This window comes from Eleutherodactylus coqui, unplaced genomic scaffold (genome assembly GCF_035609145.1).
Source record: "Eleutherodactylus coqui strain aEleCoq1 unplaced genomic scaffold, aEleCoq1.hap1 HAP1_SCAFFOLD_38, whole genome shotgun sequence".
Taxonomy (NCBI): domain Eukaryota; kingdom Metazoa; phylum Chordata; class Amphibia; order Anura; family Eleutherodactylidae; genus Eleutherodactylus; species Eleutherodactylus coqui.
The window spans coordinates 1,427,983-1,572,161 of record NW_027102218.1 but is presented as its reverse complement, the minus strand read 5'-3'; the positions used below and the strand labels follow the sequence as shown (position 1 = coordinate 1,572,161).

The window sequence follows — 144,179 nt, the reverse complement described above, 5'->3', positions numbered from 1 at the left end:
GTGCTTGAGATGGAAATCAAACGATCTTTGTCTGAGGGGGCATAACTGTCGACGATGCTCGCACGCGCGCCACCTATCGTAGGATAGATGTACTATGCCAGTAATCCTCCCAGGAGTGTACTCAGCAACTTCTTAAAGTTTCATGGAGATTGGATGAATGGTGTCGTAATGCATAAAGGACAGACAGACAGACATACATTCATTTATATATATATATAGATGACATCAGGAAGTGAGAGAATTAGATTCCGTACATTAAATTTGGACGCTAAGTATTTGCGCCTAGAATTGCATAATCGAGTTGGGACCCATTAGCTTTTCCTATTTATGACATAATCAATGCTCGTGCCAAATTTCAAGTTTCTATGACATTGGAAAGTGAGAGAATTAGATTCCGTACGTAAAATTTGGACGCTAATTCTTTTGCGCTTAGAATTGAGTAATCGAGTTGGGACCTATTAGCTTTTCCTATTTATGACATAATCAATGCCTGTGCCAAGTTTCATGTTTCTACGACATCGGGAAGTGAGAGAATTAGTGGCAATGATGGAAATCAAGCGATCTATGTGGGGGGGGGGGGGGGGTAACTGTCGACGACGCTCGCACGCGCGCCATTTATCGTAGCATAAATGTACTATGCCTATAATCTTCCCAGGAGTGTACTCAACAACTTCCCAAAGTTTCATGGCGATTGGATGAATGGTGTAGTAGCGCATAAAGGACAAACAGACAGACACACACACACACAGACACACAGACAGACATACATTCAATTTTATATATATAGACTAGCGTACCCGTCGCGCGTTGCTGCGAAGACAGACATACATACATACATTTGTTTTTATATATCTAGATAACAAACAATCACAGCGCAGCTTTCAACTTACCTCAGCGGTATAATATATAACAACCAATCACAGCACAGCAGCTTTCATGTTACCTCAGCAGTATAATATGTGGGAGATATCCTATATGTTCAACATTTTGTATGTATTTTCTGTTGTCAACTGTGTATACTGTATTTTGTCCATAATGGTCTGAACCTCTGGAGGAAGGGAACATCACCTCCTTGGATGAATGGGTTAGCTCAGGGATCAGGTGTGACATCATGGAGTACAGCGTGCAGGGGAGGCACAGGCATTTACCTTTCTGCCAGACCCCAGTAGCATTCCGCTCGCTTTTCCACTCCTCCTTTTTCTTCTTTTGAGGCCTGTTCCTGTAATTCAAGCAACAGAGAAATATCTACACCTGTTTCAGGTGCAAGCAGGTTACCAGCCGTTACCTCATTCAAGGGAAGTCAGGCTGCTGCGGTGCCTGCTCTCTGGTTCCTTCCAGCCTCAGTGGTTGTCTCTGTGGCATAAGCCTGGACTCTGATGATAAGTCACCTGTGCGGAAAGAGCTAAAACCTTGTAGAACAAAGACACTGCTTCTGCATTCTGGATTGGCTTACTCAAGGACCCCATGAAACTTCCACTGTGCCATAAAGGATGTGAAATCGTGTACGATTCCCAATGTGTACCTTAAGTCGGTGCAGACACAAACAGTCTTACCTGCAGCCAGCTTACATATTTCAGTGAGCGCCATCACCTCTATTTCCTGAGTAACTGAGTGTCTCAGGAGGGAAAGAGTGGTTTTTGTATAATTACCTCTTTCTGTTGGTTACCATTGCATAGCCTGTTTTGCTTGTCCATTTTCACAATATTTGGAACCATCTATGGGTAAAACTCAAGATTTACATTAATCATGGCAATTACAACATTATTATTAGGACACCCAGTTTTCTGTTTTCATTAATCTTCAGACAATTGTACAATCATGTGCTTGCTATTTAATGTCATGGTCTGCACCTGCTGCCCCTTCCTCTCAACCTTCTGAATTCAGTAAAAGATATGAAACAGCATTTGGAACTATACCCCTCTTGATTGCGATATGTGAGGGTGCTAGCAGGGCAGTCTCATACATAGCTAGTCTGGAAGCTGAAAGATGTTTAATTTGCACTCTATACAGTATTTTATGACCCCTTGAGGAAGCATGATATTAAGGGGCCCCACACCATCTCTGGTACCTGTACGAAAACATACTGCAAACAGGAGAGGAAATATTGTTATTACAATCTGCAATCATAACAACTGCACAAATGATGGTTAACTACTGGTTTACTAAGGGACTAGTATCCCTAATACCATTCGGGATATACTCAATTACTGGCATCAAAAATGTACTTATTTTTCAAATGTAACTATTTTCATGTAAAATACTGTTGTTAATTGAAAATGAGATACTCTCTAAAATAGAACTTTTGTTATTAATTTGACTAAAGTACTTATCAGGTGTCTCAAGTACACAATTATCTCATTTTCGTATCTTAATTCAATGATATTCAAAATAAATACAACTCAAAATTTTTTAATTCTCCACATACTCCAAGAACCTATATATATATATATATATATATATATATATATATATATATATATATATATATATATATATACTGTGACAATCCTGGACTATTATCTCACACAACTACCCTCAGGAATAAAATTAGATGCCCCTCCTTTGGCCACCTACATTTGTTCAAGTGAGAGACTTAACATGGAGTCTAAGAGTGACCTTCCCTCTATACATTACCACAATATACATATCTATACCAACATCCACTTAAATGGAGACACACTTCTCTCCTAGGCTGGTCTGTGTGGAGGGTGGAGCAAGACCTCTTCCTATTGTTCTTCCCTCCCATCTCCTTACATCACCTAGCTCCACCCCCTGTGGCCTGGCTCAGTGCTTGGTCTTTCTTGCCTCATTTCATTTCTAGCCACCGAACAGTATATACCATATAACACAATCTAACTCTCATATGGGCCCTTCATTTATACACACAAATTCACACTCACTGGGGTTTTAATTCACTCATACACAGACTGATAAGTATCTCATGTGAAGTAGAAACTGGGATTGTATTTACTGCTCATAGAACTTCCCATATTGAACAAAGTATATATATAAGAAAAACTCTTATGTACCGCGGTTTTTACATATTTTGTTCAGAATAGGCTATCCAATGACAAACACAATACAACTTATGCCCATTTCCACCCACATACTTATATTTACCACTCCAGATAGCAACTATTATCACCGTTCATTTTTAAACCTTCTACCTTTCCTTAACTCATTGACTTGCTTTTTCCTTTCCCATTTTTGTGTGTCCAGTTGTGTTTACAAACATCATCTCATTGAATTTGCTTGCGAGTCATACTTACGATTTTTCCCACAACTCACGACACAGGTCTGGCTTACCTCACTAATAAGCACTTACAATTTCGTCCCTGCCCATCTTGTCGTAATTGGCCAAACCTTTTTAGGAGTGCTTTGTCTTGGACAGCAGAGAGGAGAAACACAGGATGTTCTTCTCATGAAGCTAAATTCAAGAATGAACTGAGCGTGCTCACTGAAGTTCCTCCCAGATGGATGACATCACAAGCTACCTCACAAATACCTCCCTCTGAGGACAACCAATCAGCACGCTAAATAATGTAACTGTATACTTCCTGTGTTGAAACTTATTTAAGTTTCAACGCGCGCAGAATAAACACAGACTCTTTGGGGAACACATGATGTAGTCCGTGTGGTCTTTGAAGGCTCTCCAGGCTTGTACACATATTATTTAATTTGGAACACATGGTATATCTATAATAGCGAATTTTGCGCTAACAAATATATAGCAACCAATCACAGCACAGCTTTCATGTTACCTCAGCGGTATAATATATAGCAACCAATCACAGCACAGCTTTCATGTTACCTCAGCAGTATAATTAATAGCAACCAATCAGAGCACAGCTTTCATTTTACCTCAGCAGTATAAGAAATTGCAACCAATCACAGCACAGCTTTCATTTTACCTCAGCATTCCCAATATCCAGCAATTGTCTTGTGAAACGTTCGGCGGATGCATTATTTTGTAGTTGAACACGCATCCCGTTGCTCGTAATGCCTTTTGCTTTTGTGCTTGAGATGGAAATCAAACGATCTTTGTCTGGGGGGCATAACTGTCGACGATGCTCGCAGGATAGGTGTACTATGCCAGTAATCTTCCCAGGAGTGTACTCAACAACTTCCCAAATTTCATGGCGATTAGATGAATGGTGTAGTAGCGCAAAAAGGACAGACAGACAGACATACATTCCTTTTTATATATATATAGATGACATCAGGAAGTGAGAGAATTAGATTCCGTACGTAAAATTTGGACGCTAATTATTTTGCGTTTAGAATTGAATAATGGAGTTGGGACCGATTACCTTTTCCTATTTATGACATAATCAATGCTCGTGCCAAATTTCAAGTTTCTATAATATTGGAAAGTGGGAGAATTAGATTCCGCACGTAAAATTTGGACGCTAATTCTTTGGCGCTTAGAATTGAATAATCGAGTTGGGACCCATTAGCTTTTCCGATTTATGATATAATCAATGCTCGGGCCAAATTTCAAGTTTCTATGACATTGGGAAGTGAGAAAATTAAATTCCGTACGTAAAATTTGTACGCTAATTCTTTGGCGCTTAGAATTGAATAATCAAGTTGGGACCTATTAACTTTTCCTATTTATGACATAATAAATGCTCGTACCGAATTTAAAGTTTCTATTACATTGGGAAGTGAGAGAATTAGATTCCGTACGTAAAATTTGGACGCTAATTCTTTTGCACTTAGAATTGAGTAATCGAGTTGGGACCTATTAGCTTTTCCTATTTATGACATAGTCAATGCCTGTGCCAAATTTCATGTTTCTACGACATCGGGAAGTGAGAGAATTAGTGGCAATGATGGAAATCAAACGATCTATGTGGGGGGGGCATAACTGTCGACGATGCTCGCACACGCGCCATTTATCATAGCATAAATGTACTATGCCTATAATCTTCCCAGGAGTGTACTCAACAACTTCCCAAAGTTTCATGGCGATTGGATGAATGGTGTAGTAGCGCATAAAGGACAAACAGACAGACACACAGACAGACATACATTCAATTTTATATATATAGACTAGCGTACCCGTCGCGCGTTGCTGCGAAGACAGACATACATACATACATTCGTTTTTATATATCTAGATAACAACCAATCACAGCGCAGCTTTCAAGTTACCTCAGCGGTATAATATATAACAACCAATCACAGCACAGCAGCTTTCATGTTACCTCAGCAGTATAATATATAGCAACCAATCACAGCACAGCTTTCATGTTACCTCAGCGGTATAATATATAGCAACCAATCACAGCACAGCTTTCATGTTACCTCAGCAGTATAATTAATAGCAACCAATCACAGCACAGCTTTCATTTTACCTCAGCAGTATAAGAAATTGCAACCAATCACAGCACAGCTTTCATTTTACCTCAGCATTCCCAATATCCAGCAATTGTCTTGCGAAACGTTCGGCGGATGCATTATTTTGTAGTTGAACACGCATCCCGTTGCTCGTAATGCCTTTTGCTTTTGTGCTTGAGATGGAAATCAAACGATCTTTGTCTGGGGGGCATAACTGTCGACGATGCTCGCAGGATAGGTGTACTATGCCAGTAATCTTCCCAGGAGTGTACTCAACAACTTCCCAAATTTCATGGCGATTAGATGAATGGTGTAGTAGCGCAAAAAGGACAGACAGACAGACATATATTCCTTTTTATATATATAGATGACATCAGGAAGTGAGAGAATTAGATTCCGTACGTAAAATTTGGATGCTAATTATTTTGTGCTTAGAATTGAATAATTGAGTTGGGACCTATTAACTTTTCCTATTTATGACATAATCAATGCTCATGCCAAATTTCAAGTTTCTATGACATTGGGTAGCGAGAAAATGAGATTCCGTACGTAAAATTTGGACGCTAATTCTTTGGCGCTTAGAATTGAATAATCGAGTTGGGACCCATTAACTTTTCCTATTTATGACATAATCAATGCTCGTGCCAAATTTCAAGTTTCTATGACATTGGGAGGTGAGAAAATTAGATTCCGTACGTAAAGTTTGGACGCTAATTCTTTGGCGCTTAGAATTGATTAATCGAGCTGGGACCCACTAACTTTTCCTATTTATGACAAAATCAATGCTCATGCCAAATTTAAAGTTTCTATTACATTGGGAAGTGAGAGAATTAGATTCCGTACGTAAAATTTAGACGCTAATTCTTTTGCCCTTAGAATTGAGTAATCGAGTTGGGACCTATTAGCTTTTCCTATATTTGACATAATCAATGCCTGTGCCAAATTTCATGTTTCTACGACATCGGGAAGTGAGAGAATTAGTGGCAATGATGGAAATCAAACTATCTATGTGGGGGGGGCGTAACTGTCGATGACGCTCGCACGCGCGCCATTTATCATAGCATAAATGTACTATGCCTGTAATCTTCCCAGGAGTTTACTCAACAACTTCCCAAAGTTTCATGGCGATTGGATGAATGGTGTAGTAGCGCATAAAGGACAAACAGACAGACAGACACACAGACAGACATACATTGAATTTTATATATATATATAGACTAGCGTACCCGTCGCGCGTTGCTGCGAAGACAGACATACATAGATACATTCGTTTTTATATATCTGGATAACAACCAATCACAGCACAGCAGCTTTCATGTTACCTCAGCAGTATAATATATAGCAACCAATCACAGCACAGCTTTCATGTTACCTCAGCGGTATAATATATAGCAACCAATCACAGCACAGCTTTCATGTTACCTCAGCAGTATAATTAATAGCAACCAATCAGAGCACAGCTTTCATGTTACCTCAGCAGTATAAGAAATTGCAACCAATCACAGCACAGCTTTCATTTTACCTCAGCATTCCCAATATCCAGCAATTGTCTTGCGAAACGTTCGGCAGATGCATTATTTTGTAGTTGAACACGCATCCCGTTGCTCGTAATGCCTTTTGCTTTTGTGCTTGAGATGGAAATCAAACGATCTTTGTCTGGGGGGCATAACTGTTGACGATGCTCACAGGATAGGTGTACTATGCCAGTAATCTTCCCAGGAGTGTACTCAACAACTTCCCAAAGTTTCATGGCGATTAGATGAATGCTGTAGTAGCGCAAGAAGGACAGACAGACAGACATACATTCCCTTTTATATATATATATAGATGACATCAGGAAGTGAGAGAATTAGATTCCGTACGTAAAATTTGGAGGCTAATTATTTTGTGCTTAGAATTGAATAATTGAGTTGGGACCTATTAACTTTTCCTATTTATGACATAATCAATGCTCGTGCCAAATTTCAAGTTTCTATGACATTGGGAGGTGAGAAAATGAGATTCCGTACGTAAAATTTGGACGCTAATTCTTTGGCGCTTAGAATTGAATAATCGAGCTGGGACCCATTAACTTTTCCTATTTATGACATAATGAATGCTCGTGCCAAATTTCAAGTTTCTATTACATTGGGAAGTGAGAGAATTAGATTCCGTATGTAAAATTTGAACGCTAATTCTTTTGCGCTTAGAATTGAATAATCGAGCTGGGACCCATTAACTTTTCCTATTTATGACATAATCAATGCTCGTGCCAAATTTCAAGTTTCTATTACATTGGGAAGTGAGAGAATTAGATTCCGTACGTAAAATTTGAACGCTAATTCTTTTGCGCTTAAAATTGAATAATCGAGTTGGGACCCACTAACTTTTCCTATTTATGACATAATCAATGCTCGTGCCAAATTTAAAGTTTCTATTACATTGGGAATTGAGAGAATTAGATTCCGTACGTAAAATTTGGACACTGATTCTCTGGCGCTTAGAATTGAAGAATTGAGTTTGGACCCATTCACTTTTCCTATTTATGACATAATCAATGCTTGTGCCAAATTTCAAGTTTCTATGACATTGGGAAGGGAGAAAATTAGATTCTGTACGTAAAATTTGGACGCTAATTCTTTTGCACTTGCAATTAAATAATCGAGTTGGGAGGCATTAACTTTTCCTATTTATGACATAATCAATGCTCATGCCAAATGTCATGTTTCTACGACATTGGAAAGTGAGAGAATTAGATTCCGTACATAAAATTTGGATGCTAATTCTTTGGCGCTTAGAATTGGATAATCGAGTTGGGACCCATTAACTTTTCCTATTTTTGACATAATCAATGCTCGTGCCAAATTTCAAGTTTCTATGACATTGGGAAGTGAGAGAATTAGATTCCGTACGTAAAATTTGGACGCCAATTCTTTTGCGCTTAGAATTAAATAATCGAGTTGGGACCCATTAACTTTTCCTATTTATGACATAATCAATGCCTGTGCCAAATTTCAAGTTTCTATGATATCGCGAAGTGAGAAAATTAGATTCCATACGTAAAATTTGGACGCTAATTGTTTTGCGCTTAGAATTGAATAATCGAGTTGGGACCCATGAACTTTTCCTATTTTTGACATAATCAATGCTTGTGCCAAATTTCATGTTTCTACGACATCGGGAAGTGAGAAAATTAGTGGCAATGATGGAAATCGAACGATCTACGGGGGGTAACTGTCGACGACGCTCGCACGCACGCCATTTATCATAGCATAAATGTGCTATGCTTATAATCTTCCCAGGAGTGTACTCAACAACTTCCCAAAGTTTCATGGCGATCGGATGAATGGTGTAGTAGCGCATAAAGGACAAACACGCAGACAGACATACATTCAATTTTATATATATAGAAGATTATGTGATGTATTTATGGGCATGATCAGCAGTCGATATTCAACCCCTTAGTGACGAAGCCTGTTTGCGCCTTAGTGACGGAGCCAAATTTTGGAAATCTGACATGCGTCGTTCAACGTAGCATAACTCCGTAAAGGCTTTACATATCCAAGTGATTCTGACATAGTTTTTTCACCACATGTTGTACTTCATTTTGGTTGTAAAAAGAGAACAATATAATTTGCGTATATTTATTAAAAGTACCAATATTGGAAAAATTTTGAAAAAATTGTCATTTTTTCACATTTTCAACTGTAATATCTCAAATATGTCCAAACATACTGTACAAATTTTTGATAAGATTTATATTTCCATCTGTTTACTTTATTCTGAATGCACATTTGAAAAACCTTTGTGTTTTTTTAACCATTTAGATGACGTACAAATTTAACATTACTTTTCAGCATTTTGAGGAGCACTTTGTTTTCCTGCACCAAGCCAAGTTTGCAAAGGCCCATGAGTGTCAGAATAATAGATACCCCCCTAATCACCCCATTTTAAAAACTACACCCCTTAATGTATTCACTGAGGGGTGTCATGAGTATTTTGACCCCACCAGTTTTTTTCAGGAATTAATTCAATTTAGAGGAGAAAAAATAAAATTTTATATTTTTGCAAATATGTCATTTTAAAGACATTATTTTCCTATAGTGCCCACGTAAATGAGGATTTACACCACAAAATTGATACCCCCATTTCTCCCGTGTTCAGAAATATACCTATTGTGGCCCTAATCTTATGTCTGGATGCACAACGGGACCCAAAATGAAAGGAGTAGTCGGTGTCTTTCAGAACATAAATTTTGCTTGAAGGCATTTTAGGCCCCATAGCACTTTTGTAGAGCTCTTGAGCGGCCAAAACCAAAGAGAACCCCCACAAGTGACCCCATTTTAAAAACTAGACCCCTTAACGAATTTATCAAGGGGTGTACTGACCATTTTGACCCCACAGTTTTTGAATGAATTCAAGCAAAGCAAAAGGAAAAAAATGTGATTTTCGTTTTTTTGGCAATTCTGTCGTTTTAAAAACTGCTTTTTTTGTACAGCACACACATGAATTTAGACTTGCACCCCAAAATGGATACCCCTGTTGGTCTCGTGTTCAGAGATATACCCATTGTGGCCCTAATCTTATGTGTGGATGCCCAAAATGAAAGGAGTAGTCAGTGGCTTTCAGAACAGAAATTTAGCATGAAGGTGATTTAGGCCCTATTGCCCACTTGTAGAGCCCTTGAGCGGCCAAAACGACAGAGAACCCCCACAAATTACCCCATTTTGAAAACTAAACCCCTTAGCGAATTCATCTAGGGGTGTACTGTGTATTTTTACACTACAATTTTTGAATAAATCTAAGCAAAGCAGTAGGGAAAAAATTACAATTTTCATTTTTTGGCAGTTGTATCAATTTAAAAACAGGTTTTTTTGTACAGCACACATAGGAATGAAGACTTTCACCCCAAAATGGATACCCCTGTTTGTCCCGTGTTCAGAACCATACCCCTTGTGGCCCTAATCTACTTAAAGGACACATAGCTAGGCCTATAATGGAAGGAGCACCCGTTGGATTTCAGGGTACAACGGAATAAATTCCAGGCCCCATTGCCCACTTGTAGAGCCATTGAGCATCCAAAACGATAAAGAACCCCCACTAATGACCCCATTTTAAAAACTAGACCCCTTAATGATTTAATCTAGGTGTGTATTGCGTATTTTGACCCCACAGTATTTGAATAAATCTATGCAAAGCAGAAGGAAAAAATTACGATTTTCATTTTTTTGGCAATTTTGTCAATTTAAAAACAGGTTTTTTTTGTACAGCGTACATAGAAATGAAGACCTTCACCCCAAAATGGATACCCCTGTTTGTCCCGTGTTCAAAAACATACCCCTTGTGGCCCTAATCTACTTAAAGGACACATGGCAAGGCCTGTAATGCAGGGAACACCCGTTGGATTGCAGGGCACAACTGAATAAATCCCAGGCCCCATTGTTCATTTGTACGGAATAAAAATTGACTCGCTAAAAATATCCTCCCTCCCCCCCCCCACACACTTCGCGCCCTTTTCGGCGTTCCCCAAATCTTAGATAAAAGTAATAATGTGAACTGTGTAGTATTTCCGAAGACAGGAGTAATTATGAAGGCTGGTTGGGATAGGTACATGAGGAAATAAAACCGTGTATCCCCCCCTCCTCTCATGCTTTTTGGGGGTATTTCTTGACCTCAGTGGCGGGTATGGGGTGTAAAAAGTGGCGCTCTGTGAGTCTCCGTAAGCTTGATGAGGTACGGCGGTCTCCCAGAGAAGACGCTCAACAAGCTGCTCCTGGAACTGCAGGAAGGCGAACGTTCCAGGGGCTTCTTGTAAATTGCGTATTACAGGTAGCGGTCTGAATAACGCCGGGCTCACGCAGCCGTAGGTGGAATCCGCTTGTGGAGGCCTGCAGCAGATCCCAGCTGTGAGCCCAGCCATGACCCTGCATACGGCCGCGTAATGTACTGCGTATAACTGCCTACTCACACAGGCGGTCATGCGCAGTACTTTTTTTTTTGTTTGCATTTCCCGCACCGTCGCTTAGCGATGACACGGGTACCCGCAGCCCGTATACAAAGTAGTTGCGTATGGGCTGCGGGTATATCCGCGACCATGGAGCACAATGGGCTCTATGTTGCGGATATCCGCAGTAAAATAGAACCTGCTGCGTTCTCTTTTCTGCGAGTGGATTACGCAATTTCGACCCACTAATGTAAGCAGAATTGTGTAATCCAATGCGATTGATCTGCATAATACCGCGGATCAGACGCATGCGGAATCCGTAATTCCTATCCGGTCATGTGAGACCGGCCAAAGGTAAATCGCTACCTTTTTTTCACGTGACCGGGGACCGCTCAACGAGGCCACCTGTCACTGCTCCAGGCTTTCGGCAACCAATGGTCGCTGGGAGCAAGGAGATTTTAAATTTCCTGGGCTCCCCGCCTCCTGCGCATTTGTCTAGTGTTTTGCCGGCGGTCGCATGTGCAGAATCCGGGAAAGTTCACGGAGGAAGATCGCGTCGGGGTGCAAATACGGAGGCCTGCGGTAAAAAGTTTCATCTCCTCTCACCGATCGCATCGGTGAGGGAAGATGAACCTTCACCTTTTTTTTACTTTTATGTGATCGCCATTATCCATTGGATAACGGCAAACATGTGATCAGGAACCGCTCACCGCAGCTCTCCGTGAAATCTCCAGGCTCTCGGCTAAGTTTTGTAGCCAGGAGCAGGGAGATTTTAAATTATCCTGGCAAACCACGGCTTTTGCGCATGCGCCTGCCATTGTGGCGACGGGCGCGTGCGCAGAAGCTGGGGTAAGGTCCGCGGATAAATCCGCGGGCCTTAGGTACGTCATTTCATTCTCCCTCACGGATATGATCCGTGGGAGTGATGAAACGCAAGCTTTTTTAACTTTTTTTAAACTTTTTTTTTTACTTTTACACTTTTTTTTTTTACTCTTTACCCTTTTTTTCACCTTTTACACTTTTTTTTACTTTACATGATCACTGCTATCCATTGGATAACAGTGATCATGTCCCCGGTATAATCTCTCTGCTCCTGGCTACACATGGCAGCCAGGAGCAGAAGGATTTTAAATTTCCCGGCGCTCGAGCCCCTCTGTGCACGCGCCCGATGTCCATCATCGGGTGCACATGTGCAGACAGGGACTTCGGGTCCCGGGACATCGGGGAGGACTTAGGTGAGTATTTTCACCTCCCCTAATGGATCTGATCCATAAGGGGAGGTGAAACTGACACTTTTAAAAAAACTTTTAAAACTTTTTCACGATCGCCGCTATCCACCTTCAGGAGCCGGGAGCCAGGAGATTTCAAATTTGTCGGGGGCTCCCGGGCTTCTGCGCATGCGCCTGACGGCGGGTCCGGGAGGACCCGATCTTCGGGGGACACCGCGGACAAGCTGGGTGAGTATTTTCAGCTGCCCTGATGGATCCGATCCATCAGGGCAGCTGAATATCTACATTTTCACACTGTTTTATGTACTTTATTGCGATTGGCGCTATCCATTGGATAGCGCCGATCTCAATGCCGGGGGTGAATGCCTGCATCCTGGGATGACAGCTCCATGCTGTCGGCTACCTGCGGGCACCGACAGCATGGAGCTGTCACGTCCTCAGGCAAGTGGGCATAAAACTACGTCCTCTAGGATTAAAGCCCACTTTCTGAGGACGTAGAATCCCGATGGGGCCGTCGTTAAGGGGTTAAGCTTGACAAAGGCCACAGAGTGGTGGCCGAAACGTCACTGTTTGTGAATTTGCTTGATTTTTATCCTAATAAACATCGGATGGATATTTTATCCCTGACTGCATTTGATATTGGATGAATGATCCTGCGTGCTGCCGGTCCTTTACTATTGCTGTGGGCGTGTCATATGACGCGGCCGGCGCGTCATGTGCTCTATTGCGCATGCACACCGAAGCGTCATGCGGGACGGAGGACGCCGGATCCGGAGGTAAGTATTGGGGTTTCTGGGGGGTGCCGTAACGGAATTCCGCGGCGGAGCCCGTCACGGCTGTAGGAAGCCGGCTTTAGTCTGGAGAGGAACCTGATGCTTGGACTCCTTTTCTACAACTTATAACTTACGCAACCTGACTTTTTTGCACCTTTTTGCAAAATTACGTGTGGAGACGCCACCTGAGATTTGAGCGCTACGTGTGGAGACGCCACCTGAGATTTGTGCTCTTCATGTGGAGACGCCACCTGAGATTTGTGCCCTATGTGTGGAGAGAACGCAACCTGAGATTTGTGCGCCTTTTTGCAAAATTACCTGTGGAGAGGATCCTGACGTTTGGACTCGTTTCGAGAAGAATTTCGCTTTGCTATCTAACATCACTTGGCAAGGTAAGCTGCTGCATCTGCCACATTTTTAATCGCGTGCGTGTGCTCATATGTTTATTTTGCGCATATTTGCGCTTGCATTTGCTCATATGTGCATATTTTGCGCATATTTGTGCTTGCATTTGCTCATATGTGCATATTTTGTGCAAATTTGGATGTTTTCGCTTGCGTTTGCGCATTTTCGCTCGCATCTGCTCATATGTGCATATTCTCGTGCATATTTGGATGTTTTCGCTTGCGTTTGCGCATTTTCGCTCGCATCTGCTCATATGTGCATATTTGCATGTTTTCGCTTGCATTTGCGCAGTTTTCAGCATATTTTCATGAGCATCTGTTTATATGTGCATATTTTGCGCATATTTTAGCTTGCATGTGCTCATATGTGCATATTGTGTGCATATTTGCATGTTTTCGCTTGCATGTGCTCATATGTGCATATTTTGCGCACATTTGAATGTTTCCGCTTCCATGTGCTCATATGCACTCCGCTTTCCACAGGACAACTTGTGTGGAGAGGAACCTGACATTTGGCTGCGTTTTGTACAATGTACGGAACCTAAGATTGGCGTTTTAGGCAAATTACGTGCTGATCTCATATTTGCCCACCTTTTCGAGAGGACTACTCGTGTGGAGAGGAATTTCGCTTTGCTCGGACACCATCTGACATCACTCGGCGAGGTAAGCTGCTGCATCTGCCCAATTTTTAATCGCATGTGCTCATATGTGCATATTTTGCGCATATTTTCGCTTGCATTTGCTCATATGTGCATATTTTGCATGTTTTCGCTTGCATCTGCTCGCATGTGCATATTTTGCACATATTTGCATGTTTTCGCTTGCATCTGCTCACATGTGCATATTTTGCGCATCTTTTCGCATGCATCTGCTCAAATGGGCATATTTTGCACATATTTGCATGTTTTCGCTTGCATCTGCTCATATGCGCATATTTTCGTGCATATTTGCATGTTTTCGCTTACATTTGCACAGTTTTCAGCATCTTTTCGCGGGCATCTGCTCATATATGCATATTCTGCGCATATTTTCACGGGCATCTGCTCATTTGTGCATATTTTGCGCGTATTTTCACGGGCATCTGCTCATGTGTGCATTTTTTGCGCATATTTTCGCGAGCATCTGCTCATATGTGCATATTTTGTGCATATTTTTGTGAGCATCTGCTCATATGTGCATATTTTCGTGCATATTTGCATGTTTTCGCTTGCATCTGCTCATATGTGCATATTTGCATGTTTTCGCTTGTATTTGCGCATTTTTGCTTGCATCTGTTCATATGTGCATATTTTCGTGCATATTTGCATGTTTTCGCTTGCATCTGCTCATATGTGCATATTTTGCGCATATTTTCGTTAGCATCTGCTCATATGTGCATATTTTCATGAGCATCTGCTCATATGTGCATATTTTGCGAATATTTTCACTTGCATCTGCTCATATGTGCATATTTTGCGCATCTTTTCGCGTGCATCTGCTGAAATGTGCATATTTTGCGTATATTTGCATATTTTCACTTGCATCTGCTCATATGTGCATATTTTCGTGCATATTTGCATGTTTTCGCTTGCATTTGCACAGTTTTCAGCATCTTTTCGTAGGTATCTGCTCATATGTGCATATTTTGCGCATATTTTCACAGGCATCTGCTCATTTGTGCATATTTTGCGTAAATTTTCACGGACATCTGCTCATATGTGCATATTTTGAGCATATTTTCGCGAGCATCTGTTTATATGTGCATATTTGAATGTTTTCGCTTGCATCTGCTCATATGTGCATATTTGATTGTTTTCGCTTGCATCTGCTCATATGTGCATATTTTGCGCATATTTTCACGAGCATCTGATCATATGTGCATATTTTCGTGCATATTTGCATGTTTTCGCTTGCATCTGCTCATATGTGCAAATTTGCATGTTTTCGCTTGTATTTGCGCATTTTCACTTGCATCTGCTCATATGCGCATATTTTCGGGCATTTTTGCATGTTCTCGCTTGCACGTGCTCATATGTGCATATTTTCGTGAGGATCTGCTCATATGTGCATATTTTGCGCATATTTTAGCTTGCATGTGCTCATATGTGCATATTTTGTGCATATTTGCATGTTTTCGCTTGCATCTGCTCATATGTGCATATTTTGCGCACATTTGAATGTTTTCGCTTCCATGTGCTCATATGCACTCCATTTTTTACAGAACGACTCGTGTGGAGAGGAACCTGACATTTGGCTGCGTTTTGTGCAACGTACGGAACCTGAGATTGGCGTTTTAGGCAAATTACGTGCTGATCTCACATTTGCCCGCCTTTTGGAGAGGACTACTCGTGTGGAAAGGAATTTCGCTTCGCTCCGACACCATCTGACATCACTCGGCGAGGTAAGCTGCTGCATCGGCCAAATTTTTCATCGCGGGCATCTGCTCATATGTGCACATTTTCGCTTGCATTTGCTCATATGTGCATATTTTGCGCATATTTGCATGTCTTCGCTTGCATCTGCTCATATGTGCATATTTTTGTGCATATTTGCATGTTTTCACTTGCATCTGCTCATATGTGCATATTTTGCGCATATTTTTGCGGGCATCTGCTCATTTAAGCAAGTTCATGTAGAATTTGTGGACAAATAACCATTATTGTATGTGTTGATATTATCTAATCTAATCCTTGTTGTACGTTTTAGTCCCCTTCATACAAGTGTAAGAAAGTTATACCCCACTCACATCTGTGGGGGCTTTTAAGAATACAAGGGTTAAAAATGCTGAAAATGTTGCGCTGTTAGAAGCTCTTAGCAGGTTTACTTTTCTATGTGTTTAACTATTCCCAACCGTTTAAACTAAAATAACTTTGTTCAGTCTGTGTTTCATAGTCTGTGCAGAGAAATATACCTCTTGTAATTACTAATGATTAATGTTGTTTAAAGTCTGAAAATTCTGGCTGCTTTCTAATATCTTAGCTATTATTCTGTTTCACAGAGAGATAAGAATCAGAGTCAGTTAGAAAAGGGGCTGTCATTCTCTGACCGATTCAGGGTCATAGAAAGAGAAGTAAGCCAAGCATTAATGAAATAAGAAACTTGTAATGAATTAAGTGAATTATACGGTCTTAAAAATAGAAAACATATAGGAATCTTAAGGTATATTCTTGCTGTTCTTTGTGTAAATTTCAGTTCTGTGATTGGTTGGACGTGTGTATAACTGCTAAATGCTGTTAGTATTATACTGTCTCTGAGAATGTTCTGTAGGAGAAATGTCTCTAGTCAGCCTTTCTGTGGATGCTTAATATTAATATGAGAAAGACAGACTTGACCGCATGCATGGATGGGTTAGCGTTAATAACCAGTGTTCAGGCTATGATGAATGTAAAATGTGTGATGCAGATATTGACTGGGGATAAAAGTTTTTCTCCCCCCTCTGCATAAGACTTTACTTGTTTTTGATGTGGATGTACAGATTGTAAAGTTTAAATGAAAGCATGAAGAAACATGCAAACGGCCAGTATTGAAGGGGTGGAGCTAGATGATGTAAAAGTACGTAATGGGTCATCCCTCTCTTGTGCACAAAGGAGGGGGTGAGAATCTTGGGCAGTCAGGAAAAGTTTTTTTCCTCAAATTTGATGAGACACTGCAGGCAGGATCAGATTAATAATGAATTTGCTTAAAGGATATCACATTTCCAATGTGGATAGATGTTTGTAGATTATTCTGCCTTGTTGTAATTCATGTCTCTGTTATTGGCATTGATATCTTACAAGCATTATCTGCATTCATTAAAGGAGATGTCTCGAGGAAGCAGTGATTTTTTTTTTTGCCCAGTCCCCCTAATTAAACATACATTACTAATTACCCCTGTAAATTACTTTTCTAGCTGGTTCGTACTTACCGTTCCAGCGTTTCAGTAACTTATAAAAGTTTCCCCAAGATGGCCACCGGCTCTTTCCCCGTCGCTCGCTGCAGCCCGACGTGCGCGCTCCCGAGACGCTGCCAGCTGTGTCTCCATGGCAACCGGACGCCCCGCAGCCGCCGACCAGATGCCTCGCAGCCGCCGACCAGACGCCCCGCACCGCCAGGCAGCAGGTAACCGGCGCTAGCCCCCGGCTCCCCAGCGCTACGCTCCCAGCTCCCCAGCGCTAGACCCTCAGCCCAGGTGAAGGCCCCGGAGCCCAGCGCTGGGCTCCGGGGCCTTCACCTGTCAGTGAACATCACCCCCGGCCTAGCGGCAGCCCCCCCCGGCCTGGCGGCAGCCCCCCCCGGCCTAGCGACAGCCCCCCCGGCCTAGCGACAGCCCCCCCATCGCAGCGGCAGCCCCCCCCGGCCTGGCGGCAGCCCCCCCGGCCTAGCGGCAGCCCCCCCGGCCTAGCGACAGCCCCCCCATCGCAGCGGCAGCCCCCCCCGGCCTAGCGGCAGCCCCCCCATCGCAGCGACAGCCCCCCCATCGCAGCGGCAGCCCCCCCCGGCGCAGCGACAGCCCCCCCCCGGCCCATCACTTACCTGGACAGCTGGACGGCAGGACAGCTGGGCGGCTTCTCCGGCAGCTCGGCAGCTCTGCACCTTCCTCTAACAGAGGAAGGTACAGAATGGCCGCTCCAGCGCGCTCCCGAGCAGTGACAGCTCATCTGCGCATGCGCAGAAGAGCTGTAGCGGGGAGCACACTGAAGCGGCTCGTGCTGAATGGAGAAGACCGGACTGCGCAAGCGCGTCTAAAAAAGCAAGCTGCCGGCGAATTTAGACGGAACCATGGAGACGAGGACGCTAGCAACGGAACAGGTAAGTGAATAACTTCTGTATGGCTCATATTTAATGCACGATGTATATTACAAAGTGCATTAATATGGCCATACAGAAGTGTATAGACCCACTTTGTTTCGCGAGACCACCCCTTTAAGTTCTCACTGGATGGATCGGTAAGGGTGGAGACCTCGGGTGCCAATTCAGAAGAGATTTGGAAACTAACTGCTCTCTTGGTGAATCAGGCTCATGTATTTGTCCTGACAGCTGCTGCAGAAACTCAGCTTTTCGCAGGTCCTGACAAATGGTGTGCCACCTCCAAGACAGACATAGGGAAATTGAATGTACCCTCCATGATGGTAAATCTGAAGCCAGGATACACACCCCTGGGTCAAACAATATCCCTTTAGTTTCCCACAAGAAAAATGCTGATTGGGGAACAACTGGGAGACTTGGTTACCATGGGGGCTTTGCACGAGATACGTTCTCCAGCAAACACCCCTCTTTTTCCAGTCAAGAAAAGATGCTGAAAGGTCAGCCAGACATCTTCCACATGTAGGTGGTCTGTGCTGATAATTTGGAAGCCTGCCAACAGGCCACAATTTTACTGTTAGTTTTTCTTGCAGAAAATGTCTGTAAAGCCTCTAAAGACAAACTCCAATTCAGCAAAACAAAGGTTGTTCTCCTCGGTCATTGCTTAGCCCAAGGAACTAGACATCTGACAGAGGAACGACAGGCTGCTGTCCAGGCCATACCTGTACCTACATCCGTTGACAAACTCCGCACCTTTCTGGGCCTTGTTTCATACTGCCGCCCATGGATCCACTCTGTTTCCTCTCTTATGCAACCACTCTATGACTGTCTTTCAATCATTCCTTTCTCTCTCACCCCTAGAGCTCGATTCTCAGCTCTCCAGCCTTGGTTATTCCCAACTTCACTTTACCCTTTACTCTTTTCTGTACTGAACTTTCTGGTCATGTGACGACAGTATTGACACAAAAGCAGAGAGGACAACCATGGCCACTAGGATACAACTCCATGAGGCTGGATCTAGTGGCTCGGGGAGCTCCCTCATGTGTTTGTGCGGTGGCATCAGTACAGGCAATGGTTGACAAATCTTCTGAGTTGGTATTGGACTACCCCCCTAGTGGTCCTCATCCCACATGACATCCAGAGCATACTCACCCAAGTGCAACCCAAGCACTTATCTCTGGCCTGTCAGATCCAGCTACAATGTGCTCTTTTCATGCCCCCACTAATATTTCTTTTCAATGTTCTACTACCTTGAACCCGGCTGCTCTTCTTCCAATGGAGTATCCTGGTTCAAATGGGGGAGGGGGAGGCATAAGTGATCTAGATATTGCAGATCAGCTATTTTTAAATTTTTTGCAACAAGATTCTGATCTATTTGAAATAGAATATCCGCATGATTGTCTAGCATTGATGCAACAAGAAAATTCAGGTTTTAAAAACAGTTAATGGAACCCCTGTTGACCATGCATATTTTGAGCTTTTTGCAGATGGTACCAGGGTGAGGATGGACGACTCCACACCGGATATGCAGTGGTCACACAACAAGATGTCCTAAAAGCAGAAGCTCTGTCTCCGGATGTCACAGCACAAGAAGCGGAACTGAAGGCCCTCACTGAGGCGTGTAGAGTGGCGAAAAGTAAGACAGCAACCATTTACACTGATTCCCGGTATGCATTTGGCATAGCTCATGATTATGGCCCAATATGTAAGGCCAGACAGTTTCTTACCTCAGCAGGACAGCCAATTAAGAATGGTGCAGCGGTGCAGAGTCTCATGGAGGCCCTATTACTACCTGTCAGTGGAGACCTCACACCGATTCCTACACTGGAGAAGCAAGAGGCAACGCCCTCGCAGAAAGCACAGCAAAGGCAGCGGTCCTCAAGCCGTGGAAGAAATAAGAAAAGAGGATGCTGACAGCATAAGTCAGAGACAAAAACTTTGGACATTGACTAAATTTTGGACATTGACAAAACTTTGGACATTGCTAAAAATTTGAACATTGATATGCTAGAGACTTTACAGTTACAAGCCAACAAGGAAGGAAAGGATAAATTGACTAAAAATGGAAGCAGCAGAAACAGGACAGCGTATGGTGAACAGTCAACAGTACTTGCCTACCACAGTTTCTGCATCCCATGATGGCCCAACTGATGCACAGAAAGACGCACCTATCAAAGCAGCAATGATGTCGACGCTTGAACGAGGATGGGTGACTCCTGGATTCTCTGTAGCTGTTGCATCATTTGTCCAGTCTTGCATGATCTTTGCCATAAGCAACTCAGGACAGAAGGTAAGGTAGCCACAATAACACTTGCCTAGGCCACTCTACCCATTTCAGGGATTGCAAATTGACTACATTCAGCTCCCACTTGTTGGAAAGTATGAATATGTGCTTGTTGTTGTTGATGTCTTCTCAGGTTGGAGGCCTACCCTGTTACCAAAGTAAATGACCAGGTAACCACAAAGAAGCTCATGAACGAGGTAATCTGCAGATACAGGGTACCGGAAGTGATTGAGCCAGACAGAGGTACACATTTCACAGGTGTAATGATGCAACACAGCTGCTCTGCATGTATCCCAGGCCTTTCACACACCCTACCGTCCACAGAGTAGTGGGAAAGTAGAAAGAATTAGCAGTACCCTGAAATTAAAAAAACAAAAGGCAATGGAGGAAACGGGCAAACCTTGGACTGAGTGCCTTCCATTAGCCCTTTTCTCAGTTAGGTACATACCTAATAGAAAGGATTGTCTCCCTATGAAATTTTGTTTGGCAGTGTGCCAAGACTGGGTCTGTACTTCCCTCAACAACTGCGGGCACAGTTTGGGACACTGACTGACTATGTACAGTCTCTAAGTAAACGTCTGAAAGTAACACATGACCAAGTGTTCTCTTCTATTCCAGATCCTAATTCTTTTGAAGGTACGCATGACCTGCAGCCTGGAGATTGGGCTGTCATCTGGAGACATGTGAGGAGAGCGCTGGAACCCAGATTTGATGGTCCCTACCAGGTTCTGTTGACTACCAGCATTTCAGTCAAATTGGAGGGAGAACCAAATTGGATTCACTCCTCACACTGCAAAAGGACAACCAAACCCCAGGAGCAATGAGACCTGTATCCCTCACGGCCTGCGGTATAACGGTCATGGTTTTTGAATTCTTCCTCTCTGGTTTTCCACCAGCTAGGGAACCAGAGCAGCTAAGGCAGAGAGGGGGATGAATGCATGTCAATATGTGGAAATACTTGGCCTGGAATGTATTAAATATTACTAATATGTGTATGGTAAATCTTAAGAGCAGTGAAGACATACTGCATACCTGCCTGTTGGAAGTACCTACTTCAATTTCAGAGCTAAAAAGTGTATTTTCAATGATTCATAATGACACCGAGGTAGAGGAAAATGATATTCAGAATTTTGTAAATATTCATGACTACTGTCCAGGGTGCCCACAAGTAGAACACACCCGGTGGGCAAATATCACCAAGTTTCAAGTCAGACGAGTGGCGGGAGCAGTCTTTTACCTGCAACAAGTCTGATATAGGGAAATGTGCACAACTATAACTCAACCAGGTGTCAGCAACATCTGATTCAATGATATTGTGTAACTGAACAAAATGCCAAAGCATGACCAACTGTATGAAATGTATCAACACTGTAAAAAGATCTAGTCTCTTTAGACATGTCAAGTTACCTACAGGTTGAGCCTTTTCTTACGAGAATATTACATGTTATTTGTATATTGTTGGTGCCAATGCAGACCTTCATTAAAGTCTCTATGTATGGGATGTCTTGGGCACGCCAGAAAGAGTCTTGACGAAACTATTAGCTTAACTACGCTATAAGCAGAAGTAATAATAATGTTATCTGTTATTTTACTTTATGGTAATTTTCTTTTATTAATTTTTTTTGAGTGTCTGCAACCTTTGAATGTTTTGTGGAGTATGAAGACAAGCAAACTACCTGGAGTCTCTCCCGCTGCGATATCGTTGAAACAGTCACTTGTAAAGAGCCATGACGGTGGGAATCTGGCATATAAAGTCCGGCTCGGGTGGAATAGAACCCTTGAACATACCACAGAGATGGACTCTTTCTTATGATGAACTGTTTCAAATGGGGGATATTGTAAAGGCACTGCTGGCCTTAAAGATGAACTACAAAGACTCCATGTTGTCTCTTTTTACATTTGCTTGTCTCCTATAATACACATATATATTTGTATGGTTTTCAACTCTCACCTAGAAATATGTTAGATCTCAGTCTAAATAATCCACCTGGAAATATTAATTGGAATATCACAAGGTTTCTGTCCTGTTCTTATCTTCAGATAATTCTTGCCAAAACTTACTAACAAGCTTACATGAATGTATCTCCAGATTAACACCTGCACAGAGGAGGACATATTGATAAGAAGCTGATATGTTTTAAATCACTATATGTGCTTATTAATTTTAATTGTATTTGGCATAAAGCCACTCACTTTGTAAAATCTTATAAAGATTGAGTATATGAGAGAATAAACCAGAATGCTACACAGATACCACCATCTCTGTGTGTCCCTGCATTCTCATGACCGGTCATATCACTTTAATTAGGAGCCCAGCAGCATATAAGCATTCCTTTGAATGTCCCTAACACAACCAATCACTGTAAATCAGCCAACCCAAACAACCAATTACTGTGAATCAGCCAACCCAAACAACCAATTGCTGTGAATCAGCCAACCCAAACAACCAATCGCTGTGAATCAGCCAAACCAAACAACCAATCGCTGTGAATCAGCCAACCCATACAACCAATCGCTGTGAATCAGCCAACCCGAACAACCAATCACTGTCAATCAGCCAACCCAAACAGCCAATCACTGTGAATCAGTTAACCCAAACAACCAGTCAGGTTGCAAATAGAGCAGCGTTGGTGTGGAATTTAGTAATATGCCACCCTGGAGCGGGGGAGTCACCATATAGAACAGCCATGTGTGAGACATGGGTGTAGCAGTACTGTCACAGAAATCTTACTTTTTAGGACTGTGAAAGGAAGCCTGACAACTTTTGTGGTGCATTTTATCACCCCCCTGCAAAAAAAAAAAAAAAAAAAAAAATATATATATATATATATATATATATATATATATATATGTTACATGCAGATTTTTTTTACAGCCAATTTTATTACATAAATTTTAACATGATTTTTTTTTCTTATGTTTTTCATAGGCAAAAATGTAAGGAAAAAACCCCACCAACCCCCATCCTTCTGCAATAGGAGCAGAACTCCAGAGTCCCGCAGTACGCACCAGCGGCCTGACATCGGCAGGGATTGAGGTGTGTTTAAAATGTCCCCAAGGAACTTAGAGCAAACATCCGGGCGCAGCGTTTCCTTGGAAAGAAAGCTTTGAGAATTAAGGGGGGCGGTGTCTCACATGGATCGATTCTAATTGCAGAATCCGCAATCGCCGTCTTCACGGAGGATCCGAAACAAAATGCAGGCATTGAAAGGAATGAACTTTTGATTTTTCCTTCGCACTCGCCGATACTAATTGCATATCCCGAAAGAGGAAGCAATTAACATTAGCTGCTTAGCAACTGCACAAGACCGTAGGTGAACCGCCATGGTCACACGCAATACAGTTAAAGAAGGTACGCAGGGTGTTGGCCAGGCTCACAGACAGAATCTGCTGTGCGCCTCCCACATGTGAAATCCGGTCCATCCGCGTGAGCCCGGCCTAAAATGGGCAGTGATTGAGCGCTGCTCATGACAGTGTATTTCATGCACGCTGTCATGTGCAGTGTGACTAGTTTCCTTTTTTTTTAAATGTCCTGCTCTGTCGCTTAGCCACACTGCTGATACGGTGCAGTACATGTCCTGTTGGGGTGCTCCAAGTTGGAGAAACAGGACAGAAACTGAAAGCGAGGATGAGGTCTCATCACAATTAAACGGAGAAGGACAGAATTCCCTGTGGCAGAGCACTTTTCTAGTCACGGACACAACTGGGAAGACATGAAAGTTATTATATTGAAAGGCAATTTCAAATCACAGAAGAATTTGGAATATAAATTTAGAACTTTTGACACAACACAGGGTAAAATTCTACAAGAGTTTTCATGCGTGATTGGGAAATATGAGAGCTCTATAGCACAGATAACACTGCTGACCTGGTGACCCCCTAACACTAATTCAGGGACCAATAAAATCTTCCCATCTATGTTTGTAAGTGCAAATTAATCACATCCCTGTCTGTGCCTTGTCATAAGTGTATGTATATATATGCATGCCTCTTCAGATCCATTTCATTATGCCTTGATGAAGGACTCTGAGTAAAGGCCCATTTACATTCAACGATTATCGCTCAAAATTCGTTATATAAGCCATAATCATTGCGTGTGAACACTGCCATCATTCACTCTATGGCTGAACAATGATTTTAAGGTGAGCTTAAAATCCATAGTTCAGCCGGAGAGTAGATAACCGCACGCTGAGTTCTGCACGGGAGTTGCAGCGACTGGGAACCAGGCCTTCAGCTGAGAGAATAGTGGGGTATATGTTGGTAAACATGTCATGGTGGTTCTACCGTCTCTGTCTTTCCAAGATGGCCGAAGGGTGTTCTTATTTTATCATCATGACGCCAGTGTTCCTAAGTGACAGATTACTCACCAAGAATAAAGATCAGTCCACAACAAAATGCTTTTCAAAACAGAGAGCACACAATTCTCTTTTACTTATGGTTAACGTGGGATTTTGCAAATACAAACAGTTCACTTAAGCTTCAGTGCTTCGGAATAAACCTTTGAGAACTTACAATTCCTTTGAGTCACTTAGATGAAAGTGTAGTTCTTTTCCCTAGGCACGCACATCCTCAGCCAGTTAGCTGATGGAAGCTTGTCTTGGGGCAGACTCACTTTAACATCACGCTTCTTTCATATGAGTTCCTTTCTTTAACTGACTTCCTTACTGATCTCTTCAAGCTGTAGTTCAGCGGGGAAGCCGGTGGTATCACATTTATCACTCCAACTCCTTCTCTGCATGAATGGCATGCCCCCTTCCTGAAAGGGATGAACTGCCCATGAGGGGAGACTTTGTCTAGGCTCGGCCCTGGCAGGAGCAGCCCTCCTCTACTCCATCTCCCTTCTCTCAACCAACTCCTTCCTCCACCGCTGTCTTCTCAACAACTCTGTTTTTCTCTAATTCCTCTCCCTAACACCTGACCTATTACAAGGCACATACATACAGAAGGTTAGGACAAACAACACACACAACTACACTAGACTGATACAATTTCCAGACACCAGACATTAACTCTTTCATGCCCTGTTTTGGGTTAATACGAGTAATACTACACCAAACACCACTCTTAACAGTGACAGGAGACACACATAAAACACAGATTTACAAGTGCGAGAAGGACCCTATCTTTGGGCCACTACAGAGTCAGAGATTACATTGTATTCTTCTGACAGCCCATGTGAGAACAATGGAACTGATTGCAAAACTCAGACCGCCTGCTGTGCTCCGTAAACACCTCCCAGTGTCCCTTCATTTGAAAGATTGCCCCTGCATATAAATGGGGCTTAAGCCTGAAAGCTCGCATTAACATTATGTATTTTGTTAGGCATTAAAAGGTATCATATCTACAAGATTACTTGGTTTCTCTTGCTGGGAACAAATCACATTTTATTAAACACCGCACATACGTATTGTGTATGTACAGCGTTTAATTCGTAACCCACAGAGAACAATAGGGTTGTACGCCTGTTACATGCGGTAAAATGGAACATGCTGCATTCTTTTTTCATGTGCATATTACTTATATGCAATAAAAAACCGCTAGTGGGTCAATGAAAATCAATGTACTTTTATTGCGGTGAAATTACGTTTGTGTTAATGAGCCCTAATAGTGTCACTTTTCTAAAAAATTCTGCGTGAGAAACCACCCTAAGGCCGCTTTCACATGATTGAGAAACTCGCATGAATGTGAATGCTATTCTTTTGAATGGAGTCATATAAATTGAGGCAAGTCCCATATTTTCGTGTTCCTCAGAACGCATCGCCAATTGTTTTTAATAAGAAAGTATAACACATTGCGTGATATCCACGCAAATGCGATGTGAGGTTTCCCATTAAAAACAATGCATTGGGGGGCATGGTTAGCCTATGGAGGAACAGGACGCATAGAGGCTCAGCTCCCGCTGCCGACCCGATTATCCTAGCCAGTGAATGACCCACACCCAGCCACTTACCTTCATGGCAAGGGGAAAGAAGAGAGGCTCACAGAGGGCTACTCTGGAGGACAACAGGGGGAACATCTCTGCCTTCCTGAGGAGAACGGCGGGAGCAGAGACCCACGCGGCCGCTCCCAAAATGGCACCCGCAAAGTTCCCGGCGGCACAGGCGAGCTCTGGCACCGAAGATGAGCTGCCATATAATGAAGAGACCCGGAGCGCAGCCGGTGGCTGCAGCGGCCACCCCCCAGACTCCAGCCCCGGCGGCCGACAACACAGCGGCGTGAGAGAAGAAGCTCCGACAGGGAGCAAGCCTCCGGAGCCTGGCGGCGGCAGCGCCGGCGGAGGGGGAAGAAGCACCGCAAGCCGTACCCAGCATTCAGAGCGCACAGTAGCGGGAGCGATGAGTGACTGTGGGGCAGAGCCGGGGGAACGGACTGACATGAACTGTTCAGGGAACGCGACCCTGGGCACCCGGAAGTCCCCCCCACACCTCCCCCTGCAAATCTCTCCAGAGACATGTGAATCTAGGCATACAGCCCACAATGGTGGAGGCTTCCTGCAGGCTCTCCCGGTGGAGGAGATGATGCTGCCCCATAGAATGGCGCCCATAGACCCTACCAACCACAGGCCCCCCCAGAAGCTGCCACACAAGCCCTGACCAAATGCAACCACAAGGGCAGGAGTAAGAACCTCCCCAAAATGAGGCCCTTTGGGCTAATTCCCGCTCCCCTCCCATGCCTGAACCGCCAGTTACTCCTCAAAAGAAAAACGATTATGCCTGGGGCTCAACAACTAGTCCGCATGCCAATAGGCTTGACTCACCAGCTCCCCACCAGCTACTCTACCCTCCCCTGCCACAGAGAAACAATAGCCTGAGAAGACCCATGCAGACAGACCCTCAGAGTCCAGCAATTCTCAATGAGCCCAGTCCTCTACCCAGAGAACAGAATCAGCCGACAAATAGATACGAGCCTTTCAACAGCAAAGCGAGGCAACTGCCGCCTACCCAACGAACCACGCAGGACCTATCACCCAGCCCTCCTCGCACGCCTGACAAGGAAGATGGATGGGACTGGAAGAAGCACCTAAAGGTCATGCCGACACAGAGCCATATCGATTCTCTATTTCAGCAACTCGAAACCGCACGCAAGAAAGACGTAGCGTCTCTGCAACACGAGATCCGACAAATAGGCCAGAGAGTGGAGGCGGTTGAAGAGGCCCAGGAAAAGACCTCCGAAATCCTTGAGACACATAACCAAGAGCTTCATCTACATTCCCAACAGATTATGGAACTGTTCACCCACATAGACGACCTGGAAAATCGGCATCGTAGGAACAATCTACGAATTAGAGGACTCTCAGAAGAAATCGAATCCTCACAACTAGAACCATGGGCCCAGTCTTTTTTCAATAACATACTAAAAAGACCCAAGGCTTCTACTCTAGAAATTGACAGAATACACAGGTCTTTAGGCCTGAAACCAGCAGACCCCAGCAGACCCAGGTACGTGATCTGCAGAATACACTTTTATAAAGTGAAGGACCTGATCCTGCAGAAAATTCGTCCCCTCAAAGATCTATCATTTAAATGAACTCCGATCCAGATACTCCCAGACCTCTCGCGCAGAACCCTACAGCTGCGCAAGGCCTTAAGACCCCTATTAACACTTCTCCAGGAAAGAGAGATTCCCTACTGCTGGGGCTTCCCCTTCCAAATACACGCCTCCAGGAAAGGCAGGTCAGCTACGTTCAGAGGCCTGGGAGATCTTCCGTACTTCCTGGGCTCCCTCGAACTCCCGACGGTTCAACTCCCAGGCTGGTCACTGTTGAGCTCCCTTCCTGTGATACCCCCCCGGAACGCCAGGCAGACGACTACGAAAAGACCCAGACGCAACCGCAAAGATCCCCACCAAGAAGAGAGATACACCGCCAGTAACGATAAAGGAGAATGAAGCAGCTGAACCAGCAACTCTCTCTTGACCTATCTTGCTCTCGATCTGCTCTCCTTTTCCCACCTATCCCCCCCTTTTCCCCTCATTTCTATACCTGTAAGGAGTAGGGGCAACCAGCCTATACCATCGGCGGGGAATTAGGGCCCGGCCGGGTCTGGGTATGCTCACAGACACACCCAACAGTTCCGCGACAGGAAACTCGTGGATTAATAATTGGCAGGGGGTCGAGTAGCGGGGAGGGGAGCACAGCTCTCTCTGGCCTCCACTCTCCCACTTAGGGCACACAGCTGGTTTAAGCTGTTATACATCGCCAACGTTAGGGGAACTCCTAGTTAACGGGGTCTTCAGAGACCCCTTTTTGCTATTGTTTGTGTTTTTGTCTTATGTCTTCCCCACTTGGGCCTTCCTCACGTGTCCCCCTCTCCGCCCCCCCCCCCCCCCCGGCCAACCCACCCGGGGAGAAACGAGAGGCCTCGGAACATCCATATACCAAAATCTAGATGGCGAACTTAACCTTCTGCACATTTAACACCAAAGTTCTAAACAGCCCGCAGAAAAGGCGACAACTCCTGTATCACCTACACAAAAAGAAGGTGATGGTAGCCTTGCTCCAGGAGACCCGCTTTAAAGCTGGAAGTGTACCCACCTGTGCCTCCTCTCATTACCCAACGTGGATCCATGGCCCCAACCCCTCAAGAAAAGCGTGGGGGGGGTGTCCTCTATTGCCCTACAAAGATCTCTCCAGAACCAACATATAGATTCCCTGATAGACCCTGGAGGCAGATATGTCTTTCTCAAACTAGAAGTAACTGGCATTGTTATCACCTTCGCTAACCTATATCTTCCCAACTAGAACCAAGTTCCATCAGCAACAAGAGCCCTGAACGCCCTGGTCGATTTCACAGGAGGGTCAAGGATCGTCCTGAGGGGACCTCAACATAGTATTGGATCCCGCATTTGATACTACATCAGGTGAGTCCTCTGTCTCATGGGCAGCAAGCCGCACACTCAAAAAAAAGCTAGCCACTAGAGATGAGCGAGCACCAAAATGCTCGGGTGCTCGTTACTCGAGTCAAACTTCCCGCGATGCTCGAGGGTTCGTTTCGAGTAACGAACCCCATTGAAGTCAATGGGCGACTCGAGCATATTTGTATATCGCCGATGCTCGCTAAGGTTTTCATTTGTGAAAATCTGGGAAATTCAAGAAAGTGATGGGAATGACACAGAAACGGATAGGGCAGGCGAGGGGCTACATGTTGGGCTGCATCTCAAGTTCCCAGGTCCCACTATTAGGCCACAATAGCGGCAAGAGTGGGCCCTTCCCCAACAATTTTTACTTCTGAAAAACCCTCATTAGCAAGGCATACCTTAGCTAAGCACCACACTACCTCCAAAAAAGCACAATCACTGCCTGCATGACACTCCGCTGCCACTTCTCCTGGGTAACATGCTGCCCAACCGCCCATTTCAGTAATAGTAGCAGTCAAGACAGGCCCCAGTAACAATTCCAAAGCAGCAGTATAGGGGGAGCACAGTATTAGTTCCATTTCAGTAATAGTAGCAGTCAAGACAGGCCCCAGTAACAATTCCAAAGCAGCAGTATAGGGGGAGCACAGTATTAGTTCCATTTCAGTAGTAGTTGCAGTCTAGACAGGCCCCAGTAACATATCACTAGCAGCAGTATAGGGGGAGCACAGTATTAGTTCCATTTCAGTAATAGTAGCAGTCAAGACAGGCCCCAGTAACAATTCCAAAGCAGCAGTATAGGGGGAGCACAGTATTAGTTCCATTTTAGTAGTAGTTGCAGTCTAGACAGGCCCCAGTAACATATCACTAGCAGCAGTATAGGGGGAGCACAGTATTAGTTCCATTTCAGTAGTAGTTGCAGTCTAGACAGGCCACAGTAACATATCACTAGCAGCAGTATAGGGGGAGCACAGTATTAGTTCCATTTCAGTAATAGTAGCAGTCAAGACAGGCCCCAGTAACAATTCCAAAGCAGCAGTATAGGGGGAGCACAGTATTAGTTCCATTTTAGTAGTAGTTGCAGTTTAGACAGGCCCCAGTAACATATCACTAGCAGCAGTATAGGGGGAGCACAGTATTAGTTCCATTTCAGTAGTAGTAGCAGTCTGGACAGGCCCCAGTAACATATCACTAGCAGCAGTATAGGGGGAGCACAGTATTAGTTCCATTTCAGTAGTAGTAGCAGTCTGGACAGGCCCCAGTAACATATCACTAGCAGCAGTATAGGGGGAGCACAGTATTAGTTCCATTTGAGTAGTAGTAGCACTCAAGACAGGCCCCAGTAACATATGACTAGCACCAGTATAGGGGGAGCACAGTATTAGTTCCATTTCAGTAGTAGTAGCAGTCTGGACAGGCCCCAGTAACATATCACTAGCAGCAGTATAGGGGGAGCACAGTCTTAGTTCCATTTCAGTAGTAGTAGCAGTCAAGACAGGCAACAGTAACATTCCCGTTGCAGTAGTTTAGGGAGATAACAGTCTCTTTCACATTTCAGTAGCTGCAGTATAGACAAGGCCCCAGTTACATTTATGTAGCAAAAGTGTAGGCCAACCCCACACACCTTGCTGTACCATGAGTGCAGGCGGAGCCCATAAAAATTACTAGGATTACACTGTAGGCGAGGGCCCAAAAAAATTGGTGTACCAACAGTACTAATGTACCTCAGAAAAATTGCCCATGCCCAACCAAGAGGGCGGGTGAAACCCATTAATCGCTTAGCGTACTGTGGCTTAATTTGTAACTAGGCCTGGAGGCAGCCCAGTTAAAATAAAAATTGGTTCAGGTGCAAGTTTCAACGCTTTAATGAGAATTGAAACGTATAAACATTGTTTACAAAAGTAATATGACTAAGCCTTGTGGGCCTAAGAAAAATTGCCCGTTCGGCGTGATTACGTGAGGATTCAGGAGGAGGAGCAGGAGGAGGAGGATGAATATAATACACAGATTGATGAAGCTAAAAGGTCCCAATTTTTTATGGTGATAGAGAACGATGCTTCCATCCACGGGTGCAGCCTACGTATTGTTTAGGTACCGCTGCTGTCCGCTGGTGGAGAAGAGAAGTCAGGGGAAATCCAGGCTTTGTTCATCTTTATGAGTGTAAGCCTGTCGGCACTGTCGGTTGACAGGCGGGTACGCTTATCCGTGATGATTGCCTCAGCCGCACTAAACACCCTCTCTGACAAGACGCTAGCCGCAGGGCAAGCAAGCACCTCCAGGGCATACAGCGTGAGTTCAGGCCATGTGTCCAGCTTCGACACCCAGTAGTTGTACAGAGTAGAGGCGTCACGGAGGACGGTGGTGCGATCGGCTACGTACTCCCTCACCATCCTTTTGCAGTGCTCCTGCTGACTCAGCCTTGACTGGGGAGCGGTGGGTGACACAGTCTTGCTGGGGAGCCATAGAGCTGTCAAAGGCCTTGGAGAGTGTTCCCCTGCTGCGCTGTACATGCTGCCTGATCTCCGCGCCTCCCCTGCTACCTGGCCCTCGGAACTGCGCCTTCTGCCACTAGCACTGTCGGATGGGAATTTTACCATCAGTTTGTCCGCCAGGGTCCTGTGGTATAGCATCACTCTCGAACCCCTTTCCTCTTCGGGTATGAGAGTGGAAAGGTTCTCCTTATACCGTGGGTTGAGCAGTGTGTACACCCAGTAATTCATAGTGGCCAGAATGCGTGTAACGCATGGGTCACAAGAAAGGCATCCTAACATGAAGTCAGCCATGTGTGCCAGGGTACCTATACGCAACACATGGCTGTCCTCACTAGGAAGATCACTTTCAGGATCCTCCTCCTCCTCCTCAGGCCATACACGCTGAAAGGATGACAGGCAAGCAGCATGGGTACCCTCAGCACTGGGCCCGGCTGTCTCCTCCCCCTCCTCCTCCTCCAAAATGCGCTGAGATATAGACATGAGGGTGCTCTGACTATCCAGTGACATACTGTCTTCCCATTTCCGAGCGCAAAACGTCTGCCTTTATGCTTTGCAGGGAACTTCTCAAGAGGCATAGCAGAGAAATGGTGACGCTAATGATTGCAGCATCGCCGCTCACCATCTGGGTAGACTCCTCAAAGTTTCCAAAGACCTGGCAGATGTCTGCCAACCAGGCCCACTCTTCTGTAAAGAATTGAGGAGGTTGACTCCCACTACGCCGCCCATGTTGGAGTTGGTATTCCACTATAGCTCTACGCTGCTCATAGAGCCTGGCCAACATGTGGAGCGTAGAGTTCCACCGTGTGGGCACGTCGCACAGCAGTCGGTGCACTGGCAGATTAAACCGATGTTGCAGGGTCCTCAGGGTGGCAGCGTCCGTGTTGGACTTGCGGAAATGTGCGCTGAGCCGGCGCACCTTTCCGAGCAGGTCGGAGAAGCGTGGGTAGCTTTTCAGAAACCACTGAACCACCAAATTAAAGACGTGGGCCAGGCATGGCACGTGCGTGAGGCTGCCGAACTGCAGAGCCGCCACCAGGTTACGGCCGTTGTCACACACGACCATGCCCGGTTGGAGGCTCAGCGGCGAAAGCCAGCGGTCGGTCTGCTCTGTCAGACCCTGCAGCAGTTCGTGGGCCGTGTGCCTCTTCTCTCCTAAGCTGAGTAGTTTCAGCACGGCCTGCTGACGCTTGGCCACTGCTGTGCTGCCACGCCGCGCGACACCGACTGCTGGCGACGTGCTGCTGCTGACACATCTTGATTGCGAGACAGAGGTTGCATAGGCGGAGGAGAAGGAGGAGGAGGGTGGTTTAGTGGAGGAAGCATACACCGCCGCAAATACCAGCACCGAGCTGGGGCCCGCAACTCTGGGGGTGGGTAGGACGTGAGCGGTCCCAGGCTCTGACTCTGTCCCAGCCTCCACTAAATTCACCCAATGTGCCGTCAGGTAGATATAGTGGCGCTGCCCACCTGTGCTTGTCCACGTGTCCGTTGTTAAGTGGACCTTGGCAGTAACCGCGTTGTTGAGGGCGCGTACAATGTTGCGGTAGACGTGGTCGTGCAGGGCTGGGACGGCACATCGGGAAAAGTAGTGGCGACTGGGAACCGAGTAGCGCAGGGCCGCCGCCGCCATCATGTTTTTGAAAGCCTCCGTTTCCACAAGCCTATACGGCAGCATCTCCAGGCTGATCAATTTGGCTATGTGCACGTTTAACGCTTGAGCGTGCGGGTGCGTGGCGGCGTACTTGCTCTTGCGCTCAAACAGTTGCGCTAGCGACGGCTGGACGCTGCGCTGAGAGACATTGCTGGATGGGGCCGAGGACAGTGGAGGTGAGGGTGTGGGTGCAGGCCGGGAGACGGTCGTGCCTGTGTCCTGAGAGGGGGGTTGGATCTCAGTGGCAGGTTGGGGCACAGGGGGAGAGGCAGTGGTGCAAACCGGAGGCGGTGAACGGCCTTCGTCCCACCTTGTGGGGTGCTTGGCCATCATATGCCTGCGCATGCTGGTGGTGGCTCCCCGGCAGATCTTGGCGCGACAAACCTTGCACACCACAGTTCGTCGGTCGTCTGCACTCTCAGTGAAAAACTGCCACACCTTTGAGCACCTCGGCCTCTGCAGGGTGGCATGGCGTGAGGGGGCGTTTTGGGAAACAGATGGTGGATTATTCGGTCTGGCCCTGCCTCTACCCCTGGCCACCGCACTGCCTCTTCAAACCTGCCCTGCTGCTGCACTTGCCTCCCCCTCTGAAGACCTGTCCTCAGTAGGCTTAGCAAACCAGGTGGGGTCAGTCACCTCATCGTCCAGCTGCTCTTCCTCCGAATCCTCTGTGCGCTCCTCCCTCGGAGTTGTAGCTGTGGACGGCGTAGAAGACTGGGTGGTCGATAGATTGCTGGATGCACTTTCTGCCATCCACGACAGGACCTGCTCACACCGCTCAGTTTCTAATAAAGGTCTACCGCGTGGACCCATAAATTGTGAGATGAATCTGGGGACCCCAGAAACTTGCCTCTCTCCTAATCCCGCAGCAGTCGGCTGCGATACACCTGGACCAGGAGCTCGGCCTGTGCCCACACCCTGACTTGGGCCTCCGCGTCCTCGCCCCCATCCACGTTCTCTAGGCCTACCCCTACCCCTCAGCATGGTGTATTACGAGTAGAGCAGAAACAGAACGCTGTAATTAAATGTGCCGCTTATTGGCCTGTGGTTGGAGGCTGACTTCGATTACGGAATGCACAGCAGAGCCAGGAAACAATTATGCGCAAGGCTGGGTATTAATCAGCGACTACTACCCCCAGCACACACGCCGTAAACTGAAGACGGTCACTGCCAGGCCAAATATAGTATATTTTTCTACTTTTTGGGAAAAAGCCCACTGCCTCTGATATACACTGTATTTGGATTTCCCTGTTGGAGGATGACTGTGGTTACTGAAAGCTCAGTGCAGCCAGGAAACAATTATGCGCAAGGCTGGGTATTAATCAGCGACTACTACCCCCAGCAGACACGCAGTAAACTGAAGACAGTCACAGGCACGCCAAATATAGTATTTTTTTCCACTTTTTGGGAAAAAGCCCACTGCCTATATAGCCAGTATACCTCTTTCCCTGTACCACTGTCCCTGCCTCACCAGTACTGCCCCTATACTCAGTAAAATGACTGCAGACTGAGGACGCTATGGTCTACACGCCCGATATACAAAAAAAAATAAATTGTGCAACACTGCTAAAAGCAGCCTCAACAGTACTGCACACGGTCAGATGTGGCCCTAAGAAGGACCGTTGGGGTTCTTGAAGACTAAAATAACACCTAACACTCTCCCTATAGCAGCTACAGCAAGACAGCACTTTCCCTGATCTCTCTCAGCGTGCATCTGTGGCGAGCCGCGGGCGGGGCAGATTTAAATACTCGGGTGTCATCTGATCTCCCCAGCCACTCACTGCAGGGGGGTGCGATAGGGCTGTTATGTCACAGGAGGAAATTGTAATGCCTTCCCTGTGTTTCTATTGGCCAGAAAAGCCAGAGAAGGAAATGTAATGGAGTTGAGCACAGCGTGGTGCTCGTCTTGAGTAACGAGCATCTCGAACATCCTAATACTCGAATGAGCATCAAGGTCGGACGAGTACGCTCGCTCATCTCTACTAGCCACCTTACATCTGGTAGATCTCTGGAGAATCTTATACCCAGAGGAGAGAGACTACACTTTCCATTCAGCAGCTCACAACTCCTACAGCAGGATTGATTATCTCCTGATTTCACATAGCCTTCTCGATAGTGTCCCGACTTGCTCGCATGGGGACCTTCTTTGGTCAGACCACTCCCCAGTGTACGGGGGCCTTGCAGGATGGGGAGCAACTCCAAGATGCCAGTCATGGAGGCTTAATGATAATCTCCTAAGAGACCCCATTTGTGTAGCGGCCATCAAGAAGTCAAGTGAAGACTTCAAAGAGACACATCAGGCAGACCAAACTCCTGCCCCGATAAAATGGGAGGCACTCAAATGTATATTGAGAGGAGTGCTAATCTCACAAAGCTCCAGGCTTAAAAAGGAGAGATCGTCCACCCTGCTAGGCCTAGTATCCACTCTGAGAACCAAAGAGACAGCCAACAAAAACCAACAAAACGACACTCTGAGATCAGAGATCTCTTCTATCCGACAACAGATCCTAGAGATCCTAGACCAAGGCTCGTTGGTGCTCAGAGACAAGCTCAAGAGGGGATCTTTTGAGTACGGAGATAAATGCGGGAGCCACCTGGCCAAAACCCTACACCCCAAGACCCCACTCACTTACACTCCCAAAATTCAATCTAACAGGGGACACATGGCTCACAACACCATGGATATCCTGGAGGAATTCAAATCCTACTATAGCAAGCTATATAATATTAACTCCGACCCTCAAGCCTCCGCACTGTCCCATAGAAGGAAGGTCGACTCGTATCTATCTGAATATGCTCCAAAAAGCCTGACAACTACGGAGGCAAAAGACCTACAATTAGACTTCATGCCCCAAGAACTGCTAGACATAATCCAAAATTTGAAGGTTAATAAAAGCCCAGGGCCAGACGGCTACACGGCCAGATTCTATAAAATTTTTGCAGAAGAGTTAGCACCAATAGCCTTAGACGCATTTAATAGAATTAACAGAGGCCAACCATTCCCCCGACAAGCATTACAGGCCCCTATAACAACCATTCTGAAACAGGGTAAAGACCCCTCAGCCTGCGGAAGCTACAGGCCAATTTCACTAATAAACATAGACATCAAAATGTTCGCCAAATTGATAGCCAATAGACTCCAGAATATAATCCCATGGTTGATCCATCTTGAGCAGGTTGGCTTTGTCCCAGGCAGAGAGGCAAGGGACAACACCATTAAAATGATGTACCTAATAGCTAGGGCTAAATCAACAAAAAAAAACCCTTTGCCTTCTGGCAATCGATGCCGAAAAGGGCGTTGGACCTTCCTCTCTGCCACACTAGAAAGAATCGGACTGGGCCCGCGTATGCTCCAGATAATCATGGCATTATATCGAGACCCAACGGCCAGGATTAGGGTAAATGGAGCTCTATCCGAACCGCTAAAAATAAACAACGGGACGAGACATGGGTGCCCACTCTCTCCATTCATATACTGACAATGGAGGTCCTAGCCAACACCATTCGAAGTAACGAATCGATCAAATGACTCACGATTGGGTCCATGGAACACAAAATGGCCATATTTACCGATGACTTACTTCTATACTTGTCCAACCCCCGAGTTGGCATGCCTGTGCTATTAAAGGACTTTGAAAAATTTGGGAGGGTCAACAATTACAAAGTAAACGCACAGAAATCAGAGGCCCTTAACATTTCGCTTCCGCAGGCTGAGGCCTCCCAACTGGGGTCGGCACTCCCATTTCGTTGGGTCAGTTCGCACATAAAATACCTGGGAGTCACGATTCCGACAGAGCCCTCACTAGCGTATAAATTAAACTTCATTCCCTTCATAGAGAATCTCGAGAGGGACCTATGTAAGTGGGGACCCCTGTATCTCTCTTGTAATGGCCGAGTTAACGCAATAAAAATGGATGTATCTCTGCCAAACTATCCCAAGAGCATTTTTCAAAAAAATCAAATCTTTAATCGCTGTCTTCGTATGGAGGGGCCGCAAGCCGCGACTACGTTTCTCTATACTAACAAGGGAAAAAGAGAGAGGAGGCCTGAGCCTCCCGGACTTCTCCCTCTATCAAAAAGCCAACATAGCAAATTGCGCCCTCAACATCTTCAAAAATAGGAGCTCAAGACTCTGGGTAGAAATAGAGCATGCAGGCGAACCTGACAGACTAGATGGGGCTCTCTGGATCCCTCCTAAGCTGATAAAATCCATCCCAAATATCGCCCCTTTCGGCCTCCAACTAATTAAGACATGGGCAGGTTTTGCACCCAACTTTGGACTGGTCACAATACCAGGCGGGCTCGCTCTGACAAGTGCGAGCCCGCACGCGTGCCTGGGCCACTGACAAGTCCCTATCAGGGAGCCCTAGCACAAAAGAAAGGCGAAGCAGAAAACCAAAGAAAACAGAAAAGAACTTAGCTAGCATGGAGAGCTTCAGCCAAGATGTGTTCCTCCGTCGCTGTCCAAAGGCAACTGAAGTATTGACCAGCACAGGAGATAATGCTGGCACTGTTTAAGTAGGAGCAGTTAGGACATTACTCCTGCAGCTACCACATCCCTCAGCTCCAGGAGAAGCCAGGGCACACCCAAAACCTGGTCTGGCCTGCAAGCAAGGTGCAGGCCTCAAAACGGCTGCAACAACAATGACTCATATCTGGTGGGACTGCCAGCCAGTGGCCTCCCTCTGGAATGAGGTGACAACCCTCTTCAACTACATCAATAACACAAGGGGGGGGGGTCGATGACTCCAAAACTAGCTCTACTCTCACTATTCCCAGGGTTGGTGAAAGATGCCAAAACAGGCCTATTAAGATACTTCATAATAGCAACCACCCCCACCAGAGGCATGTGGGTGGAGGAACTCCACACCCTCATGAGATATGATGACTTGGGGGCTGACAACCCCAAAACCTGGGAAACCACCCACAAGACCTGGCAGCCAAGGGTAGCGCTTAGAGACTCGGACAATCTCAAAAAAATGGGTAGCCCAAGGCTCACTTCATTAGACAATAGGCCAAGGGATAAACAGAAGAGACCCCACCCCGAATAGCCATATAGCAGAATTTTAAGTAGACCTAACCAGCAGTTCTTCTCGTTTCTCCCCCCACTCCCCACCTCTCCTCCCTCAGTTCCCCCTTTCCTCCCAGTGTGTTAAGTGGTTTAAGTTTCACATATTCGAAGGGAGAACAACTCATCACATCCCCGATGGGGGCCGAGACAAGCCTCTTCATCATGAACCCCAAGGGTAGATGAGGTAGAGGGCATGCGAAAGAAGGAGTTATTATGAGATCTAACTATCTCTCCAAGCTCCATCAGAGATAAACGCTCCCCCTCCAGACCCACCTTACCCCTCCCTTCAACATTTCTATTCTTTCAAAGGTTTACGAAATTCCTATTTGATTTTTCCATGATTAATGCAGAAATTAACATTGTCTGACTTATATATTCAATAAAATTTATTTGAATCTAAAAGCAATGCATCGGAGCATCGCTACAGAAAAACGCTTTGCATCGTGGTGAGAACGCACCCTGGCGAGTGCAATATCAGGGAGAGTTTCTTGGCCTGTCGCACTCGCCCCCTGTGTAAGTAGCCTAAGGCTATGTTTACACAGAAAGGATACGCTGCGGAATTTCCACAGGGCAGTTGATAAAGTGTCCTGAAATCCACATTTAATTTTTTAAATTTATTTTCTGCCGCCATCTTCTATGCGCAATAACTTTTTTATTTTTCTGTTGACATAGTTGTGCGAGAGCTCATTTTGTGCGGTATGTCCTGTAGTTTCCGTTTTGGAATACATACGACTTTTTGTTCGCTTCTTATTGCATTTTTTCTTGGAGACAGGGTGACCAAAAGAGTGAATTTCTGTCTTAATTTTTTTTTTCTTCGGATGACGTTCACAATGCGGAGTAAATAATGCGTTACTTTGATTGATTGGACACAGCGATACTATTTTCTATTTTTGTTTTATTATTTAGATTCTTTTATTGTAAATATGGCAAAACATTTTTTGTGAACTTTTATTACTTTTTTTTAATAATTAGTAAAACTTTATTAATCTTATTTTAAATTTTTTTTTAGTCCCACTAGAGGACCACAACCTGCGATGCTTTGATCACTCCTGCAGGATGATGTAATGCCATAGCATTACATCATACTACAATCGGGAAGGCAGTCTATCAAGCATACTGCTAAGACAGCCCTGGGGCCTTTCAGAAGGTCCCCTGCTGCCATGACACCCACACGGCTCCCTGCGATCTCAACGCAGAATTGACAGCGGCATTTAACCTGATTGGCTGTTTGGGGAATTAAATAATGTGATAGACAGACCATTCTTATATTTAAGGACTCAATAGTAATTGGCTCTGATCCACTGTATTGGTGCATAGCCAATGTGGTGTCGATATTCAAAAAGGGGTCAAAAAGTGAACCTGGAAACTACAGGCCAGTAAGTCTGACTTTTATTGTGAGTAAAATGTTTGAAGGGTTTCTGAGAGATGCTATCCTGGAGGACCTCAAGGAAATTAGCTGTATAACTCCATATCAGTATGGCTTTGTGAAAGATCGCTCCTGTCAAACGAACCTGATCAGCTTCTACTAGGAGGTAAGTTGTATACTAGATTGGGGAAAGTCATTGGATCTCGTGTATCTGGACTTTTCCAAAGTATTTTATACTGTGCCACATAGAAAATTGGTATATAAAATAAAAATGCTTGGTCTGCGTGAGAATGTGTGTAAGTGGCCATGTAACTGGCTTAGTGCTAGAAAGCAGACGGTGGTTATTAATGGTACCTACTCTGATTGGGTCACTGTTGCTAGTGGGGCACTACAGGGGTTGGTTTTGGACCCTATTTTTTTAATATACAGTCAAACCTCTAGTTTCATTGTTCTCTAGTTTAGCCAGTTTCCAATGTCACTGATTTTCAAGCCAGTATTTCGTCTCTAGTTTCACTGGCTGCTTCTAGTTTCATTGGCGGCCGCCAACCCACGTGGCCTCGCTGCTGATGGGGCCCACATGATCTTCTACTCAGCTTCTCCTCCTCTTGATGCTAAAAACGCTACCCACCCTTCTCCAGGGTCGCTGCGGGCGCTAGTAAAACAGTACTGTACTGTAATGTAAGTGGCCATGTTTAGCCAGATAACACAGTGATAACGCTGAGAACAGATGACACAGTGATGTAACCTGCAGTCCTATGTAACACAACAGATAACACACAGTGATAACGCTGAGGATAGATAATGATGCCACCTGCAGTCCTATGTAAGACCACAGATAACACACAGTGATAACACTGAGGACAGATAACGATGCCACCTGCAGTCCTATGTAACAGCACAGATAACACACAGTGATATTGCTGAGGACAGATAATGATGTCACCTGCAGTCCTATGTAACAGCACAGAGAACGCAGTGATAATGCTAAGAACAGATGATGTAGTAGGTGTGACCTGCAGTCCTATGTAACACCACAGATAAAATACAATAACATGTTCCATGTTCATTTATTCAGTACAGTAGCCTTTTTAGTAATTTATTATTGTTTTTGGAATTAAAAACCATATTTATTCTCTATTAACAAATCTAGAACAAATTCATTGGATTTACATTGATTCCTATGGAAATAATTACCTCGCGTTTCATTGGTTTCAAGTTTTTTGTTGGTTTCAAGGCTTTTGCCAACGAAACCAGAGGTTTGACTGTATTTATTAATGACCTGGTAGAAGGATTGCACAGTAAAACAGCAATATTTGCAGAAGATACAAAACTATGAACAAATTATTAAACATCATGTATGCAAGTACTTTGATGAAAATGGAGTAATTAACCAGAGCCGGCATGGGTTTGTAACAGACAACTCATGCCAGATGAATCTAATTTCCTTCTATGATAGTATCTCTGATTGGGTTGAGTAAAGCATTTGACAAAGTATCTCATACCATACTTATTGAAAAAATGACCAAATATGGGATTGACAAGGCAACAGTTAGGTGGATTCACAACTGGCTGAGTGATCGTACTCAAAGAGTGGTCATAAATGGCTGCACATCCAAGTGGAAGAATGTATCAAGTGGGGTACCACAAAGTTCTGTCCTAGGCCCAGTGTTTTTATAAGGTTTTACCTCCCCTCATGGATCAGCGATATGGTCCTTCTGCACATGTGCGCCCAACGGAAACGAGCCTACGCCCCGGGAAATTTAAAATCCCTCTGCTCCTGGCTAGCATGCGCATGCGCCTGTCAGCAAAATGACGGCCACGAGCGCAGGAGCTTGGGAGGGTCCGGGAAATTTAAAATCTTCTTGCTCCAGGCTATTAAAGGTAGCTGGGAGCCTGGAGCAGTGACTGAGGGGTATCCATTTTGGGGCGCAAGTCTTCATTCATATGTGTGCTGTACAAAAAAGACCTGTTTTTAAAATGACCCTATTGCCCAAAAATTGAAAATCGTTATTTTTTCCTTCTGCTTTGCTTAGATTCATTCAAAAACTGTGGGGTCAGAATACACAGTATTGCATAGATGAATTTGTTAAGGGGTCTAGTTTTCAAAATAGGGTCATTTGTGGGGGTACTCTGTTGTTTTAGCCGCTCAAGGGCTCTACAAGTGGGCAATGGGGCATAAATCACCTTCAAGCAAAATGACTGTTCTGAAAGTAAGCGGCTGCTCCTTTTGGTTTGAGCTCTGCATAAAGATAGAAGATTAGGCCCACAAAGGGTATGTTTCTGAACACGACACAAATAAGGGTATCCATTTTGGGGCAAAAGTCTTCATTCATATATGTGCTGTACAAAAAAACTATAGTCTTAAATTGACATGATTGCCAAAAAAATGAAAATCGTAATTTCTTCCTTCTGCTTTGTTTAGATTCATTCAAAAACTGTGGGGTCAAAATGTGCAGTACACTCTTGATGAATTAGTTAAGGGGTCTAGTTTTCAAATTGGGGTCATTTGTGGGGGTTCTATATTTTTTTGGCCACTCAAGGGTTTTACAACCTTAATGGTACTGCACTAGCATGCATACTTTTTCCATAATGGAGGAGCCATATAGCTGGAGTTTCGATGTATGGTTAATCTCCTGGCAGGCTTTAAACCCGTGATGGCGAACCTATGACACTTGTGTCAGTGCTGACATGCGTGGCCATGTTTGCTGACACGCGGCCCGCTTGCGGCCGCATACAGTAATTTCTGTATGCGGCCGCACGCGGAGAACCGAGATGTTTCATCCTCAGGTCCTGCACGGTCAGGTGCAGTAGCCGAGGATAAACCATTGCGGTGGGACGGTGGGACGGGTAGATGCTGTGCGCCGGAGGTCTGTAGGCCAAAACCACAGACCTCCGGCACAGAGCGTCTAGTAGTGCCGGGACTTCCGGTTAGGCCGGCGACCTCACTTCCGGTCGGCGGCATTATTAGCCGCGAAGTGCGCAGGGGAAGGGATCTGTAGGCCATATTAACGGGAGCCAGCAGCAGCCACCACCAGCACCGTTAATTAATTTCAAGACCAACAGAAGAAACCGACTGACGGATGAACAAAGAAGTCACTAAGCAGGTAAGTTAAAATAATTAATTTTTGGTTTATTCAATACAGTTATGTTACAAGTATACATTTTTCTTATTTAAACTACTAATATCACAAATTTTGGGGTCTTTTTTCAAAGTGACACACCACCCGAGTTATGCTCGGTTTTTCGCCGAATTTTGATACACCAAGCCAAAAAGGTTGCCCATCCCTGCTTTAAACTATTAGAAAGTGTAAGTACAAGTAAGAGAAAATAAGAAAATTATATCCAAGATTCAGAATTACATTTTATTGCCTTAGTGTGCAACATCTTAAAGCCTGAGCCAGAACTCGTCATAAAGTGGGTGGATGGGGGAGAGAGGGAAGCAAATCAAATGACCCAAACTAATAAGGTCCCAAGGAGAGATCTGTAGCATCTGCGTCCAGGTGTCCCAGTTTTTCCTAAACTGACCTATGTTTCCCTTTGGTTAGCAATCATTTTTTCATACAACTAATTTAGAGAGAGAGTTTCCTTCACCTCTTCCACTGTGGGCATGTATTTGGATTTCCATGTCCTGGCAATTAGTATTTGGGAAGTGTGGAAAATATGGCATATAATCACTCTGTGACTGCACTGAATATTTTCTATGCCTGAGAGAAGCAAGGCTAGCTCTGGCTCTATTTTCACAATAGAAGGCTGGAGGGTTATTATGAACTGTGTGATCTGGTCCCAGAAGTGAGCCAGTAAAGGGCATGTCCAAAATATGTGGAGAAGAGAGCTCATGCTCTCCAACAAGACGGTGAGATCCCCCTTCTGCATTTGAGACAATCTTAGAGGCAAGTAATACCATCTAATGAGAAATTTCTAATATTGCTCCCTGTGGTGATCCTGCATGCGACTAGTTATCTGTATGACTCCACTCCTGGATGAACACATATACTCCAGGACACATGATGAAATCGGGCCTACAGTCTGAGTTATCTGTACGACTCCACTCCTGGACAGACACGCCGGAGGTGTTCAAAACACTCCGCAGACACTCACTTGCTCTTAGTAGCTTGAACACTGCACAGCGGGCTTCTTTCTCCACTCACTCTCTAGGTAGGGGTCCTGGGATGGGAACATCTGGATACCTCTCTTCAGCTTCCATTCTTCACCACATGAGGGTTTAAGGTTTCCCGATGTGGCTGGCACTCTCTCTCAAGGAACCCAGAAAAACATACAGCCAGAACAGAAGCCCTTTGCACACCTCTTGCAAACGCATATATAGGGCAACATCACGTGAAAAGATAATTTGTTACATTTTCCATACATACCCCAGACATTCACAGACATTAACCTCTTACATGCTGCAGCTGTGCAATACACATAACTAGAGACACGACAATTTGCACCACAAAGTGCATCCACACTGAAGACATGGCATGTATGACTATTATGGAGAGGCCAGATATATAGACTTCCAGCCACGAAAGTCCCCCCCCCACTTAAAATAAGCCAATCCTGGCGCCTGCAAAACAGAGTGTAATATTCGGAGGAAGGATATCTCAGTGTACTAATCCAGTTCACCTCTAGGAACACTGCACAGTCTTAGAGTGCGCAAGGGGAAACCTATAAACACAGCTCCTACCCTCCAGTTATTTATACTGAAAATTAACGGATTCCAGTGTTCTGAGACCACCCTTTGAATGTCACTTTCTTGGTAAGGCACTACATTATGACAGCGTGTATGAATTGCTTTTGGCCAAAACCATGAAGGAATTTCTTCTAGGCTGAACTGAATTCAGTAATAACTAGCATAGCTATGGGGCACGCACACTACCCTTCTCCCTAAAGACAAAAGACATGAGGCAAGTGGAATGAACATCCCTTCCTCTGAAAAAGAGAATACAACACTGATGCGGTACTAGAGAATAGAGAAGGGCGACTGGCAGGAAAAACAAGAGACAAGTGGAATGACCATCACTTTCTCTGAAAAAGGAAAAGACTCTGTGACGGGTGTTAGCTTAAGTCAATACCCCCTACCCTGGACTAAGAGGAGATGAGGTGAAAAAGGATGCCCTGCCTACTGAGATGGGGCATCCATCAGCTAGGACAGCTAGGATGGTGGACAGACACTGGCACAAAAGACGCACATTGGGAAACAAAACCTCCATTTGTACACATTTATCATTCACACGGTCACATTCAAACAGGAGCTTTTAGCATATGAACTATTACGTTACTTTTACTATTACTTTGCTTCTCCTCCTGCACAAAATCTTAAACTGTAACGTTACAATAACATGTCCAATGTATAGTAAAATAATACATGGCATGGAAATTTTAGCAGCATAATACACAGCATAAACGACTGGCAAGTTCAGGCTATGCAAAGGGAAATGTAAAAACTTCTCAGTCCGTGGATTCAGGGGCTTGAAGAAAACAAACAGAAATGTCTCTTACGTAATGTCTATTCATTAATAACAGCAATTGAAGTGCGTCTGAAGGGGAGCACACTACTGACAGGAATTGGCTCTTCAGAATCAGAGTCCATAGACTAGCCAGCAGGGGTGGACAGACTTGACCACATGTCAATTCTGAAGGAGGCCAAAGATGAGGGGCTATCTGGATCCCAAATTCGTCTCTCTACAATCTACTCCGGAGACACAATATTTGTGGACAACGTCACATTAGTTGCTCCAGTATCTTCACATGGGAGATTTGCTCAAATTCAGTTCCTCGTCCAGAGGGCCCTTCAATTGGCCACCGCAACTCTCTCCACAAATGGAGGCGCTTGCGGGAATGGAAAATATTTTTTGCTCCAGGGTCCTCAACATCCTTGACAAAGGGACGCAACCCTGGAGGTATGGCTGCACAGGCTACCTGATTCCCTTGGCAGATAATGATCCAGGGTAATATCATGGGTTCTTCCCGGGAAAGAGCTGATCTGTCAGGTGGTTGCTGGTGCAGGGATTTTCTCTGTACGGGCAGGCTGCACTCCTTTTCTAGATCTGGCAAGCTTCAGAGTCCTGTGCCAAATAAACTTCTTCTTTGAAGCTCTCTCTTGATTTTTTTTCCAGTGGCAGAGGAAGAGGAGTTGACAAAGGGGTTGCCAAGCCGAAGTGCCCAAGCTCATCTCCCCAATAGAACTATGTGAACATGGCATTGTAGTTATTTTTACCAAATAGTGAATGCTATACAAAAACAAAAATGGCAGAGTTTCTGGACTTTGAGGCCCAATGTCCACAGGTGGATTTTACTTCTTGAATCTTCGCAGGTCTCGCTCAGCTCTAGCCAACCACAGAGAAGCATTGGAAATCCGCACTTCATTTAAGTCCTGCAGATTTGATTTTAAATGATTTGAGGATACCGCACACAGATAATAAATTGCAGCATGCTCCATTTTATTGCGGATCTGGCTCCATTCATCTCTATTGGAGCTTAGGATCCACAGTGCATCCGCAAATACATTAAAAAATGCATTTGCGGATCCACTGCAGATTTGATGGTTAGAAGCAATTAGGGAGGTGGGGAAAAGGCTGGGAGGGGTTGCGTATTTTTTCCGCCTGGATGAAATATCTGCACGTGCCGTGGACATACCAAGGACATACCTGCCCAACCAAGGAAAAGAAAGTTATTAAACTTAAAGAAGACATTATATGTACTGCAGAGTGATGCTATTAAATATACAACTTGTGTCCACCCCCCCTTCCTTAGTGAAATAGACTGGTCACTAAGTGGTTAAAGGGATGTTTTTATGTACATAAAGGCTTATCACTAAAGGCCCCTTTACACACAAAGATAATCACTCAAACAGCCGAATGATTGAAAGATTTAATAATATATTTGCATAAAAGTACTTGCACCTAGCCATCTCTGTTTGTCCTCGTTAGCAAAGTGTCCTGTGTTAAGACCTATTTAGATGGTACGAGTGTCGTGCAAACGATGCCCGACACTCGTCCCCACACATACTAGCTCTCGTGCTGCTGCACAAGAGCTAGTATCGCTGGCTCATAGCGGGAAGGCTGCAGGAGATTTCGCTCTGTGAGCAAGCCAGCGATACTACCTCCCGTGCAAGAGCACAGGAGCAAGGACACATATGGATGAGTGCCGGGCATCGTTTGCCCGACATTCGTCCCATGTAAATGGGCCTTTACTGCAAGGAGTTATCTGTCCAGTGGGATTCCATTGTCTTCTCCTGCCATCTGTTTGCCTTGCATACACAATGTATTGTTCTTGAACCATTCTGTCTCCTCATACCTGGTTCTCACAGTGGCTTTTTAATTGCTGCAGAGGGACCTGATCAATGTGATGAGGTGTGCTGGTACTCCTACCTCCCTTAGGGCTCCAGCACATTGGCAAGAGTGATATCAGGATGTGATTGACGTCGCGATATCACTCTCGCAACCCTTCCAAAGCCCTGGATGTGAGGTGTTTTCGCAGGAAAACAACCTCCCATCCCAGCACGGCTGAAGGAATAAACCCTAACTGTAGGAAGAAAATAATATACATATCACCTTAAAGCACCGCATCTCCAATGCATCTTCTAGCAGGTCCCGGCACTCTTCTTCAGCTTCACTTCTGGCCGGGGAATGAAAAATCACCACCTCCTGAAAGCGCTGCCTCTGATTGGCTAAGCACTTTGACCAATTAGAGGCAGCGCTCAGCTGTCATTCAGTCAATTTCTGAACGCTGCCTGTGATTGGTCACAGCGCTCAGCCAATCAGAGGCAGCACTCAGAGGGACTGGGGGGAGGGCAAAAAGAGAAATGAGGGGGTAGTCAGCGTAGTTAGTGACCCGGGTCTAAGCAATGGAAAGGGGGGTCGAGCTGGAGAAGGGGTTAGTACAGTTAGAACTATCAGATCAGCTAATAGTATCATTAGTAACAATATGACTTTAAAGAACAAAAAAAACTGTATAAATAGTATGACCACGAATGCAAGAAGTCTGATCCATAAAGTGGGTGAGCTTGAAGCGAGAATGACTGATGAAAACTATGAAATAGTCGGAATAATGGAAACATGGCTTGATGATAAGTGCGATTCAGCGGTAAATTTACAGGCTTACATTCTCTTCAGAAGAGACCGTGGAACCAGAAAGGGGAAGGGGTATGTCTGTATGTTAAATCATACTTATTGCCGAGGCTATGGGAAGATATAGGTGCAGGAGATGAACACTTGGAATCTCTGTGGGTAGAAATACAGGGAGAAAAAAAATAACAAAATCCTAATATGGGTTTTCTATAGACCACCAAAAGGAAAAGAAGAAACTGAAACCTTACTATTAAGGCAAATAGAAGAGGTGTCAAAGCACAACAAAGTAATTATCAAGGGGGACTTTAATTATCCGGATATAACATGAGAAAAGGAAACCTGCAATTCTCATAGGGGTGAGAAATTCTTGAGAACAATTAAAGATAACTACGTTATCCAACTTGTGCAGGAGCTAACTAGAGGGAGGGCCACTCTGGACTTAGTACTAACCCACAAACCAGACCGAATAATGGGGGTACAGATTGAGGGACACTTGGGAAATAGTGACCACAATATAATTAACTTCCAGCTGTCATTCAATAAGAAGCCTTTTCAGATAGCGACAAGTAAACTAAACTTTAGTAAAGCAAAATTTGATCAGCTTGGAACTACTATCAGTAACATTAACTGGGACAACATCCTCAAAAATATCAGTACAGAGGACAAATGGGAAAAGTTTAAAAGGATCCTAATCACCTCATGTGAGCAGTTCATACCCTTTTTTTTTTAAACTCGTTTTATTGAATGGTATGCATCACATACAACAACAATTGAAATTAACTGTGTATACATCAAGAAACTCTTTGGCATTGATATTCGGTACTCAAATACATCACATTCTCTCTGTGCTTATCAGTTATATATTTATAAATGCATTTATAATGTTAATGACATTCTTGTTTACTTTACATGTCGAGCCTGGGTGTGATTTGTCGTAATAAATTTTGAAACATTTCCTGTGTGGGGTTTGTGTTTGTTGATCCGCACCATATCCCCCAGACTTTGTCGAATTTTTCCGGGTATTACCTGTTTTTGTAGACAATTTTTTCGTATGGTAGGATGGTATTAATAATATTCTGCCATTTTGTAATTGTCGGAGGGCGCCTATCCATCCATCGCAGTGCTATAACCTTGCTGGCATAAAATAGTACTTTGGTGAGAAATATTTTATCATAGTGCTGCCACTGTTCCTCGTCTATGATCCCCAGCAGACACATTGCAGGGTCCAGTGGTATTGGTATCCCCATCAGTTGGGTTAGGAACTCTATGACCTCTTCCCAGTACATGTGCACCATCGGGCATTCCCATATTAGGTGGTTAAAGTTTGCGTGTGGTGTACGACAGCGTTGACACTGACTGGTAACTGATCTATTCATTTTGTGGAGTCTAGTAGGTGTTAGGTAGCATTGGTGCAGGATGTATAGCTGTGTTAGTTTATTATTTGCGGCTGGTGAGACCCCGGTGTATATAGCCATCGCAGTCTCCCAGTCCTCATTAGTCAGTGTTGGGATGAGTTCTCTCCATCTTTCCAACGCCGTCGTTTGTGTGCCAGGAGTCCTGGAGTGTAGCAGATGGGTGTATAATGCTGAAATTAAGCCCCTGGAACCTTGTGTGCGCAGTATACCTATTAGTGGGTATGTTGAGAAGGGTCTCCTGGGCTCCGGGAATTGGGCTGTCAGTGCGTGTCTACGTTGTAGGTATCTGAAAAACCCTGCTCTAGGGACCTGGTATAGTTGTTGCATTTGCTTGAATGAGGCTAATATTCCATCAACATACAGGTGTTCCAATGTTGTAATTCCCAGGTTTAACCAGAATTGTCTACATGGTAGGTTCAGTAGGTGCGGCAGCGCTCTGTTGTTCCATAAGGGGGTCTCCAGGGGGGTGTCTTCCCATATAGTCAGTTGCCTACATGCCCTCCAAACACCTGCCGCAAGCCTGTGGATGGGTAGCATTTGTTTTGTCAACAGTCCTGGTGCCTCCAGGAGAGTCCAGAGTGATGTCTCCGAGAGGAAGTACATCAGGTGGTGCTCGGAGTTCGGGAGAGGGGAGCCCGACAACCAGTAGCATATGTATCTGACTTGTCCCGCCAGGTAATATATTTTGAAGTCCGGCAATGCCATTCCTGCTAGTTCTTTAGGTTTTTGTAGGGTTTCTATACGGAGTTTGGCTCTGGATTTCCCCCAATTAAACGAGGTTATTAATGAGTTAGTTTTTTTAAAGAATTTTTGTGTTATAGTCGTTTCTGCGTGCTCTAACCGATATAGGTATTTGGGGAGTATTATCATTTTGATAAGGTTTATTCTACCTGCTACAGATAGGGGTAGAGGGCTCCAGGCTTTTATTTTCAGTTGCAGGGTTGTCATTAGGGGTACAATGTTTAGGTCAAAGCTTTGGGTGTGGTCTCTAGTGATATAGATTCCTAAATATTTGAATTGGGGAACAATTTGCAGGTTATGGTATACCTCTCCCATTCTCCACTCCTCCCCCCTCAATGGCATGAGAGTAGACTTCTGCCAGTTGATACGTAGGCCTGAGAAGTTCCCGAACTCGTCTATTTGAGAGATGGCCAGTGGTAGGGTGTGTTTGGGTTCTGACATATAGAGTATTATGTCATCTGCGCATAGTCCTATCTTATCCTCTCTAGGTCCAATCTGGATCCCTTTGTATACTGCGTGTTGTCTGATCTTTAGGGCCAGAGGTTCTATGGCAATTGCAAATAAAAGGGGGGAAAGCGGGCAGCCCTGACGGGTCCCTCTGTGGAGTGGGAAGGAGGTGGAGACCAGACCATTCGCCATTATCCTTGCCGTCGGGTCTCTGTATAGAATGGAGACCCATTTGATGAACGGCTCTCCGAATCCAAATTTCCGTAGGACCTCCATCAGGTATGACCACTCTACTGAATCAAATGCCTTGGCTGCATCTAATGAGGCCAAGGCCCAGTTCGCTCTCCACCCCACCCCCCCTGCGTGATTACCTGCGTCCTTCTGATATTATCTGACGTGGACATTCCCGGGATGAAGCCCGATTGGTCTGGATGTATAATGTCTTTAATTACTTGGTTTAGCCTGGAGGCCAACACCTTGGTAAGGATTTTATAGTCCGTGTTTAAGAGGGAGATAGGCCTATATGACCCACATTCCTCTGGATTTTTGTCAGGCTTCAATATGAGAACTATATTAGCTTCGAGCATCGATTCTGGGAGGTGTTTTTTCTCAAATATATTTTCATATAATAAGAGTAGTTGTGGGGTTATTTCTTCTCTGTATTGTAAGTAAACCTCTACTGGTATGCCGTCTGTACCCGGGGTCTTATTTTTTGCCATGTTCTCCATTGCCTCCCCTATCTCTTCTATTGTGATGGGGTCGTCTAGTAAGGATCTATGTGTTTCTTGTATTGTTGGGAATGTTATGCTGGCTAGGTAGGTCTCCAGCTCTGTTGGGGTGTAATTAGTTTGAGATTGGTATAGATCAGAGTAAAATTGTTGGAATCTAGTTAGTATGCTTTGGGGGTCCGTGATTATTGTGCCCTCTGCTGATTGAATCCTTAGTATGGCCGGAGAGGTGGTCTCTTGTCGGGCCATATATGCTAATAATTTACTGTACTGGTTACCCAGTTCGAAGAAGGACTGGAGGGTAAAGAATAATTTCCTTTGGGCTTTCTCTTTTAAGTGTAACAGATACTCTCTACCTGCTTGTAGCCATTTATCTCTTTTTGCGTCTGAGGGGTCAGATATGAATTCCTTTTCTAGTTGTCGGCATTGTTCTGCCAATTGCTCTCCCTCCCTTGCTGTGTTTTTTTTGATGAAGGAAATTGAGGATTTAAAACATTCTCTAAGGTATGGTTTGAAGGCTTCCCAAACCAAAATCCTATCTGGACTCGCCTCGTGTGCTTCATAGTAAATTTGAATTTGGTCTACTATTCTATCGTTTGGGCCCAGCAGTGACAGCCAAAACGGGTGTATTCGTTGCTTTTTGATAGCAGGGGGGCCTGGGTTTTTGAGGGTCATCCGAATTGGTGAATGATCTGATACCCCTCTTGGGAGGAATTCTATGTATTGAATTTTGGAAAATAGTGAGGGAGATCCAAATATGTAGTCTATTCGACTCAACGCATGATTATGGGCTGCGTGGCAGGAGAACTCCCTCCGGTGTGGATGGAATATTCGCCATACGTCCAACCATCCCGTCACCGATATCATAGAGGCTAGGCGGGTTAGGCCCGTGTCTCCCGCTCCCTGAGCACCACCCCCAAATCTGTCAAGGGTTGGGTCCATGACCATATTCATGTCTCCCATGCAGATAGTCGTTGCATCTGGTAAAAATGAGGCAAATTGTATGCCTTCTGCCAGAAGGGCTGTTGACGTTGATGGTGGATTATAGTAACATAGGAGTACATATAAATCGTTATTTATTTTGGCTCTTACGAAGATAAACCTGCCCTCCGGGTCTCTTTTCAATTGTTCCACCTCCCATCTGAGTGATCTCTCTATCAGTAGTAACACCCCCCTGGAATACGATGTGTGGTATGAATGCGCCGACCCCTGGACCCATGGCTTCGACAGACATCTGGAAGTCTCAGGCGTAAGGTGGGTCTCCTGTAGGCACAGTACATGTGGTCGCCAGGAGCGTATTAAGGAGTTTATTGTGGTTCGCTTCCTGGGGGACCCCATGCCTCTAACGTTCCAGGACAGAAAGGTTATCTCAGCCATTGGCGGAGGTAATTTGATTGAGTCCGGATAAAGTTTTTCATGGTGTCTTGTCCCCCAGGAGACCCCCCGTCACACCCCACCATTTCTTTGTTACTTGTTATGCAATCACATTTCAGTACCTTTACAGAAAAAACATTATCTCTGAGCGTCCGATGCATACAACTAAAAAACATTGCGGTAGTGTATTACCAACTTGTAACTTCTATAACTTGTAATTAAACAGGTTTTGGTTACTGAATGCTTTCTTACTATATCAGTATTCGTGGCTAGTTTTTACTCGGGGCAACCAGCTTAGCATAGCTTCAATGTTCGCTATACTCGCGGTTCTGTTAGGTTGTTAAAGCAGTGGTGTGAGCCGACCGTGCTTCGTTTTATATTGGATAAGTGGACTCCCTTTCAGAGGGAGAGAGGAGGGGGGGAGGAAGGGGGTGGGGAGGAGAGAGGGCTAATGGGGAGTAGGAGGGGAGACGGGGAAAGGAGTGGGAGTGAGTACTATGCCGGGGTCGGTCCGGAGGCTATGCTTCATCTTTGGTTTAATGGTTTGCAGTATCATGAAGTGGTTTTAGTAACACTTTGTATAACACATGTAAGTCCCATCACCTAAAAGGGAGACAAGAAAGTGGTTAGGTTTTGTATACGTTACAGTCCTTCTGGCCGTCGTCTGGTGGTCAACCATTCTTCTGCTTCAGGTGGTGAGGTGAAGAAGCGGGTGCGCTCTCCGTCGATCACCCGCAGTCGCGCTGGATACACCATGGAATACGGAAGCTGTAAATCTCGAAGTTGCCTTTTGACGCTGAAGAATGACGCTCTTTGTTTTTGGAGGTCTGCCGAGAAATCCGGGAAAATGGATATTGTGGCGTTGTCGTGACGTAGAGGTCCTCCTTTTCTGGCGGCTTGCAAGATAGTATCTCTATCGCGGGAGTTGAGTAGTTTGGCTAGCAGAGGTCTGGGTGGGGCCCCGGGTATGGGCGGCTTCATTGGCACTCGGTGGGCTCGTTCGATGACGAAGATTTGTGATAGGTCAGCCTTGGGAAGAATTTTGCGGATCCATTTCTCTGAGAATTCTTCAGGTCTCTGCCCTTCGGTTCGTTCTGGGAGGCCGACTATGCGCAGATTATTGCGTCTCGAGCGGTTTTCGAGGTCATCCGCTTTTTGTCTCCAGTATTCTGCTTTTTGTGTGAGGTCTCCTATTGTGGCCGACATTGGGGAGACGGTATCATCTAGTGTGGATATTCTATCTTCCGTATTTGTGACCCTTTCTCTCAGGTTTTGGAGGTCTTGTCTGAGGAGGCTTACATCCATTTTAACTTCGTCGATTTTACTGGTTAGAGTAGTCGTGGAGGTTCGGATTACGGTCAGCAGTTGCTCGGACAGCTGTTGTAGGGTTTGGACTGTCCCCTCCACTGGGCTTAAGTTGGTACTTTTTGTCAGGGGGGGTGACAAATGGTGTGGGGTCAGAGCCTGGGTCCTTGCGTGTTCTAATTTCTGGCGAACGCCTTAAATTTATCAGCCGCTGCATTCTGCCTGGTAGGCCCCATGTTGCCCTCTCAGGATTGTTTGGTGGCGTGCTCGGCTGCTTTATCTCAGGTTTATAATGTTAGATACTGAGATGCCCGCTGTCGCGCTCTTCTTATGGCTTGTGTATCAATTCTATGCAGCGCAGGGCTTGTATATATGGTGCTTCGCCCCTGTTTTCGTTTGGCTGCTACACTTTACTAGCAGTGCCTGTTTGCCGCCGTTCGTGCGCGCGCGCGGGGGGGGGGGTTCTTCTGCAGGATCTGTGCCACCCTTTTCCCTCTATTGGGGGTATTCTGTGACAGTTTCTGTGCCCTCTTGCCTAGGTTTGGTGGGGAGGGGGGGGTCTGCCCCTGGGCTCTGATTTGTGTAGAGTATAGTGACTTCTGCCTCTTCTCCCCAGTACTCACTGATTGCTGCTCCCGGTTACCTTTTACTTTCAGTGAGGAGTTCTCTGCGCTCCCCAGCTGCTGAGCCTTTTTTTCCCCCTTCAGGGCCCATCAGTTTCATTCACAGGTCGGCCGTTGTGTCAGTCGCGGCGCTGCGGGTCCGCCGCTGGCATCGCTATTACCGCCGGTGTTACAGGTGCCTCTCTGGGTGTCCGGCTCCTTCTCTCCCTGTGTCAGCGCAGGGGGGAGGGTTCGCGCTGGGCTCCGGCGGCCGCTCGCTGGCCGGCAGTCTCCCGCAAGATGGTGGCAGCGGCTGCCACTCCACGTGCTTGTTTTTACTGCGGGTGCCGTGTGGATACTGCGGTGTCCTGTTGTGTCGCCAGTGGTCCCGGTCTCCCTCTCACCTCCCTCCGTTGCTTGCGGCACCAGGTCCAGAGCATGCCGGCTGACTGCTGCCTCGTGGTGTGAGATGGCGGTGCCCTTCGCTCCTCGGGTCTCCCGTCAGCGCTGCTGTCACGGTGCGTTCTCCAGGGGCTATTTTTGTTGTCTGGCCTCTTTCCCCCCTCCTGTAGGGTTGTTGTAGCGGGGTTGGGAGTCCTCAGGATAATTACAGGATGATTTCCAGTCGGTTAGAGCGAGAGCCCTTCTCACATGCGTCCGGTCAGCTCGGCTGCTTGGCCACGCCCCCTCGCAGTTCATACCCTTTAAAAATAAAAGAACTTCAAGTAAAAGGAAACCAATGTGGCTCGACAAGACTGTAAGGGGCGCTATAAACAAAAAAAAAAGAAAGCATTCAAACTACTAAAGCAAAAAGGCTAAAATCGTACAGGGAAAAAAATAACATATGCAAAGATAAGATCAAAACTGCTAAGGAGGAGGCTGAAAGACTGATCGCCAAAAAGAGCAAAAACAACCTGAAACTATTTTTTAACTATATTAACAGCAAAAGGATTTGCACTGAGAGCACTGGCCCTTTAACAAATAATGCAGGAGAAATCATTGAAGATGATGGAGAAAAGGCAAACCTATTAAATAGTTTCTTTTCAAGTGTATTCACGAACGAAAAGGAATTGCCACATGAACTTCAGGGGACCATAATGAGCCCCTCCCAAAATATATCATACCTAACGCAGGAGGAAGTGCGGAACTGGTTAAAACAGATTAAAATCGATAAATCGCCAGGCCCAAATGGACTACACCCAAGGGTACTAAGGGAACTAAGTGAGGAGATAGCTAGGCCACTATATCTAATATTTAATGGATACGATCAAGACCGGGGTTGTACCACTGGATTGGCGCATTGCCAATGTGGTTCCAATTTATAAAAAGGGGTCCAAAAGTGAGCCTGGTAACTACAGGCCGGTAAGTCTCAGTTCAGTAACTGGAAAAATATTCGAGGGGTTTCTGAGAGACGCCATTGAAGAGTACCTCAAGGAGAACAACGGTATAACTCCTCACCAGCATGGATTCATGAAAAGTCGATCGTGTCAGACCAATCTGATCAGCTTCTACCATGAAATAAGCTCTAGGCTGGACCTGGGAGAGTCTATTGATTTCGTGCATCTGGACTTCTCTAAAGCATTTGACACCGTGCCGCATAATAGGCTGATATTTAAAATGAGGCAGCTCGGATTGGGTGAAAACGTGTGTAGTTGGGTAATGAATTGGCTCAGAGATAGAAAGCAGAGGGTGGTAATAAATGGTTCATACTCTGATTGAGCCACCGTCGCTAGCAGGGTGCCACAGGGCTCAGTATTAGGCCCCATTCTGTTCAATATATTTATCAACAGCCTGATAGAGGGACTGCACAGTAAAATATCAATATTTGCAGATGACACAAAATTATACAATATAATCAATGCAACAGAGGACAATGTGCGGCTACAAACAGACCTGGATAAGCTGGGGGCTTGGGCAGAAAAATGGCAAATGAAGTTCAATGTTGATAAATGTAAGGTTATGCACATGGGCAGGAGAAACGGATGTCACCCATATACAATTAATGGGGTATTGCTAGGGAAAAGTGATATGGAAAAAGACCTGGGGGTACTAGTGGATTGTAGATTAAACTGAAGTAACCAATGCCAGACAGCTGCTGCAAAAGCTAATAAAGTCTTGGGGTGCATTAAGAGAAGGATTGGGGCGAGGGATGAGAACATTATCCTCCTACTATATAAGGCACTTGTCAGGCCCCACATGGAATACTGCGCACAGTTCTGGTCACCGGTGCTCAAGAAAGATGTTGCAGCGCTTGAGAGGGTTCAAAGAAGGGCAACTAAACTAATACATGGAATGAAGGGACTGGAATACCCAGAGAGGCTATCAAAATTGGGATTATTTACCCTGGAAAAAAGACGGCTAAGGGGTGATCAAATAAATATGTATAAATACATGAAGGGCCGATACAAGGATCTCTCCCATGATCTGTTTACACCCAGGGCTGTGATGGTAACAAGAGGGCATCCGCTACATCTAGAAGAAAGCAGGTTTCATCACCAACACAGAAAAATGTTCTTACGTGCACAAACGCACATTATACACATACATGCACACAGACGCACACACATATACACACAGAGACGCAGACAGAAGCACACTATTAAAGACATACATGCAGACAGACGCAAAGTATTATGCACATACATGCACAGACGCACACTATTATACATTTACGCGCACAGACGCACACTATTATACACTTACGCGAGCAGACGCACAATATACACATACATGCACACAGACGCACACACATCTATGCACAGACACGCAGACAAACGCACACTATTGTAGACATACATGCACAGACGCACACTATTATACACTTACGCTCACAGACGCACATAATACAGCTACATGCGCAGAGACATGCAGACAGACGCACACTATTATACACATTCATGCAGACAGACGCACACTATTATACACATTCATGCAGACAGACGCACACTATTATACACATACATGCAGACAGACGCACACTATTATACACATACATGCAGACAGACGCACACTATTATACACATAAGCGCACGGACGCACTGTATTATACACATACGTGCACAGACGCACGCTATTATACACATACATGCAGACAGGCGCACACTATTATACACATACATGAGGACACATACTATTATACACATACATGCGGACAGACGCAAACTATTACACACATACATGCACAAAGACGCACACACATATATGCACACAGACGCACACACATATATGCACAGACACGCAGACAGACGCACACTATTATACATATACATGCAGACAGACGCAAACTATTACACACATACATGCACAGACGCACACTATTATACACATATGCGCACACAGGCGCACACTATTATACACTTACGCGCACAGACGCACGTTATGTACATACATGCAGACAGACGCACAATATTATACACATACATGCAGACAGACGCAATGTATTATACACATAAATGCACAGACGCACACTAATATACACTTACACGCACAGACGCACACTATTACACACATGCGCGCGCTATTACACACATACGTACGCAGACGGACAATATACACATACATGCACACAAACGCACACACATCTATGCATAGACACGCAGACAGACGCACACTGTTGTAGACATACATGCACAGACGCACACTATTATACACGTACGCTCACAGACGCACATAATACACATACAGGCACACAGATGCACAGACATGCAGACAAGCGCACACTATTATACACATACATGCAGACAGATGCACACTATTACACAGATACATGCACAGACGCACACTACTATACACATATGCGCACACAGACACACACTCTTATACACATACATGCAGACAGAGGCACACTATTAAACACTTACGCGCACAGACGCACATTATACACATACACGCACACAGACGCACACACATATACACACAGAGACGCAGAGAGACGCACACTATTAAACACATACATGCAGACAGACGCAAAGTATTATTCACATACATGCACAGACGCACACTATTATACATTTACGCGCACAGACACACACTATTATACACTTACGCGAGCAGACGCACAATATACACATACATGCACACAGACACACACACATCTATGCACAGACACGCAGACATACGCACACTATTGTAGACATACATGCACAGACGCACACTATTATACACTTACGCTCACAGACGCACATAATACACCTACATGCAGACAGACGCACAGACATGCAGACAGACGCACACTATTATACACATTCATGCAGACAGACGCACACTATTATACACATTCATGCAGACAGACGCACACTATTATACACATACATGCAGACAGACGTACACTATTATACACATACATGCAGACAGACACACACTATTATACACATACATGCAGACAGACGCACACTATTATATACATACATGCAGACAGACACACACTATTATACATATACATGCAGACAAACGCACACTATTATACACATAAACGCACGGGCGCACACTATAATACACATACGCGCACAGACGCACACTATGATACACATACGCGCACAGACGCACGCTATTATACACATACATGCAGACGGACGCACACTATTATACACATACGTGCGGATACACACTATTATACACATACATGCAGACAGACGCAAACTATTACACACATACATGCACACAGACGCACACACATATATGCACACAGACGCACACACATATATGCACACAGACGCAGACAGATGCACACTATTATACACATACATGCAGACAGACGCAAACTATTATACACATACGCTCACAGACGCACGCTATTATACACATACGCGCACAGACGCACGCTATTATACACATACGCGCACAGACGCATGCTATTATACACATACGTGCACAGACACACGCTATTATACACTTACGCGCACAGACGCACACTATAAAACACATATGCGCACACAGACGCACACTATTATGCACATTCGCGCACATAGACGCACAATATTATACACAGAGGCACACTATTATACACATACGCGCACACTATTATATACATATGCGCACACAGACGGACACTATTATACACATACGCGCGCACTATTATAAACATACATGCAGACAGATGCATACTATTATACACATACATGCAAAGATGCACACTATTATACACATACACGCAGACAGACGCACACTATTATACACATACATGCAGACAGACGCACACTATTATAAGCATACGCACATACAGACGCACACTATTATACACATACATGCAGATAGACACAAACTATTACACACATACATGCATACAGACGCACACACATATATGCACAGACACGCAGACAGACGCATACTATTATACACATACATGCAGACAGATGCAAACTATTACACACATACATGCAGACAAACGCACACTATTATACACATAAGCGCACGGACACACACTATTATACACATACGCGCACAGACGCACAGTATTATACACATACGCGCACAGACGCATGCTATTATACACATACATGCAGACAGGCGCACACTATTATACACATAAGCGCACGGACACACACTATTATACACATACGCGCACAGACGCACAGTATTATACATATACGCGCACAGACGCACGATATTATACACATACATGCAGACACACACTATTATACATATACATGCAGACAGACGCAAACTATTACACACATACATGCACACAGACGCACACACATATATGCACAGACACGCAGACAGACGCACACTATTATACACATACATGCAGACAGACGCAAACTATTACACACATACATACACAGACGCACACTATTAAACACATATGTGCACACAGACACACACTATTATACACTTACGCGCACAGATGCACGTTACGTAGATACATGCACACAGACGCACACACATATGCACATACACACAGACGCACAATATTATACACATGCATGCAGAAAGATGCAATGTATTATACACAGACGCACACTAATATACACTTACGCGCACAGACGCACAATATTACACACATACGCGCGCTATTACACACATACGTACGCAGACGCACAATATACACATACATGCACACAGACACACACACATATATGCATAGACACGCAGACAGACGCAAACTGTTGTAGACATACATGCACAGACGCACACTATTATACACTTACGCGCAGAGACGCACACTATTATACACTTACGCTCACAGACGCACATAATACACATACAGGCGCACAGACACACAGACGCATACTGTTATACACATACATGCAGACAGATGCACACTATTATATACATACATGCAGACAGACGCACACTATTATACACATACATGCAGACAGACGCAAACTATTACACAGATACATGCACTGACGCACACTATTATACACATATGCGCACACAGACGCACACTCTTATACACATACATGCAGACAGAGGCACACTATTAAACACTTACGTTCACAGACGCACATTATACACATACACGCACACAGACGCACACACATTTACACACAGACATGGAGACAGACGATCAGGTTCGTTTGACTGGAGCGATCTTTCACAAACCCATGCTGATATGGAGTTATACAGCTAATTTCCTTGAGGTCCTCCAGGATAGCATCTCTCAGAAACCCTTCAAACATTTTACTCACAATAGAAGTCAGACTTACTGGCCTGTAGTTTCCAGGTTCACTTTTTGACCCCTTTTTGAATATGGGCACCATATTGGCTATGCACCAATACAGTGGATCAGAGCCAATTACTATTGAGTCCTTAAATATAAGAAAGGTCTGTCTATCGCATTATTTAATTCCCCATACAGCCAATCGGGTTAAATGCCACTGTCAATTCTGCATTGAGATCGCAGGGAGCTGTGGGGGTGTCATGGCAGCAGGGGACCTTCTGAAAGGCCTCAGGGCTGTCTTAGCAGTATGCCAAGACAGCCCTATGGGGTGGCTTGATAGACTGCCTGCCCGATTTTAGTATGATGTAATGCTATGCCACTACATCATCCTGCAGGAGCGATCAAAGCATCGCAGGTTGTGGTCCCCTAGTGGGACTAAAAAAGAAGTTAAAATAAGATTAATAAAGTTTTACTAATTAATAAAAAAAGTAATAAAAGTTCACAAAAAAGTTTTGCCATATTTACAATAAAAGAATTTAAATAATAAAGCAAAAATAGTATCGCTGTGTCCAATGGAGAAACGAGACGAACTGCTGGTTAGGTCCACTTAAAATTCTGCTATATGGCTATTCGGGGCGGGGTTTCTTCTGTTTATCCCTTGGCCCATTGTCTAATCAAGTGAGCCTTGGGCTACCCATTTTTTTAGATTGTCCAAGTCTCTAAGCGCTACCCATGGCTTGCAGGTCTTGTGGGTCGTTTCCCAGGTTTTGGGGTCGTCAGCCCCCAACTCATCATATCTCATGAGGGTGTGGAGTTCCTCCACTCATGCCTCTGGTGGGGGTGGTTGGAGAGCGCCAGAACCTCGGGATTAGTCTTCTCGCTGCTATTATGAAGTATCTTAATTGGCCTGTTTTGGCGTCTTTCACCGACCCTGGGAATTGTGAGAGTAGGTCTAGTTTTGGAGTCATCGACACCCTTGTGTGATTGATGTAGTTGAAGAGGGTTGTCATCTCATTCCAGAGGGAGGCCACTGGTAGGCAGTCCCAACAGATATGAGTCATTGTGCCCCTACTCTCGCCAAACCTCCAGCACAAGGATGAGGATTGAGGGAAGATCTTCTGTAGCTGATCAGGTGTCCTATACCACCTTGTGACTAACTTGTAGTTGAGGTCTTGGATCCTGCCTGCTGAGGAGAGTTTGTGTGTGAGGGTCCATACTTTAGACCAGTCTTCCTCTGTGAGGTTGGTGCCTAATTCTAGTTCCCAAACCTCCTTGTATTTCAGGGTCTGGTCCTCTGTCTCTCGATCCAGCAGCATCTTATACAGTCTAGAGATCAAATGTCTCTGGCTTTTGATTGATAAGCAAAGTTGCTCAAACGCCGTAAGTGGCGCTGTCAGGTTATCTTTCGGTGTCAGCGAGCTCACAAACCCCCTTAATTGCAGGTATTGAAGCCAGAACCCTGGCTGAAGGGGATTCTGTCCCAGGATTTCTGTCATGGGTTTTAAGCCTTCCTGAGTCAGAACATCTCTCAGTCTAGGGATCAGTTCGGCAGGGAGAGATAGTAGCCTCTGGTGGTGTAGGGTGACTTCAAATTGAGGGTTAGTTGTGAGCGGGGTTAGGGGGCCTGGTATTGTGACCAGTCCAAAGTTGAGTGCGAAACCTGCCCATGTCTTAATTAGTTGAAGGCCGAAAGGGGCAATATTTGGGATGGATTTTATCAGCTTAGGAGGGATCCAGAGAGCCCCATCTAGTCCGTCAGGTTCGCCTGCATGCTTTATTTCTACCCAGAGTCTTGAGCTCCTATTTTTGAAGATGTCGAGGGCGCAATTTGCAATGTTGGCTTTGTGATAGAGGGAGAAGTCCGGGAGGCTCAGGCCTCCTCTCTTTTCCCCTTGTTAGTATAGAGAAACGTAGTCGCGGAAGACAGTGATTAAAGATTAGATTTTTTTTAAAAATGCTCTCGGGAGCCCGATCGGGATAGTTTGGCAGAGATATAAGAATCTGGGTAATACATCCATTTTTATTGCATTAACTCGGCCATTCCAAGAGAGATGCAGGAGTCCCCACTTACCTAGGTCCCTCTCGAGATTCTTTATGAAGGGAATGAAGTTTAATTTATAGGCTAGTGAGGGCTCTGTTGGAATCGTGACTCCCAGGTATTTTATGTGCGAACTGACCCAACGAAATGGGAGTGCCGACCCCAGTTGGAAGGCCTCGGTCTGTGGAAGCGAAATGTTAAGGGCCTCTGATTTCTGTGCGTTTACTTTGTAATTGTTGACCCTCTCAAATTTTTCTAATTCCTTTAATACCACAGGCATGCCGACTCGGGGGTTGGACAAGTATAGAAGGAAGTCATCGGCAAATATGGCCATTTTGTGTTCCATGGACCCAATCGTGAGTCCTTTGATCGATTTGTTACTTCGAATGGCGTTGGCTAGGGCCTCCATTGTCAGTATATGAATGGAGAGAGTGGGCACCCATGTCTAGTCCTGTCGTTTATTTTTAGCGGTTCGGATAGAGCCCCGTTTACCCTAATCCTGGCCGTTGGGTCTCGATATAATGCCATGATTCTCTGGAGCATACGCGGGCCCAGTCCGATTCTTTCTAGTGTGGCAGAGAGGAAGGTCCAACTGACTCTATCGAGCGCCTTTTCGGCATCGATTGCCAGAAGGCAAAGGTTTTTTTTTTGTTTATTTAGCCCTAGCCATTAAGTACATCATTTTAATGGTGTTGTTCCTTTGCCTCTCTGCCTGGGACAAAGCCAACCTGCTCGAGATGGATCAACCATGGGATTATATTCTGGAGTCTATTGGCTATCAATTTGGCGAACACTTTAATGTCTATGTGTATTAGTGAAATTGGCCTGTAGCTTCCTCACGTGAGGAAGGCCCAAGTGGGGAAGACATGAGACAAAAACACAAACAATAACAAAAAGGGGTCTCCTGAAGACCCCGTTAACTAGGAGTTCACCTAACGTTGGCGATGTGTAACAGCTTAAACCAGCTGTGTGCCCTAAGTGGGAGCGTGGGGGCCAGAGAAAGGTGTGCTCCCTTCCCCGCTACTCGACCCCCTGTCAATTATTAATTTACGAGTTTCCTGTCGCTGAACTGTTGGGTGTGTCTGTGAGCATACCCAGCCCCGGACGGGCCCTAATTTCCCGCCGATGGTATAGGCTGGTTGCCCCTACTCCTTACAGGTATAGAAGCGAGGGGAAAAGGATAGGTGGGAAAAGAAGGAGAGCAGATCAAGAGCAAGATAGGTCAAGAGAGAGTTGCCGGTTCGGCTGCTTCATTCTCCTTCATCGTTACTGGCGGTGTATCTCTCCTCTTTGTGGGGATCTTTGCGGCGGCATCTGGATCTTTTCATAGTCGTTTGCCAGGCGTTCCGGGGAATTATCACAGGAAGGGAGCTCAACAGCGGCCAGTCTGGGAGTTGAACCGTCGGGAGTTCGAGGGAGCCCAGGAAGTTCGGAAGATCTCCCAGGCCTCTGAACGTAGCTGACCTGCCTTTCCTGGAGGCGTGTATTTGGAAGGGGAAGCCCCAGCAGTAGGGAATCTCTCTTTCCTGGAGAAGTGTTAATAGGGGTCTTAAGGCCTTGCGCAGCTGTAGGGTTCTGCGCGAGAGGTCTGGGAGTATCTGGATGGAGTTTCTTTAAATGATAGATCTTTGAGGGGACAAATTTTCTGCAGGATCAGGTCCTTCACTTTATAAAAGTGTATTCTGCAGATCACGTCCCTGGGTCTGCTGGGATCGGATGGTTTCGGGCCTAAAGACCTGTGTATTCTGTCAATTTCTAGAGTAGAAGCCTTGGGTCTTTTTAGTATGTTATTGAAAAAAGACTGGGCGCATGGTTCTAGTTGTGAGGATTCGATTTCTTCTGAGAGTCCTCTAATTCGCAGATTGTTCCTACGATGCCGATTTTTCAGGTTGTCTATGTGGGTGAACAGTTCCATAATCTGTTGGGAATGTAGATGAAGCTCTTGGTTATGTGTCTCAAGCATTTCGGAGGTCTTTTCCTGGGCCTCTTCAACCACCTCCACTCTCTGGCCTATTGGTCGGATCTCGTGTTGGAGAGACGTTACGTCTTTCTTGCGTGCGGTTTCGAGTTGCTGGAATAGAGAATCGATATGGCTCTGTGTCAGCATGGCCTTTAGGTGCTTCTTCCAGTCCCATCCATCTTTCTTGTCAGGCGTGCGAGGAGGGCTGGGTGATAGGTCCTGCGCTGTTCGTTGGGTAGACGGCGGTTGCCTCGCTTTGCTGTTGAAAGGCTCGTATCTATTCGTCGGCTGATTCTGTTCTCTGGGTAGAGGACTGGGCTCATTGAGAATTGCTGGACTCTGAGGGTCTGTCTGCATGGGTCTTCTCAGGCTATTGTTTCTCTGTGGCAGGGGAGGATAGAGTAGCTGGTGGGGAGCTGGTGAGTCAAGGCTATTGGCATGGGGACTAGTTATTGAGCCCCGGGCATAATCGTTTTTCTTTTGAGAAGTAACTGGCGGTTCAGACGCGGGAGGGGAGCGAGAATTAGCCCAAAGGGCCTCATTTTGGGGAGGTTCTTCCTCCTGCCCTTGTGGTTGCATTTGGTCAGGGCTTGTGTGGCAGCTTCTGGGGGGCCTGTGGTCGGTATGGTCTATGGGCGCCACTCTATGGGGCAGCATCATCTCCTCCACCGGGAGAGCCTGCAGTAAGCCTCCACCATTGTGGGCTGTACGCCTAGATTCACATGTCTCTGGAGAGATTTGCAGGGGGAGGTGTGTGGGGGACTCCCGGGTGCCCAGGGTCGCGTTCCCTGAACAGTTCATGTCAGTCCGTACCCCTGGCTCTGCCCCACAGTCACTCATCGCTCCCGCTACTGTGCGCTCTAAATGCTGGGTCCGGCTTGCAGTGCTTCTTTCCCGTCCGCCGGCGCTGCCACCGCCGGGCTCCGGAGACTTGCTCCCTGTCGGAGCTTCTTTTCTCACGCCGCTGTGTTGTCGGCCGCCAGGGCTGGAGGGTGGCCGCTGCAGCCACCGGCTGCGCTCCGGGTCTCTTCATTATATGGCAGCTCATCTTCGGTGCCAGAGCTCGCCTGTGCCGCCGGGAACTTTGCGGGCGCCATTTTGGGAGCGGCTGCGTGGGTCTCTGCTCCCACCGTTCTCCTCAGGAAGGCAGATATGTTCCCCCTGTTGACCTCCAGAGTAGCCCTCTGTGAGCCTCTCTTCTTTTCCCTTGCCATGAAGGTAAGTGGCTGGGTCTGGGTCATTCACTGGCAAGGATAATCGGGTCGGCAGTGGGAGCTGAGCTACTATGCGTCCTGTTCCTCCATAGGCTAACCACGCCCCCCGATGCATTGTTTTTAATGGGAAACCTCACATCGCATTTGCGTGGATATCACGCAATGTGTTATACTGTTCCATTGAAAATAATTGGCGATGCGTTCTGAGAAACACGAAAATATGGGACTTGCCGCAATTTATATGACTCCATTCAAAAGAATAGCGTTCATATTCGTGCGAGTTTCTCAATCATGTTAAAGCGGCCTTAGGGTGGTTTCTCACGCAGAATTTTTTAGAAGTGACATTATTAGGGCTCATTAACACAAACGTAATTTCACCGCAAAAAGAGTACATTGATTTTCATTGACCCACTAGCGTTTTTTTATTGCATATAATCAGAAGGCTGGAATCGGCACACGTCATGGGGCGGAGCTACGCGATGACGCTTACAAGGGGGCGGAGCCAGAGCGCCGCTGCTGCCGAGCCGAGCCGAAGGGAAAAGACCCATCTGCGCAAGCGCGTCTAATCGGGCGATTAGACGCTGAAATTAGACGGCACCATGGCGACGGGGACACCAGCAACGGAGCAGGTAAGTGAATAACTTCTGTATGGCTCATATTTAATGCGCGATGTATATTACAAAGTGCATTAATATGGCCATACAGAAGTGTATAACCCCACTTGCTTTCGCGAGACAACCCCTTTAAGCCCCATTTATATGCAGGGGCAATCTTTCAAATGAAGGGACACTGGGAGGTGTTTGCGGGGCACAGCAGGCGGTCTGAGTTCTGCAATCAGTTCCATTGTTCTCACATGGGCTGTCAGAAGAATACAATGTAATCTCTGACTCTGTAGTGGCCCAAAGATAGGGTCCTTCTCGCACTTGTAAATCTGTGTTTTATGTGTGTCTCCTGTCACTGTTAAGAATGGTGTTTGGTGTAGTATTACTCGTATTAACCCAAAACAGGGCATGAAAGAGTTAATGTCTGGTGTCTGGAAATTGTATCAGTCTAGTGTAGTTGTGTGTGTTGTTTGTCCTAACCTTCTGTATGTATGTGCCTTGTAATAGGTCAGGTGTTAGGGAGAGGAATTAGAGAAAAGCAGAGTTGTTGAGAAGACAGCAGTGGAGGAAGGAGTTGGTTGAGAAAAGGGAGATGGAGTAGAGGAGGGCTGCTCCTGCCGGGGCCGAGCCTAGACAAAGTCTCCCCTCATGGGCAGTTCATCCCTTTCAGGAAGGGGGCATGCCACTCATACAGAAAGGAGTTGGAGTGATAAATGTGATACCACCGGCTCCCCCGGTGAACTACAGCTTGAAGAGATCAGTAAGGAAGTCAGTTAAGGAAAGGAACGGATATGAAAGAAGCGTGATGTTAAAGGGGTTGTCCCGCGAAAGCAAGTGGGGTTATACACTTCTGTATGGCCATATTAATGCACTTTGTAATGTACATCATGCATTAAATATGAGCCATACAGAAGTTATATACTCACCTTCCCTGCGCTGGCGTCCCCGTCTCCATGGTGCCATCTAATTTCAGCGTCTAATCGCACGATTAGACGAACTTGCGCAGAAGGGTCTTCTCCTTTCTGGTCGGTCCGGGCACGAGCGGCGTTCTGGCTCCACCCCCTTCTACGTGTCATCACGTAGCTCCGCCCCATCACGTGTGCCGATTCCAGCCAATCAGGAGGCTGGAATCGGCAATGGACCGCACAGAGCCCACGGTGCACCATGGGAGAAGACCCGCAGTGCATCGTGGGTGAAGATCCCGGCGGCCATCTTGGAGGAAAAGAAGGAAGAAGTTGCAGACAGGGGATTCAGGTAAGTAAATTCGTTTTTTTTTATTTCAACACATCCCTTGGGTTTGTCCTGCACTGAACGGGGGGCCTATTGAAAAAAAAAAAAAACGTTTCGGCGCCGGACAACCCCTTTAAATTGAGTCTGCCCCAAGACAAGCTTCCATCAGCTAACTGGCTGAGGATGTGCGTGCCTAGGGAAAAGAACTACACTTTCATCTGAGTGACTCAAAGGAATTGTAAATTCTCAAAGGTTTATTCCGAAGCACTGAAGCACTCAAAGTCCTTCATCAAGGCATAATGAAATGGATCTGAAGAGGCATGCATATATATACACACATACTTATGACAAGGCACAGACAGGGATGTGATTAATTTGCACTTACAAACATAGATGTGAAGATTTTATTGGTCCCTGAATTAGTGTTAGGGTGGTCACCAGGTCAGCAGTATTATCTGTGCTATAGAGGTCTCATATTTCCCAATCACGCATGAATACTCTTGTAGAATTTAACCCTGTGTTGTGTCAAAAGTTCTACATTTATATTCCCAAATTCTTCTGTGTTGCTGTGATTTGAAATTGCCTTTCAATATAATAACTTTCATGTCTTCCCAGTTGTGTCCGTGACTAGAAAAGTGCTCTGCCACAGGGAATTCTGTCCTTCTCCGTTTAATTGTGATCAGACCTCATCCTCGCTTTCAGTTTCTGTCCTGTTTCTCCAACTTGGAGCGCCCCAACAGGACATGTACTGCACCAGATCAGCATTGTCGCTAAGCAACAGAGCAGGACATGTAAAAAAAAAGGAAACTAGTCACACTGCACATGACAGCGTGCATGAAATACACTGTCATGAGCAGCGCTCAATCACTGCCCATTTTAGGCCGGGCTCACGCGGATGGACCGGATTTCACATGTGGGAGGCGCACAGCAGATTCTGTCTGTGAGCCTGGCCAACACCCTGCGTACCTTCTTTAACTGTATTGCGTGTGACCGTGGCGGTTCACCTACGGTTTTGCACAGTTGCTAATACACCTAATGTTAATTGCTTCCTCTTCCGGGATACGCAATTAGTATCGGCGAGTGCGAAGGAAAAATCAAAAGTTCATTCCTTTCAATGCCTGCATTTTGTTTCAGATCCTCCGTGAAGACGGCGATTGCGGATTCTGCAATTAGAATCGATCCATGTGAGACACCGCCCCCCTTAATTCTCAAAGCTTTCTTTCCAAGGAAACGCTGCGCCCGGATGTTTGCTCTAAGTTCCTTGGGGACATTTTAAACACACCTCAATCCCTGCCGGTGTCAGGCCGCTGGTGCGTACTGCGGGACTCTGGAGTTCTGCTCCTACTGCAGAAGGCTGGGGGTTGGTGGGCTTTTTTCTTACATTTTTGCCTATGAAAAAAATAAGAAAAAAAATCATGTTAAAATGTGTGAATAAAAAAAGAAACTCAAAATTTGGCTTGAAAAAATCTGCATATAATATATATATATATATTTGGAGGGGGTGATAAAATACACCACAAAAGTTGTCAGATTTCTTTTCACAGTCCTAAAAAGTAAGATTTCTGTGACAGTACTGCTATTCCCATGTCTCACACAAGGCTGTTCTATATGGTGACTCCCCTGCTCCGGGGGCATATTAGCAGTTTACACTTAGGTTAAGCAGCGCTGCTGATTAGAGCCACCTGATTGGCTCTTCGGCACCACGTGACTACACAGCGTGCACGCGCATTGCCTTCAGCAGCCGTGCACTACACACTACACTTAAGCAGCACAGGGTTAGGGTTTAGGGTTAGGGTTTAGGGTTAGGCTTAGGTTTAGGGTTAGGTTTAGGGTTAGGTGTAGGGTTACTTTTAGGCCGCCTGCACACGGGCGGAAATCCCGCGGCGGGATTTCCGCCGCTCAAAGCCTGCATAGGAGTGCATTACAATACGCACTCCTATGCAGACGGCCGCGGTTTGGCCGCGCAAAATGTCGCGCGGCAAACAAACCGCGGCAAGTCCTATTTTTGTGCAGGGCTCGCAGAGCCTCGCACAGATACGTCACTCACCCGGCCGCCGGCTCCGGTCTGCGCATGCACCGGCTGCCGGCACATGAAAGAGCCGGGGCCGCCGGGCGCGGGTGAGTACACGCTCGTCTCTGCAGGCGCTCAGGTCGGGTCCCGCGGTGAGAATTCTCACCGCCGGATCCGACCCACTCGTCTGCAGGCGGCCTTAGTGTAATCCTAACCCTAAACCTAACCGTAACCCTAAACCCTAACCCCGTGCTGCTTAAAGGGGTTGTCCCGCGCCGAAACGGGTTTTTTTTTTTCAACAGCCCCCCCGTTCGGCGCGAGACAAACCCGATGCAGGGACCTAAAAAAAATCTGCACAGCGCTTACCTGAATCCCCGCGCTCCGGTGACTTCTTACTTACCGGTTGAAGATGGCCACCGGGATCTTCTCCCTCGGTGGACCGCAGCTCTTCTGTGCGGTCCATTGCCGATTCCAGCCTCCTGATTGGCTGGAATCGGCACGTGACGGGGCGGAGCTACACGGAGCCTCTCTCCGGCACGAGCGGCCCCATTGAGAAAAGAAGAAGACCCGGACTGCGCAAGCGCGTCTAATCCGGCGATTAGACGCTGAAAATTAGACGGCTCCATGGAAACGAGGACGCTAGCAACGGAGCAGGTAAGTGAAAAATTTCTGATAACTTCTGTATGGCTCATAATTAATGCACAATGTACATTACAAAGTGCATTAATATGGCCATACAGAAGTGTATAGACCCACTTTGTTTCGCGGGACAACCCCTTTAAGTGTAGTGTGTAGTGCACGGCTGCTGAAGGCAATGCGCGTGCACGCTGTGAAGTCACGTGGTGCCGAAGAGCCAATCAGGTGGCTCTAATCAGCAGTGCTGCTTAACCCAAGCGTAAACTGCTAATATGCGCTCCGGGGTGACATATTACTAAATTCCACACCAACTCTGCTCCATTCGCAACCTGATTGGTTGTTTGGGTTAACTGACTCACAGCGATTGGTTGTTTGGGTTGGCTGATTCACAGCGATTGGTTGTTTGGGTTGGTTGATTCACAGCGTTTGGTTATTTGGGTTGGCTGATTCACAGTGATTGGTTGTTTGAGTTGGCTCGGGCAGAGGTGTTTGGAATATAAACATATGCCTCCGGGTGACGTCACGGACTGCCGGAGAGTACGCATATTTGGGATTTCAGCCGCATTCACTCAAGTGCGGCTGAAATACCAAATATCGGCGCTTGCACTTCCCCCAAGAACTGCGCATGCTCGGCTCTCAGCGCTGCACGTTCCCCGGCAGCATATTACCAAAGGAGGCCTGAGTTCTCCTATGGGGCCGATTCAGCCAATCAGCTGGCTGGAATCGGCACCACGTGACACAGCGGCGTGCCCGCGCATTGCCGTGCACAGGATTGTGCTGCCTGAGTTCTCCTGTGCGGCCGATTCAGCCAACAGCGGCGTGCCCGCGCATTGCCGTGCACAGGATTGTGCTTTGCCCGCGCTTTCACATGTTCAGTGCCTTGCCATGCACTCGTGTGGACACAGGATTGTGCCTTGCCCGCGGTTTACATGCCACTCGTGTGTGGCACAGAGAGTTATTGATTTGGCAGGTATTTTTTGTGCTTTTTGGCAGGTATTTTTTGTGCTTTTTGGCAGGTTTTTTTTGTGCTTTTTGGCAGGTTTTTTTTGTGCTTTTGCCAAAGGTGATTATTTCTTTTGCGCACGTGGATTTGCCAGCGGAAGTTTTACATCTTTTGCGCAAGTGGATTTGCCAGCGGACGTTTTACACAGGACTACTAAAAGCCAAGGTAAGCTGCTGCATCTGCTCATTTAATTGCGCTCTTACTTCCCCTGCGCGCATTGGCGGAGAGGCGGCCAATTCTGCATGCCGCTGCATTGTCGCCGCGATCCCCAGCATGCCGCTGCATTGTCGCCGCGATCCCCAGCATGCCGCTGCATTGTCCACGAGCGCGATCCCCAGCATGCCGCTGCATTGTCCACGAGCGCGATCCCCAGCATGCCGCTGCATTGTCCACGAGCGCGATCCCCAGCATGCCGCTGCATTGTCGCTGCGATCCCCAGCATGCCGCTGCATTATCGCCATGCCGCTGCATTGTCCACGAGCGCGATCCCCAGCATGCCGCTGCATTGTCGCCGCGATCCCCAGCATGCCGCTGCATTGTCGCCGCGATCCCCAGCATGCCGCTGCATTGTCGCCGCGATCCCCAGCATGCCGCTGCATTGTCGCCGCAATCCCCAGCATGCCGCTGCATTGTCGCCGCGATCCCCAGCATGCCGCTGCATACATGGTCGCCGCTGCATTGTCCACGAGCGCGATCCCCCAGCATGCCACTGCATTGTCGCCATGCAGCTGCATTGTCCACGAGCGCGATCCCCAGCTTGCCGCTGCATTGTCGCTGCGATCCCCAGCATGCCGCTGCATGCATGGTCGCCGCTGCATTGTCCACGAGCACGATCCCCAGCATGCCGCTGCATTGCTATGTGTGGAGACGCGGTTACCAGAGATTTGTGCGCTGTGCGCTGCTACGTGTGGAGACGCGATTACCTGAGATTTGTGCGCTGTGCGCTGCTACGTGTGGAGACAACACCCAAGATTTGTGCGCTACGTGTGGTGAGTACGTCACCTGAGATTTGCGTGACGCCACCTGACGCAACCTGTCTTTTTTTGCAGATTTGTGCGCCTTATTGCAAAATAACGTGTGGAGAGGATCCTGACGTTTGGACGCGTTTCGAGAAGAATTTCGCTTCGCTCGGACACCATCTGACATCACTCAGCGAGGTAAGCTGCTGCATCTGCCAAATTTTTCATTGCTTGCATATGCTCATGTGTACATGCATGCGTGCCTGTATGCGTACATGCCTGTATGCGTACATGCATGCATGCCTTATGCGTGCCTGCCTGTATGCCTATGTGCGGGCATGCGTGCCGTATGCGTGCGGGCATGCGTGCCGTATGCGTGCGGGCATGCGTGCATGCCTTATGCGTGCATGCCTTATGCGTGCGGGCATGCATGCCTTATGCGTGCGTGCATGCCTTATGCGTGCGGGCATGCGTGCATGCCTTATGCGTGCGGGCATGCGTGCATGCCTTATGCGTGCGGGCATGCGTGCATGCCTTATGCGTGCGGGCATGCATGCCTTATGCGTGCGGGCATGCATGCCTTATGCGTGCGGGCATGCGTGCATGCCTTGTGCGTGCGGGCATGCGTGCCTGCATGCATGCCTGTATGCGTGCATGCATGCCTGTGTGCGTGCGTGCCTTATGCGTGCGGGCATGCGTGCATGCCTTATGCGTGCATGCCTTATGCGTGCGGGCATGCATGCCTTATGCGTGCGGGCATGCCTTATGCATGCGGGCATGCCTTATGCGTGCGGGCATGCGGGCATGCCTTATGCGTGCGGGCATGCGGGCATGCCTTATGCGTGCGGGCATGCGGGCATGCCTTATGCGTGCGGGCATGCGTGCCTTATGCGTGCGGGCATGCGTGCCTTATGCGTGCGGGCATGCGTGCCTTATGCGTGCGTGCATGCCTTGTGCATGCCCTTGTGCGTACGGGCATGCGTGCCTGCATGCCTTATGCGTGCGGGCATGCATGCCTTATGCGTGCATGCCTTATGCGTGCGGGCATGCCTTATGCGTGCGGGCATGCGTGCCTTATGCGTGCGGGCATGCGTGCCTTGTGCGGGCATGCGTGCATGCCTTATGCGTGCGTGCATGCCTTATGCGTGCGTGCATGCGTACATGCATGCCTGTATGCGTGCGTGCATGCCTGTGTGCGTGCGTGCCTTATGCGTGAGTGCATGCCTTATGCGTGCGTGCCTTATGCGTACATGCATGCCTTATGCGTGCGTGCCTTATGCGTACATGCATGCCTGTATGCGTGCGTGCATGCCTTATGCGCGCATTATGCGTACACGCATTATGCGTACACGCATGCCTGTATGCGTACACGCATGCCTGTATGCGTACACGCATGCCTGTATGCGTACACGCATGCCTGTATGCGTACACGCATGCCTGTATGCGTACACGCATGCCTGTATGCGTACACGCATGCCTGCCTGTATGCCTATGTGCGTGCATGCATGCCTTATGCGTGCATGCCTTATGCGTACACGCACGCGTGCCTGTATGCGTGCATGCCTTGTGTGTACACGCATGCCTGTATGCGTACACGCATGCCTGTATGCGTACACGCATGCCTGTATGCGTACACGCATGCCTGTATGCATACACGCATGCCTGTATGCGTACACGCATGCATGCCTGTATGCCTATGTGCGTGCATGCATGCCTTATGCGTGCATGCCTTATGCGTACACGCACGCGTGCCTGTATGCGTGCATGCCTTATGCGTACACGCATGCCTGTGCGTACACGCATGCCTGTGCGTACACGCATGCCTGTATGCGTACACGCATGCCTGTATGCGTACGTACACGCATGCCTGTATGCGTACACACATGCATGCCTGTATGCGTACATGCATGCCTGTATGCCTATGTGCGTGCATGCATGCCTTATGCGTGCATGCCTTATGCGTACACGCACGCGTGCCTGTATGCGTGCATGCCTTATGCGTACACGCACGCGTGCCTGTATGCGTACACGCACGCGTTCCTGTGTGCATGCATGCCTGTATGCGTGCATGTATGTATACATGCATGTATGCTCACCCACTTACTCAGCCACCCCCTCTCTCTCTCTCACACACTTGCTGTGTTAAATTCGTCTTATTGGGCGAAAAAGACATAACATTAGATTTGAGCATTTAATTCCTTTTTTTAAGCAAACGTACAGCTTCCATCCCAATACTGCACCAACCTTCGGAGAAACATACCAATTGTCCAAATACGATGTCTTTATCTATTAAAGTAGGAGTGAAGAAAAGCAGGGACAGTGCAAGAACTAGGAAAACCCACGGAATTAAGCCAATTGCAGGCAGGGTTAATTTTTTTTTTCTTCCTCGTTATAGGTCAGCTGATACGTTTTGGTCAGAATACTGCACTGTGGTAACCGTTTCCGGTGCTCACAACCACAGAGTTGAATCACCAGAGAGCCAAAAGTTCCCAGATGTTGGCTCCGGAGGACGCTTAAAAGCTGGAAATGGCCCATCACCTGCTATGGAAATGCATCATCAGATCTGATGGAGCAGTACGATGAAGATTGTCAGGTTGATGTGATGCTGCTCACTGTCCCTCGTTAGTCGGTTCACAGTTTATACACTAAGCTATTTATCCCCTTAGAGACCCAGGCTGTTTGCGCCTTAGTGACAGACTGAAAACTTGGAACTTTACATGTGTCACTTGACATATCATAAGTCCGTAAAGGTTTTGCATATCCAAGTGACTGTGACATTGTTTTCTTCCCCTTGTTGTACTTCTGTTAGGTAGTAAAAAAGGACTGTTAAAAGTTGTGTATATTTATTAAAATTGCTACTTTGCACAATTTTGAATTTTCATTTTTTCACATTGTCAAATGTCATATATAAAATAAGTGCCAACATTCTGTACAAATCTCTGCGAACATATAGATTTCCATCTGTTCACTTTATTCTGGATGCACGGTTTAAAACTTTTGTACATTTATTTTTTCCATCTAGGAGACGTACAAATTTAACATTACTTTTCAGAATTTTGAGGAACACTTAGTTTTCCTCCACCAATCCAAGTTTGCAAAGGCTGCTAGGTGTCATAATTAAGGATGAGCGAGTATACTCGCTAAGGCACTACTCGTTCAAGTAATGTGCCTTAGACGAGTATCTCCCTGCTCGTCCATAAAGATTCGGGGACCGCTGCGGCTGACAGGTGAGTCGCAGGGGAGATAGAGAGAGATCTCCCCTCCGTTCCTCCCCGCTCTCCCTCACGGCGGCCCCCGAATCTTTAAGGATGAGCAGGGAGACACTCGTTTAAGGCACATTACTCGAACGAGTAGTACCTTAGCAAGTATACTCGCTCATCCTTAATTATGACACCTAGCAGCCTTTGTGACATAGACAAAAGGCGGCTGTGTTTATGGGTCTTTTCTGTTTAATGCATTGCAGTAAAATATTGCGCAGTTTTTCAGGATCCTCCGTCATAATTATTTTTTTTAAAAAGCGTATTAAAAACAAGGGAGTCACTGGGAAAAAACAGTGCATTAAAAGAAGGGTTTAAAGATTGCTGAACGACGAGGGTCTCTTCACTGTCTGCCAGCCTTCCCGTTCTCAAGGACGTCAGATCTGCAGGAAATGACGAGAAATCAGCAGGTTAACAGTCACATCCCACCAGTATTACTGATTCCTAGATCCGCTCAACCCACTTACAATGACCACTACTCCCCCAACCAGGTCAGAAGAATTATGCATGCATCTATACATACATACATGCATGCATGCGTGCATCTATGCATGCATGTGTGCATCTGCATGCATGTACACGCATGCGTGCATCTATACATAAATGCATGCATACAGGCACGCGTGCATGTCCGCATACAGGCACGCGTGCATGTCCGCATACAGGCACGCGTGCATGTCCGCATACAGGCACGCGTGCATGTCCGCATACAGGCACGCGTGCATGTCCGCATACAGGCACGCGTGCATGTCCGCATACAGGCACGCACGCATGCCTGTACGCATACAGGCACGCACGCATGCCTGTACGCACAAGGCACGCATGCACGCACATAGGCATACAGCCACGCATGTGTGTACGCATACAGGAATGCGTGTACACAGAGGCATGCGTGTACACATAAGGCATGCGTGTACACATACAGGCATGCGTGTACGCATAATGCGCGCATGTACGCATAATGCGCGCATGTACGCATAATGCATGCACGCACGCATACAGGCATGCATGTACGCATAAGGCATGCACTCACGCATAAGGCACGCACTCACGCATAAGGCACGCACGCACACAGGCATGCATGCACGCACAAGGCATGCACGCACGCACACAGGCATGCACGCAGGCACGCATGCCCGCACGCACAAGGGCATGCACGCATGCCCGCACGCACAAGGGCATGCACGCATGCCCGCACGCACAAGGGCATGCACGCATGCCCGCACGCACAAGGGCATGCACGCATGCCCGCACGCACAAGGGCATGCACGCATGCCCGCACGCACAAGGGCATGCACGCATGCCCGCACGCACAAGGGCATGCACGCATGCCCGCACGCACAAGGGCATGCACGCATGCCCGCACGCACAAGGGCATGCACGCATGCCCGCACGCACAAGGGCATGCACGCATGCCCGCACGCACAAGGCATGCACGCACGCACACAGGCATGCATGCAGGCACGCATGCCCGCACGCACAAGGCATGCACGCATGCCCGCACGCACACAGGCATGCACGCAGGCACGCATGCCCGCACGCACAAGGCACGCACGCATGCCCGCACGCACAAGGCACGCACGCATGCCCGCACGCATACGGCACGCATAAGGCACGCATGCCCGCACGCATAAGGCACGCATGCCCGCACGCATAAGGCATGCCCGCACGCATAAGGCATGCCCGCACGCATAAGGCATGCCCGCACGCATAAGGCATGCCCGCACGCATAAGGCATGCACGCATGCCCGCACGCATAAGGCATGCACGCATGCCCGCACGCATAAGGCATGCACGCATGCCTGCACGCATGCCCGCACGCATAAGGCATGCCCGCACGCCTGCACGCATGCCCGCACGCATAAGGCATGCCCGCACGCATAAGGCATGCATGCCCGCACGCATAAGGCATGCATGCCCGCACGCATAAGGCATGCACGCATGCCCGCACGCATACGGCACGCATGCCCGCACGCATGCCCGCACGCATAAGGCACGCATGCCCGCACGCATAAGGCACGCATGCCCGCACGCATAAGGCATGCCCGCACGCATAAGGCATGCACGCATGCCCGCACGCATAAGGCATGCACGCATGCCCGCACGCATACGGCACGCATGCCCGCACGCATACGGCACGCATGCCCGCACGCATACGGCACGCATGCCCGCACATAGGCATACAGGCACGCACGTACGCATACACGCAGGCACGCATGTACGCATAAGGCATGCATGCATGTACGCATACAGGCATGTACGCATACAGGCACGCATGCATGTACACATGAGCATATGCAAGCAATGAAAAATTTGGCAGATGCAGCAGCTTACCTCGCTGAGTGATGTCAGATGGTGTCCGAGCGAAGCGAAATTCTTCTCGAAACGCGTCCAAACGTCAGGATCCTCTCCACACGTTATTTTGCAATAAGGCGCACAAATCTGCAAAAAAAAGACAGGTTGCGTCAGGTGGCGTCACGCAAATCTCAGGTGACGTACTCACCACACGTAGCGCACAAATCTTGGGTGTTGTCTCCACACGTAGCAGCGCACAGCGCACAAATCTCAGGTAATCGCGTCTCCACACGTAGCAGCGCACAGCGCACAAATCTCTGGTAACCGCGTCTCCACACATAGCAATGCAGCGGCATGCTGGGGATCGTGCTCGTGGACAAGGCAGCGGCGACCATGCATGCAGCGGCATGCTGGGGATCGCGGCGACAATGCAGCGGCATGCTGGGGATCGCGCTCGTGGACAATGCAGCGGCGACCATGCATGCAGCGGCATGCTGGGGATCGCGGCGACAATGCAGCGGCATGCTGGGGATCGCGCTCGTGGACAATGCAGCGGCGACCATGCATGCAGCGTCATGCTGGGGATCGCGGCGACAATGCAGCGGCATGCTGGGGATCGCGGCGACAATGCAGCGGCATGCTGGGGATCGCGCTCGTGGACAATGCAGCTGCATGGCGACAATGCAGTGGCATGCTGGGGGATCGCGCTCGTGGACAATGCAGCGGCGACCATGTATGCAGCGGCATGCTGGGGATTGCGGCGACAATGCAGCGGCATGCTGGGGATTGCGGCGACAATGCAGCGGCATGCTGGGGATCGCGGCGACAATGCAGCGGCATGCTGGGGATCGCGGCGACAATGCAGCGGCATGCTGGGGATCGCGGCGACAATGCAGCGGCATGCTGGGGATCGCGGCGACAATGCAGCGGCATGCTGGGGATCGCGCTCGTGGACAATGCAGCGGCATGGCGATAATGCAGCGGCATGCTGGGGATCGCAGCGACAATGCAGCGGCATGCTGGGGATCGCGCTCGTGGACAATGCAGCGGCATGCTGGGGATCGCGCTCGTGGACAATGCAGCGGCATGCTGGGGATCGCGCTCGTGGACAATGCAGCGGCATGCTGGGGATCGCGGCGACAATGCAGCGGCATGCTGGGGATCGCGGCGACAATGCAGCGGCATGCAGAATTGGCCGCCTCTCCGCCAATGCGCGCAGGGGAAGTAAGAGCGCAATTAAATGAGCAGATGCAGCAGCTTACCTTGGCTTTTAGTAGTCCTGTGTAAAACGTCCGCTGGCAAATCCACTTGCGCAAAAGATGTAAAACTTCCGCTGGCAAATCCACGTGCGCAAAAGAAATAATCACCTTTGGCAAAAGCACAAAAAAAACCTGCCAAAAAGCACAAAAAAAACCTGCCAAAAAGCACAAAAAATACCTGCCAAAAAGCACAAAAAATACCTGCCAAATCAATAACTCTCTGTGCCACACACGAGTGGCATGTAAACCGCGGGCAAGGCACAATCCTGTGTCCACACGAGTGCATGGCAAGGCACTGAACATGTGAAAGCGCGGGCAAAGCACAATCCTGTGCACGGCAATGCGCGGGCACGCCGCTGTTGGCTGAATCGGCCGCACAGGAGAACTCAGGCAGCACAATCCTGTGCACGGCAATGCGCGGGCACGCCGCTGTGTCACGTGGTGCCGATTCCAGCCAGCTGATTGGCTGAATCGGCCCCATAGGAGAACTCAGGCCTCCTTTGGTAATATGCTCCCCGGCACTAGGCATGCGCGGCTCTCAGCGTGACCGGCAGTTCTCGGCCCCGCACTTCCCCCGGCACTGCGCATGCGCGGCTCTTATCGTGACCGGCAGTTCTCGGCGCTGCACTTCACCCGGCACTGCGCATGCGCGTCTCTCAGCACCGGCTTTTAGTGTGCGGTCAGCATGGCGGAGAGAGCGGAGCAGGAGCGGGCGGTAACACAGCAAGCGGAGCGGGTGCGAAAGCTGAAGCAGGAGAAGGCTGGCTCGGAGCAGGTGAGTCCTACACAGGATATGACGGCCCGGGGGTAAGGGGTCACCGCTCCTGTATCTACACACTGGTCGGCGGCTCCTCCCCCTGTCACTAGTGCCCGCCGTTCATTCTATAGCCTGTCACGTGTCCACAGGTGTGTGCAGGGGCGCCAGTTTATGAGAGGGGGCTCTGCACCTTCCTGTGTTGAAGCTGTCCTCCCCTGGATGTGCGAGGAGACCCTCCCCTCCGGAGCTGTGCGCGATGAGACCCCCGGCTGTGTGATTCCTTGTATATAATGTTTCCCTGCTGTTTTTTAGGAGGTGATGCCCACCCTTGGTCTGTATGTTGGGACCCCCTCATGGGAACATCATTAAAGGGTTTGTCTGACACGTAACGTCTCCTCTCTCCGCTGGATGTGATCGGTGGGTCCTGCCGATCCGGAGAATAGGGGGTCCCAAGTGTTGTGCAGTGAACAGAGGGACGGTGACGTGTACCAGGGACCGCCGGAGACGGACGAGTGCTGGGACTCCGCTGTTTCTGGCAGTCCCACTAAAATGAATAAAAGAGTAGTGACACGCGTGACCCCCACCATTCACTTATGGGGGCCCGAAATCCCTGTTCTCACTATCATTCCAGTAGTTGGACCCCACTAATCGGATGCTCGCCCCATGTGCAGTGGGGAATAACTCGTGTTGTGGGAGAGCCTTAAAGGGGGCTGTCATTTAAATCAATCAATCCTTCCCTATTCCTCCGCAGCCTTCTGACTACATCTTCTCACTGATCTCCTCAAGCCGGCCGGGGTCAGCTCGCCTCAAGCCGGCCGGGGTCAGCTCGCCTCAAGCCGGCCGGGGTCAGCTCGCCTCAAGCCGGCCGGGGTCAGCTCGCCTCAAGCCGGCCGGGGTCAGCTCGCCGCAAGCCGGCCGGGGTCAGCTCGCCGCAAGCCGGCCGGGGTCAGCTTGCCGCAAGCCGGCCGGGTCCTCTTCTTCTTGTTATGGAGCGTTCGGTCTTCTTCCTGCAGGTTACTGTCTCGCCGCGAGAGTTCCTATACTATTGCAGAGAGACAGCACACATGCGCAGTCTCGGCATTAGCTCGGCACTCCCTGCTAGGCTGTGAATGCTACTTCACTGGGTACACTGACCGGCAGGAAGGAGAAGAATCGGCCGACTTGCGGTGAGTTGATCTGGTGGGCACTGGAGGAGCCAGGAGAAAGTCGGCAGGGAGTAGATGTGGTAAGTAGGCTGCCTGGGGAGGAATAGGCAAGTATAGAACGTTTTTTTTAATGGCAGAGCCCCTTTAATAAAATTGTGTCGGTCTCCCTGATAGGGCCAGAAAATGGCTACAGCGCCCCTGTAGGTAGATGCAGGACAGCAAACCAAGACAAAACTCTGTGTGGGAACAGCAGGGCGGTTATCAGGAGAGGAAGGCCGGGCTCAGACCAGTATGTTTTAGCTCTGTATTTAGTCCATGCTTTGAGGATATATAATATAAAAATTATTATATATCTCCTTATTACTATTTTTTTCATGGGCAAATAGTTATCAGTATTTGCTGCTCGTTGTCGTCTGGACCGTGTCCGTAACATTTGTCTGAAATTGGCCTAATGATTCCGTTCCTCCGCCGGCCTCCCAGTTTGGATACAGATGGTGGGACAGCCGCGGCCCCCACTGAGTCTTGTGTGCGGAGGTCACATGATACGTTTTCCAGAAGAGTAAAAGCCTCCAATTTCAGGACCAGATTCCACCCGGGACCGCAGTTATATCACCTGCAGTTGTTCTAATCTGCTGGTTCCTGGCTACAGCTGTCCAGGATGGCTAACGCAAACTCAGACTACTTGATCCCGCCAGTGCATCACTAAACTACCGGTGCTCACATGATCAGCACTGGCCAACCAGACAGCAGTGTGCATTAGGTATTTGGATAACTGCTGCCACCATCTTGGCCGGCTGAGATGGTGCAGAACTGGTGGATGGGAAGGGAGGCAGAGAGGAACTGCGGGTAGTATACCCTCCTCCCCCTCCTGTCTCACGACAGAATTTAGTCCCTGAGCCGTAGTCCCTTTAACAATACCGTATATAGGTGTGCATGCTCCTTGCAACAAGAGAGCTGGTGGAGTTCTAAGCCTATTTTACACTGAAGGCTGTGACATCTCGCAGGGTACTGATAGGATGTGTGACGTCACTTGGGTAACGGCAGCCTAAAACCAATGCAGGAAAATGCTGCTGCCCCAAAAGTGAATAGTGCCCTCCATACTCCCTCACACTCCAGTACTGCTGCGCTGGTAATCTGTTACTGATCATCTTCTGTCCTTCTATCTTCTCTGCTGCCGCCACTCCTCCGACCTGATCTCTTCCTCTTTGCTGCCGCCGCCTCCACTCCTCCGACCTGATCTCTTCCTCTTTGCTGCCGCCGCCACTCCTCCGACCTGGTCTTTTTCTTTCTGCTGCTGCCGCCGCTCCTCTAGCCTGGTCTCTTCCTTGATGCTGCTGCTGCCGCCACTCCTCCAGCCTGATCTCTTCCTTTCTGCTGCTGCCACCACTCCTCCAGCCTGATCTCTTCCTTTCTGCTGCTGCCACCACTCCTCCGGCCTGATCTCTTCCTTTCTGCTGCTGCCACCGCTCCTCCGGCCTGATCTCTTCCTTTCTGCTGCTGCCACCGCTCCTCCGGCCTGATCTCTTCCTTTCTGCTGCTGCCACCGCTCCTCCGGCCTGATCTCTTCCTTTCTGCTGCTGCCGCCGCTCCTCCGGCCTGATCTCTTCCTTTCTGCTGCTGCCGCCGCTCCTCCGGCCTGATCTCTTCCTTTCTGCTGCTGCCGCCGCTCCTCCGGCCTGATCTCTTCCTTTCTGCTGCTGCCGCCGCTCCTCCGGCCTGATCTCTTCCTTTCTGCTGCTGCCGCCGCTCCTCCGGCCTGATCTCTTCCTTTCTGCTGCTGCCGCCGCTCCTCCGGCCTGATCTCTTCCTTTCTGCTGCTGCCGCCGCTCCTCCGGCCTGATCTCTTCCTTTCTGCTGCTGCTGCCGCTCCTCCGGCCTGATCTCTTCCTTTCTGCTGCTGCCGCCGCTCCTCCGGCCTGATCTCTTCCTTTCTGCTGCTGCCGCCGCTCCTCCGGCCTGATCTCTTCCTTTCTGCTGCTGCCGCCGCTCCTCCGGCCTGATCTCTTCCTTTCTGCTGCTGCCGCCGCTCCTCCGGCCTGATCTCTTCCTTTCTGCTGCTGCCGCCGCTCCTCCGGCCTGATCTCTTCCTTTCTGCTGCTGCCGCCGCTCCTCCGGCCTGATCTCTTCCTTTCTGCTGCTGCTGCCGCCGCTCCTCCGGCCTGATCTCTTCCTTTCTGCTGCCGCCGCCGCTCCTCCGGCCTGGTCTCTTCCTTTCTTCTTCTGCCGCTGCCTACGTTGGGGCACCAGAGTAGACCAGGTAGGGGAGGATAATTGATGATACACCTGCTGCCCAGAGGATGGAAGGAAGTACTGAATATGTACATCCATACTATGTGCACACTGTTCCCAGTCATTTTCTGCCAGATACCTCTGTGCCACGGCCAGGAATCAACCTGCAATGCGGGCGAACTCGGCACATGTACATTGTGCCGGGATTAACCTCGCACTTCTATCCCGTGGGCCAGAAACTTCATTTGTAAACTACACCCACTTGTTAGGGGCATCTCCTGTACCATCCAATCCTGGTGCCTGCTGCAAAGTGCCCCCCTTCTGTTGGCGAAGAACAGTGGTGTGTTTGACATAGTGTGGAAGAACGGAGCGATGGGCAGTGCAGCTCTGGTGCTGGTGCCATCTCATACATAGAAGGGTAAATTTGCCTGTACAAGCATTATTGCGCCCCCTTGTGTGCACAAGACTCTTCAGGGGTCGTACAGCGTCCTGTGTTCTCAACCCCCGATGTTGGATCTGGTTGGAAAAAGGGATTCTGCTAACATCTTCAACAGGTTTAATTTCAGTGAGCTTCTAGTGCAGAGCATGTGGTGCCCAGTTCTGTGCCCAGTACTTCCATGCCACACTGCTGCTCCTCTTGTAGGTGGACTGTAACCCGCAGCCCCTGTTCCATCTTCCTCCTGGCTGTATATTACTGCACCCAGCGAGGGGCAGTCGTTGTCCTTCATTATCTCCTCCATGCATGTGTATGACAAGGACCGTTTTACGGTTGAACAGCCTTTATCAGGCCCTTTACCAGGAGTTCCCCCTGCTGGGTGTGGATACCAGCCATGTATAAATCCTGGAGCTGTACATTAGTATGCACACGAGTCACTTGACACGATCTCCATCTAATAACACAACAGAGGACATTTAAGCCCCGTCCCAAAACATAAAGAAACGCCCACAAACTACCAACTTCATGATTAATTTGCACAAACCACCCTCTTTGCGGTCCTTTCCTGCGACTGTCGACAACTCTGCAGGTGATCGTGTACTGCTAGGATCAGGGCCATGTTTGGTCTTCATGTTGCCCTAGCTGCTTTTGGTGTGCACCCCCCCACCCCTGTTGGAGAATCGGGCAAAAGCTGCCCATTCACTTTATATAGTTGTCAGCCAATTGTGAGTCTGCATGTGTAAATAAACCACCGCCAGACACCTGACCAGCTGAAGCTTGTGACTTTTTGACAACTTTTTTTTTTTTTTTTTTTATAGCATAGGTTATTCTGGTTTCATTAGTACCAATTATGTGTGCATAATTTGTACTGATTGGGGAGAATGGTGTGTCTTTTTGTTTTTTCTCTTATCTTTTGCGTATTTTCTTATATTTTAGTCCTGCTAGGAGACTTGACCCTGCAGTCGCCGATATAAAACATTGCATTACTGCTGTATTGCAGTGTATTAGGTCTGTCAGAGTCTGATGGGAGTACAAGAATGGCAGACTAGGGGTGAGCTTTGTCCCTGGGTAGACATGAAAACCCATCGTGGTTTATGCCAGTGGGGTGATGGTGCCCTAACTGCATAGATGCCATGGGCACTATTATAGACTGGCATGCAGTTAGTTAAAGGGACTGGATCCACGTTACCCCCTAACCTGGATATTTCGGCACATTGACATTTTTTTAACAGGCTTTATTTGTATTATGCAATAGAAATAAACAAAGCAGTCGTGTCACAAAGCATCACAAATCCACTGTTGTAACTGACATCAGAATTGAGCAGCTGGATAAAGACAACAGGGCAAAATGTCCTCACAAGCCCACTGGGCCCACCTTAGTGTGTGCTCACACGGCAGAGACCAGTGCGGATTCTACCTCTTAAAAGCTACGGCAGAAATCTGCATCTAAGCCGCAAATTTCTGGCGCGTATTTTGCCGCGGATTAGCACACGAATTTGTCGCTATCAGTGGGCAAAATCTGCATACAGAATTTTCAACATGACTTTGCGTGGATCTACATTACGAACTGATATATCGAGGCATTTACTGTTGATGACCTCCCTGTGGACTGAGAAGTCCTCATGGGATCTTACGCTTTATTAAAACCTTACCAAACTCTTAAATAACCGACACAGACACCAATATTGGATAAAGAAGGCCGCGGTGTTTATTAACGGGGTTACAAACATTTGGGGAGAAATGTAACCAATAATAACCATAACACTTGTTGTAAACTCTGTTTTACAGACCCAAGTTTATTAACCAATCAATAACCATAACAGTTCATGTAAACTCTGTCTTACAGACACGAGTTTACCACCACCAAACTCTCCCCAAGTTTACCTGCCCACCCGCCTAATGCGGGCGACAATCCCCCACCAGGCCATGGCATCCACTAATGACATGGCCGCCCCAACACCCGCAGCCTCCTCAATCATCTACACAACTCCATAATAAAAATATCCAACACAATCTCTGACAAGTATACTATATCATTCCTATGGAAGCCTGGAACAAGACCTTCCGAATACTCTCGCTATATACAGACCTCGACAATGACCCTAATAATCGAGGAACAATATCTGAAAAAACTATCACTGTATCTGGAACCTTGTTTAATGCTCCACATCTCCCTTTCAATGTCCCACGACATATCAATGTGTTCTCTTCTATGTCATTAACCCCTACGTGTAAAATCAAAACATCTGGACAGGGCCCACATGACTCTCCAGGCCCACGTGACTCTTTATAGATCAGTTCAGCCATTAATCCACTCCACCTCCTACATCTGCTACCGCGCCAAAAAATGTCAAACTGTGATCTGTACAAACCTAAATTTTCAGAACAACAGTGATCCGCTGCCCTTCCCCAAGCCCAGTACACAAAGGAGGGTCCAACAATCCACACAATATAGTACACCATATTATTCAGGCGCATGTACAACTTAAACTGAGATGAACCCCGTCTGTCTACTTTTTCTTCAATAAAACCCCACCTGTAAACAATGAAGCACCATTATATATTAAAAGCAAGATAATGACTGTCCATCATCCCTGTCTCTCCAAAAACAAGACAGGGTCTTCTACTAATTTTGCTCCACAAGATCTTACTTTTGCCATGTGTAGCTGCCCAGACACTATTTACATTGACTTTTTTTTTTCTATTAACTGCAACTAGGGCTTAATTTTGGAATAGGGCTTAAAGTTCAAGCATCCTGAAAAATCCTGCTAGGGTTTATTTCCGGGTAGGTTTTATCACCGGAGAAACAGGGTACATGGATCAACAAAGAACCTGGTGCTTGCGGGCACAGACACCTAAACGCCTGCAAATTCCTAACAAGGCATATATTCTCATGAAAATGAGCAAACAAGTAAATTCACACCCCTTTACCCATTTCGTCTTTTATTATTATTATTATTATTATTATTATTATTATTATTATTATTATAACGCTCCCATGGTTGGACACATCCTTAAGGCTGGGTTCACACAGGGCGGATTTGCCGCAGCAGATCCGCCCGCGGCCGCTAATCTTGGGATTAGCCAGCCATGTGGATGAGATTTCTCAGAAACCTCGTCCACACGGGACGGCCAATCCGCTGCGGTAAATCCAGTTGAAACCGCGGCTGCGGCCACCGCAGCCATGGTTTCAAAAGAGTGAGCATGTCTGTTTACCTTTCCTTTTTTGTTTATTTATGTCACGGCCGCGCTCTCCTCTTTGGGAGCGCCAGCTGCAACGGACAAGCATGCGGCCGAGCCGCTTCAAAGCCGCCGCGGCGGTTCTCCCGGCGGAAATCTCGCGGCTTTTGCTGCGGCCAAACCGCGTGTTTTCCGACGGGAATCCGCCCTGTGTGAACCCAGCCTAAGGCCCCAAAGTCACATCTAAACAGCCATACCTCATATGCTGATCTACACACTTCAGGCAATACTTTCACCAACTTCCCTTGTAAGCTCAATGTGATAGCAGAGCGTGGATCAGGGGCATACACTACTGCCTTACAGTCCCTGATCAAACTCTCTACCTGAAAAACAATTAATAGGTACCAGATTATACCATCTTTGAAAGAAAGCCATACCCAACATTACCTTCCAAACTGAGCTACATGAGCCGCATCCTAAATGTTGGACTCTTCTTCCCTGAATTGCTGCATCCGCAAACGATGCAAATATAAGATTGCAGCTGCATTAATCTCACACCGACCATCTCTAACCCTCAGTAAGATGTTAGATGTTAGACCTAATCTGACTAGCACACGAACTAACTCCTGCCGACCGGCTCTTACCAACAATCACTCCATAACCATTATCCACTGATGTCAGCACCTCATGATAACTCCTCCGCTTCCACAAGCTCCCATCACCAAGCTGACTGACCATTAAAGTCACAGATACCAACCATACCACTAGATCCTGCTTTAGCTCCCTTGACATCTGCGCATGCGATGTATGGGCCTTCCAACCGCACATCACCACACATAACCTGCGGGAATACCTGCGACCAATAATAATCACCTGTGAAGCCAAACAGGACCGACCTGCTAACCGCTGCAACTCCGTCCATGTAATCGTCCTTCATACATAATGTCTGACTAATTAACCCCATAAACTATGCCCCCTGACATTGGCAATTAGAAAAACCATCGCAATGCTATCAATTGAATACCTAAAAATTCCAACCGAGTACACGGCCATACCATTTTTTCCGTTCGCCAGCGGCACCCCAAAATCCTCCATCCTGACCACATGCCCTCTAAAACTTGTGCATACCCTCATTACCCTGATGCCCCATAAACAACACTCATCTAAGTAGTGTATTACACCAACATCAGGAGATTCCTTCCTCCCACCTACTCTAAAAATGAGGATAGTCCTAAATAATAGTAGGATGCCTTAGATCCCATCGGTAACGCCAAACCGGAAACCCAAAGAATTAACACCCCAACCAATAACAAGTTATCCGAATAATGCATCACATGACCAAAGGGCCATAATAAAGCCAATGTAGTCACATGATGCATATCTTAATGCCAGCAGCTCAGGAGCGCCTCAGCATTCAGAGACAACTGCTCTGGGTAAGATAAATGATAAATCACTGAGAGGAGATAGACTCCGTCTGTGGCATCACCCTTAAAGGGGACAACCTCAAATGGAAAAAAGGGGGGTATCAAAATGACCGGCAACTCTGCCCTCAGCTATGTTCTAAGCAATTTAACTACCTCAGGATCATAAACAACGGAAATTAACTTATTAACCCCTTCATAGCCGAGTCCCTTTAACTCATGCACATATAGGCCGCATCGGGAGCCTTCTTTAATGAGCTGGTCCTACTTCCAATATGAGAGCCTCACTGGCGTCTTGTCCTATTGTAGGAAATTCTCTATTTCCTGGATGCAAGGAATTTGTACTGATTTCTGACTAAAACAACCATAAATGGATGAGAGCGGCCCAATATGAGCCCTCATGGCAGTACCCACACCTCTCCATTACCTTGATTCCATAAATGTAACCACACATCCAGGTAGTGAGGCGCCCCACGGATGTCTAACAACCACCTAACTAGTTACACCGAGGTAGTGAGGCGCCCCAAGGATGTCTAACCACCGCCCAACTAGTTTCATCGTGGTAGTGAGGCGCCCCAAGGATGTCTAACCACCGCCCAACTAGTTTCATCGTGGTAGTGAGGCGCCCCAAGGATGTCTAACCACCACCCAACTAGTTTCATCGAGGTATTGAGGCGCCCCAAGGATGTCTAACCACCACCCAACTAGTTTCATCGAGGTATTGAGGCGCCCCAAGGATGTCTAACCACCGCCCAACTAGTTTCATCGTGGTAGTGAGGCGCCCCAAGGATGTCTAACCACCACCCAACTAGTTTCATCGAGGTATTGAGGCACCCCAAGGATGTCTAACCACCACCCAACTAGTTTCATCGAGGTATTGAGGCGCCCCAAGGATGTCTGACCACCACCCAACTAGTTTCATCGAGGTAGTGAGGCGCCCCAAGGATGTCTAACCACCACCCAACTAGTCACACCGGGGGAACACCAACATCCCGGTAACCATTATTAACTATTCTGTTCCTCCGCTCATCATTAGATTCTGATTCTTTTTATATGAAAGTAACAGTTATAAAATAACCAGTAATTATAAACCAAATCTGATTAACAGCAGAAGTCGCCTCAACCACAGACTGCGGTAAGTGGTTATCTCACAGCTGACAGATACTAAGCAGTGGTTAGAGCTGACAGTCTGCATACAGTGGTCACCTCAGAACAGTCTCCCTCAGCGCTCGGCCACCTCAGCGCTCGGTCTTCCCCATAATAGACCCGCTCCTGGCTCCGGCCCGCCAAAACCGAACACAAAAACCGCCGTGCGAAATCACTCCCAACTGGTACACAAGCTAAATCCTTCTATACACAGGTGCCAGTAACCAGGGGTACCACCTGGTTACCGGGGGTCTCACCACTTGTAGAGCTTCACCTGTACGCTGCCATTACAGCAGCACAGGACTTGGCAGAGGGGCCGTCGCCATCTAGTAAAGCTTCACCTGTACCCTGCACGTGCAGCAGTACAGGACTTGGTGTTGGCATCTGGTGGCACTGTTCCTACTGGCGTGGCATCTGCTGGGCACTGTTCCTGCTGCCAGGTTTCAGTTGCCTCCGATCGGATGAAGGTAAAAGGCATCCTCTGCGTTTGCTTCGCTGGTGGTTTTCTACTGACAAGTCCTCCTCAGATACAAGCGTTCACACAATGTCCTCTGCAGCTCCTCCTGGCCTGCGCTGCTGACAAGTCCTAAGCTGAAGCGCAGGGGATTCCAGAAATCTGTGAAACTGTTCCTCACTGACCACTTCATCCTCGCTGACGATCAGCCGCTGTAGAAGGTCCTCCATCTTCACAGATGATCTGAAGCTGTGACAGGAATTGTGACAAGAGCTGACAGGAACAGGGATCTGTCACCGGGATGCTGCATGCTGCTTCCTTTCCAGATGATGATGGCCCACATCTCTGCACCTCCATATCTCACTGCTGTTCCTCTAAGCTTGTTCCTCTGGACCAATCACCAGCCACTATCAGGCCACCAGATTCTGCCTGACAACCACAGGCATTTCCCACCATTTTTCTACAGCCAATCATTAGCTGCTGCCAACCAGTCCATCGCTGGGCAGAACTCACTCTCTGCCATCTCATCTGACCCAGTAATGACCTTTATAACATTTCATAGTTAACCAGAAAAACCTCCATCATAGAAGGTGACATACCATCCATCCATCCATCATGTACATAAAGCTCCCTGATCCCATGAGGCTTTCCCTCCTAACTGTCCGTCAAGCCTTACAATAGTTACATAAGTGGGGGTCTGCTGCTCTGGTAGTTGACCCCCTGGCCCGCTGTCAGTGCAGCGGAGACAGACATCCGCACCAGCGGTCAGAGCCGGGACGGCACTAGAAAGGCTTCGCTGTTGTTGAAACCCGTGGAAGTGATGCCTTCTATCACAGCTTTGACCACCAATGCGAATGTCTCACCGAGGACTCTGGGTGGTGGACCCCGGCCAATCAACTGTTGGTGACTTATCCTGAGTATAAGTCATCCATTGTGAATGCCCGGAATACCCCTATAAGTAGTGTCACGTCGTTTCTTAATGCAGATCCATGCAGAATCGCTCTGGACCTTCTGCATGGGAGCGTTGCCCATTAACAGGGCAAAATCTGCTGCAAAATACATTGCAGGAAATCGCAGCTTAGCCGCAGATTGTAGAGGCAGAATCCATGCGGAAAAAATCAGTGTTGCATTTCACTTTGTGAACATGCCCTTAAAGTGCAGCTTCGCTTATAAAGGGCGTTTTTTTTCTTTTTGTTTGTTTTGTTTTTTTAGGTTGCGCCTGATATTGTAAGGCGCAGTTCGCATCAAACAGCACACAGATCCCGTCCGTGTGATATCCAATATACGCGACTCTGTACATGTACAGGTGCTATTTTTTTTTTTTTGTCCGAGAATCTAACAGAGCTTTTCACCTCGAAATAAATAAACATGGGTGCTATTTCTGTCTGATTTTTCGGACTTATTTTATTAATTTTTTTTTTTTTTTTTAGTCCAAAAATCGACCAATAATATCTTCTGTGTGCAAAGAGCCCTAAGTATAAGGATGCTTTCACAAGGCCAAGAAAATCGTGAGATTCTCACGTGGTGCGAGAGCCAGTAAAAGAGCATACTACGAAACCAATGATTTTCTATGGTTTCCTTCCCATCTGCGATGTTTTAACTGATGCGATGTTGCGAGAGCAAAACAATGCAGCATGCTGCAACTTTCACCGATGTGCAACTTTTAAAATGTTCTTTTTAAATGGGCCGTGTCACTAAGACTGCTGTCATATAGCCCACGTTTCTAACGCCACGATTTTCAAGCGCTGTGTGTTCTATTTCAGCGCTTAACGCACCTCCTCACCCCGGAGTGCGTTAAAATACGCTGTTACATGCATTCAAAAACGCAGCTTGAAATCGTAGTAAAATGCCGCGATTTTGAACGCTACGTTTTGTGAATGAATGTGTGAGTGGCCTAAGGGGTTAATAATGCAGTAACTCAGTTTTGTGTTAAACGTCTCCTGTATCGACTGATGTACTCATGTTTACATTCTAGTATAAATGATTATTTACTTCTTTCTTAGATTGCAGAAGAAGTTGCCAAACTCTTGGAGCTGAAGGCGCAGTTGGGAGCGGATGATGGAAAACACAAGTTCGTTCTCAAGACCCCGAAGGTAAAATATCCCAAATCCTGCAGCATTCTAGTTTAGTAGCAAAACCAAAAAACATCACCTCCCAGAACCTCACATAGGCAGAGTCTGGTAAAGTAAAGTACAGAGGCGTAAATAACTAAGTGCGTAACAAAGAGCCCGTTGTTCTCTATGGTCACGGATACACCCGCAGCCCATATATAATCTTATTGCGTATAGCCGGTGGGTATCCGCGTCATTGCTAAGCGACGGGGCGGGAAATATCCGGATGTCCACGGATGGATTTGATTCCGCATGCGGATTTCCGCAGCAGGAGACCTGCAGAAAAAATTAGTGGGAGATCGTGAATGTAATGGTTTGTCTGCGCGGATGCACTGCGCATCAACTGTGCAGAAAAAGATCTGCAGCCCCACCTCCCAGCCTCCCTAATTGATTTTAATCTTCAAATCCGCAGTGCATCCGCAATTGTATTTGCGGATGCACTGCGGATTCTCCGCACCCATTGACTTCTTTTACATAGTATGTTAGGCTGAAGGTAGACAATGTCCATCTAGGTCAGTCTGTTTCCACCTACCAACCCCTTGTTGATCCAGAGGATGGCAAAAAAAAAACCAAAACAACGAGCCAATTTAGGTCATTTGGAGAAAAGAAATTTTCTAATTTCTAATGGCAGCCAGAATAATCCCTGGATCAACGTTTGAGTTCCTACCTGACTGCAAGACCCGGATCAACAACCCGCTGGTCACCTAATGTCTATATCCTGTAATATCCTAGCACTCTAGAAAGGCATCTAGTCCCCTCTTAAACTCCTCTATGGATTTTGCCATCACCACGTCCTCAGGCAGCATTCCACAATCTCACAGCTTTTACAGTAAATAACCCCTTTCTATGTTGGTGATGAAACCTGCTTTCTTCTAGATGTAGAGGATGCCCTCTAGTTACCGTTGCAGTCCTGTTCGCACGGACTCTGCACTAAAACGAGCAAATCAAATCTGCATGCTTAAATTCAGTTGCGGATGCTAGTGCTTCCCTAGGGGCACTTTGAATTGCTGGTGACCTATGCGTATTCTGCAAATCAAATCCATCCGTGGGCATTGGGCCCTGGGGTACATAGATTCTGCTGCAGATCGAATGCTGTACAGGGGGCTGTAATCCACAACATAAATTTCACATATTGCAGATGTAAAATCGTGTGTTCTTTCTGCAGCGGGTGGATAAAGAGTCTTAAACTTGAGCTTGACAAAGACCAACAGGTTGAAACGTAGCTGCCATTTGTGCTATGGGAGAATAAAGTTTTTAACAAACCTTTTGCTGATGCTGCTGTTATCTTTGCGTCGGATTGATCCTGTGGACATCGCTCCTGTTCTGCTGCGGTTGATGCATAACTGTGGTCCTCCCCCGACTGGAGATTAAAGCGTTCTGCTGGGAACGATTTTCTTTTTCTAGAGTCTTAAACTGTTGTCCACTTTGCTGCTACTGCAATACATTGCAGATTTAACATAGTATGTAAGGCTGAAAAAAGCCCCATGTCCATCCAGTTCAGCCCATTAACCCCCAATGTTGATCCAGGGGAAGGCAAAAAAACAAATGAGGTAGAAGCCAATTTTAAGGGGAAAAAAATTCCTTCCTGTCTCCAATCTGGCAATCTGAATAATCCCCGGATCACCGACCCTTCTGCAGTTATTAATGATTATAGCCTATAATATGATATTGCTCAAAAAAGATGTGCACATCTCATGTGAAAACTCTGCAGCGTAGATGTACACATAAGATTTGGTTGCTTTGGGTGCGCAAGTCCCTGTTTATTAGCCTGGAAGGTGCTGCGGTGTAAAATGGTTTGCTGCAGAGTCTTCAGCAGTCAGCATCACGCTAAGAGAGCAAGTAGCAATGCTGATTCTCTGGCTGCCTGCAAAGAGAAATGAGTAATGGCCCATTTACACACAAAGACCATCTTACAATTGATTGAAAGATTATTAGTTTTAGCTATCGTATTGCTTAAAGTGGTAATGGACACTAATGTCCTTTTAACACCTTATCAGCTTCATTTGAGTGTAAAAGGGCCTCCAGAAGCTGTTTGCAGCAACATGTAATGGAGGCCAAAGGTAATGTAGAATATGATGGAGGCGACCATTACAAACCTTTGTAGAATCTGATTGGAATCAATGAAAAAAGAGAGGGGGAAAAATAATTTCAAGAATAGGCCCAGCTGATGGCTAATAGAAAATGACAACTGTCTTCATGGGTGAAATGTATAAATATGCTTTATACAAGTGGTTTCCTCTTCCCAGGGCACAAGGGATTATAATCCAAAGCAGATGGCAATTCGAGAAAAGGTTTTCAACACGATTATCCAGTGTTTTAAACGCCACGGTGCTGAGACCATCGACACACCGGTATTTGAGCTGAAGGTAAGGATGTATATCGGTGATTTCCCTCATTCTTATGTTCCATCCTTTCATATCTGCGAGAGATCAGCTTTTTCTTTTCCCCCCTATAAACTCAGACAACCACAATTTGCTGATTTGTAGCACTTCTATGGTGGCGTTAAATAAGTTTGACATTGAGGGACAAATTTAGGCCCCTCACATATAGCGTATTTTGGGCTGTGTGGCCCCATTGTGGGTTCTGAGGACATGCACATTGATGATTTTTCATATGGACTAATAATAAATAACAGATTATAATCTGTGTGAGAAAACGCATGATGTGTGTTACTGCTGTCCAGTTCACAGAAGAGAAATAGGATCTGCCAATGCATATCAATGTGCTGCCTCCATGTAAATCGGACAGCGTCTTGGACGCAACTCTTGCTTGCGGCTAGGGTGAACCTAGCCTTGAGTTGCATCTGTACATCACCATTGTATAATATGAGTTGGCCTAAGACACATGATCCTCTCTGGGCATTGATAAGGAAATGCCAAGTTAACAACAATAATTGCTGAAGCCCCATTTATATACGATTGTTGTTTGAATGAACAACTGAACAAATTAACAATTTTTTTTGCATACAAATGCTGAGCATTTACACTTAAAGGGGTTGTCCCGAGGCAGCAAGTGGGTCTATACACTTCTGCATGGCCATAATAATGCACTTTGTAATATACATTGTGCATTAATTATGAGCCATACAGAAGTTATAAAAAGTTTTATACTTACCTGCTCCGTTGCTAGCGTCCTCGTCTCCATGGTGCCGACTAATTTTTGGCCTCCGATGGCCAAATTAGCCGCGCTTGCGCAGTCCGGGTCTTCAGCAGTCTTCTATGGAGCCGCTCGTGCCAGAGAGCGGCTCCGTGTAGCTCCGCCCCGTCACGTGCCGATTCCAGCCAATCAGGAGGCTGGAATCGGCAGTGGACCGCACAGAAGAGCTGCGGTCCACGAAGACAGAGGATCCCGGCGGCCATCTTCAGCGGTAAGTATTGAAGTCACCGGAGCGCGGGGATTAAGGTAAGCGCTCCGGTAAACTTTCTTTACTTCCCTGCATCGGGGTTGTCTCGCGCCGAACGGGGGGGGGGTTGAAAAAAAAAAAAACCCGTTTCGGCGCGGGACAACCCCTTTAAAGATAATTGTTTGAAATCCTTTCCATTTTCCTCATTGGCTAAAGTAAACGCTGTACATGTTTGCTCAGGTGGGCGTGTGTTTATGCAAGGAATCTCTCTGTCTGGGAGGTTTTTAATTAGTGTGAAGAAAAGCCATTGTCTTCTGCTTCAGGAGTAAACAAGTAGTCATTGTGTTTAGCAGGGCAAACAATCAAATGTCATTTAAACCAAGTGAAAAGTGGACAAACTTACGACCTTTTTTATGCAGGCTGAAACTCTGCGATAAAGACAAGTGGATGAATAGCGCACGATGGCTTCGCATTTACACGTAAAGATTATAGCGCAAATTCAGGCATTTGAACAATAACCCATGCATTTGAGCGATAATGGTTGCGTGTAAATGGGCCTTTAGAGTCTATAGACAGTCATTCAGGGACGGCTAAAACAAATAGAGCTGTCTCACTAGTGTCTGCAGATGTCTGATTCCCAGCAGCTTGCTCTTGAGTAACTAGTGCTGAGCTCGGTGAAATGACTGATGAATATTACGTTCAGGAGGAGCTCCACCTTTATAGCCGGCTTTTATTAATACATGAAAAAATGCAGCGAGAAGAAAAAAATGATAGAGCTCAGTAAAGAGATCATGACAGATAATAACTCTCTGGGATTTTTTTCAGTACTTGTGAGCATCTAGCGAGTGTAATAATGTAACATCCTGCAAAGCTATCTGCATCTACCATGAAAAGGGGTAGAAAAATGTTTGGCTATATGAGAGCCGTAACCCGAGGCTTGTGCACCCATGTCTGCCACAGTGGTGGTAATGAGCTTTACAGCCACCTGAAATATAGGCAGGTTGCCCAGGTAGGTAGTGGGGTATGTCCTCTTGTCAGCAGCAGAGAAGAAGCAGAAAACCATACACAGAAACTTACCACACACTGAGGGGCAAACACCCTGAAACAGCTGTCTGTGTATGGTTTTCTGGCTTGGTTTCCTATTCCCAATCATTGTTATACAGACTTGCTCGAGTCAGACGTTGATTTGAAGGAATTTCCTTCTAATAGGTGGTGCTGCAGACGTACTGTTCCATCTTCCTTATTTGCATAAATTACCTAGAGAAGCATGCATTGCCTTATGTCTCCTCACTCGCCTCTCGGGTGTTTTCTCACACCAACCAACACTTTTGGGTGCTCCTTAAGCAGAGACAACACCCGTTTTGACCTTAGTTTATTTATTTTCAGGAAACACTAACTGGAAAATACGGAGAAGACTCGAAGCTTATATATGACCTGAAGGACCAGGGTGGTGAACTGCTGTCTTTACGTTACGATCTCACTGTATCCTTTGTAAAACCATGAATTGCCCAGAGGAGTTTGAAGGACTGAATATGAGCTGCCGCTCCAGTCAAACTGAGACAGAGCCAGCTGAGCACCTTTCATCCTAGTTAACCGATAAGCTTCCTTTTGGTGGATTACTGTCCAGAGCTTCCAGCGGTGCATGTTATTATATCCGTTATACCGTTTTCTTGAGTCCGGGTCTCGTCATTTTTGTATATTGCTGCTTTACAATCTTTAACTATGCTGTCAGGTTCCATTTGCTCGGTATCTGGCAATGAACAAGATTACCAACATTAAGCGTTACCATATTGCTAAAGTCTACAGAAGGGACAACCCAGCTATGACCAGAGGCCGCTACAGAGAGTTCTACCAATGTGTACGTCTTTAACCCTTTTCGCTGCCAGGGACTTTTGGACATTTTGCACATTTCTTAGCTAGGACAGTTTTTACACTTCGGACATATACAAATAAAACCTAATTTACAAAATAAAAATCATCCTAAAGCCCCATCCCTATATATTTTCTGAAAGTAGGCACCTGGCACATGGTCAAAAGGCCGATCAGTATTTTATACATTCAAGCACCTTCATGCAATTTTTTTCATTGGTGTTATTTATCTTTATATATAAATTGCTTAATAATTTTATATTAGTGGCTAAAAGTATGAGCCAAGCAGAAAAATGAGATGCACAAGATCTCCTAAAAAAGAAAAAGTTAAGCATATACAGAGTTCATATCCAGGTTTTACCTCAGTGGCTGGTGGGGATAGTGCTTTTCAACTAGTGTATCACACAGACCAGAAATCTTAGTTTTGTTCTAAAGCAAAGAGTCTGCTTTAAAGTAGAACCAGAAGTGCAGCTCTACATGTTATCTAGCCTGAGATACATCCTGCAACACAGTATCTAGATTGAGAGCTACAGATTTGTACAGCCTCCACTCAGGTGCTTGGCTTTTTTTGCCAGTTAGTTGACATTGAAAGGATCTGTGGTCACACATGTGCCCTGCTGCTCCATTCAGACTCCTCACTATAACCGTTCAATGAGGAAGAATATGGAACCCTCCTAGCCATCAGACATTCATCACCTGTCCTCTGTATAGATGATGATGATAACTCTGTGGGAGAACCCCTTTACGACCAAGTACGTAAGGGTATGTCCTGGAGCATCGGGGTATGTATGAAGAGAGGTCGCGTGGCAACCTCTCTTTTATACAGCACGGGCATCAGCTGTTTGTTACAGCTGACACCCGCAGGCAATAGCTGCAATCGGCTGTTTGCGGCTTTCAACCCTTTAAATGCCGCTGTCAATTTTGGCAGCGGCATTTAAACCCCCGTACAAACCTCCCCCCAGGGCTGCTTTAGCAGACTGCCTATCAAGCCATCCTCTTGATGTGGCTTGATAGACTGCCTGCCAAATGGCAGTCTGACATAATACTGTAGCATTACGTCATACTGCAGGAGCGATCAAAGCATCGCATGTTGTAGTCCCCCAGGGGAACTTAAAAGGAAAGTTAAAAAAAATAAAGTTTTTATCAAATGTAAAAAAAAAAGTTTACATCACCCCTCATTTTCCATATCTATAATTAAATCACAAACTAAAAATACATATTTGGCATCGCCGCGTCTGTAAAAGTCCGAGCTATCAAAGTAGCGCATTATTTACCCCTCACGATGAACGTCGTCCAAAAAATAAATAAAATGAAACCTTGCCAGAAATGCACTTTTTCAGTTAGCTTTACTCTGGGACTTGGCTCGGCCTGCAACATCTGTGCACCTGTGGATTATTCTACAAGGACATCTGTTCATTCTAAGTCAACATCTAACAGTGAGCTGTATCGGGTCTTTTTTATTTATTTTTTTTTCCTCTCTTTACTTCTTTACTTTTTCAGTTACCCTGTCTCCCAGAAAAAATGTAATAAAAAGCGATCAAAAAATCATATGTATTCCGGATTGGTACTAACAAACTACAGGACATCCCACAAAAAATGAGCCCTCGCACAACTACGTCGGCGGAAAAATAAAGTTATTGCGTGCAGAAGATGGCGGCAGAAAATAATTGAAAAAAAATTAAATGCCTTTGAAGAAAAAAAATAGAATAGTAAAAATAAAACCTATACAAGTTTGGTATCGTAGTTATCGTACCGACCCATAGAATAAAGTTTTCATATCATTTTTGTTGCAGTTTGTACGCCGTAGAAACAAGTCGCACCGAAAGATGGCGGAATGTTTTTGTTTTTTTTCATTCTACTCCACTTAAAAGTTTTTCAGTACATTAAATAGCACTATTTAAATATACAACTCGCCCCGCAAAAAACAAGCCCTCATACAGCGACGTCAATCAATAAATAAAGTTGGGTTTTTTTGGTTTGTTTTTTGAAGGCGGGGAGGAAAAAACGAAAATGGAAAAAGGGTCTGCGTCATTAAGGGGTTAAGGTTACTTGCATCTTACGGTTTGAATATGTTAGCCCAGAGCTGCTGTAAGAAAAACAAATTTAATTCCAAGAGTGTGGAAACTTTCTCCTTGAGGGTGGGTTTGTACACCAGACCCACTCCAGACTTCGGTGATGCAAGATACATTTCAGTTTTGTTGTAATAGGATTGATACTAGTGTTCATTTCCTTTCCCTCCAGGACTTTGACATTGCAGGACAGTTTGACCCGATGATTCCTGATGCTGAATGTCTGAAGATTGTTTATGAAATCCTGAGTGAACTGGAGTTGGGAGATTTTCTAATTAAGGTAAGGTGACGGTGTTGGTTACTTCACATTAACAGCTCAGTGATGGTTGCCATTACAGGTCTGCACATGGTGCATTACAGTTCTGAATATTTAGAGCTGGATGTCTGGGATTTCTGTGTTAAGGCCCTTTTACATGCAACGATTATCTCTCAAAATTCCTCCAAATGGCCGAAAATGTACACATGTAAACGCGGGCATCGACGGATTATAGTTAAACTTAAAATCCATCATTCAGCTGCTGAAAGACTGAGAAAATACATTCCATTTGAATGTACTTCACTCCTCTTTCAAAAGACTGCAGAATGTTCTGCCCAAAGCATGTTTACATTAGCCATGAGGAGAACAATGCAGTCTGCTGGGAGGAGAACAAAGGAATGTGCTTAAACACACACTCGGCTCTACAAACAACTCCTGGAGGTCCTTTTATATGCAAATGAAGATGATAAAGTGTTAATGGCCATTGACACTTTATGCAAATAGATCGCTAAATCTTTCAGTCATTTGAAAGATTATCTTTGCGTGTAAAAGGGCCTTTACCTAGTTAGACTTTTGTTTGCTGAATGTTGGCTATGCTATTAAAGAGCATCTCTACCAGACTGCCAGTGTGAATGTTGTAAATGAGCACAAAAAGCGCTATACAGGATTTTGGCTAAAAAATCTCAAAGCTAATAATAATGTTTCCAGTGACAGCCAGAGACCCTTTTATCTATCCTTTAACCATCTATTGTTGGCGAGGGTTTGTTTGGGTCATTGTTTCCAACCAGAGTAAAGTTGGAACACCCATAACTTCATAAACGTCTCGTAAAAAGTACTTTTAATAACTTGATTTCTAAGATTAAGTGATGTTTCTGTTGATAAGAAGTAATGATGCCCTTTTTACGTACAGGTGAACGATAGGAGAATCTTGGATGGGATGTTCGCAGTGTGCGGTGTACCCGATACAAAATTTCGCACTATTTGTTCCACAGTGGACAAATTAGATAAGGTAAAAGATAATTCTATGATGTTTATATCGACTGTATGAAGTTCTGATTTATTATTCTAGGGTGCTTTTACACGTAACAACTTATCGCTCGTGCAGCGCGTTTATACAGCTGGTTTAATCTTTTGCTTACTAATTCATTCAGTAGTTCACATTCACTGTACCAGTGAATGAGCGACTGCACCATCAGTATTGAAACCGAACGGTTAGCGAATGAGCCAACGATGATTTTCATGCTTGAATGAAATGAACGATATGCAAACAATCATTCCAACTAAACGCACCTTCACTGAAGCAGATCACCAATGCATTTTGACAGCAACAAAAATCTACCGCACCCTCACATTTACACCTGAGATCCATAATTTGATGATTGGTAGTGTTAGAATTCAGTGGTTATGGTGCTGCTACACGAGCGCTAGCATCTGTGCTAGGTCTAGTGTTTTCCTGGCAGTTGCCAGGCTGACCTAACAGTTGGCACTATTACACAGGTTTTAATGGTTCCTGTGTAATAGGACCCCTAGGGTGCTATTATGCAAGTATTAGTGGCTGCAGGTAGCGTTCTGCTCGCGTTTAGTGGTAAATCACAAGCATTATGCACTGTGTATGGGAGCCCTTGTTCAGCTATCTCCGCCAAAAAGTATTTCTGCCGATGGTCAATGCCTGGGCTCTCCCTTTTTTTTTTCACCTATGTGCAGCTAGACAATCGGTGAACCTATGTTTGCGCCAGAGGGGGGGGCTTTCCCCCAAAACAAGCCCTAGCATGACTTGTAAGGATTTTTGAGGATGCTCGAAATAAGACCTACTCCAAAAATAAGTCCTAGTTAAAGTTCATTTAAAAAAGTCATTTTAAATAGTATACAGGCAGCTATACATGTAGAATGCAGCAGGACAGGTAGACCCTTCACCAAGGAAAGCAGACACCCCCCAAAGAATCGCACTCAAAAGACCCCCATGGCGTTTCACACAGATTGAGTAGTCCCGCTGGCGTCTCTCCACTCATGAGCTCATTATAGTAGAGCGTTGTGGCTGCTTCTGGTCACCAGGGGGAGCCAACCGCTACACTTGGCTGTAGAGAAGAGAGCAGATGGAACGCCAAGGAACCTGACTGTATGTAACACTGTTTTTTTGGGGTTTTTTTTCTGAAGGGGGGAGGGGTTCAAAAATAAATGTAAATTGTTTTTCATCCCCTTAAAATAAGCACTAACGCATTTTTTGTATCAAAATTATTATGAGACCCTATCTTATTTTTGGAGAAACTGGGTAGTGCAACAAAAGAGAAAACCAGCAATTTATTGGACCGTTGAACTTTTCCTCACTTGAAGAGAGGGATGCGACGTTTGAAGTTTATAAATTTTAAAGAAATTCTAGAATAAAGTCACATAAGCCGCCTGCAGGCGGCCGGGTCAGATCCCGCTGTGAGAATTCTCGCAGCAGGACCCGACTCGCGCACCTGCAGGGACAAGTGCGGGTCTCGCCTGTTCCCACGGCTCCAGCTCTGTGATGTGCCGGCTGCCGACCAGCGGCGAGACCCGCACAGAAATGGAGCATGCTGCGATTTTGTTTTCCACATGTGATTTCACGTGAACAAATCACGGCCGTCTGTAATCCTATGGCAGCGGCCACGGGCGGAAATTCTGCGGGAAATCCTGCCGCGGATTTTCCGCCCGTGTGCAGGAGGCCATAAATGAAAAGGGGAGGGATGAACATAGATTGAAGTCTTCTGTGTGTAATGTATAATAATTTCTTATAGCCATTTCTACCTCAATTTGCATGAAAAGCAAATATTAGCACTGACGGCGGCTCTTCCTATTTTAAGTGTGATATGTATAAATACCTTCTTTTCAGACACCATGGGAAGAAGTGAAGAATGAAATGGTGGGAGAGAAGGGACTTGCATCAGAGGCTGCTGACCAGATTGGGGAATATGTCCAAAATAATGGTAAGTTGGCCTGCGCTACATGGTGTAAGGCCAGGTCCACAGCCCGGTGCAAAAAGACAATTGCTCATTTAAAGAAAACAAAATAGAAGGCACATGAAGCTGTAGCCCACAAACTTCATGGAGGAGGACTTTCCTGTTGACAGCGGGTTAGTAGAAAATGTTAAGATGCTGTCACACAACATCAGAGTTCGCTCGGGCAGCCTGTTTATACAGAACGATCTACCTGTATAAACAGGCTGCCCGAGCGAACTCTGATGTTGTGTGACAGCATCTTGACTCATGAGCTCATTATAGTAGTGAATGAAGATGACTGATCAATATTTAAACCGAACGATTAGCGAATGAGCTAACGATGATTTCTATGCTTGCAGCAAATAATAAAAAAGAAAATTAAATGTCTTTGAAAAAAAATAGTATAGCAAAAAAAAAAAAAACCTACAAAAGTTGGATATCGTCGCAATCCTACTGACCCATAGAATAACGTTATGTTGTTTGTACGCCATAGAAATGACGCACTGAAAGATGGAGAAATTTTGTTTTTTTCATTTTATTTCACTTAGAACCCTTTTTAAAAGTTTTTCAGTACATTTTATGGTACATTAAAACAAGCCCTCATGTTGATGGATAAATGAATTATGTTTTTTTTTAACCCCCCCCCCCCTCCCCCCCCCTTCCCCTTCAAAAAAAAAAAAAAGCTTGGTTCCTAAGGGATTAAATAGCTTGAAAATGAGACGTGCTGCTATTCAGTTTTCCCAGTGTAATCAGCAGGTTTTAACTTTACAGAAACATATGAATTTCTTTCGGTTGCGGAACTTCTTAAAAAAGTCGTTGCACAGTGTAATTGTTCCGTGTAAAAGAGCCTTTAGGCCTTTCTGATTAGCTAGTGAGCAGATCATGAGTCTTCACTGATGAGTCCTTCTGAACAGTAAAGTCTTCAAACTATACAGCACCCATGCCATCGTAAGCAAGGGGCTGAGCAAGATGCAATTCTGTGTTCTTGAATTCAGCGGTTACTTGCTTATATTTTATTCTTGTAGGTGAAGGGGAAAAAATACCATAAAAGGAATACATATGTTTATCCACTAAGGGACAAAATTGGGCCATACGCTCTATTGGGAGCATATGGACCTCTTCAAGTCACCCTTCCAGTATTCCCTCCAATCAGCTAGAACAAGAGCCACTGAAAACAGTGACTTGGCATCATTTTCCAGTCCAGTTTTTTAACTGGGCCTCCAGTATAAAACAAATACATTTCACTATGCGGTCCCACAGTATCACATACATGAGCAAAGCAGTAGTTTAAACATTTGTTCTCGTCTGTCATTAGAGAACACAGCAGGACCTTGGGTATAGCTCCTGCCACTAGGACACTAAGGGTCCATTTTCACGCAAAGATGATCGCTCAACAGTCGTCAGAAACTGACAGTTTTGAGTGATCATTTTGCATTCGCTACTAATGGGCTAATCAGCCCATTAGTAGCCATCTAGCTTCATTTGCATCCATTTAGAGAACAGCAGGTGGTCTGTTCTCTAAATCCTTTTTGTTCTGCCATGGGCTGCTGGCTGCATACAATATTATCAGTGCTGTCCGCAGAGAACACAGCATGCCATGCCTGTTATCAGGGACAACTGCTTTTATGCTGAGCTGAACTCTGCGATGGACAGAGTGCATGATGGGCACATATTTACACACAATGGCTATCGCTCAAAAACCGTTGTTTAGACGAATTCTGAACGATAATCATTGCGTGTAAATTAGCCTTTAACGTCCATTTAGACATCCTGGTTTTTTTTTCGTTTGAACGAGCCAATGATGTCAGAGTTCACTCGTGCCCCATGTTTATACAAGCAGATACGTTGTTGGCTCATTCAAGTGAGAAATTGTTTCCTTTCACTGTATGAGTGAATGAAAAGACTGATGGATTAGTAGTATTCAGGCTAAACAAATAGTGAACAAATCCATGATGATTTTTATGCGTTCTTAATGCATGCATAAAAATCAAATTTCGTTTTAAATGAAAAGTAAACGATTCGTCGTTCGCCATTCAAACGTTGGCTGTGGTTTACACTGAACGGTTTTATTAATTTTCGCTCGTTTGTACTATAATTCCCTGTAAAAGAGTCTTCACCAAAGAAAGAGTCCTTCCTGCCAGCTATACCCCTCCTGCAGGTACTGAGCCAAACTAATTTTCACTAATTGTCCGTAGAAAGCAGACCACCTGATCTGCAGCGCTTTCCCTTTTTTATTAGGTTGACTTTTACCCTTCTAGGTAGAAATTGGGGATGATTTAACTTCCCTGATTGTCCCTAAGTCGTTAGGGTGTAGAGTGCTGCATCAGACACACTGTTACTCCCTCCTCCAAGAGGTGGAACAGAGCGGCTCTACCTACTCTGCTCCCTGCCAGCCGCCATGAGGTCACCAGAAATTCTTCCCTGTTTCCCCATATCCAGCGATCTCTCACCACTAAGTGACAGTCGCTGAAGCAGTGAGCCTGCTGGTGTCCTGGGGAAGCCGCAACAAAGAGGATGGAGACGAGGGGAGTAAATGGGATTTGGTAAATATGGCACCATCACCACTCATCTTCCACGCTCCTTCCCCTTCTCTGAACCCCCCCCTTTGGGTGTGTTTTTCTTCCAATCCAGTGCTCCCTGCCCCTACCTCTAGGCTTCCCTCAACTGGCCTGCTCTCATGACAGCTCTGTTTGCAGATGGAAGCTGCAAAAAAAAAACAACAAAAAAACAAGTTCCCACTCGCACGCACCTGTGCTGGTTGGTGGGCTCGGCACCTCTCAGGCTCTACACCCCTTGGTGTCTTTTGTGTGCCTTAGCGCTATACTTGACACCTCTGGCCGGGTCAGCGCTGCTGGTTTGCATCCCGGCTTTTGCTATGCAGGATTCACGTGGAAACTCCTTGCATCCAGGGACTTCACGTGGATTGAGAGGGGCGATATCGCCCATGCCAGGGTGAAGTCGGCCGTAGGCGTCTATTACGATTATCAGTAATCCTATACATTGCTGCGTACATTCACCTGTATTCATCTTTAGCATTTCTTCTACAAGCATTGTCGCACATTTCACCTGTTCGACTGCCAACATGGCGAGTAGTTAAACCACTTGATTTCTCACTTCCTGCATGTAGAAAATAGACTTTGCATAATATCTTGATTGTAGGTTCGTTCCGTCGTATCTACTGCCTTCGTACTGAAGGTCAAGGTGTCGGGCATACTGTTTTAGGACCAGGATGATTTATCCTAGCCACACAATACAAAATCATCACTCCCTTACCTCTTGCAGAAGCTAGTTTCTTCCGGACGGGGCACTCTTGCTAGATACTCTTCCCTTGAAATCCACTCTTCGAAAGGAGAATTTTCCATGCGACATGAGTCTTGGACATGCGAGCCTCAGACGAGGCGATACCTCGCTCCTCTTGTGGGAGCCGCCCCATCTGGATGGAACAATAGAACTTGAAGCATTCTGAGCCTTGTTCTAATCCTATCACCCCTCTGAGGAGATTCCTGTCATGCCCCTCTATTGTTCCCGGACAGATTCCACGAGTCACTTCTCCTGTCCCTGTGTTTACCACTAGCACCCCGGTGCCAACCTCCACAGTGGGGGCCTCTCCCTGCCCAGGTCTCCAACTATATGTAATCCAGGTCAACTGATGAAGGGGTTTTGCCCTGAAATGCGATTTCTTGTGCTGGCTGTCTGCTATATCAATTAAAGAAGAAATTTTCATCCAGTTGTTTTTTGTATTTTTAATTTTTTTTCAAATTTGTGGAGCGTTGTGCCGAGCCATCAGTTTTTGTTTTTTGCACTCTTATACGCTCACGCCCACTTAAATGGTGCGTTTTCTGATCGGCAGCACCTCCCAGATTCTCTGGTGCATTCCTAACCATCACGGGCCTTGTCTCCAATTTTGGGCCATTTATATTCTACTAGTTTTTGCTCCACCTCCTTCTTTCCACTTCGCATCTGTACCGGTTAAAGGGCAAGGATGTCGCCCTCCCTCACTGGTTCCACTCTACTAAATTCTCAGGCGCTTTCTTGACAATCGATAACTTTATTCTGCCTTCCCAGTGATGGCAACTCTTTCGGGTCTTCATTATCTCTAACTCTACAGAAAGCTTTGCTTGGCAGCTGCCAGTGGACCCTCTCGCTAACTTGAGCCCACTGGCAAGAGGCTGACCACCCCACCTTCTTTTTTCCCACCCCCATTGAGTACTGCTCTAGAACACCCCAAGTTCTTGCTGTGTCCTCCCAATGACATGGATAAGAAAACAAGATTTTTGTTACTTGCCTTAAAACCCCTTTCTCATCACATCATTGGTCACAGCACCCTCCCAGTTATTTGTTCTTTGCTAGCACTGGTGGTGGTTTCTCAAAAATGGATCCTCAATTTGGCCTGGTGTTTATCTAGAACTATGTGTTCTGGTTGTAGTCTGTATTCCTCTATTTCATGGGTGTGTTTGTTCTTACTGCTTATGTACAAACTGATTTAGCTCAGTGCCTGCAGGAGGGGTATGGCTGGTGGGAAGGGAATAACTTTCCATGCTTGGTGTTGCCTCCTTGTGGCAGGAGTTATACCCAAGGTCTTGCTGTGTCCCCCTAATGACCGTGACGAGAAAGGGATTTTATGGTAAGTAACAAAATCTTGTTTTCTGGGTTGCAATGAAGGTTTTCTCGATTCTGTTTGCTCACCCATTTAAAAAAGAGTTAACGATTCCATTGTGGTGCCGCTTCTCCCAAGGAGAAAAAAACAAAACGTTCAGTTTTTAGATGCTTGGGGACAATTAAAAAAAAAAGTGGTTGTGAATGTGACATGGCCTTTTGAATACTGTAACCTATTTTAGGTGGATTGGATCTTATCGAGAAGCTTCTGAAAGATCCCAAGCTGTCACAGAACAAGCTGGCGCTAGAAGGGCTGAATGACATGAAAATCCTCTTTCAGTACTTGGAACTGTTTGGCGTTACTGATAAGGTGAGTCCAACTTAGAAGCTCATCTATATGCTAGGAGAAAAAGGCTACTGTATATGGCTGTGAGATTGCAGACTACAGAGCAGAAACTCACATAACAGAGGAACAGAAAGCTAGAAAATTCAGTAAGACAAAATTAAATTACACTTTTTTTTTTTTTTGTTTTGCATTTTATGGTCCTCATTACTGTAGGCTTTGAGTTCTGTCCAGCTGAAAACACTATTGAAGTGACAACTAGAGATGAGCGAGCACCCTCGTCCGAGCTTGATGCTAGTTCGAGCATTAGGGTGTTCGATCGAGATGCTCGTTACTCGAGACGAGCACCACGTGGTTCCCGAGTCAATTCCGTTTCCTTCCCTTCATGTTTAGCGTCATTTTTTAGCCTATAGACATGCAGGGAAGGCATTACTACTTCCTCCTGTGATGTGCCAGCCCTATCCCACCCCCCTGCAGTGAGTGGCTGGGGAGATCAAGTGACCGCCGAGTACTTAAAGCGGTCGCACCCGCGGCTCGCCTCAGACACACACTGGGAGAGCATAGGGAAAGTGCTGCTGCTGTAGGGAGACTGTTAGGGTAGGATCCTGTCTACAAGAACCCCAATGGTCCTTCTTAGGGCTAACTCTGACCGTCTGCATTTAAAGGCTGTCTGGTGGGAGTAGTAGTCCATCACTATTGCACAGCTAGCCCTGTTTGCAGCATTCCTTACAATCTTTTTCTGCCTGGAGTTTGTGTTACACTAACCGGTCTCAGTGTGAAAGTGTAGGCACATAACTTCATGATTATTTACACCGGTCTGTGTCTGCAGTGAACTTTTACGCACAGCGTACGGCGAGCACAGCCACTGATAGAGGGAAAGTGATATACACACTACATAGCCTGTATTCTTTTAAAAATAAATAAAAATTCTCCTTTGTTGGGCTACCTTTTGACCGTTTAAATTTTAATCTGTGTCTGCTCTCTTCGTAATCCACCATGCATAGGGGTAGGGGGCGAGGACGCGGAGGTCCAAGTGAGTGTGGGCACTGGCCAAGTTCCTGGTCCACAGCCGGCTGCTGCGGGATTAGGAGAGGCAAGTTTCTCGGGTCCCCAGCTTCACATCACAATTTATGGGTCCACGCGGTAGACCTTCATTACAAACAGAGCAGTGTGAGCAGGTCCTGTCGTGGATGGCAGAAAATGCATCCAGCAATGTATCGACCACCCAGTCTTCTACGCAGTCCACTGCTCCAACTCTGAATCCTCTGGCTGCTGCTCCTCCTTCCTCCCAGCCTCCTCACTCCATGACAATGACACATACTGATGAGCAGGCAGACTCCCAGGAACTGTTCTCGGGTCCCTGCCTTGAGTGGGAAAAAATGGTTCCTCTCACCTGAGGAGTTTGTCGTGACCGATGCCCAACCTTTGGAAAGTTCCCGGGGTCCGGGTGAGGAGGCTGGGGACTTCTGGCAACTGTCTCAAGAGCTTTCAGTTGCTGAGGAGGACGATGATGATGAGACACAGTTGTCTATCAGTGAGGTAGTAGTAAGGGCAGTAAGTCCGAGGGAGGAGCGCACAGAGGATTCGGGGGAAAAGCAGCTGGACGATGAGGTGACTGACCCCACCTGGTTTGCTACGCCTACTGAGGACAGGTCTTAAGAGGGGGAGGCAAGTGCAGCAGCAGGACAGGTTGGAAGAGGCAGTGGAGTGGCCAGGGGTAGAGGCAGGGCCAGAGCGAAGAATCCCCCAACTGTTTCCCAAAGCACCCCCTCGCGCTAAGCCACCTTGCAGAGGCCTAGGTGTTCAAAGGTGTGCATGTTTTTCAGTGAGAGCGCAGACAACCGACGAACAGTGGTGTGCAACCTGTGTCACACCAAGATCAGCCTCACCACCAGCATGCGCAGGCATATGATGGCCAAGCACCCCACAAGGTGGGACGAAGGCCGTTCACTGCCTCCGGGTCACACCACTGCCTCTTCCCCTGTGCACCAACCTGCCACTCAGATCCAACCCCCCTCTCAGGACACAGGCACGAGTGCCTCCCGGCCTGCACCCACACCCTCACCTCCACTGTCCTCGACCTCATCCAGCAATGTCTCTCAGCGCAGCGTTCAGCTGTCGCTAGCGCAAGCGTTGGAGCAAATACGCCGCCACGCACCCGCATGCTCAAACGTTAAATGTGCACATTGCCAAATTAATCAGCCTGCAGATGCTGCTGTACAGGCTTGTGGAAACGGAGGCTTTCAAAAACATGATGGCGGCGGCGGTCCCACTCTACTCGGTCTCCAGTCGCCACTATCTTTCCCGGTGTGCCATCCCAGCCCTACACCAGCACGTCTCCCGCAACATCAATTGTGCCCTCACAAATGTGGTTACTGGGAAGGTCCACTTAACCACGGACACGTGGACAAGTACTGGAGGTCAGGGCCACTATATTTCCCTGACGGCACATTGGGTGAATTTGGTGGAGGCTGGGACCGCACACGTCCTACCCACACCCAGAATAGCGGGTCCTTCCTCGGTTCTGGTATCTGCGGCGGTCTATGCCACCTCCTCTAAACCCTCCCCCTCCTCCTACACAACCTCTACCTCTCAATTAAGAAATGTGAGCAGCACATCGCCAGCAGTCGGTGTGGCGCGGTGCCGCAGCACAGTGGTGGGCAAGCGTCAGCAGGCTGTGCTGAAACTACTCAGTCTAGGTGACAAGAGGCACACAGCCCCCGAACTCTTGCAGGGTCTGACAGAGCAGACCAACCTCTGGCTTTCGCCGCTGAGCCTCCAACCAGGCATGGTCGTGTGTGACAACGGCCGTAACCTGGTGGCAGCTCGGCAGCCTCACACACGTGCCATGCCTGGCCCACGTCTTCAATCTGGTGGTTCAGCGGTTTCTTAAAAACTACCTGCACTTATCTGACCTGCTCAGCAAGGTGCGCCGCATCTGCGCACATTTCCGCAAGTCCACCACGGACGCTGCCGCCCTGAGGACCCTGCAACATCGGTTTAATCTGCCAGAGCACCGACTGCTTTGCGACGTGCCCACACGGTGGAACTCTACGCTGCACGTGTTGGCCAGGCTCTATGAGCAGCGTAGAGCAATAGTGGAATACCAACCCTAACATGGGCGGCGTAGTGGTAGCCAATTCTTTACCGAGGAGTGGGCCTGGATGGCAGACATCTGCCAGGTCCTCGGAAACTTTGAGGAGTCTACCCAGATGGTGAGCGGCGACGCTGCAATCATTAGCGTTACCATCCCGCTGCTATGCCTGCTGAGAAGTTCGCTGCAAGGCATAAAGGCTGACGCTTTGCGGTTGGAACAGGAGACGGGGGGTGACATTATGTCGCTTGATAGCCAGACCACCCTCATGTCTATCTCAGCGCGTTTTGGAGGAGGAGGGTGAGGAACAGGAGGAAGGGTAAGAGACAGCTAGGCACACTGTAGAGGGTACCCATGCAGCTTGCCTCTCATCTGTTCAGCGTGTATGGGCTGTGGAGGAGGATCCTGAAAGTCATCTTGCTAGCGAGGACAGCCATGTCTTGCGTACTGGCACACATGGCTGACTTCATGTTAGCCTGCGTTTCTCGTGACCCTCGCGTTAGACGCATTCTGTCCAACATGGATTACTGGGTGTACACCCTTCTCGACCCACGTTACAAGGAGAACCTTTCCACTCTCATTCCAGAAGAGGAAAGGGGTACGAGAGTGATACAATACCACAGGGCCCTGGTGGACAAAGTTATGCTAAACTTCCCATCTGACAGCGCTAGCGGCAGAAGGCGGAGTTCCGAGGGCCAAGTAGCAGGGGAGGCGCGGAGATCAGGCAGCATGTTCAGCGCAGGCAGGGGATCACTCTCCAAGGCCTTTGCCAGCTTTATGGCTCCCCAGCAAGACTGTGTCACCACTCCCCAGTCAAGGCTGAGTCGAAGGGAGCACTGTTAAAAGATGGTGAGGGAGTACGTAGCCGATCGTACCACCGTCCTCTGTGATGCCTCTGCTCCATACAATCACTGGGTGTCAAAGCTGGACACGTGGCACAAACTTGCGCTGTATGCCCTGGAGGTGCTGGCTTGCTCTGCCGCTAGCGTCTTGTCAGAGAGGGTGTTTAGTGCAGCTGGGGGAATCATCACGGATAAGCGTACCCGCTTGTCAACTGACAGTGCCGACAAGCTTACACTCATAAAGATGAACAAAGCCTGGATTTCCCCAGACTTCTCTTCTCCACCAGTGGAGACCAATGGAACCTAAAGATTCTTTTCGCTGCAACCGCGGATACAAGCATTCTTCTCTATCACCGGAAAAAAAGAGACATTTACCTTTTGTCAATCTGTGTATATTAGTCGTCCTCCTCTTCATATCCCTCCTCCCTCCCTCCTTCTCCCTCCTCCTCCATCATCCTGAACTGCCAATTTTTCTGCGGCCCAAAAGGCTCATCTAACTATTTTTTAAACAATTTTTCTAAGTTTCTAACTAAAGCATTGAAACTTTAACATGAACCAATTTTTTTAACAGGGCTGCCTCCAGGCTCTGTTACAAATTAAGCCACAGCGAGCTAAAATATTAATGGGTTTCACCTGCCCTCTCGGTTAAGCAATTTTTCAAGGGTACATTTGTACTATTGGTACACTAATTTTTCGGGCCCTCGCCTGTACTGTAATCCAAGTGATTTTTTTTTTATGGCCTTCGCCTACACTCATTGTACACCAATGTGTCAGGGGTTGGCCTACACTCTTGCTACAGAAATGTAACTCTGGTCTGCCTGCCTATACTTCTGCCACAGTAATATTACAGGGGTTTGCCTATACTTCTGCAACAGAAATGTTACTTCAGTCTGCCTATACTTCTGCTACTGAAATGTTACTGGGGTTTGCCTATACTTCTGCCACATCAATGTTACAGGGGTAGGCCTATACTTCTGTTCAAAAGTATTTTATTCTGTATTTTCATAATAAAAACACACATTTGTCAAAAGTGAATACAATTAAAGCAACGTGGATTAGTGCCGAAAAATGTAAATGTATTTTCGCAAAAATTTTTTTCCCCTTAGACAGTTATCTACTGTCCCATCATGTTAACAAATAAACCAAAACAAAGACAAAACTAACAGACAAGAAACATAGGGTAAGAGGTGGGAATGGTGTATGGTGGAGGGGTGGGAGAGGGACAGGTGGATCACTGGAGAGCGGTTCGGGGTGATAGTGCCCGCCTCTGGGGAGCGCCACACCCCGGCCCCGTGATCTCCCAGGGACATCTCAAGTTTTCTATAGACGTCCCGACTCTACCCAGATTTTGAATGTCTCAGAAGACCTGAAGGCGATCCAAATCTGCCAGGTGTGATAGAATTTCTCCTGAGTGTCGCCCTCCTCTGCTCCCAGCTCGTTGACGCGCATAAGGTCGTTCAGCTCCTTCACCCATATTGCTCTTGAAGGGGACGTCGTGGATTTCCATAGTCTGGGGATGACTGTTCTGGTCGCGAGTATAAAAAAATCTCAGAACACCTCTCAACATTTTTAATTGAACCTGGGAGGACCGAGAGCAGAGCCATCTCCTGAGTTAGGTTTAATTGTGTCTTGCAGATATGATTATATACCTCTATTATTTCCTTCCCTAAGTCTGCCACTCCGGGGCAGCTCCACCATATGTGGGACATGTTTCCTCTGTCCGTGTTGCAACGCCAACAGATAGGTGATGTCTGGGGGAAGATTTTGTGCAGATGGTCGGGGGTTCTATAACATCTGGATAAAATTTTAAAGTTTAGATCTTGGGCTTTGCAAGCTGGAGACAATTTGTGACAAAGAAGCCAGGCTCTCTCCCAATCCTCCTTTAGTAATCTATGACCCAATTCTTTCTCCCAGGCCTCTATATATCCAGGTATCTGGGCCTCTGCCTCCCGATTCAGCATCATCTTCATCATCTCTGTGGGGTCGAGGACATGACCATTTATTCAAAGGGGGTAAGAGCACCCGTGAGGTTCACCCGGGGGACCAGGGACCCCACAAACCCCTTAGCTGAAAGTATTGTAACCAGAAGCCGGGACGCGTTTCCTCCTCCCCTAGGATCTCTGTCAGTGTTTTTAAACTCGAATTGGTCAGAACGTCTCTAATTCTTGGAATTGGTGATGTATGTAGGCCTAGTATGGTAGATCCACTCAGCGATGTCTTAAATTGTGGGTTGCCTATGAAGGGGGTTAAGGGGCCTGGAACTGAAACCATTCTGTTTTTTTGCCCAAATTCTGTCCAGGTCCTGAATAGCTGACCTACGAACAGGGAGATGTTGGGTATTGCACTTATAAGGTTAGGGTTCCCAGGACCAGAGCCTGTTCTGCAGCGACCCATAACTTGTGGTTATCCTCTAAGTAGGTCTAGAATGCAATTTGAGAGACGCTTTATAATAAAGGGTAAAGTTGGGTAGCCCTAGACCCCGCTTTTCCCTTTTGTCTGGTGAGCAGCGAGAAGAGCATATGTGGCTTCCTTCCTCTCCAGACGAACGTGGTGCTCAGGGTTCGAAGGCGTTTTAAGTAGTAGTTTGATAATTTTACCGGCACCGTCTGGCACAAGTAGAGGAATTTCGGGAGGGAATCCATTTTGATCACATTGACTCTGCCACTCCAGGACAGAAACAGTGATTTCCATTTATTAAGGTCCCTTTCCAGCTCTGTCAGGTATGGGAGAAAATTAAGTTTGAAGGCCTGAGTAGTGTCTGTCGGAAGTTGAATTCCCAGGTACTTTATTGAGGCATGTCTCCATCTGAATGGAAACTGAGCCTCCAGCTGTGATGCCTTGGCTTGCAGCAGGGTTACATTCAGGATCTCTGATTTTTGCGCATTCACCTTTGTAGTTACTTATTCCGCCAAAACGCCTGAACTCCTGCAGGACCACGGGTAGCCCAACTCGTGGTTTAGACAGGTATAAAAGTAGGTCGTCTGCGAACAGAGCCATCTTATGCTCAATGTTCCCGGTCCGGATACCTCTGAGTCATTTTGGCGGATCGCATTTGCTAGCGTTTTCATTGTTAGAACACATAGGAACGGGGAGAGGGGGCAGCCCTGCCTAGTCCCGTTGGATATTTGCAAGGCAGTCGACAGGGCACTGTTAACTCTGATCCTGGCAGAGGGATTTCGGTATAAGGACCTAATTCGGTCTTTCGTTTTCGGTCCCACCCCTATTTTGTCTAGTGTGGCCGGGAGAAAGTGCCAACTGACCCTGTCGAATGCCGTCTCTGCGTCGACCGCCAGGAGGCATAGGGGGTCACCGGAGACCCCTGCTCTGGCATTCAATGATAGGGATTTTATCGTGTTGTCCCTAGCTTCTCTGCCCGAGATAAACCCCACTTGTTCCCCATGGATCAGTAACGGTATGGTGTTTTGCAGGCGTGTGGCAATCATTTTCGCAAATAATTTAATGTCTATATTAAGGAGGGACATGGGTCTATAGTTGCCGCAAGCCGAGGCATCTTTCCCTGGTTTAGGGATGACTGACGTGAGTTATTAAGGATTGTGTCAGGAAGGGGCATTCTTGATCTACAGCGTTGAAGGCTCTGAGAATTTGAGCAGATTTTGTAGAACCTGGCTGTATAGCCTTCGGGTCCTGGGTATTTGCCCTCTTAAGTTTTTGATGATTTGCTCGAGCTCTCCCGCGCTGAAGTCTGTATCTAAGCTAGCTGCCTCTTCTGCTGTCATTCTTTTGGGAGCATTTAGGGTCAGGTAGGCCTCTGTCTCTATCTAGGCTCTGGCTGTCCAACTGCGTCGGATTTTTAATATTATATAATTTGGAGTAGTACTTTTTAAATTCCTCGAGTATGTCCGTTGTGGCATGAACATGTCCTCCGCCCTCTGTCTGTATTTTGGAGACATGTGAGGGAGATGTCCTAGGATGGAGGGCTCTAGCTAACCAGCTTCCACATCTATCTCCATATTTAAAAGCCCCTCTGCGTAACTTGTCTCTATATGCTAGGGAGCGTTGATCAAGTATTTAAAGGATCTGCTGCCGTACGGAGGAAATTTCATCGTTAAGAGCGTCACGCTGCGATTTTTGTTTTTTTTTGGCCCCCCTTTTTGATTTATAGGTGTGAGATAAGATTATGTAGGGTCGCTGAATTTTCTTTTTTAAGTCTGGTTCCCTGAGAGATTTGGTATTCCCCAATGACGCATTTTAACGCTTCCCATTGGATGGGGCCGATGTTTGGTCGTTTTGATGGGCCACTATGAACCCCGTGATTGCCTCCTTAATGTCAGAGACACACAGGGAGTCCCGGAGTAAGTTGTCGTTAAACCTCCACGAGGTGGCCCCTGGACGCCCTGCACGTCTCGAGAACCCGCCATACACTGGAGCGTGATCAGACCAAATAGTCGCCCAGAGAGCACCTCGGGTAGCAGTCCAACAAGTCCTGCGAGACCAGGAGCATGTCTATTCGTGTGTATGTGTTATGTACTGCTGAGTGAAATGTGTAGTCCCTGGTCCCCGGGTGGAGGATACGCCAGATATCCTCTAAGTGTAGAGCATTTAAGAGTTTTTTGAGTAAATGTAGTGTTGATCGCGATACAGAGGTCCTACCTGAGGAAGAGTCCATCTCTGGGTTCAGAACCAGTTTCCAATCTCCGCCCAGGATAATTTTGGATCCACTCGCGAACTCTGCCAGGGTCTTCAGGATTATGACAGCGATTGGTACTTGTTCCTTGTTAGGAAGGTAAATGTTAGCCAGAGTATATATCGAATCATACACTTCTATTTTTAGGAAGACGAATCTGCCGCCTTGGGCTATTGAGGTATCGATTACATTGTGTCCAAACACTCTATGCAAGGCGATTGACACGCCTCCTGCTTTTTTCGTGGGATGAGGGCTGTGGAACCAGAAGGGATAGAATTTGGAGCTGCATGTTGGAACACAGTCTGCCCTAAAGTGTGTTTCTTGGAGCATAGCTACCTATATTTTCTTGTGGAGGTGATATAGTATCTGGCCTCTCTTCTGTGGGATGTTTAGTTCCTTGACGATGTAGGTGCTGCATGTCAAATCAGCCATGATTATCATCAAGGAAGAGGAGCCATTCCGTGAAGCCCTGTCCGCTGTCGTGTGTGTGTGTGACACACAAGGTAAACCACATAAAAACAAAAACAAATAACCGGTAACAAACTGAAAGTCTATCTTCTCCCAATAGTTTGCGAGGGCTAACTCTGCCATCGCCGTAGGTAGCAGGAACTAGCAAACTTACGAACTTTTGCTCCCAACCCCTATGAATCTAAACATTTTGTGGTGCAATTGAACCTCAAAACCCCGTGGACCCCAAGAAAGTCCCGGACTCTCTTTTCTTCCATCAACTTCTCCTCTCTCCGTTGGTTATGCAAACTGGAGTTGGAATGATCTCTATAAAGTTGGTTTAACCGCCTTGGGCATCTGGGGTTCCCGACTCTCATGGGGCCTTTCTCTTCGAGGGCGCGGTCTGTGTTCCACTGTGTGCCATTTGTTTCTTGGTCGCGGTGTCGGAAGGGAGGACGGCTTGGGCCTGTCCGGCAGGGGCACAAATGGTAGCTCAAAGGTACCTAGAAAGCTGGGTAGGTCGCCCAGTCCTCGGAATGTAGCTGATTTGCCTCCTTTGTTGGCATGAAGCTGAAACGGAAAACCCCACCGATACATAATTTCTTTTTCTCGGAGTAGTGTAAGAAGCGGTTTCAGGGCTTTTCTTAGTTGAAGAGTACGACGTGATAAGTCAGTCAAGATCATTACTGGAGCCCCTTTGTAGGATAAGTCGCTCTCTTTTCTAGCTTGTTGGAGGATTTGTTCCTTCAGCTTGTAGAAATGCACTCTGCATACTATGTCTCTCGGTCTTTTTGGGTCAGTGGATTTTGGGCCCAGGGAGCGATGGATTCTGTCTATCTCCACTTCTGAGTCTGGTGGTCTTTGTAAGAGCTTGTTAAAGAACTCCCGCGCCCATTTGTCCAGCTGGCCGTTGTCAATTTCCTCCAGGAGGCCTCTGATTCTTAAGTTGTTCCTACAGTGGCGATTTTCCAAGTCGTCGATCAAGTTGAATAGTTCAGAGATTTGCTGGGAGAGCTCGTGCGTGGGGTCATTTATGGTATTAGAAACTAGCTCTTGTTCACCTTCAATCTCCTCTAATCTCTGGCCCATGTGGCGGATATCTTGTTGTAAAGCCGCCATGTCCTTCTTATGCGAGATTTCCATCTTTTGGAAGAGGCAGTTTATTTCGCTTTCGGAGATGCTTTTTCCAGTCCCACTCCTCAGGGGGGGTGTCAGGACTTGGGGGTGGTGGGGGGGGGGGGGGGGGTGAGAGGCTCATTTCTCTGCCCGCGGCTCTCCTGCTTCGTGATGTCGGGTAGCGCGGTGCTTATGGCGGCCGTTGGTGTCGCGGGTGCAGACTCTGTTGAGCTGGATCTTTCTGTGGCACATGACTCAGATGCGGACTCCATCTCCTGGGGCCACTTATTTCTCCCTTCCTCTGTAGGGATCTCTGGGGCAGGGGGGTCTGCCTTCTTCTGTTATGTTATGTTGCAGGGCTCCTGCACCCCTAGGGTCATGTGGCTGGGGCTCTTCTGCCTCTTCCTCACCCTGGCTCTGGGTTGGGCTATGGGGCTGCTTGTTCAGGGACTTGGGGCCTGATAGTATGGGAAGGCAGTTCTTACCCCAGTCTGCTCCTCTGCTGCCACTGGGTTTGCCTGCATACTCCTCTCCGCTGTTCCTCTCACGCGGTCCCCTCCGTGGTTTGCAGCGGGGATCTCACTTTCTACTGTTGCACTCCCTGCTGAGCCAGTGCCCGCCAGCACTTCATCCACGTGTGCCTCTCTCTCATCTGCCAGCGGCGTCATCTTGGCCACGGCCCCGCGCTCACCGCTGTCTCCCATGCCGCGGAGAAAAGTCTCTATACCGCCCCTCCGGTGGACCGCCGTCTTCTTGGGGTGGTCCTGGGCTCTCCCCCTCACCATTTGGCTGGTAAGTGATGTCTTGCAGTCCTCCTGGGTCCGGGAAACGCTATCGGGCCGGGAGCGATGTGAGGAAGCGTCTCATTCGCTCAGCACCTCACAGGGTTCTGCCTATACTTCTGCTACAGAAATGTTACTGGGATCTGTCTATACTGTTACTACAGAAATGTTACAGGGGGCTGCGTATACTTCTGCTACAAAAATGTTACTGGGGTCTGCCTATACTTTCACGTAAATGTTCCAGGGGTCTGCCTATACTGCTGCTACAGAAATGTTACTGGGGTCTGCCTATACTGCTGCTACAGAAATGTTACTGGGGTCTGCCTATACTGCTGCTACAGAAATGTTACTGGGGTCTGCCTATACTTCTACTACAGAAATGGTACTGGGGTCTGCCTATACTGCTACAGAAATGGTACTGAGGTCTGCCTATACTGCTGCTACAGAAATGGCACTGGGGTCTGCCTATACTGCTGCTACAGAAATGGTACTGGGGTCTGCCTATACTTCTACTACAGAAATTGTACTGGGGTCTGCCTATACTTCTACTACAGAAATGGTACTGGGGTCTGCCTATACTGCTGCTACAGAAATATTACTGGGGTCTGCCTATGCTTCTGCTACATAAATGTTACAGCTGTCTGCCTATGCTTCTGCTACATAAATGCTACAGGGGTCTGCGTATACTTCTGCTGCAGAAATGCTACAGGGTTCTGCTTATACTGCTGCTACAGAAATGGTACAGGGGACTGTCTATGCTTCTGCTACAGAAATGCTACAGGGGTCTGCCTATACTGCTGCTACAGAAATGTTACTGGGGTCTGCCTATACTTCTGCTACAGAAATGCTACAGGGGTCTGCCAATACTGCTGCTACAGAAATGTTACTGGGGTCTGCCTATACTTCTACTACAGAAATGGTACTGGGGTCTGCCTATACTGCTACTACAAAAATGGTACTGTGGTCTGCTTCTGCTACAGAAATGTTACAGGGGTCTGCCTATACTTCTAGTACAGACAGGTTACAGGGGTCTGCGTATGCTTCTACTTCATAAATGTTACAGGGGTCTGCTTATACTGCTGCTACAGAACTGTTACTGGGATCTGTCTATACTGTTACTACAGAAATGTTACAGTGGTCTGCGTATACTTTTGCTACAAAAATGCTACTGGGGTCTGCCTATACTTCTTTCATGTAAATGTTCCAGGGGTCTGCCTATACTGCTACAGAAATGGTAATGGGGTCTGCCTATACTGCTACAGAAATGGTAATGGGGTCTGCGTATACTGCACCTACAAAAAATTGTGCTACATAAATGTTACAGGGGTCTGCCTATACTGCTGCTACAGAAATGTTACAGGGGTCTGCGTATAAACAATAAAAACATTGAACAGTATTTAAAAACACACTAACGAAAAAATATAGAAATAATCTTTAAAAATGTACACATGTTAATTTTAAATGGGTGCCTTCTGGCAAAAGGAAAACAACTGTTAAAAAAGTAGTAATAATCCAAAGTTCTTGATTCTAACACTGTAGATATGAATGCCCTTCACTAAGAACATAATGGTACAATTATTTTGGTTTTAAAACGTATAAGGGTTAAAAACAGATGGATTATAAATGATCGTTGGATCAAACATGGCAGCTGGATTATTGTCATAAGAGGCAGGAGCCTGAAAACTAGGTTGCAAAGGATATGATGGCCAAACAGGGGCTGCTCCTTGTATGGGGTTTGGCTGGTTAGCTGGGGGCACACTATGAAAATTATTGTTGTTCTGGATTGCAATCTCCTGCAGGTTATTTGACAGTAAACACAGAAGGTTTATCAGCTTTGGCATACCCACTTCTGCCACCCCAGTGCTCTGCTGCTGTACAGCTAGAAGCCCTTGTTCTGCCATCAGGTTCTCCTCTCTTTGGACATCTCCTAATATAGATAAGAATATGTCATCGGGACCATCCAGCTCCTTCTCTCTTTGTATCTTGCGGACTTTTCTGGGACAAGAAGACCAACATGGATGGTTTGGAAGAAGTAGGACCAATAAAATATTAGGATGATCATCATCAAGACCTGGCCCCCCTAAGGGTTAAAGTTTGGAAGGTAATGGTTGGCATGATGCCAGTGGAATAATGAATGCTTCCATCTTGTTAGTACTGATAATTACATATTTTAGTTTATAGCTGAGGTAGGAATAGAGCCGACTATAGAACACAGCATCCCCGGAGGTCTGGGGACAGAGTTACAGCAGGCACATATCCTTGGTGGAAGCAGGCCAGATGAGATCCACATACTTCCAGACTGATTCTGGACCGATGAAGCCTTTACTGGTGATCATCTTTGGTCATTCCTGACAAAGATGAGTGGTATAACCAGAAACTTGCATTGCAAACACTTTGAAATGCTTAATAGAAAACATATGAATGAAGCCTCTCCATATTTCAGATTGAGATGAGGAGGAGTTCAGACTTTTAGTACCTAGAATATCCTTTTCATTGCTATCAAATGCCCCTCTTGTCTCAGAAAATAATAGCTTTTCCACATAGCTGTTGTCGCTTCCACTTTTGTTCTGTGGCTTTACTTTTGTCCATTGGCTCATATTCGTATCTTAAGGTTTGATTTTGCCCATGGAGGCACAATTAAAGGTGGAGGCGCGGAACCGAGCCTGACCCTGGTCCCGCTAACGTGCTTCCCACACAGACTATAGCGGGTCCTGGTCATGGTGTCTTGGCCTTGTAATGCCACCTCTCCCTCCTGCTTGGGGTCAGGGGATCAGCACTGGGCATCATGTATTTTCTCCCGTGTTACCACAGTTATCTGAGACACTGGTTTGGGCCGAAGAGGTGCGTTACTGCATTGATGAGATCTTCGGAGCATCGGAGTCCGCTCTGTGCCCACGATTGCTGAGGGTGTGTGCAGAGACCTATGTCCTCGGCACAGTGAAAGTCTGGCATGTTTGAGCACTATCATTTCTTCATGTTTATTACTGTCTTTGGGTTCTTTCGGCTCGCCTACACTGTGGGTGCACAAAGGCTTCCCATAGCGGTGATTTACCTGTCCGGCACAAAGTCACTGACGGACTTTGGTAGGGTGCATAGCGCAGATGGCTTTCCCCTTGCGGTGTCGATAGAGCTATCCGACACCTAGACAGAACGAATATTGTGTGGGCACTTGGACTTCCCATTGCTATGTCAGTCGCGGCACCTGGGGTTACACAAGGTGTTTGCTGGGACCAAGCCTGGCCAAGGGCCCGCTCACATCCTTCCCACACAGGCTACAGCGGGTCCTGGTTATGGTTTCTTGGCCTTGTAAGGCCACCTCCTCCTGCTGCTTGGGGTCAGGGGATCAGCAATGCGCATCATGTATTTTCTCTCATGTTACCACAGTTATCTGAGAAACTCGTTTGGGCCAAAGGAGAGGACTGAGCGTTACTGCATTAATGAGACGTTCACTGCTGTACTAGCAGCATCGGAGTCCGCTTCATGCCCGCGATTGCTGAGGCTGTTGGCCGAGGCCTATGTCCCGGGGGAACTGCAACTGCCCGCGGTTGGGCCTGTGGAACTTTTGTCCAGGCTAATCCAGTATTTGGAGCGGAAAAAGAAAATGTAACTGATTTAATGAGACCTTCACAGGTCTACTAACATCGAAGTCCGCTTCATCCACACGATTGGTGAAGCTGTTGGCTGAGGCCTATGTCGTCGGCCCAGTATAAGTATGCAATGTTTGGCCACTCTGATTTCTTTATTGTTCATGTCTTGGGTTGCCTAGGACCCACCTATGCTGTGGGTGCACACAGACTTCCCATCACGGTGTTTGACCTGTCTGGCACAAAGACATTGACTGACTTGGGTAGGGGGCAGGGTGCTGATGGCTTTCCCCTTGCAGTGTTGATTGAGCTATCCGACACCTAGACAGAATAAATACTGTGTGGACACATGGATTCCCCATAGCTACGTAACTCATGCCCACGTGTGCAGCTCCTGACGGAGGTTGGCACTTTATTGGAATGAAGATCAAACGTCAATTTCTTTTAAAGAGGGTCGCTGCCTGGCCCTGCCAACCCTCGAGGGTGGTGTGACTATGGGGCCAGCGTGTGGCATGAGGGCAGCTGAAGGCTGCGCAGGGACACTTTTGTGTGCACTGTGGACGCTGGGTCGCGTGGGGGGTTGGGCAGCATGTAACCCAGGAGAAGTGGCAGCGGTGTGTCCCGCAGGCAGTGATTGTCCTTGTTTGGAGGTAGTGTGGTGTTTAGCTAAGGTATGCCTTGCTAATGAGGGTTTGCCCGAAGTAAAAATTGTTGGGGAAGGGGGGGGAGGGCACACTCTTGCCGCTATTGTGGCTTAATAGTGAGACCTGGGAGTCTGAGATGCAGCCCTGCATGCCGCCCCTGCCCTATCCGTTTCTGTGGCGTTTCCATGACTTTCATATGTTTTCCAGAGTTTTACAAGTGAAAACCTTAGCGGAGCATCGGTCATATACAAAAATACTCGCGTCGCCCATTGACTTCAATGGGGTTCGTTACTCGAAACGAACTCTCGAGCATCGCAGAAAGTTCGACACGAGCGCCTGAGCATTTTGGTGCTCGCTCATCTCTAGTGACAACCGCTTATGATTGTAATTGGCGCTATAATATAGATTGTTAGCCTCATGTGCGCTGACCATGGAAATCTGTATTTTTCTGTACTACAGAGCTGCCCCGTTTGGTGCTATTCTCTTGTAGAAGCATTGCTCCAAATACACAACATCTGATGTATGGAATTGGAGGCATATAGAGCTACAGTAAAGGACAAAATTTGGATGTAATGAGGTCATGTACATGACCAGACTGTTGAATGGCAAACCTCTCTAATATTGCCACGATATTTGTTTTGTGGGTGGAATTGCTACATAAATGGGGGGAAAAGTCCCATTCAGGAAATTGCTATCCATTTTTTTTTCTTTTAATTCTCCGACTCCATTCACTGCATACACATGGAATAATTTCTCCTTTTTAATGAATCTTGCAGATCTCTTTTGACCTCAGCTTGGCCCGTGGTTTGGACTATTACACTGGAGTCATTTATGAAGCAGTTCTGATTCAGAATGTTGGGGAACAGCAGCAGAACGACCACGCCGAGGAATCTGTTAGTGTGGGCAGTGTCGCTGGAGGAGGACGTTATGATGGGTTGGTCGGGATGTTTGACCCAAAGGGCAGGAAGGTTCCATGTGTGGGCGTCAGTATTGGAATTGAGAGGATATTTTCTATTATGGAGCAGAAGGCAGAGGTGAGTAACGATGATGACTGCTGTAGGATGGACACCAGTTAATTGTAGATTTTATGTTTTTATACAAAACATTGTATAAAACATAAAAAAATTTAAAAAAAAGCTTTCGTCTTTAATAAAGCGTTACACATTTTTCTAACCTACATTTATGCATCAATTCTTGTTCTCACGATCTCTGCTAGCTGCTGTCTTCAGTGGGGAGAGAGCAGTAAGCTGCTGGCAGACACTTCTGGCAGCAGCTTATTTCCCTTGAGAGAAAAAAGATTTGGCATGTTGAAATTCAACATGAGTCGGGAGGGGTAACATCTTTCCTTAAGGAGCGCACCCAGAAGGTGAGTGAGAAGACTTATAAGGCCATTCATGCTCCTCCTGGGTAATATGTAAATAAGGGAGATGGAACAATACCTCTGCAGCACCACCTACTGGATGGCTGCATTCTTTATAAGCAGCCTTATGTGCCTCCTCACTCACCTTCTAGGTGTTCTCCTTAAGCGGTGATGTTACCCCTCCCGACCCACATCACAGGCCTCTCACTAGCCAAGCCAGAAACCTACTGCACACTGATTAGGGGGCAAACATCCCAAAACAGCTGTCTGTGTATGGATTCTGGCTTGGTTTTCAATTCCCAATCATTGCTCTAGAGACCTGTGTAAAGGGTCAAGCATTGATTTGAAGGAATGCTGGCATCCAATAGGTGGCACTGCTGTTTGAAGCAGCCCCGTCATTCAAAGCCCTGTCACCAGAAAAAAAGGATATCTCAGCGCGGAGGACACTGCAGACTGCCGCATCGCTGCCGGAGACCAGCAAATAAAACACTGTGCCTCTTTTGAGGCAAAAAAAATAATATAAGACCGTCTGTCTTATTTTGGGGGAAATTCTGTAATACAGTTCATTAATAACATATTTTTACATTAACTACTAAAAATCCCTTTTGAATACATTGTGCAATATCTTGTGAATAGTTAGTATTCTGACTTGTGCACAACACGGTACTTGTACTCCACACATCCATATTCTATGAACTTCCTGATTCTTTATTGTACTGTTTTGTGTTTTTCAGGCTTCTGAAGGGAAAATTCGGACCACAGAGACACAGGTTTTAGTTGCGGCTGCTCAGAAGAAGCTTTTAGAAGAAAGGATGAAACTTATAGCTGAGCTCTGGAAAGCAGGTATCAAGGTAGGTGATGGTATTGTGGTTGGGTTGTCTCCAGAACCTCAGGAATAATACACCACTTGGGGATCATGAAGGACTCCTAACAAACACATTATTGTTGCCATATTTCTGGGTTTGCACTAGTGCTCAGTGTTGTGGTGGTTTTTGTTTTTTTACAAAAAAAAAAATGTGGGAGTGAGCCCTAATTATGCCACTTCTTGGCCTATGTGAAAGAAACTGAAATGAGTGCTGATTAATATTTGTCGCTCATCGCTTGTTACGTAGAGCGGAGAAAACAGCTTGTCTAAAAGGACCTTAAAACAGCCATGTCAGGAGAGGGTAAAAGGCCCTATTTATGGGGATTGAGTGTTGGGGAACCGGCTGCTCACTCTAGGGATTTAATTTCAATGAATCAGAAATCAACAGCCACCTCTCTGTTAAAGGGATGTGTCACCAAGATTTTCAGTGTTAAACTGCCAACAGAGTGCTTGCAGTCATGTTTAGCGTACTACGGACATAGCGTTGTGTCAAATAGTAAATCATTCCTGATCACGGGCCCGGAGCTGGCATTGCGGGTGAGGGGGATGTGGAGGCCACCGGACCCTCCTGCTCATGCTGCGTTTACATTGTCCCCAAGGGCCGCCCCTTCATGCCTTCTTCAGGAGTCTAGCCTTGGGGACGTGTAGTTTCACGCTGGACAACACAAGAATACAGGGATCCGCTCACTTACCATCAGATCCACAGTTTCCTCTGTTCCACTGAACAGCAGTGGTTCGGGTAAGCTCTGCCCGGCGGCTAGTTCCCCTTTTTTAACCCCTCCTGCGGTACTGCTTGCAGTTGTAGTGCTCCACAGTGTTTGGTTAATGTGGCATCTGTTTTTGGCACTTTAGCGGAAGATCAGAAACAAGGGTCGTCAGCCAGGTCTAAGTATTCTGCATGCACTTGCTGCAAAACAAAGTTTTCATACGGACAGTTGGAGCAGTTTTGTCCTAACTGTATCCCATCGCGACAGGCAGCTGTAGATCCCATTACTGGCTCCCCTGTCGTTAAGCCCTTTCAGATTGCCGAGCCGAAATGGGCACGTTCCCTGTCACTGGTGGTTTCAGACCTTACTTCGGCGTCCATGGTGATTTTTTTTTTGATAGGTGGGACCATATGTGCAGTACATTTTTTCAGAATTTATCTGGCGCGGACTACTTCATTTTACAGGGCTTCTCTCATGGTAGACCACGAAAAAAGTTTTTAGGTCTTCTCACTCAAGGCAGTCATCCGGGTCTCCTGCATCGTCCTCCCGTTTAGCTCCTCCAGTAGTGCGCTTGGAATTTTACTTCAGACACAATATGTGCTCAGAGGGTGAACTGTCTTGATCTGGATGAGGAACAAGCTTCTAAAATTTTTCACAATGGTGGATAGCATATGGGGAATACCCTGCGGGTATCAGATCAGACACCAACTACATCTGCGGCAGCTTTTTCTTTCAGACGTCCAAAGCATTATCCAAAGAGTTTTCCTCCTCATGAGGATGATGTGTTAATCAGGGAATGGAATTTTCCTTACAAGCGCCTCACTGCGCCGAAGAACTTTGTCGTTATCTATCTCTTTCCAGAGGATTTAGTGAAGTCTACTTTGCTAGTAGTGGATCTGCCAGTGTCTCTGCTGGCGAAGAATGCTACTCTTCCTAGATCGGATCCTTCATCTTTTCAAGGTGTGTGTGTGGGTGTGTGTGGGTGTGTGTGGGTGTGTGTGGGTGTGTGTGGGTGTGGGTGTGGGTGTGTGTGGGTGGGTGTGGGTGTGTGTGGGTGTGTTTGTGTGTGTGTAAATTGAATCCCTAGCCAAGACCTCCTTTTGAGACGGTGGGTTCGGCTCTTGGGTCAGTTTTTGCCGCTACCTGCGTCAGCAAGGCGGTTGCTGAAGGGGCCAAGGAACTGCGCAGATGTGTCCTTTCCAGTTCATCACCTGAAGAATTAGCAGATATGGCACATCAGATAGGCCAGGCAGGGCAGTTTATCTGTGAAGCTTCCCTGGACGCAGCCAGGCTCTTAGCTCGCGCTTTGGCAGCTTCAGTAGCCACATGCCGGACTTTGTTGCTAAAACCCTGGAATGCAGATGCCTCCTCTAAAAGGTCTCTGACAAACCTTTCCTTTGTTGGCACAACACGTTTTGGCACCAGACTGCATGAGATCATCTCCGATGCCACTAGTAGAAAAAGAGTTCTCGCCTACCACAGAATAGACCCAGGTGGGTGAGAGCTACACAAAGGAAGACCTCAATTTAGATCCTTTCACCTTCCCTGGCCTCGTATAGAAAGAACATCAAGCCCAAACCTTCCTGACGTTCACAGTACTCAGTCCTCCTCTGTTAAATCCTCATGACGGTCCGTCCCTCACCCAATTTGTCCTCCAGAGTGAGGGACAAATCAGGGAAAGTTCCCTTTGAACGGGGAATTTCCCGGTTCAGAAGCCTGGCTCATCCATGTCTGATGCATGGATTTGAGAGTTGGTTTCTTTGGGCTACGTCATACAATTAATCCTCTGCCCATCCTCCCTAATGCTTTTTAAGCTCCAAAATCCAAGAGCCTTAGTTTAGGCGAAACACAGCCTAGCCTCTCAGGGCGTCATCATTCCCCCATCTGTGTTTTGCAGGGTTCTATTGCAACCTATTGTGGTGCCCAAAAAGGATGGGTCAGTCAGTCCTGTTCTGGATCTAAATAACCTAAAACAGTACATAAAGGTCCGGTATTTCCACATGGAGCCACTGAAATCTGTCATGGCATCTATGCAGCCGGGGGAGTTTTCTTTTATCCATAGACATGAAGGTAGGGCAACCTTGATATTTTCCTCCACTGAGCAGACCAGCATTTTCTTCAGTTCGCTGTCTGATCGCGATGAATTCATGGCTTTCCCATTCAAGCTATCCATTGCCATGGGCTATTTACCAAAGTTATGGTATCGGTGATGGCTCTCCTGTATGCCAAGGGTATAGTAGCCATCCTCTATCTCGACATTGACATGATAAAGGCCCTTAACCGGACGGCCAACCTGGAGAATCTCCACATTACTATGGACACACTGTCCACATCTGGGTGGATCATAGACTGCCCCACCCTTGCAACGGCTGAATTTTTGGGGCCTCTTCTTTGACATGGCTCAAGCCCACATCTTGTTGTCTCCAGATGAAGATGCGCGCTCTGCAAATTAGGAACCCCGTGTCCATGCACAACTGCATGAGTGTTAGGACTGATCTCCTCCTCATGAGGAGGAAAAATCTTCGGATAACGCTTTGGATGTCTGAAAGAAAAAGATGCCGCAGATGTAGTTGGTGTCTGATCTGATTATTTAGGGTTTCTGCTACAGCAACTGCCCAACACTTGCAACGGCTGGATTTTTTGGGCCTCCTCTTTGACACGGCTCAAGCCCATATCTTGTTGCCTCCAGAGGAAGATGTGCTCTCTGCAAATTAGGAACCCAGTGTCCATGCACCACTGCATGAGTGTTAGGACTGATCTCCTCCTTCTAGGCAATTCCATTCAGCCAATTTCATGCCCGACTCCTAGTGATCTATCCTCCTGAGATGGGACAGATCCCTGGACTCCTTAATTAGAAGATCCTGGCACCCCTACAAACTTGGTTCTCTCTTCGTTGGTGGCTGGATTCCCCGCAGATCCATCTAGGGTGCTTCTTTCTGACCCTCCAATGGCAGGTGCTCACCTCTCCAGCTGTGGATATACTCTTCAGAACCTTACAGTGCAGGGCACTTGGGGCAGAGAAGTATCCGCACTTCCAATAAATGTGATGGAACTTCGGACCATTCTCCTGTTGCTTTATCACTTTGCACCCCAGCTAACGGGTTGTCCAGTTTGGGATCACCTTCTGGTACTCTCAGCAGTTCACGTACCAGGGGTAGACAATTGTATAGCTGACTTTTTGTCAGCAGAAAGACAGTCTACCTGGGCAAAGGGGGTCTGCATCCCAAGGTCTTTCGGGAAATCTTTCAAAGGTGGGACGATCTGGATGTCTACCTGATGTCCATAATCAATCAAAGCTGCTGACCTTTTGTGACCCAGATGGCCTGAGGCGTGGCCTTATGGCATCCAAGGTTGACATTTCTGGCTGGATACAATCAGCAATGGTAGAGGTGTATTGTGCCAAGGGCATGGTGCCTCCATTCCACGTTACGGCACATTTACTCGGGCAGTGGGTGTCTCGCGGGTGGTATATAACGGGGCCTCAGCTTTGCAGGTATGTAAGGCTGCTACATGGTCTTCCTTGTACACTTTTTTCCAAGGTTTTATCGTGTTCATACTTTTGCATCCGCAGACTCCTAGCTCGGTCAGAGTTTTACAGACTGCTGTAAACTGACCGCATGCAGCCTGATATATTTTCCCACCCCTGAAGGACTGCTCTACGATATCCCATGGTCTTTAAGCTGTGTTCCTCAATGATCCAGATAAGAAAACAAGATTTTGTACTTGCTGTAAAATCTTTCTTGTCTCGTTCATTGGGGGGAGACACAGAACCCACCCAGTTGGTTGTTACTTTCTTTACAATTTCTCATCCAAGTTGGAGCATTTACTTTGTTGTTGACCATGGAGCCATCCTGAGTTTTATGTTCTAGCATGACATAGTCAATACAATTTTTTTTTTTTTTTTTTAATTTATTTTATTTTTTGCATGTCTACTTGGCAACACTTACTGCTTGTGTATAAACTGATTAGCTTGGTTCCTGCAGGTTGGGTATAGCTGGTAGGAGGAGCTAACACTTTTTTCTGCTTAGTGTCTGCCGCTTAGTGGCACTAGCAATACCCAGTTTTTTAAGTGGCTCAGGAACTATTTTACTATTTTCCACACATGTCCGTAGTACGCTTAACATGACTGTAAGCACTCTGATGGCAGTTTCACACTGAAAATCCCGGTGGCAGATTCCTTTTAAAACTTTGGACGTGTTTGTGACCAGCTTGTTCTTTGAATCTGTGCTGCTATGGACTCTTTTTACAACCTGTCAGAACATCTCCTCTTATCGTCTATTTTTGTTCCCACAGGCAGAAATGTTGTACAAGAAAAATCCAAAGTTACTTAATCAGTTGCAGTACTGTGAAGAGAGCGGTATTCCACTAGTGGCCATTATTGGGGAGCAGGAACTCAAAGATGGAGTAGTGAAGCTCAGAGATGTTTCTACAAGGGAGGAGGTATGTAACACACTAGGCAGGTCTACACCGTTTCTGATGCACTTTGATTTAGGCTAACACCATAAGTGGATTTTAAAGCTTATTCAAAAACACCGCCGCAAACCTGTCCACACATTGTATGTGGTATTGCAGCTCTGCTCCATTGAAGTGAAAGGGGGCTGATGGGCAATACCACATACAACCTCTGGACAGGTGTAGCACTGTTTTGGGCAGAAATCAGCTATGTATTTATAAGCCTAGATAACCCCTGTTTAAGGGGTATAATCATCTTCTTCTAAAATGATGGTATATTTTCAAGAGATAAGACTATGCAATGTATTTTCTCGTTTTGTTGCATTAGGGAACACAGCTTAAGACTGTGCCACCTACTGCCTAGTAGCTATAACCAGGCACTAAGCAGAAAAGTGTTTGCTCCTCCTACCCACTATATGCCTTCTGCGGGTACCAAGCTAATCCATTTTAGCTTAGTGTCTTCATTTACTGGTCTTCAACTGTTATCCATTTTGTCTTTGGGAATACAGGGCTGGCACTGAACTCTCCCTGTTACCCCACTGAGGAAGACAAAAAGACTGGAGCTAACTAGTGTAATGTCAGCCTGACTCTCAAAAGACAAGATCGCATGGCCAACATCAGTTTGACCCTTAGGTCTCGGCTATAGTGGCCCCCTTATTGGAGCACTCCCTTCCTACTTAAAGGCAGGGGAGCACAGGGGTACTCACCTGAGTATTCTCTCCATCAGGTAAGTATCCTCTTCTCTCTTTCCCTTACCACCAGTGCTACCACTCTTCCTTCTCTACCTTCTCTAGTCCCCCGGTGGACGTTCTTTCTCTGGGTAGCATGGGGTCTTCCCTTTGGGAGACAGTCCCATCTGCTCCTTCCCTCTCTACACTGCTTTGTCCCCACTCGGGGGCTCCTTGGCCGCATCTCATTGATTTGGGGCTTTTGGATTCCTGGGGGACTTCTTTTCCTGGGTCTTTCTCCCAGGCGGTGCTACTGTTTACCACACACTCGCAGCGCTGGTGACTGGGGCTGTAACTATGCAACGGACAAGAAAACAAGATTTTTGTACTTGCCATGAAATCTCTCTCATCACATTCATTGGAGGGGACCGTACCCACCCAGTTTGACCCATGACGAATTCATGTTCTCTTTCGACTTGTCGGGACTGATTTTCCGGAGTTCCAGATGACTTTCTTCTGTGTTGTAGTCTTTAATGTTTGCATTGACTGTATGGAAGCAATAGGAGCAGCAAGTAGAAAATAAGATAAAAACAAACTGATTAGCTTGGTGCCTGCAGGTTGGGTATAGCTGGTAACTATGTGGTAAACCCCTTTATTTTTTTTTGGCTTGGTGTCTGTCTCCTAGTGGTAGTGGCTATATATTATGGTAATTACAAAAATCTTGTTTCTGTAAGAATTTATTTCTAAAATGTCCCCACATCTTGCAGTCTGCTGTCAGAGAGAAATATCAATGCTAGTATACCCCCTGCCCTCTTTCGCCGTTAACCTCTTCCCTACTGGGCTGAGCACTTTTTGTGCTTTGACTGATCATCCGGGCAAGTGGGGTTTAGCGGTGACTGAGGAGACATTGTGGCCCACAGTCTAACTCCATCTTTATTTCCTCGTGTTGGCTGAGATCTCCGCTGTGGCTTTTTTCTGCCAGCAGAGCTGAAAATTGTTGGTGGCCGGAGCATGACAGACGTCCTGACCCTACAAATGTCTACCCACGCTTCCTCACTGCTGATTATCGGAGTTCCGAGAGGTGAATGGACTCTACCGTGGCCCCCATTTCCTGTGGACTGAAAACTGTGTGTTGCCATTGCACAGATCCTTAGAGGAAACCTACTTTATGTTTCCATTGCAGAGTCCACACATCAGCGCCCAGATTATTTCTCTTAGGGTTACGTAGATCGATGTATGGCTTCAGTTTTAGGGTGCATTCAGACGAGCGTATGCGTACATAGGTACGCACAAAACCGCGCACCCTCGTACGTGCACAAACATGTGTGAATGCAGGTCCGTGCAGCATTGCTTTCAATGCGACTGCTGCCGTCAGCCTCATAAAAAAGCAATAGAATGACGGCAACCCTTGCAGTGATTTTCAGGGAAGGGTTTGAAATATAAGGCCTTCCCTGAAAATCACTGCATGGTTTGTGTGTATGAAAAAAAAATGTATATATTCTATTTTTACTCCACTCTCTGCCGCTGCCATGTAAATATTCCCTGCGGGGAGTCCCCTTATCACTGAACACTGTGACAGCGCTGTTACAGCATCCAGTGACAAGGGGACTCCCCACGGGGAGTGAAGAATCCCCTGTCACAGCTGTGGTAGAGAAGCACGATGTTCTCCCATTGCCTTCAATGGGACTAGCGCTTCTGCAGCCCCATTAAAAAGCAATAGGATGCCAGCAAGCTCTGCAGGGATTTTCAGTGCAGGGCTTGAAATATAAGCCCTTCCATTAACCATCCTGGAATGTGTTTAAAAAAAAAAAAAAAGAATAAATATATACACACTCACCTCTTAGCTGCTGCTGGGGCTCAGGCGCGTCAGCTGTGTCTTCTCCCTGAACTGCTCTGAATCTCTTTCTGAATCTTTCTTCCATGCATAACATTCAGTGAATGGCTGAGTGCTGCCTGTGATTGGCTAAGCGCTCAGCTAATCAGATACAGCCCTTTCAGCAGGGGGGATTTTTAATTGGAGCAGTTTAGGGAGAAGACACAGCTAGACCCGCCTGAGCCCTGGCACCTGCGGAGAGGCGAGTGTGTACATATATTTTTTTTAACACATTCTCGGGATGATTTTCAGGGAAGGGCTTATATTTAAAGCCCTTCCCTGAAAATTCCTGCAGGGCTTACCAACAGCCCATTGCTTTCAATGGGACTGCAGAAGCGCTGGTTCCATTGAAAGCAATGGGAGAACATCACGATCCTCTGCCACAGCTGAGATGGGATTCTTGACTCCCCGAGGGGGAGTAAAGAATTCCCTGCAACAGTTGTGGTAGGGGAATTTTTCAGCCCCGCAGAGATGAAGAAATCCTCTGCCACAGCTGTGACAGCCATGGCTGTCAGTGTTCAGTGACAAGGGAACTCCCTGCTGGGAAATATTGGCACGCACCACAGACCTATGGTGCAATCTTGTCCTATGTTTTGCAGGTACGTGCGTTTGCATGCCTGTAAAACGATGACCTGTGAACACGCCATAGGGAAGAAATGGTTCTAATAGACGCATGGTTTTGTGCGCACCTATGTACGCATGCGCTCGTCTGAATGCACCCTTAGCACGTGTTTGCTACACCAATGTAAAATACTTGTGGATGAAACACTTCTTTACTGTGTAGGTAGGTTTGTATATTCGGAGGGTGTAGTAAAGGTCATCTATTGCAGAAATAACAACCCTCATCTGGTTCAAAGGAAAAGTGGTTGTTATATACAGCTGCTCAATCAGATCACTACTTTGATTTCAAAATGGCCTCTTAGTAATAAATAGTGAATTCTTATTTGCAGCTGTAAAAAAAACTGTTCGGCTTTATCTCTGCAACTATTGTTATAAGCATCGGAGATCTGTTACAAAAATCACTGCAGGAGATTTATGTAAAACCATCTTTTACATTTTTGTTTTGCTGTTCATATTTTATATTTTTACACTTTTTTTATTTTCCTTTTCTTCTAGGTTGATGTTTGCAGGCAAAATTTGGTGGAAGAGATTCGAAGGAGATCCAGTCAGTTTTAAGACGTTACCATAAAGTTTAGGCCAATACATATATGGGTCCACCGTGTCTGACATGTTGCAGCAGTTTTATTTATAAACCATATTCACAAAAATTTTACATTTCTTCAGCTTCTCTGTTCAAAATGTTATAATAAAGTTACATAAAGTGATCCCCATTACAGCATGTGACCATTCCTGCGTTTATAGGTCTATTAAAGTAGCTTTACAGAGCAATACCACAGAGCCAACATGTGACTTCAGCATTTTTAGTGTTGCTAGAGGATGGCCCATTTTTGCCTGCAGTTGGACCTGAATCTTCAGGTTTCCAAAGATTTATGCTTTTGGTAGAATCGGGTATTTGAAGAAGCACTCCAGCAATTATTTTTTTCGCTTACTTAGCACAACATAGACTATTAAATAATGCAATAATGTAGAAGTCCTTTATATATACCTGCTATAGCTAATGTGCCACTTATGGGTTGTCTGCAGTCTTCATGCTTTCTTCCCTTTTGGAATATGGTTCCCCTACCGCAGAATGCTTTTTACATTCTGCCTATGGCAGAAGGATGTCGGACATGATGTCAAAGTGCTGGCCAATGTGTGTTGCGTCCGAGTGTCTCCTGTGTGAGGGTAAGGTAATGGCAGCAAGTGATAGATCAGTGATGTACAACTTCTGTTGCCTAACTCGCACTGCAGTCAGTGTATCGTACGTGATATAGCTTCACTTTGCTTTCCATAGCTGTGGGATGCTGCATCTCATAGATAAATACTGGAGATCCTGCACATGCCACACATGAATAACAGGGCAGATTTACTATTGAAAGCATCCTGTCAGTATTATTGTATCTTGACGCTACCAGGAACTCCTGGTGGAGTCAAGATTGACAGGGGGATGGCCTCCCCTGTACCTGATTGGCTGCACATCATGTTGCCCTGTGTGGGGCGTGGGGGCCATCAGGGAGTTGCAGCGGCCGGCACAGAGCTGACAGCTGACTGCCAGGACACAGCGCTAAGACCAGCCTATTCCCAGCTGGCAGCAGTGAGAAAGCAAGAGAGGCGGCGGCCAGCGTTGAGTTGACAGGTGCCTGCTGGGACGCAGCACTGCGGGGTTGGCTGGGCCGGAGCTGCGGACTGCTGGTCTGGTGACACTAATCGCTGCAGCGTCTGCATTGATTTGTACATTATAAAGTGTTAATTATGCCATGTTTACAGCGGTAACATGGCAGCATTTACAGCTCATAATGTAAGCCTAAGAAGAACAGTAACCCTCAGGCGAACGCTGCAGTGCTGGCACAAATCAATGCACACTCTGCTGCTAGGACCTTCCTACCTTGACCCTATTGGGAGCTGGTGGTGTGACAGGGGCATTCCTCCTGTCAAACTCCCTAGCTTTCGGTGGCGTCAAGATACAATAATATCCATCCTGTCTTCCTTTCAGGACTTCAAAGCCTTTATACTGGTGGACGATATGAATTCAGTTTGGAACATCCTGCCTAAGACCAGAGATGGAAACACAAGTCAAGGACAAGAGTTGACCTCGTTCTAGATAACGTCAGGTTTGAGTTGGTCCCTGATTTCGTCTTGGCAGATACCGTCATGTCCCTTGGCCTAGCCACAGAGGTTTACTTCCATGGGAAGATCATACCATGGTTCATGTCCAACACCAGAGAACACAACTTCGACTGGACAGTTCAGCAATGTTTAGCCATCAACAACAAATGGATGTCTAAGTGTGGGCAAACCTGGAAGGAAAACCTGAAGAAGTGACGTTGGGTCTACCACGAACAGCTCTTCTGGATCTTGCCCCATACGTACTGGGGAAACTGACTAGAGACCGGAAATGGAATTTCATAGTACCCTTCTCTCAGGCGCTCAGATCCTTTCACCCAGCTCCACTGTGTAGTGGCAGAACCCTGAAGGCCAATATGTAGGTTGGATTGCAAGCAGGAGTCAGAGAACGTCTTACAGCGACGGATACAGACTGGCTGATATCTGGCAAATATAGGATCATCCAGTTTTGTCCTGTAGTTTGAAACACACATTAGACTTCTAATGAGATTTCCCCAGTTGTCTCCACGACAGCACCAATTGAGATTGCCTCCTCCTGATAGGACAGGAACACACTGAGAGGTTAAAAGCTCCCCCCCCTTCCCCACTTTCTTCAATGTCTTCCTGTCCTGCCAGGAGGCAGGATCTCTGAGAGGGGCTGGTGGAGAAGCCAGCCAGGATTACTTACAGGCGGATCGGAGGGCAGTGGGTCAGCCTGTCCTCCCTTCCAAGCCAGACGACTCCCGGGATGCCACATGGGGTGGTAACCCCCGGGCCAGGTTCCTCCCGCGGCGGCCCATGGGGGGTACAAAGCGGGAGCCTCAGTCCCCCTCGTCCTCCCTGCAGAGTTACAGCGCGGCGCTCCAGGAAGCCCTTCGGCAGGGGGGGGGGCGGGGCGCCGAATCACGTGTCCAGCGCGATAACGTCATCGCTTCTGCATCAGGAGAAGAGGGGGCGGGGCTTAGCGCAAGAGCGTGAAAATTTAAAAAAGATAGGAACCTGAGAGAAGCCAGAACAGAACAGCACTACAGGTCCCAGGGTGTCTGCAGCACTGGTATAGTAATGAGTGCTCCAGCCCCAGAGACAGCTGAAACCTCAGCGGCCGTAAGTAGCCAGTGTGGCAAAAAATACAATGCAAATATCCAGTGTATTGTGTATGGAAAAATTGCATATTTACCCGCAAAAATGCTTTTTTTGTCAAGGGGATAAAAAAGACAACCCCCCCCCCCCTTCCCAGCTAAACGCCAGAAAATAGGCGTATGTTCCTGACGAGCCTTCCGACTCCGAGAGTTCTATCGGGTCGGAGCAAGAGGAACAGGCGGCCGAGGAGTCCTCAGATGAGGACTACAAAAGATACTTATTCCTTCAAGACGACTTAACGGAATTGATTAAGTCAGTCAGGGCTACACTAAAAATGGAAGAGCCCAGAGAACCAAGTACCTTACAAGATGAGATATTCGGGGGACTAGGGGAGAGGCGCAAGCATACCTTCCCTGTCCACAAGAATATCACCAAAATAATCCAGAAAGAGTGGAGGAAACCAGACGCAAGCTCCTTCTCCACTAGAGGGTTAAAAAGGTAACCATTCGAGGAGGAAGTTTGCGCAAGCTGGGAGAAGGTACCTAAGGACGTCCCAGTGGCCAAAGTAGCCAGGAAAACGACCCTGCCCTTTAAGGACGCCGCACAGTTAAAAGATCCCATGGATCGCAAAGCTGAGGGCCTTCTAAAGAAATCATGGGAGGCAGCGGCAAACATACTTAGGCCAGGGATCGCAGCCACTTGCGTGGCGTGCACTCTGGGGGTATGGCTAGAGCAGCACCTAACCAATAAGACGCCGCGGGAACAGATCCTAAATTCCCTTCCGATCCTGCGTATGGCAACAAATTTCCTAGCTGACGCCGCGGCCAAAACTGCCAAACTCTCAGCGAAAGCTACAGCCCGGTCTAACTCAGCCAGAAGAGTGTTATGGCTGAAATCGTGGTCCGGCGACCTAGCCTCAAAAAATAAGCTATGCGCCCTCCCGTTCTACGGCCAGTTTTTGTTCGGACCGGACCTTGACAAGATTCTAGAGATGGCGGCCGACAAAAAGGTATTCCCGGAAGAAAAGCCACAGAGAGGGAAGACCATCTTCCGGGCCCCAGTGCAACTGCCAGAGGCCTACCGAGGCAAGGGCAAGACAGGCTGCTGGAGTTACCCCAAGGGAGCAGAGGAAGGAACATCCTCTTTAACCCCCACCAGGGGGAGCCAAAGCAGAGACCCTGACTCGATCCCCGTAGGGGCAAGGCTGGGGAGCTTTGTGGATCAATGGGCCGCGATTTGCGAAGGCCCATGGATCCCAAAGATCTTACAGCAGGGATACCGGATAGAGCTGGTGTCCCTCCCCAGAAGAAAATTTGTTATCACGGGAGGCTCCAAACAACAGTTACACCTACTAAGGCAAAGCGTTCGGGACCTGCAACAACTAAATGCAATATCCCCCGTACCGCAAAACGAGGAAACCCAGGGCCATTATTCCAGGCTCTTCCTAGTAAGGAAACCCTGCGGGAAACAGCGGATGATAGTGAATCTGAAACCTCTGAACACCTGCATCAGATACAGAAAATTCAAGATGGAGTCCATCTCCTCAACGATAAAGTTGATTCCCAAAGGAGCCTACATGGCATCCATCGATTTAAAGGATGCTTATTTCCACGTACCGATCCACGAGGGGTCCTGGAAATACCTAAGGTTCGCAGTGGATATGGGCAAAGGAATAGAGCACCATCAATTCAGATGCCTGCCCTTCGGGATCTCCTCAGCACCCAGAATCTTCACCAAAATTATGGCAGAGGTAGCCGCCTACCTGAGGAAGAAGTTGGTCCTAATAGTACCCTACCTGGACGATATTTTAATAGCAGAGTCCAGAGAACTCCTAACGAAACACCTGAGGATAGTGCTAGAACTTCTCCAATCCTTAGGATGGATCATAAACTGGGAAAAATCCAGCCTAGATCCCGACAAGCAGAAAACGTTTCTGGGTATAACGCTCAACTCAGAATCGCAATGCTCCTGCCTACCCGAGGAGAAAATACAAAAAATCCGACGGCTAGTCAAAACCTTTCTACGGAGACGATTATGCACAATTCGGGAAGCCATGTCTCTCCTGGGAAGCTTGACGTCATGCATTCCAGGAGTGGCATGGGTCCAGGCTCACACCAGAGCCCTGCAAGCCTCAGTCCTATCCACGTGGGACAAAAGGCAGTCCTCTCTAGGGACAAGAATGTACATCCCAAGTGCGGTGAAAACATCCCTGCGTTGGTGGACATCCCCAGAGAACCTGCGGAGAGGGGTTCATTGGCTACAAAACCCAGCCACTCACATCACAACGGACGCAAGAGCCTGGGGATGGGGAGCGCATGTGGGGAACCAGTTCTTTCAGGGCCCATGGTCTCAAAGAACAAAAGAACAGTCCTCAAATTACAGGGAACTACAGGCCGTATGGCAGGTCCTACAGCAGTTAGGGAACTCGCTACGGGACTAGCATATAAAGATACTGTCTGACAATATCACCACGGGCGCCCATATACGACACCAAGGGGGCACAAGATCTCCCGCCCTGCAAAACATCGCACAGAAAATTTTCCACTGGGCAGAGGGCCGGATCCTCTCGATCACGGCAACCCACTTGAAGGGGACGCTAAACCAAAAAGCGGACTTTCTCAGCAGGAGGCAAATAGACCCAGGAGAATGGTCTCTCTCCCTGGAAGCATTCAGAATCCTGACCAACCAGTGGGGGATCCCACAATTGGACCTGTTCGCAACCAGGGAAAATGCCAAAGTAAGCAACTTCTTCTCCCTCCAGCCAGGAGATCGTCAGCAGTAGACGCCCTAGGCCAAGACTGGGGAGAGGGGCTGGCGTATGACTTTCCTCCTATACCGTTGATCCCCAGAGTCTTACAACATTTCAGAACCCAGGTATGCACACTAATCCTGGTGACCCCCTTCTGGCCCAAGAGAAGCTGGTTCGGTCTTCTAGCAACATTGAGCGTCCAGGACCCAGTCACCTTCCCTACCTGGACAGATCTTCTATCGCAGGGGCCACTGAATCATCCGAGCCTAGACAAGCTCCACTTAACAGCATGGCTCTTGAGGAATCCTCACTAAAAGAGAAGGGATTCTCAGAGAGAGTAGTAGAAACGTTAATGTCCAGCAGAAAAAAGACGACCCACCTTATCTACCAGAAAGTTTGGAGAAGGTTTTCCTCATGGAGACAGGGAAGGGATCGCGGGGATTCTATCCCGGACATCCCTCTAATCTTAGAGTTCTTGCAGGAGGGCCTAGAGATGGGCCTCTCTCCAAGCACCCTGAAGGTCCAGGTCGCAGCCCTTAGCGCCATATGTGACACAAAGTTCGCAGACAACAGATGGGTCAACAGGTTCCTAGCAGCAGCAGCAACTAGATTACGGCCTAGGCCCATAAATCTTTTTCCAGACTGGAACCTTAATTGGGCTCTAAGGGCCATGACAACGGTACCATTCGAGCCGATCGAAGCACTACCCATAAAAATGCTTACCATCAAGACCATTTTCTTAGTAGCCATCACCTCCGCAAGACGGGTTAGCGAGCTGCTGGCCTTGTCCAGTCGCCACCCGTTCCTGGAAATCTCGGACACCAAATTAGTATTTAAAACGGACCCGGCGTTTATGCCAAAAGTAGTATCACATTTTCATAGGTCCCAAGACATAATAATCCCCTCATTTTTTAGTAAACCTAAAAACGAGGAAGAAAAAAACCCTAAGCTGCCTGGACGTTAGGAGAGCAGTCCTAGGCTACATAGAGGCGACACGACAACTTGTTTGTCCAGTTCAGTGGCCCAAATAAAGGGAGCAAAGCAGCGAAAAGCTCCATAGCCAGGTGGATCAGCCTGGCCATCATAGAGCCCTATAAAGCCCTCGGGAAGGAAATCCCTTTAGCTCTTCAAGCCCATTCTACAAGGGCAGTAGCATCCTCAGGGGCCGAACATAGCTCAGCTTCGGTCGAGCAGATATGCAAAGCCGCAGTCTAGAAGAAACCCCACACGTTCGTTAAACACTATAGGGTAAAAGTGCAGCAGGACGAGGACATGGCCTTCGGCCGCAAAGTCCTCTCGGCAGCAATCCCACCCTAGGGAAACTTTAGTTGGTATGTCTCAATTGGTGCTGTCGTGGAGACGACTGGGGAAAAAAATAGATTGTACCTACCCGATAATCGTGTTTCCAGGAGTCTCCACGACAGCACCCGTACCTTCCCCCCCTAAATTGATAGAAAAGAAACTATAGAATATAATATAAAAAAATATATATAATATAATTTTATAATAAAAAAAAAAAAACCCCGGTTAGGGGAAAAAATTTAAGTTGAGCTCCTACCCCGGCAATTCGTTAGAATCCACTGAGGAAGGGGGGGGGGGGGGGGGGAGCCTTTAACCTCTGTGTGTTCCTGTTCTATCAGGAGGAGGCAATCTCAATTGGTGCTGTCGTGGAGACTACTGGAAACCCGATTATCAGGTAGGTATAATCTATTTTTTATCTTTCCAGTACCACATATGCTTTTGTTAGCATGGCATGCTGCATATATATTTGGTAAAGCTTTAGTAACGGTAGCAAATGTTGAGCTGCAGCTTACAGCAGTTTACCAGCCTTTCTCGGCTGTCATTCAGGCAGATGGAAATTAAAAGCAAATGTCTGTTTTTAACGGGGTAAAGCATTGGATATGTTCAATTTCTAACTTTGCATAAATCAGTAGCACACATGACTGCAGAAAGCTTTATTATATGTGATCATCCATAACATAAACTCCTTTCCAATCTTGTGTAGATCCCTCTTATCACTGTCAGTTCAGGTTAGAGCAACTGGGCAAGGCCTGGACTTCACAAGACCGCTGAAGATGTCCTGTCCTATCTAGCACCAAGATATTAGCAGCAGATCCTTTAAATCTTGTAAGTTGAGTGCCCATTGGCCCTTTTGGCAGTTCATGGGTTGTCCTTTGTTTGACCACTTTTGATGGCTACTAACCATTGCATAGCAGGGACACCTCACAAGACCTGCTGTTTCGGAGATGCTCTGACCCAGTTGCCTACACATCAGAATTTAGCCAAGTCGTTCATGTCTTTATGGTTGCCTGTTCCAACATGGTTACAGGAAGGAGTGACTACACTTACTCCCTAATATTTGCTGATTACACAAAGCTAGGAGGGAAAGCTAACACTATAGAAGAGAGAGAGAGAGAGAGAGGATTCAAAAAGATCTAGAAAAGCTTGAACAGTGAGTGGCAACTAACAGAATGGTATTTAACAAGAAATGCCAAGTCCTAAATGAAGGAAAAAAATATATACATACAGAATTGGGCTAAAGCAGCAGCACATGTGAAAAAGACTTGAGTATACTAATAGATCATAGACTAAATATGAGTTAACAAAAAGGCAAACACAATTCTGGGATGTATTAAGAGAAGCATAGAGTCTAGATCACGTGAGATGATTACCCCCCTCTTCTCTTCCTTAGTCAGACCTCATCTGGAATACTGTGTCCAGTTCTGGACACCCCACTAAAAAAGACAGACAAACTGGAACAAGTTCAGAGAAGAGTTAGCATGATGGTCAGCGGTCGGCAAATCATGTCCTATGAGGGACAGTTAAAGGATCTGGGAATGTTTCGCTTGCAGAAAAGAAGGCTGAGAGGAGACTTAATAGCGGTCTACAAATATCTGAAGGACTGTCACAGTGCAGAGGGATCAGCCCTATTTGCATCTGCACAAGAAGAGACTAGAAGCACTGGGATGAAACAAAGTTAGAAGACACAAATTAAATATTAAAAAAAACTTTGACAGTGAAGGGGGATCAATGAGTGGAACAGGTTACCACAGGAGGTGGAGTTCTCCTTTGATAGAAGTGTTCAAACAAAGGCTGGAAAAAATATCTGTCTGGGATGATTTAGTGATCCTCTACTGCGCAGGGGCTTGGACCCGATGACCCTGGAGGTCCCTTCCAATTCTCTTAAGCGCTCTCTCATGACCTGAAGGTTGCTAGTTCAATTCCCCGCATGGTTCAGGTAGCTGGCTCAAGGTTGACTCATCCTTCCGAGGTTGGTAAAATGAGTACCCAGCTTGGTGTGGGTGTAGTGGGCCGAAGTTTATATTTCTGGCCCCTCCATACATGCAATGTCTTTTGTGTAGATGCACTGTGAAAACGGTCTAGTCTCTTGTTATGTCTATTGCACAGCTGCTGTATATGAGAGGTTAATATCTGAATGTGACTGGGATAGGTCTGAAAAAGTATCAATTTATGCCCTGTCACGTGGTATGCTAGACACTATAATTATTTGAGAGCAAGGTGCAGTCTTTCATCATCTTCAATGGTTAAGAGTGGAGTACCGGCCACATGGAGGTACCTTCAACCCTTATGTGGTGAAGAGTGATGGAGGAGAAAGAGGTTTCCTGAGTTCCTCAATTCCTGGAACCATTTGTGAGAGAAAGAGAGAGCAGTGACGAGTCCGCCATGCAGAGATCCAAATCTGAGTCAAGTGAGTGTCTGTGGAGAGATCCTACCCCGTCCTCCTCTGGAGAGTTTCCCCTTCCAGGAGCGGTACCTGACAGATGATGTGGACTACAGGACCGATATGCTGAGTTTCCTCCCTGACCTTAAGTTTACTGTCCTGCCTGCATTGGTGCGTAATTAAGCTGTAATCTGTCAAGCTGCAAGTAAAGTTTTCAGTGGGGTCAGTCACATATGAGTTTTTTGCGCATGCATTTTGTTTGTGCAAAAAAAACGCATGTCCTATTTTTGTTCATGTTGTGTACGAAAATAGCACATATTAAACTTGACCTAATTGCCCATTGAATCATGTTTTTTTTTTGCTCGCACAAAAATGCAATCCCCATTGCACAAATGCGCACGTTAATACGCTTATGCACGGGTGCAGCCAGCCTGCGAATATTTAGATCTCCAATTATCGGCCAAACTACAGCAGCTCTTCTATATAGACGGACATGAGATATGTGAGTGATAGGGAATGTCTGCTGGAGCTTCTAGAGGGAATGTTGGCTACTGATTGGAAGAAAGAACAGACCAATCAGCAGAGAATAGGCCGCATCCACGGCGCATAGTGTGCAAAAGTAGAAAAACTTTTATTCCTCAAGGTCCAAGGCAGCGATGTTTTGACCCAGAC

General features: G+C 46.8%; 1 protein-coding gene, 2 long non-coding RNA genes and 1 pseudogene across 4 annotated transcripts; 3 read left to right on the top strand and 1 right to left on the bottom strand.

The window, feature by feature from the left end:
• Positions 1–71,783: 71,783 nt before the first annotated feature.
• Positions 71,784–75,911, top strand: LOC136599625 (uncharacterized). The gene is made up of 3 exons (XR_010789154.1): positions 71,784–72,294; positions 73,179–73,286; positions 75,484–75,911. It is a non-coding gene; the product is annotated as an uncharacterized lncRNA (long non-coding RNA).
• Positions 75,912–76,075: 164 nt separating this feature from the next.
• On the bottom strand, positions 76,076–80,409 carry LOC136599624 (uncharacterized). 2 transcript variants are annotated; one of them, XR_010789153.1, is made up of 3 exons: positions 79,903–80,409; positions 78,680–78,787; positions 76,076–76,728 (listed from the first exon to the last, which is right to left on the bottom strand). It is a non-coding gene; the product is annotated as an uncharacterized lncRNA (long non-coding RNA). The 2 variants fall into 2 exon arrangements; XR_010789152.1 differs by lacking the exon at positions 79,903–80,409 and having other exon boundaries at positions 78,680–79,012.
• Positions 80,410–80,481: 72 nt separating this feature from the next.
• Positions 80,482–134,624, top strand: LOC136599622 (histidine--tRNA ligase, cytoplasmic-like). Its single transcript, XM_066588809.1, has 13 exons — positions 80,482–80,674; positions 92,671–92,760; positions 95,025–95,144; positions 97,508–97,603; positions 97,854–97,979; positions 100,232–100,339; positions 101,226–101,324; positions 103,170–103,263; positions 108,114–108,241; positions 124,145–124,402; positions 125,463–125,579; positions 130,594–130,740; positions 134,410–134,624. Exons 1-13 carry the CDS (start codon positions 80,585–80,587, stop codon positions 134,467–134,469), a joined length of 1,533 nt encoding a protein of 510 aa, XP_066444906.1. The 5' UTR covers positions 80,482–80,584; the 3' UTR covers positions 134,470–134,624.
• A 716-nt stretch (positions 134,625–135,340) lies between these two features.
• Positions 135,341–136,584, top strand: LOC136599623 (damage-control phosphatase ARMT1-like; annotated as a pseudogene).
• Positions 136,585–144,179: the final 7,595 nt, after the last annotated feature.

Bases quoted from the DNA above. Each gene is read 5' to 3' on its own strand.
- LOC136599622 (XM_066588809.1), top strand. From the start codon at position 80,585: ATGGCGGAGAGAGCGGAGCAGGAGCGGGCGGTAACACAGCAAGCGGAG. The intron at 103,264-108,113 runs GTAAGTTGGCCT...AACCTATTTTAG, and splicing joins GGAATATGTCCAAAATAATG to GTGGATTGGATCTTATCGAG. The intron at 124,403-125,462 runs GTGAGTAACGAT...TGTGTTTTTCAG, and splicing joins TTATGGAGCAGAAGGCAGAG to GCTTCTGAAGGGAAAATTCG.